This window comes from Molothrus aeneus, chromosome 5 (genome assembly GCF_037042795.1).
Source record: "Molothrus aeneus isolate 106 chromosome 5, BPBGC_Maene_1.0, whole genome shotgun sequence".
Taxonomy (NCBI): Eukaryota; Metazoa; Chordata; class Aves; order Passeriformes; family Icteridae; genus Molothrus; species Molothrus aeneus.
The window spans coordinates 45,491,343-45,635,521 of NC_089650.1; the positions used below are offsets into that span (position 1 = coordinate 45,491,343).

At 36.9% G+C, this 144,179-nt stretch overlaps 1 protein-coding gene across 1 annotated transcript; it reads right to left on the minus strand.

The window, feature by feature from the left end:
• Positions 1 to 9,752: 9,752 nt before the first annotated feature.
• Positions 9,753 to 97,412, minus strand: TFEC (transcription factor EC). The gene is made up of 8 exons (XM_066550077.1): positions 97,212 to 97,412; positions 43,801 to 44,043; positions 41,564 to 41,659; positions 23,738 to 23,852; positions 22,823 to 22,879; positions 19,258 to 19,333; positions 11,045 to 11,192; positions 9,753 to 10,133 (listed from the first exon to the last, which is right to left on the minus strand). Exons 1-8 carry the CDS (start codon positions 97,410 to 97,412, stop codon positions 9,753 to 9,755), a joined length of 1,317 nt encoding a protein of 438 aa, XP_066406174.1.
• Positions 97,413 to 144,179: the final 46,767 nt, after the last annotated feature.

Here is a 144,179-nt window from a genome sequence, read left to right on the forward strand (position 1 = left end):
GGCTCTATTGATATCATAAATTACAACAAGTCTGCTGAAGCAGTTTATGAATGGCAGTAAAAACCTGAAACTGAACTGCATCATTAGAATCATCCATTGCATACATGTATTATTATTTATAATACAGACCTAAGTATCCCTGCATTTTATAGACAAAGGAGATAATGCAGGACCTTGCACTAAATGGGAACAGGGCTTCCACAGCCTTCTTGATAGCAGATGTGCTCTAATAATGAAATAGAAAAGTGATGTAACTTTATGAAGTTAGTTCATAAATGAGAAAAGAATCAAGGCTTGGAAAGTGTGATACTGCTGCAAGGTTTTTTATAAGATCAGTTCCTTGTGCTGCTCTCTGAGTAACACCTTAGCTCCACATATCAGCAGACTGAATTTGAGGGGGACACTTAGGATCTTAATTATTGCTGTACACAAGATCTGTGTCCATATTTTTCCATATATTCCAGAAGTCTGATTTGGCTGTAAATCACATCACTGTCTCTGTTTCTCCTTTTAAATTATTTGGCTGCTACTGGCATCTAGCATAAACACTTTTACCATATAGTTAAGCAAAGAAAGAAAGAAAATTAAAAAGCTACCATCACACTGAATGAATAGTCCTGAATCACTTGGTCTCAGTTTGCTTGAGAACTTAGTTCTCCAAAATGAAGTAATTCAGAGCCTGTATTCAAACTTCAGACATCTGCTTCAGGAAATTGGCTTTGAAGGGGAAAGTCCAAATAGGCACATTTTTGCAAATATGTTAGTGTGTAATTTACTTAATTCTCTGTGTTACTTCACTGTTCAGAACAGGACATGAGGCTGATGGTGGCAGTAATAATCATATTTTTCTTAACTATCCAAAAAATAATTTTGAGCATGCAAGCATGAACGCTTATTTAGAAGGAAATCCTCAGTTAAGCCAACATGCGCTTGATGAAAATCTGGTCCCACCAGCAAGGTTAACAAGCCATGAGCACCTCCTAGCAACAATAAGAGTGCCTGAAGCCAACAACCATCCAGTTTGGGACTTCAGGGGTCTGAGGGAACCAAATCTATTTCTTACTGGCTTTCAATACACTGAGCATCAAAACTAAATTAGCTCTTCTGAAGCAACAAGGCTTAAAGGGCAAATATGTTTATTTTACTCCCATGCTTGGTAATTTTAAGATCAAAATATATAAAAACCCAATCTGGCCTTTTGAAATAATCACATAAATACTTGCCACCAGTAATGTATTCACATTCTTGCAGAGCTACCAACATGTTAAAGCACTGACTGGTCTGGCAGGTTCACCTGGAGCTGCAGCTGCTCCCTGAGAAGCAGAAGGAGCTGATGCTCCTCACACTTCCACCAGCCTTTTGGGGAGGAAGAACAGTGAAGAAGGGAGGGGAGAATATTTTTTATCTTTCAGAGTAAGGCACAGTTTGAAGAGGGAGAGAATAATATGAGAGGTGGGCAAGAAAGGGTACTCATAACTTACCCTACTGAAAGCTGCAAATACACTGAAATAAGCTCCCCTCTTTTCTTTTGGGAAGGGAAAGGTTCTGCCAGAGCCCAGCCTGGTACTCCTCTGCCTGCTTCTCAGGATGATATTTGCCCTTGAGCAGAGATCTTCCTTTGGGTGTACCGAATCCCATTTGTGACATTTTGGGATCAAGGATGTATCTTCCTTTGTTTTCTATGCTCCTTAACTTCAGTTGTCTCATGTTTTGCTTTCACTTGCCTGAAGGATTCTCTGCCCACTGCAAAAGAGCAAGTCAAATTTAAAGTAATTTGGAGTTTAAATTTCCAAGTAGAGACACTGTCCCTTGGGTGCTTATTGCAGGAGCCAGTTCTCTGGTCCATGCTTAAAATTGACCATCCTTACTTTACTTTGCAGTAAGACTAAATTGCTTTTTGTCAGTTTGTTTTTATAGCAAGCTAGCTCTGTATATTACCTGTTCTACAGTAGAAACTATTTTCCAGAGGAAATGATGGAATGGTATTTCTGCAATTAGTTTTGTTATTGCCTTTATTTTCCAAGTGGCTCTGTAGAAATACAATTTTATTTATTTTTGTGAGGTTCCTCTCCCTAATGACACGAGGTGCCCATGTCACAGAAAAATTAATTGATAAAAGGATATTATGTTAAGTACTTTTAAGGTTGTCACATTATGTTTTGAAAAGAAACATTTCCTTTAACTCAACCTACTCCTGGAATAGTATAATAAAATACTTTAGCTCACATATTTTTATCAAATTCTGAGTATGAAACTTAAACAGTTTTGAATCTTTGGGAACTGAACTCAAGCCCATTAGAAGTAAATTCAATGTGCAAACATGTTTTTTCAGTAAAATGCTTAAAAATAAAAACCAACCAAAACTCCTGTTAACCACCCTTAACAAAATTAATGTTTTCAGAGGGTTTGTAGGAGGGAGTGCTCTTGGTCTGAGATTTTGGCTGCCCTCTTGTTCAAATCTCCTTGGGCTCAGAAGTCTGGGAGGTCTGCAGAAGAGCTCAACTATGTTGCCAAATCCTGGCTTGTATCATGGGCCAATACCAGATTGTGTAATGTCTGTATTATACTTGCAGATTTTGAACCTGTTGGATGTCAGCAGGATTGAAAAGTGACCCAGCTCTGGATTTGAGGCAGGATTATTCGGAGCCCTGTCACCAGCCATCTGAAGGAGAAATCCAGATGGAAAGTGAGACAGGGAGGAGATGTCCTTTCCTGGAGAGATGGGACCGTGGGCTCACCACCAGAGGCTTGTTTCATTTGAACCTTCTGACAGTGGGACTGGTTGCACAATGGAGCAAATGCTGTCCCTGATGCCTCAGTTTCACAGACATGTGGTCCTGAGACATACCAGAGGTATGATTTTGTGGTGATTCAGGCCACATAAATGTTACATTCTAGAATTCTAGAAGCCTGAAAGTAAATTTCTAATCCAAGCAGTATGTTTTAATAATTCAAAAGCACTTTGAAGAGCCATTACTTTTTGAATGGTTCCTCTTTTGCAAGCAAAACATCCATCTAGAAATATTTATGCATTGATTCCAGGAAATTAATAGATGTGATATGACTTGAATCAAGGTCCTTCACAGAAAACACTGTTTATTGCCTCCTTTCATGCAGATGAGTGTTTCCAGCAGTAATGTGGCTGCTAATCACAGCAATCTGTGGTGTGTAGCTTTCTTGACAACCTAGCATTAAAAAACAAAATCCAAAAAGCTCCACAAAATTTCAGTAACTGAAAATTAACATCTTAAGTCCCTCCTGGAAATCAACAGGAAAAGGTCTCAAGTCTATGTCGAGGTGCTAATGCAAGGACTGATAGGCTTTCTAAGGAGGCAAGACAATTAAGATAATTTGCCAGTGAAATCTTTTGAGATTCAACCCTGATATATGCTGCTGTAAAATAGGAAAGTAAATATAAGAGTCAGGAAACTTCATGGCAGGTAAGGATGCCAACATCTTAAAGTGAATGAATTAAATGAATGTATTAAACACAATCTTAGCACCTAAGTACATATGCTTAGACACAGGGATCTTATTTGGGCAGGAAAATGCAGTTTGGAGAGATGAGATTTTATATCTCAGTGACATTTGAAAAAAACCTCACTGGTTATTTCTATGATTTGAGGCATTTCTCCTTCTTATACAAAGTGTTCTCTTGAACTCATAAGCATATGAATCTCTTTGACTATACTACTGTTTAATCTGTCTGTTCATAACTCAGCTTCTTATTCCATTATAATGCTTGAATGATTCACATGCAGTGTTTCCAATCCACTTTTCCTATCTTGTGAAACTTTTTAACGAAATGTTAGCATTTGCAGGCACCAGATGTTTTGACATAAGGAGAAGCAATATGTAAATTTTAATCCATGGTAGGAACAATAGCCTGGAGGCACCTTCTTCTTATTACATGAATCATATACTTAACCACAATGTGGTGGATTATATCAAAATCATCACCACTCTGAATATAGAACACTTGTCTTGTGGTTGCCAATTAATGAAACTGGTATATATTTAACTTGATGGGTACCAGTGATTTAACCAATAAGCCTTGGCATACTTCACTGCTGCAATCTCCTTTATAATTAGACTTTTGATCTGATTATTACACAACTTCATACATTTTCCTCTAATCTCCCATTGGCTGTCACCACAAATGATGCTGACATTAAATCTGTTTGTCTGTCATTGCAAACATCACTACTTTTAATCAAGCTGTGTATCACATAGGGCTTTTACAATCTCTGAAATAACTTCGGATTTTATTTTCTGTCGTTGTTTATTTAATCAATAGTCTCTGAGTCCTAAACAGGATAAGCATTGGCTTTCACAAAGCAAAGTGGGGGCTTTCAGTCCCTTCACAAAGGAGCTGAGTACCTTTTATGGTCAAATCCTAAGTACATAATAAATATGGAAAAAAGCAAAGCTTCTTCCATAGATAATCACTGAACTTTAAATAATATTTATAATAATATTCAATTTTAATACTGATAGGGGTGTCTCAATTATTTGAAAAAATAAAGAGACTGAAGAAATGTTTAGTACAAATAAAATGTTTCTCTGATGTACACAAAAAATGTGCACTGTTTTACATGAAATAATAAACTATTAAAAAACTAGTTGAAATTTGTATTCCTAGTCAACAACTCTTACATCATTTCATGCACAGAAACCACCAAATATCTTCTAAAGAAGGCAGCACTTTTGATATTATAAATTCAAAATGAAATCTGAATCCTTAACTAACTTCCTTAAGTGAGTATCTTTAAGTGCCAAATGTACCTAATTATCAGCTTTAAAAAATGTTTTACATCTTAAAATACAATATTCTGTTTATCCTAGATTGTCTGGGGAACATCTAGTACATTAAAAGGTTTTTGTAGAGCTTCTTAGTGATTTAACTGATATCATCATGCCTGCTAGCAATTTTGCAACATTCTGAAAACACTTTCCATAAATCAAAGCCTTAGCAGCAGGAATAAGCAGATGGCAGGAGACCATATTAAAGAATGTATCAATTATTTTTATTAATGGGATGCTACTGGATCATGATGTATCATAATAGACTAAATGTTTAGCTGTTGTGAAGTATTTTGTCTGTTAGGTATCTCAGATGTTCTTACTGGATGTTACTAGATTGCCTTTTGGTGGCATTTTTGAGGGTCTGGACAGGGAAGTTTCACAAGGGACATGAAAAAGATGTTTTCATTTCAGTCCTTTAATTATATTCATACAATAAACATAAAATGCCCGCAAGTATAAAATGTAATTGTAAAAAGATTGCATATATAGTGCGTAATAAAGTACATTCTGTCTGCATACAATGACTTAGAAAACAAGATACTATATGGTTAACAATGAAAAATAGCAATTATTATAAAAATATTCTACAGTCTCATAATAGCAATGTAAATGCCTTTACTTACTTATCTAAGAGACTTAACATAATTTTAAATTACAATAATTTTACATCTTCCATTTATATATACAGTTCTATTAAATTCAGAAAGCATTATAATATCAATGTTCTTATTAAGATTAAGCAACTGAATTATATTTCATTATTTTATTATATAAAGCAACTGTGTTTCTGTTTGTTAAAACTGTTTGCACTTACTGTACCTTTTCATACTATCATGCTGTGCACAATGAAATAATTTAGTTTTATTTTCTTAGTATAGCATCTATATCCATGTCATGAATTAAACAGGATGTTAATATTTCAACTCCCTTTCCTTTTGTGTAATTATCAGTCTGCTGTTTTGTGGATTCTGTAGGAATATGTCCACCAGCTTTGAACAGCTGTTACTGAAAACAAGTAATACCTTTTCATTTAATACATCTTGACAAAAATAGCCAGCTCTTCTACCCCCTGCCCTGCTTGAGGCCCAGATCTGCAAGACTTCAAGTTCTTTTCTAGGCCCAGAGCCAGAGGCATATTATGCATCTCTTTCATGAGATTTCACTAAACAGATCTCTGCTGGAAATAACTAAAAGTTTTATTTTTCTTGCACCACAACTCAGCCCAATATAACTTGCATGGACAGCAAAGAAATTCTGCCTGACAGAAAATGTCAGGATTTGGCCCTGTAGTTACGAAATCCCTTTCCTCTGCAGAAGTTGGTGGGACTGGGCTTGGCTCTGCCCTAGAAGTCCTCTCAGGTTCACAGCATGGTTTCCAAGCCTGTGGTGGGAGAGGGAGTGTTTATTTCAGAAAGTCTGGGATGTGACTACCAGCACACGCACCTCCTAGATACCTTCAGCAGCATCTCTTAATTCCCAGGATGTCCTAGTCTGGTTTTGCAGTCTGTACCACCATTTAATTTCAAGGGTGAGCCTTTAATCCAGGTTATAATTATTAGTTGAAATACTAATTATGGTGACTTCCTACTAGAGAAAAACGCAATTTTGGTGAAATACCATTGCCATAGTAAACACCTAGGAGGGTTGATGCATTTATTGTTTTGGGCAAGGGAGCTGGGGGTTTTGTGTGCAGGAAGACAGCCTGAATATGTTTAATGATAGATGCAGTACAGTGCCTTGCAAAATGAGCATTGACTATCTTAAGTTTCACTTGCAAGAACAGAGAGAAAAATTCTGGTGCCTTAGACTGAAGCAATTGTCAGAAGAATGAAAATCAACTTTAAAAAATTTAATGGATGCACTATAATGTTTTTTTAGAACAGTGCTTATAAAAGTGATGAAATTCAGGATGTTATTTAAAGTCAGTATAGTTCAGAAGTATGGTCTAACTCACATGTAAAAGTTCAATGGGAAAATCATGTAATACATTCATATTTAATTTCTTTTTCTCCATTATGAGCAACCCACACTGGTGTATTTAAAACTAATGTAGTAGAAACTGCAGTACAGGGAAAAATGGCATTTGATGTTAACCAAATAACCCTTCCTTTCATCTGCTGAAATGGACAATACTCATCCTAGACTAGACATAATATGGGCATAAAGGTTGCTTTTAATTCATCATATTTTATATTCAGATGTCAATATTAGCAATTGTCTTTGACAAAACTATAACAAAGTGGTTCCTCTTTTAATTAGCCCAATTAAAATGGCAGTCACTCCTATATCCTGTTATCTTTGGTTAATACTTGTTTGTCTTTCTGATATGCTACAAAAACAAAAAAAAGAAAAAGTGCAAAAAAACCAGAAAAAAACAAAAAACAAAAACAAAACAAAAAAACCCTCACCCCAAAATAAAAAAGCTAAACAAAACCAAACAAACAAATAAAAATACAAACAAAAACACCAAACCAAAACAAAAGAAAATTACCAGAACATGTCTGTTTTCTGTTTTTTTATCTATGAAGTGTGAGGGTATCAAAGCCTCTTCTAATCGTCAGGTCTGTGCTTACACATCACCTTACATCCAAGTAGTTTGCACAAACTCATAGAAAACCTTGAGATTCCTAAAATTATAAATATCCTTGTGAAATTGGAAACACCATCATCTTTCATGGCCATCTGTGATTTATCATCCAGCTACTGATTTTCCAATTATGAAACTCTTGTGACACTGCCAGGGTTGGTCAGGCATGTGCTATGGCCTGGCAGGAGCACAAACCTCACAAGGACTGCTAGGAGGAGCCAGGTACCAATTACAAAAGAGGCAATGGTAAGAAACAATTGCTCTGGTTTTGGATAGTATGTTTTTAAAAACTTAAAATGTTCATGCAAAAAGTAATCCACAGATCTCTTACTATTTCCAAACCTGTGACACTTCTGAAGTGAGACAGACTCAGTGACAGCAAAATGAATACACATTTTTGAAACATATTTTGAATCATTACAGAACTCCTGTGGTGGTTTCAGCTGGGGTAGAGTTAATTTTCTTCACAGTGGCTAGTGTGGGGCTGTATTTTGGATTTGTGCTGGACAGATATGTTTTTGTTGGTGCTGATCAGGGCTTACACAGAGCCAAGGCCTTTTCTGCTTTTCGTACTGACACACTGGCAAGGAAGCTGGGGGTGCATGGGGGGTTGGGAGGAGACACAGCCAGGACAGGTGACCCCAACTGACCAAGGGATATTCCACACCATATCAAATCATGCTCAGTATATAAAGTGGGGAGGAGGAGAAAGGGGGGATGTTTGGAGTGATGGCATTTGACATCCCAAGTCACCATTACGTGTGATGGGGCTCTGCTCTCCTGGAGATGGTGGAACATCTGCCTGCCCACAGGAAGCAGTGACCTAATTCCTTGTTTTGCCTCACTTGTGTGCATGGCTTTTGCTTTTTCTATTAAACTGTCTTTACCTCAACCCAAGAGCCTTCCAGATTTTGTCCTTCCAATTCTCTCTCCGGTCACTCTGGCCAGGCAGTGACTGAGTGGCTGCTTGAGGCTTGGTTGCCGCCTGGGGTTAATCCATAACTACTCCCTAATGTGATCTTTTGGCTTTGATTGAGGAAGAGCTATGAAGAACTTGTTCCAGTTTATTTTCCTATGTTTTAATATTACAACTGGAATGATTGCACTTAATGTTCTTTAGGAGTGTACATCACTCTCCAGAATTTCACTATGTATAGAAGTGAGTTTTCTGGATGCCCTCTCAAAGTAAGCTGGTTATGAGAGGTAGTGCATCACATCAGTTTCTGAGTATTGCCTTCAGTTTGACAAGTCTTCCTTTCAAGCTTTTCTGCAGGGAGTCCAAAGGCAAATATTAAATTAAATTCTTGTTGTTTAGAGTTCATGCAATGGGAATCTTGTAATTTCCCTCTGCTTCCAAATGGATCAAAAGCACATGTACAGATAGAGTCCCTTTGCAAAAACCTCATTGTGCTGCCAAAGGACACTGAAAGTGTCATCCAGCAGCCCAGTATTGTATCTGAAATCCAATTTCTTCCATATAAAAAAGGACACCGTTTGAATATTCTTGGAATAAATAGCCGACATAGCACTGTCACAAGTAGTGCTTGTTTTAAATTGTGCTAAGTGTAACGTGGAGTGTCTGTGCTGTCTTGTATATCCACACAGTCTTTCTGCTGCAATGCTGTGTCTTTTTCTGTCTGAGTTCATTTGAATCACTGTCATTGTGTTAGTTTCCATTTTTCTTCTGTGTCCTTAAAATAGATACTTAAAAGATGTTCTTTTCCTACAAATGAAATGAAAAAAACCTAAAGGCATTCCACAGAAAGCTTAATGGATTTTCTCCTTTTAAAGAGAAGCCCACACAGTTTAAACTTCATGCTTCTGTGAAAGCATTACAATCTGATGTTTTAAGATTTTAAAACCTGTAACATCTCTACAGTTCCCAGCTTAAATAGTTCTCTGTTGCTTCACATTTTGTAGAATTTTTGTTATAAAAAAATAAAGAAATTAGCAAATTACTAAATCTCATATTTGTAGCAGAGAAACATGTGAGCAGATTGAAAAGAGTTTGAATACAGTTTTGCAACATGGGTATTCCTTTAGGGGTAACCATTTTCATAGTACTGATAAAAGTCATGAAGTGATAGTAAAAATATTCCCAGTGAAGAGAGATTTATGCAAATGTTGGCTGTGAACAGAGGGTGAATTTGGGGCAGAGTGATATGGGTTCATGTCCATCTTATTTTCTTCTGAAGTGAGGGCTGATTGAAATCCTTGTCATGTAGTAAAAATCAATGTAAAAATCACATTGATTTTTACAGTGTCTCTCCTTATAGGTATTTAAAATAAGAGCAACCACGCTTACATTTAACTAAGTCCTTTAACAAGTGTTTCGAGAAGTATGAGACCCTTTCTGCTTTTATAAATCATCTCCATCATCTGTGCTAAAGCTGCTTCTCCTGCTGCTCTCTTTTGATGCAGCTGGAGATGTGGAGGACAAGAGTGGGTCTGTTCCAAATGGTGACACTGTGTCGTCCAATAAAATTTCCTCTAGTCGTTGTTCTTCTTTTAAAGCTGCGCTGAAGGACAAATCCGTGAAGTGAGAAAGGGGATCAGAAAAGGCTGTAGATCCATCGCAGACATCAGAATTTTGTCCATGTACCAGAGGCATTTGTTGAGAGTAGTCTAGAGAGTTCTCCTCTGGATAAGACTGTTGCTTGATGACTTGTGCAGCTAAATCGACAGCACTGAGCGAAGACATGACTGGAAGGCCATGTGCACGTGCCTGGATCTCCAATTCCTAACATTTCAGACAAAAATAATCAGACAACAATTTCAAAAGAGAAAAGAGTCTCTTCAGAACAATTGCAGAAAGTATACAAATCATGCATGAAAATTTATTATACCTGTTGCCTAGTTGTGAGATTAAATTTTAAAATACTAATTTTTTTATCGAAGAAAATTTGTCAAGTGCTTTTATATTTCTTTCTGTCATTAAGCAACTATTCTAGAGCAGAAGAGGTAGGACAGCCTCTCTAAAACCATTGCACACTGAATCCAATGAAGGTAGCAGCAAAATGTTGCAGCTTGATAGTTCATTATAAAACTGTTGTCTAGAGAAAAAAAAGATCCTTTACTTGATAATGCTTATATTATACAGATACATAAGTAAATCAACATATGTAAGATGATTGGTTTTATGCTAATCTACCTATCTACCCATCCCATTTCCATAGGTGTCTATCTATATTAGAATCTTGCTTTTTAAGCCATGAAGGGCTATATTCTACCTCTTAGTGTAAAAAGAAGATATCACATAAAATAGTCTTACAGGGGAGAGTAATGCATTAAATAGTTTGAAAGGGAAAATTAAAATACTGAAGGAAACTTTGTGACCAGTATTGATTTTTGGCTGCAGGAATATGCTTATTTCCTTTTTTTTTGTCTTTATTTCTAACACATGCATAATGGAACTGTTTGTACAAATACTTTATTACTTTTCCACTAGTTAGTTTATGCAAAGTATAATTATCAAAGAAATTTCCTAGAAATCTAAAGAATACCCCCTCCCCAATATACACAGAAATACAAAGGCAAAGTCAATTTATTTTTAATAAACGTAATTTGAGGAAAAATTATATAGATTAACAAAATTTAATGGGGGATAAGTACTGAGAAAGCTTTGTAGTTCATGGCAACGCTTATACAAACCTGAATTCGGAGCAGAAGTCTTCTGTTAGCATGCTCTAATTTCTTCTGCCTGTGTTCTAATTCTCTGGCTCTCTGTTGTTCTTTTTGTAGCCACTTGATGTACTCCACCGATGCTTTTAAAATAGTTCCTTTGTTCCAGCGCATATCACTGCAGAATGTAGAGATAACCTTTTCACAATTGTGCATGTCAGCAGAATTCATAAGAACTTACAAAATCTTTTACATTAATATGAAATAATGATTTACATGACTATTATTCACTCTTAGATATTATTGCTTCTGAATGGAAATTTTAATAGAATAGTTAAGAAGCCCTTATATAGTAAAATTAATCCCAGAATGAAAATAAGTGTCAAAAGAAAGTAATAAAGTGACTTTTTGTGGGAGAGCTAAATGCAATATCATGATTCTACCATTACAGTTTTTATATTTTTAGTGAAAATTGCTTTTATTATTAACTCTGAGATTAAAATCTATGTGCAGTATTTCTGCATTAATGAACTAGGAAATATACATTACTGAGGACTTAAGCCTAAATTTTTAAAGATCATTTTGAATATACTACTTCTTTTACCTGACTCTACTAATGAGGTTGCTTTTATGCTTGTAGAGAAAAAATGATCTGTGCTGAATGCCACTCCTCATTGATGACAGACCAGAAAAATCACATTTTCATAACCCTAATGACTAGGGAATGACAAAAATCATGTCCAAAAATCTTGAAACAATTTAAAACACAAGTTAAAATCTATAGCTACATGCAGATCCCAACTCAAAATAAAAGCTTTGTAAAACAATTAGATTAAATCTGTGCATCATTCAGGAAATCATGGCTGTAAGTTCCACCTTACAAGCAGCCTCACTAGCAACAGAACACTTGTTCAAATTAAACTGTCCAAGACTTTCATGTAACCATTTATCAATCATACATTCCTTTAAGTAAGGTCTTGGAACAATAATTAATTTTGTTAAAAATTTTTAATTTCTAATAAATTTCAGTATTTTATGATACACGATGGGTTCACTGCATTAAATATACAGTTAAATGGGCTCTATCCAAACTATCTACTTCACTGCAAGTTGCTTCGACTGAGCAGAAGGTTGGTCAAGCTTCTGGTCCCAAACCAACACAAAGCTGTTTTAAGAGCAAGTAAGAATCTGATGTTGGGAGGGACAAGCATTTTTTCAATACCTCTTCCAAAGACATATATTTACATGCTGTCATTTATGGAGAAAAAAAATATGCCCAGCTATTATCACTTTCCCTTATTCATAAAATCATAGAATATGCTGAGTTGGAAAGCAGCCACCATCCAACTCCTGGCCTTACACAGGACACCCCAAGTCACACCACGTGCCTGAGAGCATTGTCCAAACACTAGAACTCTGCCAGGCATGGAGCTATAACCACTTCCCTGGAGAACCTGTTTCCAGTGCTCAGCTACCCACTGGGTGAAAACCTTTTCCTGATTTCCAACCTAACCCTCCCGTGACTCAGCCTCATGTCATTTTCTTGAGTCCCATCACTGGTCACGAGAGTGAAGAGATCAGTGCCTGCCCCTGCACTTCCCCTCATGAGGCTGAGCACCTTTAGAGATTTCTGCAGTTATTTATCTCCTGAAGGTATAGTGCAAAAGCCAGGCAGGTACAGGATTTAGGGACCCAGACCACCCAGATTCTCCAGATGCTTTACTATGGACAAAACTTTATGGAGCTGATAACTTTAAAACACCAAGAAGCAAATGCAAAATTAGTTGTGATAAAGTATCACAGTGTTTAACCATGCCACAGAATTCAGATAATTTTCTAGAGATTTGGGAGTAACATTTTTTTGGGTGATCCAAGAGTGCTCAAATTCAACTGTCAGTTATTTCTGGACAACACACAAACTGTGAGGCTCCTGAATACAGGGACCTCACCTCCTCTAAGTGCTGCAGGCCAGAAATGCACTGCTTTTGGGATTAAAGGTTGAGGAGGTTGGAGAGAAAATAATTGTTGTCTACAACCCTACTGTCTTGGGTACGTATTCTGATTTAGATATTATTGCCCGGTCAAAAGGCTAGAGCAGAGGTGGGACTGGGAGCCAAGAGCAGCATACACCTCTCCCATGATGATGGCTGAATCATCTCTTGGCAGTGCCTCTGCCTTCTCCTTCCTGTCCCTGTACCTCTTGAGCAGGTGGAAGGACAGAATTTCTTGCCAGCATCCCATAGGCACCCTCCTAGGAGAGGACATTCTCCTCTCAAATGGCTTACCTATGTTCAAACTGTAAAGGTTAGGGAAGCCTTTAGTATGCATATTGGACAATCTTTCACTGCCATCACCATGTCACAGTTTCATTTCCACCACACCTTTTTAGAAAGTTAGGTAAAAATACTGAGAGTTCTCTGTTTATGACTAAATTGCAGTGGAGTTTGAAAGGCAGTCAAGTGTGTGTCTGTCTATGCCAGACCACACATGAATAAAGAAGCTAAATAAAATAAATAAAGTTAGCAGGACAAGAACTTTTCAAACAGGGATTCTCCACTCCCATCTCAGATATGAGCTATATATGCTATATGGAGAAACACAATCTGCCTTGATGAGGAGGTTAGTCTCTAATAAGTGCTAAAAACAAAACTAAGACAGGTTTGAACTGATGGTCTAAACCTAAAGATATAGTACTATGAAATTAGAAATAAACCCCTAGCTGGAAAAACAGAAATAATTGAGGAAGTGTAACAGCAGCAAAAAAATTTGAATATATCACATATTTAGAAAATATTTCATAGTGTTTTAACAAAAAAATTTCATTAATTCAAAATAAGACAAAATTATGTTTGGTTGATTTTTCTGATTGACATATGAATAAGTCAAATATTCATGACTCTATTTGGAATATTTCTTGATGAAATTCATTTGTGTTACACTTCATATAATCTTGTGATACGGCTTACTTTTAGTTCATGTTTCCTTGATAGTTTTAGTTTTTATTTCTATGTCAATGCTTTTTCATAGTTTTGAGTAAATCTTCACTGAAAGATTAATGCCTGGATTCAAACTGCCAGAGAGACGGACCTGGTCAGCTTTTGCATGAGATACATATGGATAGATATCTGTTGTGGTAATATTTACAGATCTGAGAGGCAAAACTGTAAAGGAGAGCTAGGAAAAAAATGCAGAGGTTATTATTGTTATTTAAGAGACTGCTCTTTAACCTGTGTACACATGTGTATGTGTCTGTGCATGTGTGTGTACCCCACATATGGTTCTACATCACTTCTCATATGTACATACACTGGTTAGATGAAGAATATTTTTATTAAATGAAGAATATTGAAGTTGAACCTTCCAGTGTTTGAAGGCAACATAGCAAAGGAACAGCTGATCACCTTAGAAGTCAACATGTATTTCACTTTGTGTGTCTCTTTAGCAGGACCTAAGGAAAATCCTGAAGGTGTCTGTGCTGATGCTGCATCACAGGCACTCTTCACTCATTGCAGCCCAGAGACAGCAGTCACAGGACATTGCTGCAGAGCAGCAGAGGCTCTGTGCAGATGTGCAGGGCTGGAAGAGCAACAATGCAACTGGTGAAGATGAAGGTAAATTCGGGCTGGTAAAGGTAAAGGTATGCAGGAGATTCCTGCAAACCAATAGTCTGAAGTGCATCTAGCTCTACATAGTAGGCAGCCAAGCAGATTCATCTATGATGGGAAGAAAAAACAACATTTGAAAATGGATTAACTCAAAGCACAAGAAGTGCATAAGAGGAATTCAGAAATTCTCTGATCGGTTATTTGGTTTCTGTTATTTCTCTGAAAACAATGAATTCTGAATTGGGAGTAAATAAAACTACCTGAAAAGTTATAAAAATGTCACTAGGAAATTGTAGTTTTTGCTTTTTAGAGATTTGTAGATTGCACTTAGAGATAAAAACTGAAATGAAAAGCCCTACAAAGACATTTTTAGAAATTGAGGAATCACTAGCAGTTGTTATTAATTTAATTGGAAGTTTCTGTATGAAAACAGACAAAATACTTGCATTCTTAACTGTTTTGGTTCTAAAACCTTAGCTATAGACACACCGATCTTCAGATATGGCAGGAATTATTTTCTTCATTTTGATCTTTCAGTTCTATTTATTTGCTGTGGTCTGGGTTTGTTTTTTGTTTTGTTTGTTTGTTTTTGGTGGTTTGTATTGTTGTTTTGGCATTTGTTTTCTTAGTCATGATTTTTATTAAATGCATGCATGGCACCATCCTGTAAATTCTGAAATACATGGGAAATTTTACATTCAAGCCAAGTCATTTGAGAGCAGTAAGATATTTTGCCAGTTCGGTCATCAGAAATGGCCTCTGCAAAGGAGGATTGCTTCTTTGTTCCTGTGTGTCCATGTGGTAGAGTAATTTGAAGTTTCTAGCAATCCACAGATATGTTAGTGAGTTTAATTAACAGAGGCCAATAAAAATAATAACATTTTAATGGAAAATTTAAAAAAAAATTAAAAAACACATTATGTTTTATTAGTCTCTGACTCCTGTCCCCTCCTAACTTTATCATCTGAATCTCTCTACAAAACTCAAATGCCCAGAACAAAACATGTAACTCTCACCAAGTAGAGTTTCCTATATTGGATAAACAAAACATGGAAAAGAGGCTGATCTTCAGCTCATTTCCATTAATTTAACTTTGTTGAAGTCAAAGGAGCTTCACTAGTTTACAGAAGTTGAACTCCTGTAAGAAGGATGGAAGGATGGGAGCACGTGGTCATCTAAGATTAGAACTAATTAGTAAAAGCAGTGTTTGAGAGAGTGTGATAGTTACAGAGTTTGCCAGACACAGGCCAGTTACTAATAACAAATACATTTGCAAAGCTGAAACTGTTTGCAGAACATTTCTCTCCCTCTTTCTGAGAAATCAGCTTTAAACTAAAGAAATTTGCTCAAAGAAGTACTTGGAAGGACTTTGTACTTGTTTTGAGGACTTGCACAATTGCAAAGTGTTTTATTCTGAAAGAGGCAGCGAGTTTCCACTTTATAACAGCCTGAGTGTACACAAGCTTTTCCTTTGCAAGGAATGTGTCTGTGCTGGCTGCTAGAGGGTCTGTCCACAGACAGTACAGAGGTCAGGCACTGGTAGATGCAGAGAGCAGAAAGGAAAGAGTGAGAGCAACCCACTGCTTCTGCCCAAATCCTCAGCAGTTCTCTTAACATTCCAGCTCCGCAACATTAATAGAATTCTTTTCTCTCATTTAGCTTTCTGGGAATTAAAGGCCAACTACCATTAAACTGTTCTTGTGTAGGCATGGCCAGACTCCATCACAATAAGGAATCCTGTTAACCACCTAAAAGGTGGATTCTGAAAGGTTGAACACAAATAGAAAGGCAGGTATAATTAAAGGAGCGGGTTATGAGTTTTTCAGCAAAATATGACTGAGTATTTCTGGCATTTTTAAATTCTATTGTCGAATTTTGTTCTTTAAAACCGATTTGCATTTCTGAATCATCTAGCACTTGGATATCTAAGCATTGAAAATTAAACAAAAGAGTCATAGTTCTTTGTAACTTACACTTATCTTCATTTTCTAATGCTGATGAAGTGAACTTAAAACACCCATTCATTTATGCAATGTAATCCACACTTTTCATCATTAAATTAAGAAAAAAAGAAAAAAAGTGCAAAGAATAGGGGTTTAATCCAGTCAAAAGAAAGTCCCTGCAGAAGCTCTGCAGGAGCCAAACAAGCTCACTACATAACCAACAAAACAAAAGTGAAATAAAAATCCCACACAGCACTTCTAAGAAAAATAAATCACAAAAGGTTTCCAAATGGCATAAAAAAATGTCCTTTTCTGTTTCTGATTCTGAATGTAATCTTCTTGAAGCAAGCCATCTGGGACAGGCATGCTAACCACAGTGGCTTAGTTATAGTAGTATTTGCTCTTCAATGCAGAGGCTGATTTTCTTCACTGTCATTAGTCTAAGCATCAGTAAGCTTTCTCCTTTTACAACTAAGTTTCCACTTGAGGAAGAATCTTCTAAAATCAATATGAGGCAAAATGCTATGTGTGATAAAATGTTACAGATAAAGTATTGTAAGCCATGATAAATCTCTTTCTTTCAAAGAAGCTGGGGGCACAGTAAGGTGTTATGAAGTAAAAAGCAAGAACTGAAAGAGAGAATAAGGATGCTGAGTTATGATTTGGCAAAACAAGACCATACCAAACAGTAATAATAATGTTGATCTGCTCAGCCAATAAAACAACAGGTTCAAATTAATATATTTCTGCCTAAAAATACAAATAAAAATAAAAAAAACAACAAAACCACTACTTACATTTCTTTGCATTAATTTATCCTTGCACTAAGCTATAGAAAAATTGTGTTGCAAACTGGTTTTTCAAAAGCCCTGCAGGTTTTGATGCCTTTTTTTTTCTTAGCACCAACTTAAAAGCTTTTCAGTAGGCCTGCTTTCCAAAGGAGTACTGATTATCAGCTTTTGAAGAAAGCAGCCTTCAGAATGTGAGATGCTTGAGTTCACTTTGTGCTTTTGTAAACATAAACCACTCTGGGTCTGGTCACACTGCTGAACTCAGTCATGGGTTTGCAAACTAAAACAAGATAAGGCAATCATTTCAGAATCTATACCTGAAACTTTTTCATCAGGCAACAACACCAAAAACTGAGGGTGAAGTCCATCATCCACTTACTGAAGCAAAACTGCAGGTCAAGGTAAATAATTTTAAGAAAAGCTTAAATGATTACTCTAGGTATTAATGTTTTGATTAAGTTCACAAAGTCAACCTGAATCCAGACCAAAACATGTAGGTGAAACACCTTTATAGGCAATCAAAAAGTGCAACTCAATTTATACCCCATGCCCATCTCTAATTGCAGTATTACCAGTTTCTATTTTTGCTTTATAGCTGCAAACCAACAGTGCCATCCACTGTTTTTCTGAGAAATCTTTCAATTACTTGCCCAAATGGTATTGAATACTGAAAGATGCACCAGCAAAATTAAAACACTTCTATCAGTTTCTGCTTCAATGGATCACCAAAACTTTATTTAGGTACTTGAAGTGCTTTTTAATTCAGTTTTAATACCTAATTCCATATTAATAACAAAAAAACATGCCCATTCATCCAATCTTTGGTGGATGCTACAGAAGGTTCTGAGTTTGTGAATTCTCTAAAATGGATGCAGTATGTTAACTTTCTCTCTGGTGGCTTCACTTCAAATAAAACCAACCTTCTACTTGTGTAAGCCTCACACAGCTTTGTATTGTTGCAGAAATCCTTAATGTAATCAAAAGTTTCTTAGTCCTAAGGTTAAAAAAGCTGAAATATCAATAGATGTTTTCATTTGAAGTATCATGCACATCTGTACTGACATGCAAATGACAAAGACAAAATCTGTATAATCAATTTTATGCAAGTTACAATCATGATGCTGCATTGTCTTAAGTCTTCCCTGAGTGACAAGAGAAATCTAAGGCTAAAGTTCTGCATTAAAAATCACTCTGAATTGCTATTGTTAATCCTGCAATGGGCTTTTCTCCAAGGCAGCATTTTTCCTGTTGATGACAAATATAAGCTTTAAGAGAATGCACATATAGTTCAAGCAATATGCATTTTGTGTTTCTGTAAGTATATGCATTAGTATAAAATGATATTATTATAGCAATTATAGCAATTATTACTTTTATCCTTGCATTTTAGGACTGGTGCTTTCCCTGCAATGAGTTGAGGACTTTTGAAAAATGCTCAGTCTACAGACTCTTAAATTGATTTTTTTTTTTCTCTTAGTCTGAGGGCAGACAGTGGCAACATAAATTTTGTGTTATCCCACTAGAGGGCCATGGCAAGAGCTGAAAGCACCACTACTTCCTTCTCCAGAGACACCACACAATTGTGCTCAGGGACAGAGAGATGGACTTTCTGTTGGTTGGCTTTGTTTGGTTTTTTGTTTGTTTGTTTGTTTTCCCTTTAAGTGGCAGTTTTTCTTAAACACCCTGAAATTGCTTTCACATTATTATGCTTTCACATAAGTTTTTCAACAGGCACAAAAAAACCTGTCAAAGGTTTGTTACTTCAACAGCCTGATCTGAGCCAGTGACCTGGTATGGAAGATTTTGTATCCCATTTCTCAATCCTATAGCCAGTATTCACAACTGTCTCTTTTCTCCTGTATTAATACTATAAACATTATTATAGGAAAGACAGTTGAACTCACGGATCATTAGACTTGGGGATGAGTGTGCCAAGCTCCTTGATTCGGTAATTAATATTATACCTTCTTCTTCTCTCAACTGTTAAAAAGAAACATTTACTATTTTTACACTGAAATATTTTTGGAGTAATTACATATAAAACATTTTAATTAGTTAAAAACATGTTAGTCAATATTCAGAAAAAATCTTCCTCAAATAGCAGTCCCAACATGAGCTCCTATCTGTCTCTGACTTAACTCTCAGGACAACTCTATCATTAGTACCATCTGTATCTTACCTGAACTACAGGGTATTCCTCCATTTAGAATTCAATTTCTAGAGAGTGAAATAGTCACATATTGTCCAAATGTGACCTAACATTTCTTTTTTCCTGATATTTATATATTCTCTCTCCACCATGCTCCCACAGAACAGAGATTTCAGCTTAGTGGAGTCTTGCTGGTGACTCCAACAGGGATACAAGACAATTCACCCAGCAACTGATATTTTGGCAGAGCTCCTGTTACAAATCACAAGGTAACAGCTTCATTATCCCTTATTTACAATTATCAGCATTTAAACCGACAGAGAGTACATAACTACAGCTGTATCCCCTCACTGCAACAGAGCAAGATTATGTCCCAAAACCACTTCACCCCTTTCCTTTGGTGATGGACAGCACAAAAAATACTTATGATCATTTTTAAAAAATAGAGAAAATGAAAAAACCCACCATGTTTGGAGATGTACACTTAAAGTCTAATGGCCTAATTTTGAATATAAATACAAAAAGCCCAGTAGAGCTAAGTTACAAGTGTTCAGCCAAGGGCATCCTAGTGGGTCTTCCAAGGCTGACTTCAATCTTCTCATAGTCATATGAGCATGTCACTTTCAGTCTCAGCCCCACCACCTGGATCACTTTTAGTCCTCTTCTTCCTGTATATAAAATGGTTTGCTTCCTGTCTGTGTGAGGCTCCTCAGTTTCTGCAGCAGTCAGTTATTTCCTCCCTAGCAGGCTCAAGCTCCAGGAACAACCTGAGTGTTATTATTTACTCTGATTATTTACTCTACCTTGGTGGGATGCATTATCTTGTCTTGTTTTCTATAGAAACAGGAATTTCACTTAACAAATTAAAGTATCTCAGTTTTTTTGGTGATGATTCGCAAATTCAGAAGACAGGGTTATAATCCTCCTGAGTGTACTGCTCAGTGAGCCCCTGCATTGCATTTGAATGAATGTGCTGGATCTTGTAGGAGAGCCCAGTGTACAAAAACACAGAGCAACTGGAAAATTTAAAAGGTATATTTCAGTTGTGTTGGCAAAATAATGGCATGGCAAAGAAAATTGAAGAATTTGCTTTAACTATACTGCCCTATGGTATAATAGCTGTTGCTTAATTAATATTTATACTGTAGAAAACTCTGTAAGATATTCACCAAAAAGTAGTCAACTAAGCATTAGCTATAAAACAAGGCAATGAAAAAATATCCTTACAAGTGAACACTTGCATAACTCCTTTTTCTTTGTATTTTTGCATTTTTTTCCTGAAAAGAAACTTCCAGTGGTTGTGTCAATGAGTTAGAAAGGGAGATTTTTAAGCTTGGAAACATGCTGCAATAGAATTTTCCTGATGTGCGTCTGTAACCTTTCCAGAGATATCCTGAGTTATCAGTAATATTTCAAAAATCAAATTATAGATAAGCCAAATCAGAAAATTCTTTTTCAAACTGCATGCACAGGATTATAATATAACATTCTTTTTTTGGAAGGAAAAAACCCCAAAGTTAAGTAACATTAGGTAGGCAATGTTTTAAACTCTGTCTGTTGCATGAAGGGGTTCCACTTCTTAAATCGAACTCCCTTTTCATGGTTTCATTCAATATACAGTCCTTCAAAAGGAATATTTTTGCAGTGCCTTTATTACTCCTTGTTATAAGAATGTACAAGAACATTTCTGTGAAATGTAGTCCTTAATTCAGCCTGAAAATTGAAAGTTTGTATCATTCCAATCAACTTTCAAAAACTGATTTTTCAGACCATCACTAAGAAACCTGATCCCCCCCAAAAGAGTGAATCACACTGATGAAGCCTTTATATGCGATGAGTGATTATATCCAAGCCTTTAGATAGCAGAGCTATGTCCAGAGAGCCTTTGAGCTCTGCAGTGTACACCTGGATGCTGCCTGTCTGCAGTGCCCTTCAGTTTAGTTGCCAGTGGTGCGGGAAAGTTCTCCGACATTTCGTCTGGGATCATGAAGGCTTATCACAGGACTGTGATAAGCCAAAGCAAACAGCAAATAGTAAGACATGGCATCCCTAATGCATCTATGATGAGCCTCTCTTTCCCCTTGTAGCTCCAGATAACTCCTACCCACCCCTTTTCTTAGTCCAGCAAAACTCCCCATTTCTGCCCTAACAAGACAGAGAGCAGCTGCACTGGCATTTCAGAGATTACGTGCTAGCAACACGTCTCAAAATCTTCATGGTCTGCCTGCAACCCACAAAAAAAATTACAGACAGATATAAGGATGCCTTCTGGAAATTCTATGTCGCAGAATATTGTCCACAGTGATTGCTAGCACTTTGTGCCAGTGGATGTATACTGTCAGGTATGTAATTTCATGCAACTAAATCCATAAATCCCTCTTTGATTACTGGAAATCAAATAGCCAGAGAAACAAGACAGAAGTAAGATAATAAAGATATAAATAGTGGCTATTTACTAATTACTAATTTAGGTTTAAATTCATAGAATCATAGAATATCTCAAGTTGGAAGTGATTCATAAGGATCATTGAATCCAACTCCCATACTATTTCTGTTGGAAGAACTGGAAAGGAGAACTTGAAAATTTTAACTACTTTATTCAACACTTTCCAAAAAGAATCCTGCAGACTTTTTCTTTCAGATTATGCTTTAGAGGGAAAAATTGTGTAATTTTATAGGCAATCTCCCAGTAATGAAACTGATGGGGTTTTTTTTGTAATTCTATATAAACTAAAATATTTTTTATTTTTGTAATTCTAATATTTAGACACCGAACTATGAATTTCACTGTTCTAAGACTGTTCCTCTAAAACCAACATGCCTATCATCTGCACATATCTGCACTGTTGTCCATATAACTTTAAGAGGTTAGCAACCACTTAGAAGTTGTCTGATACAATTTTTTTTCCTACCCCATCACCCATAAAGAGATACAGCCTCTTGCTTTGGCACTTCAGTAAATAAGGTGTGAAGACAAATTTTCAGTGTTGTTTTTCTCATAACCTGCTTCCTTCTTGTCTGCTTTGCACTGTAATTCTTAGAGAAAACATCAAGTCAAGTGTGCTACTATGAAAAAATAATAGCAGGAGATTATATGGAAATAAATTAATTGCAATATGCAAAGTATTTTGAAAGACAAAAGTCAGAGGCATAAATTAATTTCAAGAAAGAAAACTTTATGGTCAGCTGCTTTTGTAGTCTGAGTTGGCCTGCTGAGAGGCTGGTCTAGAAGAAGAGCAGAGATGTGGTAGCTAATGTATCATGGTTTTCCATTCTCCGTACATTCCATTTAATGAGATGGAAGATGAACATATACTTACTGAGATTGTGGTTATCCTTTTTTTGTCTCTCCTTTGCCATTGCTCTTGTATCTGCTTCTGACAGAAAGTAACATTTATTAAAATAGTCCTTAAAATGCAATTCCAGTACTTCTTTCATCTTCTGAAAATGGCCTCTTGTCACAGAGACCAGCTTTCCAGTCCTTTTACTGCATTACTTTTTTTTATTATTAAAACAGATCATAGACAAATCTTTATTCTACCAGTACTAAATTTTAAGCAAGTCTGGCAGGTTGCTTAACATTTTTTATGGCACTTTTTTAAAATCTAAGAATATTGAAATGCTATGGAGGGGTATTTTTCTCCAATTTCCTGTATTTTACATCAGGATAAAACTTACAATACACTAAGGTGAATATGGATTTTCTATATCCCATAATGCAAGAGTTAATCAGATTTGTAAGATATTGAATAAACTCATTGTTTCCTCTGAGTGACATTAACAAACTGTACATGATTTTTAGCATTCTTTGGATTAATTGAATGTAACTTTTAAAGTTCGTAATCCACTAATATAGCTTTACCTTGAATAGCCTTATTGTAAAGTTTTATAAGGACTATTTGTTCTACCCTGGAACAAATTTAATGGATGATAATAATTTATATTGTTGATCAGAAGCCAACATGTGGAAGAATATACTGTTTTCTAAAATATTAAGGTTTTTTAGAAGCACAATGTTCATAAAAACAGGACCAAATAGAGGGTTTCTGAATTTCTAAAGAGAAGAACAGAAAAAAAACATTTCTCATTTATCTTTGTTCTTTTCCTTAAATGAAACCAGAGACTGAAAATTCTCAGGAATTTAATTATGGATATCTTTTTCATGGATAAGATTCAACTTTTAAGACACACACCATTACTTATGCAGTTATATACTAAAATCTCAGAGTTTTTACCTGTGAGCTCCCTTTTTACTGGTAGATTAGCTGGGCAAGAAGCATTTGTGAGACCCATATTAGCTGGTGCCATTCCCTGGTCACTGTTATATATATCCAAAATGCTGCTAGATAGCTTGAGGGGTAAGAAAGGAAAGAAGAATAAGGAAAAAAAATTAAAATAAGTAAAAGACTTAAAAGATTTTTTAAAAAAACCAATGCATGCAAGGAGAAAATATCTTTGGATATGAGTCTGGTTTTCTTTAGAAGGAGTATATGTACATATATCTAAACGGAAGGATTCCTGTTATGCAATATTAACTACAATTGAAAGCAAAGAGTCACTGTCTGCTGTTTTTCTATAGGTGCCATTTGTGTGGGCTTCAGATCTACAGTGTGGGCTTGAGATCTACAGTTGCTTCCAAATTGTATTTTCTAAATCCAGTGTTGCCATGTCTGCACTTCAGATATCCATTAGGTTGAAAGTCAACTTTACCACAGTGATTTTGACCATACTCTCCAGTATGATTTTTTTAACCACAACTCTAAACTCTGAATTGGTACCTCATACAGGGCCTGGTCCAGCAATATATTCAGGGACCTAGTCATATATAATAGTTAAAATTAGAGTGGACAGTACATCATAGAATATACTTTGAAGAAAGGAACTGCACTGTTGTCAGGATAGACCAGATAACCTAATGGTTTTAAGATGAATAATGTATAATCATGTATACCAGTCCCCTTATTCCCTTAAAAAATATAATATAATATTATTTAAATAAGCCCATAGAATGCACACTAAGAAAAGTAAGGCTAAAGTATGTGGATTTCAGGTAATTGTACAATTACTTTTATTTGAATAACTTTACACATGAGATAACTGTAAATATGCGGAAGTTTACTGAAGAGAAGTCCAGGCTTTGCTCAGTTCCTATGACCCTATGACCAACCTTTCAGCATTGATCCTTTGCAGTAAAAGAAAAACTTTTTTGGCTTTTTTAATCATGAATATAAAATTTGTACTGACATCTTTGGGGTTTTTTGTGGTCAACACTCAAGGACTTAGAAACTGAGTTTGGGTACACATGGCCAAGAGAAAATAAATCCAAAAGTAAAAAAAGAAAAACACCAAAAACCCCAAAAGGATTAAAAAGTGGGTGAAAAATATGTGGATACAAACACTGACTTGAGACAGTAAAGCATGAAAAGAAATTAGGAGTTATTTAAGAAAATTGTTTTTCATAGTCAAGAAAATGTGTTTTTACAGATTTACCCATCAGCTATGGATCCTGAAACAACCTGGAATTTTCCAGGCAGGTCATCAAGACACCAACCATAGGTCTGCTGGGAATCAGACTCTTGTAATTTCTCATTTGTCAGACTCTTGTAATTTCTCTTTTTGTAGCGACTGTGAGCTTCATCACAAGTTACTGTGAATGGAGACAATTTTCCCAATTACATGCTCAGTGTGAAGTTTTTCCATGGCAGTGCTCCCTGTATTTTACATTAAAACTGGAATTTTAAACTAGCTTTATTTTTAAATAATGATTTTGTTAAATCAACTAATAACTTTAGTAGATAATCTGAGAATCAAGTTTGAGGTAAAGTCTCCCAGTTCTATTACATACTGTGAAATGAAGCAATCAGAATTCTTACTGAACACATATAAGTAACATGCTCATTTTTAAACAAGAGCTTTATTACTTAGGAAAACTGAAAATTCTTGAATACCATTATAAATCACAACACCAAGTCAGTTTTAAAAATCTGCTTATACATTTGATCTCTCAATGAAAATACTTTTTTAAAGAATGTTTGGAATTCAGATGAGTATTACTCAGAACAAGCTATGTTTAAGATCCAGGATTTGAATGCTAAGAGCATTCTCACATTAGGTACCTTTGTTTCATTTCAGGGGTAAACTGACAAGTGTTACAGAAGTCACTGCAGTTTTACCTGTGCATTTTCTTTGTTCCAGTGATAGGAACAAAGACATTACAAGAGTGAACTCATATTAGCTCTCATCATATTTAATTACTTCCTACATTCATGTAAATGAATTTGGTTTATTCAAATGATATATAAACAGAATGACATAAAAAATTGAGAGTCAATGTGACTCCTCCACTCCTGCACATCCAGGTTCCAGGGGACTTTGGCAAGGCTGTTATATGACTTAGGCTACTGTTTTTGTGAAATGCTAGGAAATAGTAACCACTGAAAATAATATAATTAATAAATAATCTAACAAATGAGAAATACATATCTGTCATTCTTTGCACAGTTCACACAGCTGTGTACATAAGTTCAATAATTTGCATGACACTGGTGACAATCTTCAATTTAGTAGATCATCAATGCCATTAATGAAAAAAACAGGCATGTAAACTACAGGTTGACACAAACATGAGATACTTAATTGATTAGTTCTAATTTTCAGACAGAATTTTAAATTTATCCTTGAAAGATAGTTAAATTTCTAAAGTCTATTCACAAGGTGTGAATTTAAATAACAATTTCCAAATCCAAGAGAAAATTTCATGACTGGCTAATTTAGCTGGCAAGGAAAAAACAATACCAGGACACCTCAAAGTTCAAAATTGTGTGGCAGTTCAAAAGAGCATGAATAAATTCAACTTAAAACCACAGACAGACATTTCAGCTGAGTTCAATTGCACAGTTGGTAAAGGCAATTCCATACAACTGCCAGACAATCCCCTTCCTTGCCCCACTGGTGATGCTGTGCCTGATGCACCCTAGGACACAGGAGGCCCTCCTGGCTGTCAGGGCACTGCTGGCTCACATTCCGCTGGCCATCAACCAGGACCCCCAGGCCCCTTTCTGCAGCACTGCTTTCCACCATCCCATTCCTCAGTTTGCACACACATGCAGGGTTGCCCCATCCCAGGTGCAGAATTCAAGACTTGTTTTTGTTAAACTTCATCCACTGACTGTCCAGCCCCCTAATTTGTCTCTTTGCAGAGCATCTCTGCTGAATGTACCATACCACCTTTGTTTCATGCAGATGCTCTCTAGCATTCTTCCCCTTGTCATTTCACAATATTTACCAGCGATTAGGAAAACAGAACCACCACTCCATATGGAGATGATGAAAATGAAGCCCAAACCAAAGTCATTTAACTACTGATGACTACAATCCTATCATCTCACTGATTAGAAGGATTCACATTAAGCGTTAATCCAGAAGGAATGGGCAGGGAAGAAGAGACAGTGGGGTAGCTCTGTATTTTAGGGAGTGTTTTGATTAGTTAGAGCTTAATGATGGGGATGCTAAGGTTCAGTGGTTTTGGATAAGAATCAAGGGGAAGGCCAGCAAGATAGTTTTCCTAGTTGGACTTTGTTATAGACCACCCAAGCAGGATGAAGAGGCAACTGAAATTTTCTATAAGCAGCTGAGAGAAGTCTTGCCCTTGTTCCCAAGGGGGACTTCAACTTACCACAGGTTGTCTGGAAGTACAACAGCCTAAAGGAAACAACAGTGCAGAAGATCCCTGGAATGTGTGACAGCTAACTTCCTGACACAGCTGGTAAGCAAACCAGCTAGGGAAGGTGACTGATGGATCTGCTGTTTGTGAACAGACAAGCACTTGTACAGATTTGACAGGTGGAGACCACCTTGGGCACAGCGATCATGAAGCAATAAAGTTTTTGAGTCTTGGGGAAGTGAGGAGAGGGGTCAGCAAGACTTGGATTTTCAGAGGGCAGACTTTGGCGTGTTCAGGAGACTGGTTGAGGCAGTCCTGAAGGGGAAAGAAGTCCAGGAAGGCAGTACCATGAAGGAAATGTTAAAGGAGCAGGAGCAAGACATCTTCATGTGTGAAAAGATGAGCCAATGAGGACGACTGGCCTGGCTGAACAGAGAGCTTTGGCTGGAACTGAGGGGAAAAAAGCATAGCGGAAGAAGAGGAAGGCAACTCAAGAGGAGGACAGCCACGATGTTGTGAGGTTATGCAGGGAGAAAATAAGAAGGACCAAAACCTAATTAGAACTTAATCTGGCCACTGCTGTAAAAGACAATGAAAAATGATTCTATAACAAAAAGAGGGATAAGGAGAATCCTCCTGTTTGCATTGGATGTGGAAGAAGATACAGTGACAAAGGATGAGGAAAAGGCTGAAGTGCTTAATGCCTTCTTTACCCCAGTCTTTAAGAGTAGTACTACTTGTTCCTTGGGTACCCAGCTACCCGACCCGGGAGACACAGCAGAATGAAGACCTCAGAAGCCAAGAGAAATGGTGAGCAACCTGCTCCACCACTTAGATATACACAGGTTCATGAGCCACAGAGGACGCACCTGAGGGCCCTGAGGGAGCTGCCAGAGGACCTCACTGAGCCATCTTGAGTCATTTACCATAAGCCCTGACTAACTGGGGAGGTCACAGTTATTGGAGTAAATGTGATGCCCACCTACAAGGTGGGCCAGAAGGAAGATGGAGGAACTACAGGCCTGTCAACTTGACACATGCGACAAGAAATGTTATGGAAAGTTAGTGCCAATTGCACTATCAACTGTCTCTTTCTTCTGTGAATTCAGTAGAAATCTGAATTATATTGCAATGGCCACTATGACAGATAAGTGGCTTTGTCGATATGGCCACTGGTGGTCTCCGTTTCGCACACTCATTCATAGTTAGCACAAAAAAATCTGCTATGAATTAGTGTGCAAGGAATAATTCTCAGTGATGGGATTCTGGATCAGGAGAAGAAATAGAGATTGATAAATATGACCTGTTTTGGACACCAAAACAGTGTTTCAAAATGGACTGAATGATCTCTGTCTCTTATTCTTGACTCTGAAGAAAGTTTGGGGTGAATGTTGCAGGCCTCCCTGCAACATATGTACCTTCTCAGGAAATCTCACTGGGCTCCTAATGTGAAAATCTCCAAATAAACTTTTACTTTAAAAATCACATAAGAAAGAATTCCTTTAAAATTAATACATTTTCTGATTACCAGAGACTTTTATAATATACAGTTAAAAAATGCATCAAAGTATTTTGTTGAAACTGTCTACCTGAATTTGCTCTGCATTAATATCAAGTATAGAAAGTTTCAAGGAATTTCTTTGCTAATGTTACTACACACTGAGAGCAGTCTTACAGTAAAAATTGGCTGATTTTGATACAACATGAGGAAACATACTTTTTGTCTGACAAAACAGGAAGTTCTTTTAGAAATGTAGACATCTGTAAGCAACTAATTTTCAAATTATAAAAACAAAATATATAGCACAATATGTTATAGAAATTGTGAGTCAAAATATATCTAGCTGTTTGGATGTGGACCAAAATTCCATATATCATAATGCAATATATTGCTTCTAGTGTTTAAGCAAGGAAAGGTTTTGCAGTACTGAGGCTTCAAATAGCCTCCAGCCCTACATTAAAAGATAAGTTTATATACCTATACACACATAATTTCACAAAAATTCAACACAATGCTACTAAAGGTATGAATCACTTAAAATGGCACAATTATACAATATGTGTACAATGATGATCTTACAATTCTACAGCACTGTGAAACTTGATGAATCCCAAAATACTTTAAAAATCCAGCTGATTCCACCATATCAGAAGCATATTGTTTTTTTTCAATTTAGATGTGGAAACACAGTATGAAAATTCCTAGGTACCAGCAAATCATTTATCTTGCAGGTCTCATATTGGTTCACACCTGTGTTTTTCTGAGAAGTCCTTGTAAGTCACATAATTTCCAAACCTTGCATTCATGATACTTATATTTTGCATTCATGATACTTATATTTATGTATATGTTTCAAGGAATTTAAATGCAAGCGGCTTGTAAGAAATGAGAACAGAAATATTAAAAATGGCAGAATATAATACGCCATCTTTCCCACTTCTGAAATACAGCCAGCTTTGGACGCAAGATCAACAGCCTTTAGCCCAGCAAATGGTTAACTGGGAATAACCAGTGACAATGTAGTATAGAGAATAATACAATTTCTAATTAAAACTGCAAGGAGCATTGAAGAAAGCAGCCTGTAATTAACGAAGTTAGCATTTGGCAAGGACACTGGGGTTAACATTCTTCCTTTTGTATAAAGTGTCATGGGATCTTCAATGCCTGTGTGCAAAGACTGGAACATGAGAATTTCCATTTATGGGGCTCAGTCCTGAAAGATACTCAACTTTGAAGCTTAGACCAATTATAAAAGCAAACTTCAGCTGGACTACCTGAGTGAATACACCTCACAGGGGCCTGTGACCTTGTGCTGCTGACAGCGTCCAGGGGAAGTCCTATGGAGGTCTCATCGAGAGAACATTGCTACGTTCAACACTTGGGTCTGAACTGCTGTGCAGGCAGGATTGTGTAGCAAATACTAAAGGTTTATTAAGAGCATGGATGACTAGCAATGGACAGCTTTGATCACAATTTGCAGTCTCTAATACCAAGTTTGGGGTGGGTTTATAAAGGAAAACATTAAGTGAAAGACATTGCCTTATGAAATGGAATTATGTGGTATTCCAAATCTTATATCATGATAGCTGTTGGTAAATATCATGTAATTTTAAGGAAGACTTAGCATTTCCATATTTTCCAAGAGAAGAATTTTGAATGCAGCAATAAAATATATCAATACAGATTGTCTATGCCAATTGACTTCTAGTCCCTGAACAGATCTATGTCACAAGAGTGTTCATTTGCATGATCACCTATTATTCAAGTATTTTTCAATTTTGGCTAATCTTTGCACAATATGTTTGCCTTACTGTAAAATTCAAGTCTGTAAGGATCATGGTTGTATCACAGTCAGTGTTGCACAGCTAGAAAATAACAGCCCAACCCTTTTCCAAAGCTAGAATTTTCTTAATTTGAGAATTCTGCTGAAAATGGTAATGTCCATTTTAGTCCATGTCTTGGACTTAAAAGCATTTCCTGGACATTGAGTTCATTTAACATATCATTACATAATCTAGTTCATGAGCCAATAATGCTCTGTCTAAAATCAGTTAGGTTTCACATCCCCAATATTTTTATTTGGAGTATGTTTAAAAAGTTGACTGATCGCAAATTATTGTTAAAAATCTTATCTTTTTATTTCCATTTATAGACAAATTTTATTTTGTTTTGTGTTCCTTTAAGACATATGCCATTGTTTAATGTCCCCGCCCCGCAGGTGACTGCTGGGAGTGAACATAGCTCCCTGGAGACTTTGCTTTGCTAAATGGGCCAGGCTGTGATTCTTCAGGCAGCCTTCCCATGCAATGATATGTTCTAACAAGAGCATCTCTCTACCTTTTCTGCTTCAAATTAGTATTTCTGAAGGCTGGACACCTTTTTTTGCCTATTGCATTCAAAGAGTTTCGTGCCCAGTGAATCCCTCACTGGATATTTCCTCATGTCTCTTGGAAATCAGTCTCATGATGGATACTAAGATCATATTTATCTCCTTTATGCAGTCCCATCATTTTGATGGCTTATACTATCCCCTGAACAACTAATGTAGCCAGATCTTTTTCTGTCATCTCCAGTTAATGAGTTCTCATCTTACTGCAGACATTCCTGTTATTAGTATTTAAATGAATGACCTTCCACTCAGTACTATTACATTTCTTCCATTTAGACCATTCTGTCATCACAGTCATATAATTCTTCCTCTATGATATCCTCATCCTTCTTTGTATTGGCAATATTTTTACTTTTGGTACCTCAGTAAATTTCATCAGCATAAATGTATCTTTTTGTTCCAAGATCACTTATGAAAATATTAGGTAAACTGAGATCAAGGATTGGTTATCAGTGCACTTCATTAATATATTTTTTTATTTAAATAGAAAAACTTTATTGTCTCTTTAGCTTGCTCCTTGGCCTGAAAGGAATTCTGTTCAGTTACTTTCTAAATAACTTATACTGCATTTTACTAAAATGTGTTCACACACAAGGTTGTCAACAGCAAACCTTGGATATGCAGGACTAGCTAAAAAAGATTAATTCCAGTAGGAAACAGCTCTCCATATACCCAGAGGATGTCACTAGTCAGGGATGAAGGAGGGTGTGTTTATCTTTAAAAAGCAGACACCTGACGTGTTCTAGTTGTCTAAAATGGCCAAACCCTAGGACATCAAGAGCTCTTCATCAAAGGTATCTGGACTGTCCTGGCAGGTCAAAACAGTTCATCAGCCAGCCTGCTTTCCCTTGAGGAACCTGCAAACAGACAACAGGATAGCCTGTCTTGTTATACTGCTGCCATTTCTCCAAGGGGCTCATTTCCTCACAGTCAGACTCACAAGCCCAAGTGCGATTAGAAAGGTCAGAATGTCCCCAGAGAAGATAGAGATCATGACCAGACTGCCTCTACCACACATCTTCATTCTGCTTGGATCAGAAGTGCTCATGAAAAGAGGCAAGTGGGAAGCAAGTTACAGGAATAGTCCTGCTAGCAGGATCTTCCTTTGCTATCCTTTTTTCCAGGGTTAATAACTGCAGACAAACAACCCACCAAGAGAGCCTGTTTCCTGCAGTAGCAGTGTGTGGCCCATTTCCACAGCAGCTGCTGTGCTGTGCAGAGCATTCTGAGGATCATTCACCCTATTACACATGGTCAGATCTCCTGTACTGCACCTGCAGACTTGGCAAACCTAAGAGGGAACCACTACACATGTGGCTTTACTTGTCACAAGAAGAGAGAGAACTATGTAGCTGCCTAACCTGAAAGGTTGAGTACTGTATCTGCGAGAGAAAATTTGTTTTGGTTCTTGGAAAAAATTGGTACTCACTCAGACTGCATCTAAAACAAAAGATTAGTGCAATATGTTATCATTTCCCACCCCTAAATATATCCCATTTAAATCATGTTTTCACGAGCTTAATTGATAGCGACACTTCAAGGAACAGTTTTGTAAAATGAGGCTACTTCTTCTTAGCCACAAAAAATGTAGCACACATCTATTTCAATGTGTTTCTCGCTTAATCATTTTAATTAAAGGAAAAAAGAACCCACAAAAGTAGGAATTTTGCACAATGTTTACCTTTTTATCCCATACATGCATCCCAAATACAAAAATTTCAATATTAAATTGTGTCCACAGTTCATTTCACATATGCCATAAAAGTTCATGTTTGTGGTACTGGGGTACCAAACATAAAAACACAGTTGATTGCTTGTCATACCTTTACAATTTATTCATGACAGGTAAACAAAACCCTTTTTCAATCTCTCAGGTTCACAGATTGACCTCAAAATATGCACTGGATTTGACCAATTAGTGAGTTGATCAATAAATGTATATTAACACATATTAACAAATCCATTTTCTAAATAACAATACCTGGTGTAATGGGTATTTGCAGGTTTTGACAAGGGGAAAACTGGGGCAGTTCTTGTATCTTCAATGTGTGTTTTAATAAACTGTGACTTTTCATCTTTTCAAATGTATTGCAGACAGGATGCATAATCTTGTCAATACAAGTACTGTGCTGGAAAGACTAGGGTTCAGCTTCCTTTCTCAATTGCTGTGCTGCTTGAAGAAAGTTGAACATAAGCTGTGCTATCCTTTTTATTTGTAAGGATGTGTTTGCACTATCAATTGCCAAAGAAGTTGCAGTGTACTGTTCTCAGAATCTAGAAGATTCCATTTACAGCTAAATATTCTTGGTTCTTTTGCAATTGCAATAAAACATACTTATATTTGAGTACAAATGGTCTTCAGCAATAACAATTAAAAAAATGCTCCAGTTTCTCTTTTTATTATGCAAAGAGACTAGCAGAAAATACTATTCTTCTCAGATTTGTTTTCATCTGAAAAAATTGTATCCCCTTCTATATTTATCTTTAACATGTTTCATAATTACACAATCCTCAACCAGGGACTTAATGTTCAGATATATTATATCAGATACTATATATTATGCATGAAAACTGGTTCATTTTTTATCATCCAATAATGATCATCAAGGTGGTTCATTATTCATCAGAGAAAAATGGACTCTCTTCATATTCCAGTCATAGTACATTTCCGCCCTGGTCATATACTTAGAAGTCCATTGTCTAGATAAATGTCTGATCAAATATGACCAAGCAAAGGAATTTTCTGGAGAATTGACCTTTTGCATGACATACATGCCCTTTCAATTACTACCTTTAATTGTATGTTTTTAGCTCTTTCTTACTTTTCTGATCACAAAATTAACAAACACAGTCCAGAAGTTAAGTGATGCTGTGATAATGTCATCATCCAGCTTGCAGCTGGAAATCAATTCACAAGAGTACTTCCCACTAAACCCCAGGTTCTGAAAACAAAATATGCCAATTAAATTATAGATCTGTTAGCTATTTTACTGTTGTTTCACAAGTAACACTAGCTAATGCACCAATTCCTGGTTCCACCTTACTTCAATTTTGTTGGTTACAGCATGCAAATGCATATGTCAAATCATTTAAATTCTGCCTCTAAAAGCAATGAAAAGCACAAAAAAAGTGGAAAAATAAGGCTGAGGGAGGAGTGAAAAAGACATTTATTTCTATAATATCCTCTATATATTTTATGCTTTATAATGTGTCCTCTGAGATGTCATCTAACACCTAAGTCTCTGGACATATTGAAGTAAGGTTTCTGTGTTCTAGTGTTTCCACATGGGTGTACCATGCAGAATTTCATTTTGGTTGAAAATCCTTTCTGTAGTGTTTGATTTCGGATAAATTCATAAATGCATATTTCTAGTGTAAGTATAAATATGTATAAATATAAATTTAAATATAGTGTAAATAGCTACTTAATAAACTACTTTGCACACATATTAAAGGGCATTGAAGGCCTAGGCTGATGGAAAAGGAAGTGCTAAGATGATCATTAAAGTTGTACTTTTGGAAGTGTATTTATCAAAATGGACAAGCAATCCTTGTTTTCCACAAGGTAGTTTTGTCTTGCAGTAAAAAGCTGGACTGCACCTGGAGAGCAAAGTAGCCACCATTGTTGCTCACAAGTCTTTTATTCAACCTATGTAAATGCCATTGACAGAGATTCATAAACTTTCTCTCCAGAAGACATCATAACCTGTATGCTGCAGAGAGCAGTGAGCTAAATATAATCTTCTTTATGGCCTGCCACGTCCTAGGGACTTCAAGTCTTGCATTGCTGTATACAGAGAACAACACAAGATGCAGTAGAGGCTTTGGGATAAAACAAAATCTTCTTGGTGGCCCCAAACAGCAGGAATTTGCTGGCAGATCCTGCTGCACAGGTGCTTGGAATTAATAAGGAATGAATACTGGGAGAGTTAGAAACCTGTTTTAACTATCCTTTTCTCTTACTGCTATTAAACAAATGTTAAGGTCTGTGATAAAGACCATGTTTGTAAGAGGTACTTACATACAAACAACTGTATATTTTTGAATAATACTTTCATTTCTGTCTGTTTACCTTTTAGAAAGAGGAAGCCAGAGAAGAGAAAAGAAAATTACCTTTTAGAAAGAGGAAACCAGAGAAGAAAAAAAGAATATTTCTCTTAGTTTCAGAGTTATGGAAACTTTACTACAGTTGCATGAAAATTGAGTCTTTTAGCTCCCTTTAGCCAGAGCTCTACCCCCAAAATAGAGAAGGATTAGCAGGCATTGGTCTGTTAGTGTGCCAGAGACAGAGCTGAGCTTTTTGGTCATTTTGCACAGCTTTTGAATGCTGCAGCTATGTAAAAGTAGATCACAGTTCTTCTCCTGACCCAAAGTAATGTATGCCCTTTTCTGTGAAGACCTTTTCTACAGCATGAGGTAAATTGTGCAGGCAAGAGGGCTGTACACTGCCCATTTCCACCTCAAACTACTAAATTGTGTGAAATACCAAAAGCAAGCCTTCATCTGACATTCGCATGACATTCAAAACAGCAGTGGCAGTGATAACAAAAGATACTTCCAGCTGCAGGAAACAGGCCTGAGGAGTTCTGAATTTGTGCTTTTCATAGTTAGTTTTTTTGCAACTGAAGCAACTGAAAGACACAATTTCCTACCTAACACTTCTATAGTATTGAAGGAAGACAAAGAAAATATTTGCTCACCAGTTTTATTTTTGAGGCGTCTATGATTTCCTCAATAGCTACTGACTGCTCCTTCTCCTTCATTTTTCTTTTTTGTTAAACATGTAAATGATACCAGAGAGTGCTAGACAGAAGTTTATATACTTAGGTGAACTTTGTTTCTTCCTTGGACTTTAAGACTAATCTAGTGTAGAATGTGATTGACAAAGCATTTTCATTGATGTTATGCAGCCTTTTCAAGTTAGCCAACCTAAGCAAATGAGGTTGTTAATGTTTACTCTGGCCCTTTCTCTAAAATGGTTTTGAACTTTAGCAGATTCTATCAACTTATAAGGGTTGCCAAATTACATCAGTATTCACAAAATAAAAAAGTACTTGTGATTATGCAGTAGGGGGCTGCCTAGATCAGCAATGCTATATGCACCTCTAGTGGAAAGCTGGCTTTACTTCATGACTGAGTAATTGCAGGACTTGTTGAATAAAACACTTTGGAGTATACCTACTTGAATTTCTTCCTTCTGTATGATTCTGAGAATGGGACAGACAGCAGCTTTTGCAATCCATCCAGATAGTCACCATCCATATTTAACAAATAACTAATACAAATACAAATTAATAATGTCATGATGAGAAACTGTGACCTCAATGACCTTGTAATAGCAGTGAGATTTTGCAGACAGAGTGAACCATGCTTTTACTAATAAATAGTGTCTCCCTAAAATCAAATACAGAGTTAACAGATTTAATCAGAACTTTATACCAGCTGCAGTTAATAGAATCATAAAAATTAAAGAAGAAAAACATCTATCTGTCCTATCCTTATCTAACTTCTACTCCGTACCTGTACAACACAAGGTTTTTTCCAAATGCCAATGGAGCAAAACAAATACAAGTAAGCCATGCAGTCACTGAGGGTTTTCTCCACCAGCTCTTTTCCTGCAAGAGTGGCAGAAGTGAAGCAATCCCACTGACTTGACTCCCAAGCAGACTGGAAATAAAGAGTAGCTCCCAGTCTTGGTAAAATAGTGAACTATGAGTGTATGAAATTAAAGTGAAGCAGTGATCAGAAGATCCCTGAAGAGGTGACCCATTGCAAGGCACCACCTTTACAGTGTATTGCCACCTTCCCCCTGCCCAGCTGTTTCCCCAGCTCACAGCTGACACAACCCCTGACTTCCAGCATGCCCAGGGGCTTTGGCTTCCCTTCTCTGGTACTGGTTTAATTATTTTCTCAACATTCTTGCTGCTAAGGTCATTCAAGGGGATAGTTAAAAAAAACATTTCTTAAATATTACAAATAAATCATAGTATCATAGAATGTTAATGGGTTGTTATGGACCTTAAAAACCATATAGTACCCTGCCATGGGCAGGGACACCTCCCACCAAACCAGGTTACTCAAGCCCTTAATCAAGCCTGGCCTAGAACACTGCTGGGGTTGGGGCATTCACAACTTCCCTGGGCAACCCATTCCAATGTCTCACCACTCTCACAGTAAATAATTTCTTCCTACATCAACATGGAAACAGTTTTTTCTTGGCTTTATTTGGTACTGGATGTGGAAAAAAATTGAATGAAAAGGTTTTCCATGAAGTAGCTTTCAATTTTCTTCCAATCTGAAATCAACTGCTCCATTTAGTTTAGTCGTTCAGTATTGACTACTCCAGCAACATGGAGCTGAACTGATTCAACATATCAGCAGCTGGGCCTCTCCTGGTGGCTTTTTGAAATCCAATTTCATGGCAGTGCAGTGCCTGAAGCATTGCTCTGCAACTACTTCTTAGCTCTCATTCCCAGCCATCTGATTGCTACAGAGCCTCTCACCCCAGGCTTCTTCAAAAATAGTGCTGAAAGCTCATGTTTTGTGCACCAGAAAAAAAATACAACTTAGAATCCTTGTAAACATTCACAGGATTAAATTATTTTTCTTGCTGGTGCCACCCAAGTCTGTGCAAGAGAGGCCCATACCATTGCAGAACATAAACTTCCTCTCACTTCATTCTCATTCCAAGCCAGTCAATCTCCTAATGCTTTTGCCATAAATTTTAGTGGACTGCATGTCAAGTAGAGAGCATTATCCCAGTTGTACAGGGATTATTTGGACTGCAACAGTTATTTCTGAATGAAAGTACTAGTAAATTGCCAACTGTTTTCATACAGATCTCCACTGTGTTTGCTAGATTACTGGGTTTACTGGTGAGTCCTAGGGCTGTGTATGTATATTATCAAAGCAAAACAACATTTAGTACAAAGAAGTGATTCATAAGATCACATGTTGTTAAATTACACCTTGAAAAGCACAGAGATCCTAATTTTTAACTCTGCTCTTTCCTCTCTTCACTGTGACTAATGTTCTCAACATCTGCTTTAATATGTTTCTTAATTTTTTCTCTTTGCTGATATTAAAGCAATGTAGAGCAGAGCTTTTTGATACCTGCCCTAGACTATTAATGATAGTGTGATATATGCTTTGTATTAACAGACCTAAACATCTACACTTCCTATGTTCTGAACATTTGGAAGTACTAATATACTTTAAATTCACTACAGAATGTTAAATAGACTGTAAGGATTTTGAATAAGAATGAACTTCTGATAAAAATGAAAAGTACTTATTTTTCAAATGTCTGTCACCACATCTGACCTACATGACAGTTGTTTACTTCTAAAACTCAGTCATATGTTGTTTCATTTTTTTTAATGATTCTTTTATGGTCAGGAACAAACCTGCTGCTCTGAATATATACTTAGAGAAAAATATTGTCTTATAATAAACAAATACTCTGCTGTCTGTTAATTAAAATTTCATAAAACTAAATTATTACAACAAGAAAAAATTACTTTAAATTGATGCCATCTTCAATGGTGTCTTTTTTAAATTAAGTCTTACCTTCTCCATAATGAACAAACAGTTTTCATTACATGATAGTTCATAAGAATAGTTATGATTTTATTTCAATTATGCTTTATCAACAAATATATAATTTGGTTTACAAATTCTTTCATAGGAATCAAGGCCTCTTGCATGTAGGGAAAACTAGTCTTACATTTTAGCTGAACTTATAAAAGATTGTTATAAAAAGTAGGTTTCTGCCATTAGGGTATTCTGAAGAGCAATAGAAAGACAGCCAGAATATTCCTTAGTTTAAACAATTCTTAAGTAACCACCCAAAACCAGACAGTTTCATGAAACTGTAAATTTGGGTCCAAACACAAGCCAGATAATCCACTCCTCAGAAGCTGTAATTATTTTAATGAGAGATGGAGGAATGTTCTTATTTTCACTTCTCTGATTCTACTAATGCATAACTGTAATTCATTAATTCAGGGTCAGACAATGAGCCTTTGAGCAATTATTCACATGAGTGGTCTCACAGAATTCAATGTCTTCATTTAATGTGCCATTAAAATGGTACATGGGTGCATTTAACTAAAGTAAACATTAGTTCACTGTAACACACAACAGGTTGCACTGTAAAAAGTGGAAAGGTTACTCAGCCACTGAGTAAGCAATTGAGAACACTGAGAAAGAAAAATGGCATCATGAATTTATCTTTTATAAGAAAAGATTTTGCTGAAAAATTACCTGAGCCTTTTACCACATTCTGAAAACCAAGTCAGTCCATTTCAGAGTTTCAGAGATTACTCTGCACAGTTTACAAAATCAAGACAAGTCCCCAGTAAGGAAAGTCTAAAAAGAAATTCTAAAAATACTTAGGAATTATGCTGGAGAATTTTAAAGAGAAAGCCAAAATCAGCCAGATACAGAGGCAACTCAGTCTCCCCTGTAATCTCACTCTATGTTTGTGTCAGCCACCACAGCAGGCACCTTGTGCAGATGTCAGAGCTACTGTGGGTCCTTGCTGAAGTACAGCACAAACCCACCACATCTCAAGGAAATTAGATGTTCTCTCATTCTTGATCATGCCTCCTAGTCCAATGCTCTTGTAATACATACATGTTTGGCTCAGATAAAGAAATTTCATTATGTTTAATATGATAATGAAAAACTGGATATAAAAAAATAATTTTCTACCTGCATCTCTATCTTTCTCTATTGCACAGCTTATGACCAAAATTTTGCTGGCAGATTTAGGATGTTTTTTGCTTGAAAGATGGCTTAAAACCAAGTGGCATGAGCTAAATGCCTGAGATCATCTCCATATGCCTAATTTGTTTGCATATTTTTAAAGTACACAGTGCTGAAAGAGAAGACAGCAGAAGCAGAGACACCACTCCATTTCCTCACGCCGGTGCAGTTTGCCTGCCTTGCTGAAGGCAGGCTTTATTTTGCCACAGTATTGAACAGAGCAATTTGGAAATGTGTGCTGCTCCCTGGCTTACCTAGCAGCCTGCTGATTTCCTCAGCACAAATGAAAGTCCAAATACCAAATACCTGTCCCAGAGGCACTTCAAGAGTCCCAAATCTGTGCAAGTACAATACCATCAAGGTCTAAAAGACATTGCAGATTTTCTTCCTCATCAACAGTAAGGTATTCAATAAATTTTAGAGACAAATGTCCTTCAAGGCTGAAGATAAAGGCTAATGAACCTGGAATTAGGACAGATTAACATCATCCAATTTTAAAAGGTTTGAAGGGAGTATGACTTCAACCCAAAACCCAGAATTCATGCCTCTCATCACCATCCCACGCTATCATACCAGAAATTATCCTCCCCTGCCTCACATCAATTTGAGCCAAAATATTAATTCACTCCCCAGGGACCATTTCTTTGCTATGTTCTGTACAGACATATGTGTAAATCAGTCCAGCTGCAATAGTTCTGTATCTGGCATGCAAATAGCAGGTGTTCATGAAAATTTTAATTGGCATTAATGCTGGACTGTAGAGTGGGCAACACAGAAGAGTAGCAATCTTGTCTCTTGAGGTATTTTTGGAGCTAGGGAAGTTCTTTTAGCCGGAAAAAGCTGTTCCCCCAGAGGGCGATAAAGAGCCAGCACCTATCCTGACGTGCCCTTGGTGGATTGTCAAAGCCTCCGACAATCCTCCTGCCTTCATCAGGGGGAAGCTCCCCTTTACCGGCACAGTTTAAAGCCCTGAGCACAACCAGTTCTGGACATCAGCTAGGGTAGAAAGGACAACATACATCCTTCTGTAAAGTGCATTGATTACACGTATTGATATGTATTACTTTCATAAATAATAACACTCTTTGTGGATTTGTGTCCAGAAGAGCTCCATCCTTCCTGTTCAAATATGTAACATATACAGAAACATAAATAGCCTTTGTTAGTCCTCTCACATTTATCCACAAAGAGACATCATAAAACTGAAGTTTGTTACATTAATTCTTGTGAAGACGTAACTTTCCTCTTATTTGTTCTTGAAATTATTCAACTAAATGCAACTTGTCTGTATGAAAATCCAGAACTAGAGCCTTGCTTCAGGATAAGATACTGGAGAAACCACTGCACCATAGAAACTATTACATGGGGGTTTTTAAACTTTTTTTTTAGTTGCGGTAGAAGGATGTTTAAGCAAGGCTTTAAATGGCCTTCTAGGGTCCAGAGACTTTTTATCCTCATTATTTTTAGCACTGCAAAGACATCAGTAACTCCAATGGGTCATGCACCAGGCATTTTGCTGGGCTAGATCCCCAAATGCTATTCAGACGACTTAAAACAACTATGTGTCACCACACTGGTGCGCTTTTCTGTAATAATTATTGGCAAAAATGCAATCAGCTGAAGAGAAAGAAGAACAGTCCACTGATACTATTCCTTAGTCTCTGAATTGTGATGTGCTTGAATCACTCAAAGAAGCTTTCTAGTATAAAAAGCAAAATGAAGGCCAACAAAATACTTACAGTTCTTTGCATTAGTAAAGGAGTTTCAGAACAAGCTATCCCTTCATCATTAAAATTTGATTCCATATTGATTATGTCTTCAATAACTTCTTCCATCTGATAAAATAATATTTTAAGACAAATCAGTACAAATAATAATGGAGAAAAGTTATTTTTAAAATACAGAGGATTCATCTTGAATATCTATTACAGCAATAAAACAATTTCAGAAGTTTATATCTTCTGAATAATAACTCAAATTCTGAATTCTGAATAATATAATTCAAACATTTCTATAAAATATTCACATTTTTTTACTTCTTGTGAAAACAGTTGTGGTTTAGCAAGATACAGCTTTCTCTTAAACACCAGCCCATGCCTGTATTTAATCCCTTATTGCAGCGCCATGATCAGATGACAGGAATGCATTGTTAAGCTGTAACTGTGACCTATCATCTTGATCAAATGTCAACTTGATCACAGTGCATTGCTGCATTGGTGCAGGAAGACTGAAAGGAACCTGTGGTTCTGCAACTGTACGAGTCACTCCAGGTTTGATGTTACATGCTGCCCTCTTGGGCAGGTAGAGGTTTCTTTGTTTAGCAGTACACTGGATACTTTTCCAGACAGCCTTCTGGTCTCTGTTTTAATCTAATCTGAGCCAAAAACTACTGAGGCAGCTCAATAATTACTTGGGATGAAATAATGAGTACTTTGAAGGCCTTAGATACATCTAGGCCAAAGTCCAACATGAGTTTTCAATGATGATTATGGTCTGGTTTCATTCACAATATAATTTTGGGAGAGATCCCATGATAAGCATGTCACTTTTAACTCTGTTATCTGCAGCTCTTGGAAGCTGAAGAAGTTGTAGATGGTCCTGTGCAATGAAAGTATCACACAGACATGGGACCTTTCAACACAGAAGTTTTGGCCACATGGCCCAGCACAACTCACGCATGCATTCCTCTACCTCTCTAAAACCAGAGAACACAGTACTACTGTGCCAGCAGTTGTGCCTAGACTTATCTAGGAAAGCACCATCAGGGCCAAAATGATACCAAGAAATGCTGGCAATGAAGCAATATGAAGGAGAGCAGTTTACTGCACCAACCTGGGTGTTGGCTCTATATTATTTACTAATATATCTATAGTCTACTCTTAACCACAGGGCACACCCACATTAAGAAATCCCATTTTGACAGCAATCCATCCCCCTGAGTTTGAGATGAGATTTATCCAAATCATTGCAAAGCTGCCAGGATCTTGCCAGTGCCAGGTATCACCCTCCCAGTCTCCACCAGGGTGGAAAGTGGTACAGGGCGTGCTCCTGATCAGACCCCAAATGCCTGAGAACAGTTTCAGCACACTGCACTTTGCCAGCATGGAGGTGGTCACATAGGTGTCCACGAAGGCCATTTAAAATAGCATTTTAAAGTCGCTCCAGTAATCCATACACCTGACTCAAAATGTCAGTTGTCAATGCAGAAGGAATGGAGAGGCCCCAGATGAACTCTCCAGGAAGCTTTATGGGCTCCCTCATGCTTAGGGAATGAGTCATTGTGTATTTGTAAGATTCTTCTGTTCTATTAAAGTCCAAGACATGATACAGCATCTCCATTTCTCATTTCTGTAGGAATTCCTCTCTTACCTAATAAACAGTCTCTTTTGAAATCTATTGAAGTATTAAAAGCCATAATGACCTACATCTCACACTGGCTAAGAATCTGATATTGTATTATAGCTGAACCTCTATTAAAATCAATGGTGGCACTAAAGTTAGCATATCTTTGCCAATTTACTCAAGATAACCCACATAAAAATATAGCAGCAAACTGAAAAAAATGAATAAGTGATTTTTTTTCAGTTATGTATTGAAGGTAATCTGTATTTAACATTTTTCATGCAGCTAGGTTAATACCTTCAGACAGAAACAACTGCCATCTGTAAAAAGGGTGTTTTTCTTTGCAAAGTGCATATTCAGAAAATGTACAGCAACATGTGATGTATATGTAAAAAGATGCAACAATACATTTTATCTGGAAGCAGTCTAAAAGCTGGATCCTGCAGTAAGCTATTCACAGGCACGTGAGAGAACAACCGACATAGTTCAAAAGGACACAGAAAGCAAGTGCCATAACCCCTTGAAAGTTAAGAAAGTCACGTCTTGCCCACTTGTAGTGCAAGGAGGGTGATCTAACAGTTTTGTAGAAGTGGACAGAGCCCAGTTCCCCATTCTTTGCCCAGCTCCCTCCTACCGCATTCTCGTGTTGGCCCCCGAGGGCCAGCAGCTTGGTGACCGGGCTGTCCCCGGCGCTGGCAGGGGCCATGGGGCCGCCCCGCAGGATGGAGGCCACCCCCAGCGGCTGCACTGCGTGCGACTGCGACAGCGACAGCGCCTGGCTGGACAGCTTGGTGTCGAGGGTCAGGTACTGCTTCACCTGGTGCCTCTGGCTCTGCTGTATGTGGTATCTAGACTGATTTTCCAAGTGTGTTTGTACCTGGGAAGGAAAAGAAATAATTGCTGAAGTTTCAAGTTGTTAGTATCAGGATTTACACATATACTCACTTAAAAATATTTCAAATCAATAGATTCAGCTTTAATAACACTTGGATAGAATTATTACTTTTTTCACTTTTACACACTTACATATTTTTATTTCTTTACCATTTTCCCCTTACATGGGTGAACAAACACTCTGAATAATTATAAAGAAAAACAGAATTAGAAAAGATAACCATGTTCCTGAGAAAAGACCAGAAATACGCTACACATTTTTCTCAGTTAAAAGTGATCTCTCTTGAGATCACTGCAATCAAATCCACATGCATATATGAACCCTAAAATTAATATTGACTCTTTTGTACATGAAAGAGTAAATAAATGCACAGAGAAATATCATCCAACCAATTTTAAATAATAACAGGAGTAGACCTTTATTCACACCTCAATCCTCAATTGTCTCACCTGATGATAAGTACAGTCACTAAAATGAGGCATTGCTGTAGTTTGGCAATAGAGTCCAAGCTGTAGTTCTGAATTACTGCTCACTATCCACAAGCTGTGCAGACTTCTTGGAGTGCCTCTTGAGGACAGATCACTTTTTTAGTGGATTGAGCTTCATAAACTGAGTGATCATGCCAAAATGGCCGATTGAGTAAGAATTTGGGTCATCCTTTGATTGTAGAGATTGACAGTTGCCACTTCACACAGCTCCCCTTTCAGATCAATGTCACATTTCTGGAATTAAACTACCAGAGGAGCACTTCATACACAAACCTTACTGTCAGTTCAGCCCTGTGGCTCTCTTCTCTTCCTATGGCATGACTGGTAACAATGTCTTATCATAAATTTTTCTCAACTGGCCTTTGTAAGCATGATTAATATTTGTTAAATAATAGCAAAAATTGCTTTGAAATCTTTGAAGACTTTTTTCTGAAAAATATTTAGTCATTTAAGCAAACTCCTTTTTGATTCCCCTAAAATACATAAGCAGAGATAGATAGCCATAAAAGCAATTTTCATCTGAAGAAGTCATGCTTTTGTACATATTGCAGTACCTACTTTATTTTAATCGTTACAGTATAATTTTAATTATGTTTCTTTAAACTAATTTCTTTAAACTAAATTCATATAAAAAAGACTAAGCCATGCAGTAATGAATATGAGATTAATTACTTTGATGTAAACAAACCTGAAAGTTATTAAATAATATTCCATTAAAATACTGGTATAAGATCTTAAATACACTGTTTGGATTTTCCCCTGATTTATGTCAGGAAGTTATGCATAATATATAAGGTTGCAAAAATTTCATGTATATTTGGGATTTACTTACATCATTATTTGTCTTAACTTAGATTTTTGTGATAGTTTTAGAAAGTGTTTAATGCCCTGTTAAAGTTCTAATTTATCATGTGCAAGGATACATGTAAAATCATAAATAATTCAGATACTTATGCATCTAGTTAGTCCTTCATAATTAAGATCATAATGAAAATTAGATACTCAAGCATTTTCTTAAATGACAATCCAATGTAATCTATTGCGTGACAGTTAAACCATAATATTATTTTTGAGCAAAATCAAATATATTAAGGGAAAATAAATATGTCCCATTGGATGGCTGGAGCAAGGATTCTCTGCACCCTCAGTGTCTGCTGCTCTTTCAGAAGCTTTCATGGACAATTCATGATTGTGCTGGACTCTACACTCACTGACAGAATCCACACGGGGTGACACTGCCCAGAGCCTTGCAGCACCTAAACTGATGAAAATCTTTCCAGCAGCACAGAATTCTGCAGTCAACAGCTTTGAAAACACAGATTCTTTATGTGGCACAAATGGGAGTTGGATAACACACAGACCACAATTGCATTTACTGCATTTCACCCCTACTAATTTTTTATCTTTAATGAAGCTGTTGAAGTCCTTGTAACAAGCAATGAATTTCTGCCTTAGAATTTCTACAGGCCTACCTGAAGCATAAAATCAAGAATATTGTATACCTTCAAATTAAATGGGAAACATAAGAAAATTGCAGTGTCCAAGATCTATACTACCTTGTTTTAAATGTGTTTTTAATAAGGAATTTTTATAGATCTGCTACAAGAAAACTGCTGAAAAGTCAATGGCTTGTTTTTTTTTCCTCTGGGCCGCAGATTGCTAGTGGGAGACCAAAATCTCTCTGCATCCTGTTTTCTTAGTGAACCACCACAGGGCCATCCCACTGGGCAAAGGGAAGATCTGTGTAAGACATTCAGCTAACTGCTGATTAAGTAAAAAACAGTTTTCAGAAGTGCTTATTTAGTGTGAAAATCTTTCAGTGATTATATCCCGTCCTGAACTTACACAGGCAGAAAAAGAACTAAAGCTTTGCTGACAGGATCTATGTTGCTGTGGTTTTGCAAACCCCTCCACCCCTTTACTGTGCCAGTCACAGTCATTACAAAGCAGAATCTTTGAGGTTAAAAATAGATCTATGCCCTGATTTTCATCTTCATATAGTCTAAATAACTCTTAATACTCACTGCTAAAGTAAAGGACTTTTTAAACTCAAACCACAATGTAAAGACAAAGCAGAATGGGAAACCTATTTTTAAAATCATATTGTTAATGTATAATAAAAGTGGACTGGGGGGGAGGGGAAATTCATACTGTGAGAAAGGAATATTGAGATTTCAAGTCAAGTTCTTCAAAAGTAGAACTTATTTTTAGAACTGTCCATTTAATATGTGTGAACTAGGAGTAAAAACTCAAATCCTCATAATTTTATAAAACCAGATAGTCCAGTGTCTCATTCCAAGCATGACTGATTTATCCTCCATTGGGATGTTGAATGACTTCTCTTATATCTTTTATCAGCGGTATGAAGGTAAGTTTCAACTTAGATTTTCTGAATATTGCAGATGACTTTAATTCTTTTAAGTAAGTATTGCAAAAATCGCAAATGTTAAACTTTGACCTGATTTTGAGTTTCCTTTTAATGATGCACAAGGAGCATTTAAGCACTGGCACACACAGTTGCCCTGAGAGGCTGTGGAATCTCCGTCCTTGGAGATTTTCAACACTTTTCTGCACAAGGCCCTGAGAACCTGAAGAAGCAAAAGAAATCTAAAAAGAGACAGGGAAATTTGAATTGATCGTCTGCATATAGAAAATATAAATAACGATTGTCAAGTCTGGTGAAAAAAGAATGGTGTCACGTTAGAAGTTCAGTAAAATAAATGCAAAAAAGCAAAAGACTGAAAGATCAGTTCCACATAAAGTAATCTCACAAGTAAAATAACCAAGATCAACATAGACTTAGCTGCTTAGAGACCTTAATCATGGGCATGTTTTAGAGCCACAAAACACAATCCTTCTTAAAAAAAAAAAAAAAAAAAAAAAGAAAAAATATTTTCCAGAGTAGAAGAATTTTTAATTTTTTCCCAATAATCCTAATATGATATACTCCAGCAGTGCCAGGAGACCAGTTTTTCAATTTAGAATCTTTTGCGGAATTCCCATAATCTGTAACAATATTTTACCAGAGTTTATGTAGAATTTTAAGATTCAGATGTTGATGCTGATGCACTTTTTACTGCCACAACAGTCTGAATATAGGGTTACCTTCTTTTTTTTTGTCTCTGTGGGTCAATGAATATTTAGTCCTTTGTTTAAAGCAGTAAAGCATGAAGGAAGACCCTGAAATGCTTTCAGGACAGTGCATCCAATAATCTGGCACATCTGTGGAACATGGATTCACATCTCTGACAAAAATTAAGCAGTGTGATTTGCTAAAGCAGATCTTCGAGCTCTCAGCAGACCATTTTCTATCAAATGCCTTTCTGCCATCCTATTGTTTTGTGAGATGGATGGCCTTGCTTGTTGGTATGCCTGATTTCTATTGATAGCTAGCAAAAGATGGGCACTCAGTGACCACCTAATGATCCAGACCCTGACTCAGACAAACCTCAGACACAGCCCAGGACTTAGTGTTGTTCTACTGGTACATCTGCTCTAGCCCATGGTGTAGTGGCTTACCTGGCCCTTCCTGCCAAGTGCTCCTGATAGCGCATCTGTAAAGTGTAGCAAGGTGATGAATTTGTGCAGATGAAGGGCTGGTTCTCCTCCCAGACATTGCCCTGTAGCAGCTCTAGCAATGTACCGTAAATGCTAATTATCTAAGATTATTTGAGGAATGAAGGACAGCATAAAACCTAGCAGTTAATAGATTATCCACTCCCTTCTAGGCACTGCTTTGGTTTAATATCTGGCTTTCCTGAACATGGTGAATTTAAAGTCTACTCAGAACCAGAAACTTCAAGCATGAAGGGACTCAAAAGCCTCCAACACAAATGCAAAAATTATAACTCCACCAGTTCCACAAAGCCAAAATAGAAATGAAAACTTTGAGATGGATTTTTTAATCCAGAAAAAGATCCCAGTGCGCAGGAAACTGACTGTACCTATTTCTATTTTATATCTCACTGACAAGCCAGTTCTGGGAACAAGAATATAATAGCCTTTCAGAATTACAGATGCATATTCAGACTTCTTCAATTGCTCTTTCTAATTTGAGCACACATCATCATGTTGTAACACTGCAGTACAGTTGTGTAACATCTTTTCTCATATTGACATTGTTTGCTTTCATTTCTAATATGTTGCACAATGGCATAGCTAGACTTTCAGTAGTTTATTACATAAACTGTTTTACTTCACAATTTGCTGATGGATTTTTTCTTCTGCTAGTAAAAGAATATATAGAATGTCAAATTTAAGAAAAAATAGCTATTTAGGGGACCTAAAGAAGGAATGAACAATGCCACTGATTTCATTAAGCAGTAGTGCTACATCTTTCTAGGTGTTCCACTAAGAGCAAGCAGATGACATCTGTATTCCCAGGCTGCTTAGCCCAACATCATTCCCAAGAGAAATTATAGGAAAACTGAAAAGAGATTCAATTAATAAATTATTAAAATATAGGAATATAATTAATGCTAGTCAACATAGTTCTGTGCAAAATAAGCCTTGTCAAACAAATCTACTTCTGCTCTTTGATGAGATTTTAAGTTAGGCTGCCAAAGGTAACGATGTAGGTATAATACACTTCAACTTTTGTGTGCCTTATGACTTAGTATCACTCAATATTCTAATTAAAAATATAGCACTGCACAGTATCAATAAAGCGTGTTTAAACTGGATTAAGCATTGGCTGACGAGCACGCATAAGAGAGTGATCAGCAAAGGCTTAGCATCAGAAAGAGGGGCTGCTCAGTCTTGTATTTTTACCATTTTACCATTTTACTCATTTTTACCATCAGTGATTTGGGACTAATGAAAAATAAAACAAACTAAAAAGCATAAATATTTTTAGACTAGTGTTCCCAGTCGAAGTGATACGAATCTGCATGTACTGGAGGAAGAAATGTAGGATGCAACAATGAAGTAAACACCTCAAGCAATGAGTCTGTAAAGAATTTGAGGTCATAACAAGCCAGCAACTCAGCAGGAGCATCCCACTGATGCTAGAGGAAGAAAGGAAAAATGGTATAAAGAAGGTAGTGAATAGGGGCCTAGCTTTACTCTGCTTTTTTTTATGGCTCAGGAGAGATAAATAATGGAAGCCTAAAAATATTTCTACCCTAAATATTTTTGAAACACTGTTGAAAAGTACAAAGTATGTAGAAAAGAACTATGAAAGTAATTGGAGACTGAGAAAGGGATATTTCAATGAAAGCTTAAAGAAGCTCAGTTATATTCTTGTTGTCAGTTTGTGAAAAAAAATTGTGAAATTCATGGGACATTTTGAATGTGAAAGCTAGCACAAAAAGCATGTTAAGAGCCACTAGCCACAAATTGAAGTGAGACATAGCAGAAATTGTGTGCATAAACAGTGAAGTACTCAAAAGGAAGTGCTCTAACTACTGCTTTCTTCAAACAAACTATCGATGACTTTCTGGGAGAGATAGAATATCCAAACCCAGGGTATACTTTTATCAAACATATTCTTGAACTCAAAGCTGTGTACTAGGGTAATTACTGAATGCAATACAAAAGTCCATGATTTTAGAGGAATTAGAATGAGGAGTCTAATAACTCTTCCTGTGTTTAGATTTTATGGGGTTCTGGACTTGAGAGCTGGCTATTTTAATGACAATTTTTGATATAAATTAACTCTGGATTTAAAAAATGCTTAAACATCTGCTACAAAATAATATGCTTAAAGATGATCATAGTACACTGGACAGAACTCAGCAGACTTCACTGAAGTTTGCCATTTATACTGGATATTATTTTGTTTCAGTATTTTTTATAGCTTTTGAAGAAAAATTTTTCACCCTGATAGGATTACATCATTCATCATCAATCCTGAACACAACACCTCTCTGCAAATGAGTGATGGGACTTCATGTTCTTTTCAGCCACTGTACTAGAAAATAAGCATTTAATTATCCACTCTTAATTATTAAAATGTTCTGTAAGTACCCAGAAATTTTAATTCCATTTTAAGATAAGAAACACAGTCACAACACAGACCATTTTTGTTCCATATCTTAGGACTTTCAAATGTATTTTAAATGTTAGGGAAAAAAAGCATTTTTAGTTATGAAATAATCCTTTTTAACATCTATTACAAATGAATATCAGTTGTTTGTTTCTCCTGCTGCCTTTATTAAACTTTTTGAGGGAAAAATATTAGTAAAATTATTTAATAATAAAATGAAAATTCAATTTAACTTAGGAATTATACACTTCTGTTCTATCCCAAAGACTATCACCAAATACTGTAGCTGTTCACTTTAATGTTTAGTTTATAAAAGCATGTGTGATTATGCCAATTAATTACTTAAGCTAAACACAGTAATTAATTTTTAAATGTGAATATTTTTCCTATAGGAACTTTGATCTGACTAGATGAGACCTTCCCATTAATATGCATGAAGAAAGAATACAAAAGACATGTAGTCTGGAAACTTAGAGCTGTGTTTTGTTGATGCCTTACAGTAGCTTTCAAGTTAAGAAAAAATTTTCATGTGACTCTAATGCACCATTTTTCATTTATTTAGCCTTTGACATCATATTCGTCAGGAGCTTGTGAATATTCTTTCAAGGGTGAAGGGACTGAAGAAGAAACATTTAAAAGTTCATTGACAAAGACCATCTCTTCAACAATGACTACTTCTTGTGTCTTTTAGTATCTCAATGTCTAAAACTAGCAGATAAAGGTGGGGTAGGGTGGGAGTAATTGGAAATTCTCCATCACACTTCCAAGTATTACAAAAAGCAAGAGGAATGTGGGAGCAAAACAACTGCCAAACAGACTTTTCAGAAATCAGTGCTGGGTAAGAAAACTTTCTTTGCACAGCATAGGCAGCAGAACAGTGTTTCTCTCAGGAGGAGAAAGGCAGCAGAGCTCTCAGGGCTGTGGCTAATAGAAACTAGATCTTACAGCTAACCATCTCCTGACAAATCCCCATGCAGGCACTGGGATTTTGATAACATTTCCCCATTGTTGCATTCTCTAGCACTCACTGAACATTGATGGAGCTCAGTCCTTTCAGGTATTCCTCTGCTAACCTCCTTGTGCAATCAGAAATGAGTTGGGGGAAGCCAACTACCTGCACTGAGCAACTACAGAGACATTATCAAAGAGAGCACTTCCATTTGCACCCGTGTACCTGAGACACTCTTGGCTTCTTAATTGAACTCCTGCAGTTAAGATACACACAGCTCGGATGGCTCCTTATCCATCACCAGCTTGACTTCTGAAGAAAGGATCCCTAAGGTCTTAAGGCCAGCTTGTCATGTTTTAAAATAACAATGAGTCTCCATGACTTTGTGGTCTTCACTGGTAGAAAAGAATCAAGTTTTTAACATTGCACTATAAAAACATCTTATAAAGTTAAGCAAAGCAAACTACAGGAAGTATTTTTACAAAACCATCCCTTTGATTTAACTTGAAATTTAAGCTGAAAATCTAAACTGTGAATGAAACCAACCACTACAGGTAATAGGCCACACAAGCATAACAATGGCTCACAATCAAATTAAGAAACCGCGGCTAATATCCTTACTTTGACTCTGCACTGTGACCCTCTCCATGCTCTCACTGATTCATGAAATCTGTGAATATAATAAATCTTTACTGTCCCAGTTCCTCTTTATTGTTGGTGTTATTACAGGACAGCGAATATGACTACAGCATTTCAAGAATGTGAAGAAACTTTTTGTATGGCGAGCTACATTTGAAGAGCTAGGTCCTGATACCTTTATTTAACTACTTGTCTTTGCCTCCAGAAGTTATTCAAATTAGGTCAGTTGCTAAGTTGCTATTAAATGGAGAAGAGCATACCACAACCAAATTCAATCAGTTTTGAGTATAGTAAGCACAATCATCTCATTTTGAATTAAAAATGTTAGCGTCAATGAGTTTCCATCAGTGTGGGTTGTTCAGTCCTAGCAGGAGAAACAAAATAGCAACTTTAAAAGTCCTGTATTTGTCAACTCCAATGGCTAGCACAGACCCATAGAAATAGCAGTTATGTTACAGTTATAGCAGCATGGAAAATCTGTAACCAGAATGATGTATTTTATTCAACAGTTCAAGATTTTCTGGTAAATGTCATACATCTAAAATATCTACTCCAAAATATAGGACTCATATATCACAGGCTAATAGACTATAAGGAAAATTCTTGCAGACACAAAAGCTTATATTTTAATTTCAGCATTTTTAACCATTTAAGTTCCAATGAAAGCACTCAGGGAGGACAAAAGATGATTGCATTATGAACACCCACATAGTCTTTTTTGTTATCCATCTGTAAAGTTTGTAATATAGGTCTGACATTGGAGAAATGCAGTTGGTATGTGCACTACATTTATGTGTAACAATAATTTCAAAATACTTTGGTTTGTTCTTTGATTTCTAATTTTTTTTTCATGTTGCAGCTATAATTTTTTTTTCAATTTTGTCTCACTTTAAAGGTTAAGAGAACTCAGAAAGGAATCAGCCTTAAAATGTACAAGGAGAGATCATGAAGTAACAATTTTGTCATTCTTTGCTGTACACTTTTTCTGGCTCCCCAGCTGAGCAGACTGCATCTTTTGAGATTTAGTGATGGCAGTAATATCTATCTTGTTCAGTTACATCTAGCAAAACAGTCCTTGAAGCTAGATCTAAAAGGTGTATTTTCCTGGTATGTAAAGATATGGACATCAACTATAATATAGAAAAGTACTGGTGGTGAAACTGTAAGAGCAGAAAACAGTACTTTCACTTTTGAGTATGTGTCTGAGGGAGGGGCATGTCTTTTTGTCCTTACTTCCTCATTCCTTTGGACTTCACTGGTTTTGCAGTGCGAGCTGAAGAAAATTTCAAAGCCTGAACAAGTAAACTTACCTCTGGTGTGCTATTCTTCCACAAAAATAAAGTTTAAAAAGTTTAGTCATTTTGGGTAAAATTGTTGGGTTTGCCTTGTTCTAATATGAGAGATTCATGAATGTATGCCAAGGGGACTACATCAACATCCTCAAAATAAGAAAAGAAGCTATTTGTTGAAAAGCACGGTCAGTTTGTTAAAAGTGGTAACAATTTCACCACCAGATGACAGCACTGCTTATTACTACCCTGTTTTTTGTGTGTTTCAGTCCTCCCTCATTTTGACAACAAACTGTAAAGAAATATGCACCCCCCCAGCCCATGCACTGCAAGAGCAGAGGAAATAAAGCCAGTGCCACAAGGTGGTTTGGTGAGGCAGTCACATCAGGGAGGCTGATCTGTTGGACAAGATATTTTAAGCCTGTGAAGGGTTATAGCTTCTGTAAAGGCACAGACAAAACTAGCTTCAGTCCGAGAAATGTGCCTTCTATTTCTATTTCCTCAGCCTCAGAATGATAAAGAGGGCAAGGGGGGAAGCTTTCAAAGTAGGCATCTTAGGTTCAGCTTCACAACACGATTTTTGTGAAGTCAAGGCAGCAACATCATTTTAAGTCAGCTTAGGATCTGGCCACAGAGTGTGCTTTCATACAAAGTGAGCAGATTGGGTTAGCTGACAGCAGTAGGTGATGTTTCTGTCAAAAACAGGAATGGCACTTCAAGGATAGCTATGTGACAAAAAAGTTAAAAAAAAAGAAAGCTGGTAAAATAATTTTTTAAAAATCTACCTGGCCTAATAATTTTTTTAAAAATCTACCTGTCTAAATATGTTTTCTGGCTGTACGTGGCAATGAGTCTGAGCGTGTTCATGCCCCAAGGATGCTAATGACATGCTGTTCACAGAGTTAGCAAAAATTTCCTTCATTACCTGAATGTAGCCAGAAATCTGTGTCCTCTTTTGGCAATACACTTCCACTTATGGACTGAGAGTAGTAGCAGTGGATTTACAATGCATTAAGCATGTGACCTTTGAAATACTTTAATAACTTCAAAGAATTTGAGTTTGTCACTATTCCTAAAAATAAGAGTTAAATAAAGAGCCTAGCTGTAAATGAAAAAACACCTAATATTACCAGAAGTTATCATGAATATAAATGTTCGCTTAAAAATTTGTAATTGATTTTGAGGAATATTTGCTTAACTATAATTTTTTGTTTGGATCCGAAAACATGCATTTCAGACTAACACTGATGAGCATCTGCTGGAGACAAGGCAAGCAAAAAATTTATTTGGGGAGCACTTACAGCATGCAAAGCTCCAAACACTTAAGTTTTACTGTACTCTGCAGTTGACAGGAAAGCTCACAAAAATAGCATAATTGGTACTTTCAGTACTGAACTGAGAAAGCAGTCTTGCCTTTTGATGTGTATTTAAACTAATCTTAGTTCACAATATGTTCCAGTCAGCACTAACTCAATTAGTAAAAAAAAAAAAGATAAAATGTTAATGCCATTTCTAATATGCAACAGATCAAAATTCAACCTTTACATTCTGAAATCAGCCTTTAAAAAAAAACTTAGAACCAGAATTGCTATAAAAACACCATAAATAGAATCAAAAGTCAGCCTAGCAGAAAAAATCACGTGCTTCACTGTCAGAGTTATACTCTACAGTATTTCCATCTCAATTTAGGTACAACAAACCTTTTTGCACTCAGTCGACACTGTAGAATAGGAGTTGGAGGAAAAATATTAGGCTAAGCGCAAACTACTTAACAGTTTCCAACTAATAGCCACTAAATAAAAACATTAATTAACAAAAGATGATTGATTTTACTGGGATTAGAGAAACTCCCACTTAGTTTAAATGAGAGTTCTGTGTGAATATGGAATTAAAGCTTACTAGTGGTAAGCCATTATTAAGAGCGTTATTTCTAAGCTGTATTGTACAGAACAAGTTTTTCAAATTAAACAATCCTAATGTGGAAAGGAATGTACAACTTAAAAAGTTGTTAGAGTTGCCTAGAAAAATTATTGTGATATCTATGTACCTGTGTGAAATATTTTTAGTTGAAAGAAAGAATATTTAATAACAATAGCTATTATAAAGACTCCTTAGTATTTTGCCACAGAACTTTCAGCAGGAAAACGTCACAGTGTTTGCACAGCACCAAAATGGTGTGCTGTGAATGTTAATGCTAAGATTTAGTAACTGAGTTTATTAGTATTAACAAATTTGTTTAATTATCAAGTGAGTTAATTAGCATTTTGCAGCATAATCAGTAGGCCATGTTACAGAGAGAAGGCAAATCCTAGTCTCTGTGGTCTGGCTTAAGAAGCTGGCAGATGAAACTGTGATTCCATCACACACGCAAAATAAAGTATGAATCAATTAACCTGATTTTTATCAGGAAGCTAAAAGTACAGAAATATTGATTGGCCAGCATCATCACCTACCTGAGTGCCTGGACTTCTATCAGTTTTGTCACCTTTACACAACAGCATCACCCCAGAGCCTGGGCGCCCAAACACAGAGCAGCAAACAAGAAAAGACTAGAACAAATCTGGCCATGAATAATGGATGTCCATGTATATCCTGTCAGTTTGAGGGGAAGAAAGGAGAAATGGTTCATAAGGGCATTTCCTTAACTCTGGCTGGAATTTCAGTTAAAGAGGAAGAAACGATACAGAACTTTAAAGGAAAGAAACTTTCTATCTGTGTCTTAAATGCACTATTAGCTGAAGAATATGTGCTAGAAGAAATCAATAGCATAACAGTATGGCTGTGTTAGCAGTTTCCTTCAGTCTTTTTGTCATTCTGTCATCACTGCTGCCATTCAAAAGCCCACAAAGCCTAAATGCTTTGTGACACAGAACTCTTCCTATTGTCGTAATTTGTTATTATTGTAATCTGAAAGGAGATAATTATCTTCAACATCAAACACTACAAACACTAGAGTTATTCTCAATCCAGTTCACAATCACAGGTTTTTTAGCACTATCTCAAAGTAGTTTAACAACAGAATTCACTGAGATTTACTCAGGCTCATCACATTTTCGTTAACTGGATGCAGAGCATATACCTAAGACAGTTAAATTTTGGTAATACTCCTATTTTTCTCACTCAAGTCCAGATTTTATCCTTACATTAGTGGCCCTCAGGACCATCCTACTGAATTAGCAGATGGATAAGTGCTTGTCAGAGCAAGGAAGGCTTTCTTACAGAAAACTAAAACAAAGTACAGCATAGGTAGACATGGCTTCAGACTATAGCTGTGCTGATGTCTGAGATTTTCTTTCCTTTTCATTGCTTCTTTGACCACATGTGCATGAGTGCACAGCCTACAATTAGTCAGGATGATCTCTTTATTAGGCAGGAGTGTCCTTCTCTAAAGATTACAAAATCCCACTACTTGAAGTGTAAAATTGCTGCTGTCCTTCCTCACGGCTGGATTTCCAGCAGAAGAATTTAGCTTGTCACATTAATCCATGAGTCTCCAGCCCAGCTAATTTAACCTACATTTTCAATGATTCTCATGTAGACTACTAAAGTTTCATATTCACTTCCAAAATACTATTTAAATTATTGTTGATTTTCTCTCTTCAAAAGCATTTATAGTGCAGTTCAGTGGAAACTTCCATTTTACAAGGTAAATGAAAAGGGCCTTTTCAGTTATGTCAGCAAACCCCTTTTCCCCTGTAAGATCACTGTAAACCTTGAATAAAAAACTAAGCATAGTCATATCAACAAAGAATATTCAAGTCACCTGAGATTTGCAAATGGTATTATCCTCCTATTTACTGGAAAGCTTTGAGGCAATATTCAGAGTAGATGAAAGAGGAGGATATGCTGACTCAGGATGAGTAGCCACAAAACAAGAACTGGGATTAATAAAATTATGAAAGGGGAAAACACTATGACCAATTAAAAATGGAAAATTTACACCATCTAGATTAAGCTGATAATGTACGGAGAAAAAATAATAGGCCTTCATAAAAAGCTATCAGAATAAAAAGCAATAGAAAAAACATTAAGATCACTTTCTACTTAGAAGGTATTTTGGATCTCCCTCTATTCCTAACCATAATACTTGAGAGCAAAAATAAAGCCCCCAAAAGAAATAAGCAGAATAAAACTAATGTCCTGGCAACATCTGAGACAAATATCTTCTCAGTAGCTGGTACAGAGCTGTGTTTTGGATTAAATCTGAGGATAATGTTGATAATACACAGATGTTTTAGTTGTTGCTAAGTAGTAGATACTCAGGGACTTTTCAGTGTCTCGTGCTCTGCCAGTGAGGAACTGCACAAGAAGCTGGGAGGGAGTATAGCCAGGACAGCTGACATGAAATGGCCAGAAGAATATTCCACACCTCAAAACACCATGCTTAGTATATAAACTTGGGAGATTTACCTGCAGGGGAGAGCCAGTTGTGGCTCAGAGACAGCATCATTCAGCAAGTGGTGAGCAGCTGCATTGTGCATCACTTGTCCTGGGTTTTATCTCCCTCTCTCCTTCTCCTTTCTATTACAATTATCAAAAGTAGTATTAGTATTGTTGCTCTTGTTGTTCTTGTTGATTTTATTATCTCTTATTTGCTTTAATTATTAAACTTTCTCTATGTCAACCCATGAGTTGTATTTTTTTTTCTTTTCTTTCCTTTCTGATTTTCCTCCATGGAAAATGGGTGGCAGGGGAAGGGGAAGTGAGCAAGCAGCTACGTAGTATTTAGTTGCCTGCTGGGCTTAAACCACAGCAACTGTAAAGGAAAAGAAAGATTAGTCTGTCATCATAATGAAAACTAAACAGCCTTAACAGAATAAAAGAAAAACTGGAGAAGAGAAGACTTCTGTGTATTTGTACAGAACAAAGGGCCCTGATGTTAGACATGAAGCTCAAAACACCACAGGAGTATATCAGCCAGAAAGTTCTTTACCAGCATGAGCTGGGAATCATACAAAAGAAACAAGAAACAGTCATACTCCCAGTAGGGGTTTTGATCATCTTATGGATCCAAACAATGTGCTTGTTTTGTTGCTAAGGTTTTCTTCAAGGTGGTAAATTTTGGCCAAACAGAGATGGGCAGGCAAATAATTTTAAGATTTTATTCCTTCATTAAAGAAAATTTCAGCCTGTCTATCTCAAAAACAAGACAGTACCAGCAGCATGTCTTCACTGTTAAGAGGATGCACACAGAAACTTATTTGACATATATTTTTTGCCAAAGTATGAAAAGTGTGTGTCCACTGTGTAAAAACTACTGTGGATTGGAGGGGAATAGTGTCACATGGAAGAGAAGTCTTGGGAAGCAACTATGTTTTTTACTAACTATACTTCAAATACCGAGCAGTTAGCAACCTGGTAATTCTGGTTTTTGGCCGAGGACTCATTAAGAGCCACAGAAAATTCCAGTTAACATATTTAATCTTGATTCCCGTTTACAGATCTCAGTTTCAGTGTATGGCGTGTCCAGTGGTCCTAGGATTTAGACCATAGTAAAGAGAATTATGTGTTAGAAGAGAGGTAAAAATGGATATTAATTTCCTAAACCTACTTTTAAGGTCCACCATTTGGGAGGTCTGATATAAGGCACTCTGGGATGTGACAGATAGAGAAAAAAATGTCTGCACAGCAGCAAGACAAGTTAAAATGATTCATGGTGCCCATGGCTGCTGTACAGTAAAATTCTAAGTCATTTCACTATAGGCTTCAGACATGGACACTGTGTCTGAAGTCTACATACAACCCATCACATGTAGAGATTTTTTACAGCCTGATCTCTGACACAAATTACATATTCTGTGTTATAGCTGAACAGTAAAATCAATCAGTATTAAAATAGGGTATATATTGCAGATGAAAAATGGGAGGCATCTAGGGGCTCTCTACTAGTGATCAACAGATGTTGAAGTCCTTGGCCCCTGTCTCCTTCCCCCTATGTCTGAACTCAATAGCTTTAGGAATACAGAGAACACAGAAGGTGGACACAAAAGCAGAAAGTGATTTGTAGAAGGGTAAGAAATAAATGTATTTAATAAATATTAATTCTCAATTATTCCTTCCATTTTTCCGTTCCTCTACAACTTTTTATAAATGCATAGTTCTTGATTCCAAATAGGAGGGATTACCTGCTTATTTCCAGTTCCCAAATTTTCCTGTTAACTAGCAGCTTACTTTATCTCTATTTCCATCCATCTCATTAGAGGTGGGATGGTGAAAGTGTTGGTTTCAGTTTTATCATTCCTTATAGGTACAAGATATCCTTATCCTTGCTAATACCTTTCTAGACCCTGATCCTACAACTACTTAGAGTTTCTATTATGTCCTGTGAAGGGCTTTCACTGATTTCAGGGAAAATAGTCATATGGACAATTGCTTGTAGGACTGGAGCTTTTATCAGTAATTTTCCAGAGCATCCTGCATTAGTGAGCTATGAAAAAAGTCTTTAAGTGTACCATGCTTTAGTTTTGTGGAAAAGTAATATTCTATCCCTATTTACATTGCTGAGAATCGATCATGCAACTTTAAATAGCCAAACAATATGTATGTCTTGGAAGAAGTAAGACAACTGGCATTTCTTGGCTTAAGTTAGCATTTTTTAATCACCAGACCATGATGTGGCTCCACTACACTAGGTTCTTCTTGAATGCAGCAAAACAGTCATGCCATTCACAGGAAAATCACTCTTTCCACAGTACTTGCCAGTAACTTAAATTACAGTGGATTGGCACTCAACAGTGCTGTGTATTCCCTGCCCTGGCTACATTTTCCCTATATGGCCTTGAGCAAAACTTTGAATCTCTTTTCCTTGATAAATTTGAATAACTGTATCTATTTATCACTATTAGTATATCTTTTTCATCTCGGAAAATTCTGAGGGCGACAATTATTCCCGTCCCTTGGGAAAATGTCACCACCTCTTCACTGGGATCTTGAGCTGAAACATTTCTTATTCTTCTACAGCTATTACTACTACTATCACCACCACCACTAATAATAATAGTACCTTGCTTATTTGCAGTAAAAAACAAAAACAAAAAACAGATTAAGCAACTTTATTTTTCAAAATACAATATGAAGCTTTGAGACTAAACATAAAAATTCAGTCTTTCTCCTGCATAATAACCCATAAATCCCTGTTAAGAAATTGGTAGTTTATAGACAAGACTAGAGAGGCAAATACTTTCTTGCCATTGTAAGACTTATTCTCTCAGTTTATCAGAAAATTAATTGTTATGTCACAAGAAAATTCACCACAGCCAAGATATTTTTTTCTTTTCTAATTAATGAAACACTATAATATTTTCTCAAAAATATTTACAATATTTTCATCTATAAGGGCTTCAAAAGAGTATATAAAACTCTAGATATAGCTTGTCATTTTGTCCTTTTATTGATAGAACATGATGTTTCTATCCTTAACTAGAAATGTCTTCTCTGCTCATGTTTATGCAAAACTGATTTTTTGGAAGAGAAGGAAAAAAAGGTACTGTAACATCAGAAGGAAACATCAAAGGACTAGTGGCAACATCTTAAGGCTTTTATCAAAGTAGTGAGGGAATGCATTAAAGCAACAATATATGTAGCGTACAAATGATAGGTCTATCAAATTCAACAGCATGTCTGATGAATATAGAGCACACATTTTTGCACACATTCTTTGTTTTAAAAGAAAGAGTTTATCAGTGGTTTTGCTTTCAAAACTGTGAAAGAAAAAAATATTTATACGTGGGTCTTTAGGTTGTGTCATCTAATGTAGCTGCAGTGGAGCCACAGGCAGCCAAGCTCACTTACACCTGATGACAAGTTACACTTTTTATATTTTTCAAAGTCTGTGTCTTCAACACATACACACAAAATGGATTTTGGGCTTTTTATTCCCTTTCACTTTTGTACCTATATGAGAGCTGTGTAAGAAACTACTGGGACCTGGCCTAATGAATAAGATGTGAAGATAGTTCTAGTAGCTCAGAACAAGTCTCTTATGAAATGGTGGAGCATGCCCACAAAATACCTTTCTGTCAATTGTTTCCCAAAAAATGTTTCAAGAGTCTCTGGGTTGGCTTCACTTATTAGGGAAATGTTGTTCTTTTTTTTCCTTTTTTACCCTAAAACTTAAATTTAAAAGCTTTGTTTATACAAGTAGCATCACCACGTGATAAATTCCACAACTAAATTATAGCCCCACCTTGACCCTTAACCTCTGTGTGGAGCACAGCTGCCTCTTGGGTTCAAATTCATGTGTTTTGCAGCCTACTGTAGGAAAAAATATAGGTTATGAATCTACCCCAGGAAGACATGGCTGTGCTCCCAATCCTTGCAGTAGGGGTCAGCTTCAAGGCCCAGGTAAGCCCAGCACCCAACACCACAGCTTTTGGTCCCAGGAAGTCCATCAAATGCTCCTAATATTTCACTAATGCTGCCATTACTATGCATTGATGGATAATAAACATTCACAAGTTTTACAACTAAAATAACTAAGAGTTTCTACACAGGTAATTCAGATACAGTTAAGATTAAAGCCTAGTTCTATGTGTGTGTTCACACAACATGTCCATACATGCACACATATATGTATCTGTGTATAAATGTATGTATTTTAAAAGTCTAATCTCAGTCATAGTGTCAAGAATTTAGGAGTAAGCCTGCCCTTCCTAGCAGCAATAGCAGCAAGACAATATACATGGAGGCACAAGAACAAGTAATGTCCTTAATAAGACACTTTTCCAGTTAGTTTATGTCCACGTAAAAAAATGTTCTAGGTCTAGTTCTGTGAAATTGTTCCTGTTGGATCATCATTACATCAGTTATGTTTTCTAGGATCCTTGAACCCTGCTCAGGAAGAACCAGGAATAGCTAACAAATGTTCAGCATCACTAAGCCACCTCTGCATGTCTGCTTGACCCCCCACTGATGTGCCCCCCACTGTGTGTTGCTCTGGGTAGGGTGCTGTAGGGATGCTGAGCAGCTCTTGATTTAGCAGCTCTTACAACATATTTATGGATCTGTAGGCTGAAAGCTCACAGTCCACATGGAGATGAATAGCAGTGGATTAAAATTAGTACAGGAACTTGGAAATCACAAACCTCAGCTGCTGGAGTATTACTGCAAAGTATAGAATTTAAAAAACAATCTGATGGTTCATCTTCACTGTGTCATTTTTATTTGCTTTTAATAAGGGCACTCTATTTTTCATTATAGGATGTGACAGAGCTGGAGTGTATTTGAGGCTGGCACCAGTGCCTGTACAGACAGATACCAGAAGGTTTTTCTGGGGTAAGAGGCTAAAATTGAGGAATAAGTTATTATTCTTGAAAGCGTAACTTGAAACATAAGTTCATGGGAAAATCAGGATATTTGCTTATATGCATCAGATATCCAGACTGATGAATGCTCACATCAGCAGGAATTTATGGACCTTCCTTTCTCATACTTCTTCTGTGAGCCCAATACAAGATGATTTTTTTCACTTCATAACTCGTAAGTTCTCTACCCATTTATACTACTTCAAAATATCAGCAGGCAAAATCTGTCCATTAGAGCTGATTGCTATTTATCTATAGCCTTATAGCAGCATAAAGCAGTAGTGGAGCACATGAAAGGAACAAAATGTGGTCCCAACCCATCACACTACTTGCACCTACTTTCAGGCATCCTGGCAGGCCAGTACCTGCCACCACCTTGATCCATACAGCTGCAGCCCCCAGTAGCCACGTTACTCCTTAAATCTTGTGGTATGCCAGAAACCCTTCACACTGTACATTTTGAAAACCTGGAAGAGAATTTCAGGCTCTGTCCCACATTGCAGGCTGCTCAGGAGGCATAATCAGCCAATAGTTAGAACCACCATGTGGTGGGTGGTAATACAACGTGTCACATTTCCTGCTTTTTTGAATACGCTGGAATATTTGAGGCTCCTATAGTGAAATTGTGATTTTGGAATAAATTCTGAAATTTGTTTCTGTAATGCTGGTAAAAATCAAATATGTAAAAGCCTCTTTGATAAAATTGAGGAACTGAAAAGGGATGAGAAATTTAACACCCATTTCTGTCTTTTGGAGTGCTTGATTGTTATTGCATTACATGTGCATTACACATTTATGAAAGATGTAATAATAAATACAACTCTGAGCTAACAAGGGAAAAGAAACAGTCTGGGAATACACATTCCATGCCTGTTAACTGCCTTGCTATATGGTCCTCCGTGCTTGTGGGAAATCATGTTTTAGAAACATTCATGGAGGTATCCAGCAGGGAACATGATATTCTTTTCAGTAGGCTTACTCATAGACCAGCAACAGCTAATGAAATAATGTCAACTTTTTAAGAATATTCAGAGCTCTTTTGTTAATAAAAAAAAAAAAGCAGGCATTATAACAGCCAGCCATTATGTAGGTTGGCACCAACTGTTCAACTTTTCTAACAGATAAGAATAATTGTGTGCAAATTGTTTTGCTCATGAAAGTGAGACAGATGTAGGAAGAGGTCAGACAGACACCACAAAACTTTCATCCCACCTCAGGCTCCACCTGGAACACCAGTTATTCAATTACCAGGGCTGACCTCTACAGTCCACACAACCTTATGCAGCTTTGCATATGGTTATACAGCACGTTTGTAGACCTGCATCTTTCAATGTAGGAATGTTGAAACAACAGTACTCAACAAGGTTGAGACTAAAAAAAAGCTAATATTGTCCCATATGGGCTAGGTTAGATTCAAAATTTTATGTAAAGTTTTACACTCCCTGAACAGGTGCATCAAGTTTGCAGTTTCTAAATGTATCTAAGAGGTATGACAAACACACAAAGAATACAAGGATTCCTACTTAAGTGTGGCTTCCTATCTTCTAAAAAAGGAGTGGATAAGCTGCTGTTTATGAAGAAAAAGCTGTCTCTGGAAGTCCTACTTTCCCTGCAAAGAGTGATTTTCATTTTTAGATAAGGGAATTCTGAATTTGCATACATAAATGGATGTAGTTGTCTTACAGCTGATCAGGCAGTGCCTAACTTGAAGACATCTTCTACTCCTTTCCCCTCACCATCCTCCCTTCCAAATGAGAGCTCTGTTCCTGAACACAGAGCAAAGACAGACAGACATTTAGAGCATTCAAATATTTCATTTAAATTTTTTATTCTAACTGAAAGTTAGTAGTGGTAAAATAGGAAGTTCTAAATAAGAGTTCTCTGAACTCATTTACTTTAATGTTCCATAACACTCAGTTATGCATATTCCTCACTTGCACAAATTGGTCACATCTGTAGGGATATTAAGTGGAGCTCCAAAAACTTTAATAACAATATTTATATGATATTTTTCATTTCCTTCATGCTTTTCCTTGTACTGTTTGACAAAAATGAGCAAAAAAAAATGGTGCACTCAGACTTTCAGTAGCTGCTAAATATGTATATGTTTGAAGCGATCTTATTGAATTTCATCTAATAAATTTGTTGATATTTTACAGATATAAAATCATGACTGTCCTCAATGACACACAGGTTTTTTGGCAGCTTCAGGCACAGTATGCTGACATAAAAATGGAACATAGCTTAAAATAAAATCTAATTGAAATGGTATGAATTGGAAATAGCAATGTGGAGAAAAATAATGAACCAATGGAATTAACTTGAAAGATCTTTAAACATGAAGTCCTTTGAAAAATACTGATAGAAAAGTGTTTGTGCATAAAAAATAGTCAGCTTAAACAAGATTCAAACAAACAGAAAATAAATTGTTTCCATTATTTTCTGACATAATTAATTATGGTAATTCCAGAAATTGAATTTGCAAGAATAAAGTTTTATCATTATGTAGGAAGAAGTTACATTATTAAATATAATGGGAAATCTACACTTTGACTTTAACCCTGTAGAAAGGCTTTTTATAATTTAAATATGATTTGAAAGAGGAGGACTTTCTCCTGCATCTTTCTGTGTTCTGTTTCATCTTTATTTAACCCTTTGAGCATTTTGCAGAATGAACAGGATTCATGTGCATCAAAGAAAAAATTAATTTTGATTAATTCAGTTTGGTTAAAAAGTAGAGGTATTTTAATGTGCTATCATGTTAGTAACTATAAAGATAAGCTAAATTCTTATTGGTGTTTATAACTGGTTGGGCATCTTTTTGCAAAGACTTCACTATAAAGCAAGAGAAGCTGCAGACCTGATCAAACATCTGTAGGCACTAAGGTAACTCATACCCTCCCTTTACCTCTGCGAGCTCAGGCTCCCTCAAAATTATTTACTCCTGGGAGGAGAAAGACAGTTTTCAGGTTCTGTCTTTTCTCAGGACTTATTTTCAGATAAAGTAACCTTCTTTCCAGCTGTTAAACAGGTCATGGATGCCCTGAGCAGCAACCAGATCATCCACTCTGAGGAGGAGCAGAAAGAAACACTAGACAGGCATGTGGCAGAGTCAGTCTCAGCTGCCTGCAGGTCTCTAAAGAGAACAGGAAACTCTCACTGTGCGCCAGCTTCACCCACCTCAAGACATTACTACTTGAGGGGCTCTTAAGCAGCCAGATAACAGCAGCAGGAATTAAGTTACCTCTGCAACATTTCTGGAAACACAACTTGAAAATTTCCCACATTGCAGTGGACAGGTTTTGTTTTATCATCATTAAATATATTCATGCTGTTGAGCTACAGATGCTGTCAATTACATGGCTCTGAAGTTATCTCACATGAGTCAGGTAAATGACCATCCTTATTTAGAATGCTGGTCACATTGTGTGAGATCATGACTTAATATAACTAATTTCATTGAACACTGAGATATAGTAGCTAAGTATCTGAACCTCTTTAATTAAAATTTCTATGGCATCATAATTTATACTACAAAGATTTGAGCTGTCTTTACCGAATTTCTGCCAGAAACATAGCCTAGTATTAGAAACTAAAACTGAACAGAGTCCATCCTTAGTTCGAGTTAACAATGGATTCTAAGAAAAAGTAGTCTGAGTCATGCTGTTATTGCTCAAAGTCATTATATTTCACTTTCCTATTTTTAGTCCTTTTTTTAAAATAGATGTCAAGCCTAGAGACTGAAGATTTAGGAACGTTGAGATGAAAAAGAAGATTGACTTCTTTTATTAGAAGATCTACTTTAGAACAAGGAGGCAACGTGTACTCAATTCACAGGTTAAATTTTGTGTAGGTAAACATCTGGACTACAGATGTTTTTAAATTGTATGAATACCTTTGTTTTTATTTCACTGCCACATCATTCCTAGTCTTCATCTTTTAAGTCTGCCATCTCATTCATGTTTGTAAATCATTCTCATGTTATTTCTGCATTCTGTCCTTTTTTCCCCCAGCGTGAAACACATCTCATGTTGAATGCTGTCAATACAGTCCACTAACAGCTTGCATTTACATTTGCATACCGCTTAAGATGCTGCTAAAGTAATTGCAGTTCTGCAAAAACAGCAGAAATTATAAAAGAATATTTCATGTTTCTCAGATATATTGATTACGTTTATGGAATTTGTGAAGAGAAATGGAAGTTATGTTGTCAACAGAATGGAAGTTATGAAAAGAAAAAGTGCAAAGTGATGTCAAAAGTATTTCCACATTTTGAATCCACAATCGATGTGGTAGAGATTCTGAATTTCCACTTAAAGCACTGTCACGATCGGTTCATATAATAATCATAAGAAACCCAAATTTTCCTGTTTATTTGGCCATTTTCAAATCAGTACAACTGAGAGCATATGAAGTAAAATCTGTTGCTGAACTGGTTTGCCGCAGAATTGTGTTTGGCTCACTGCTTCCCTTAAACAGTCTCTGAAAATTGCTGTAAAACATACTGAAATTTTTTGGTGTGGGGTTTTTTTGGGGGGTTGGTTTTGTTTTGTTTTGTTTTAAGACCTGATTATCTTGCAAAATGTCCTGCACTTCCTTTTCCAGAATAGGCTGAGAAGTCTGACCAGTCTCGTCTCATGCTTTGTTCTCCCCTTCTCCATCCCAAACTTTCAACTATTGCTTAAGACTGTGACTTAACAAGGAAGTTCAGAGCAGTATGACAAAATCAATAATAAACTCGATTAAAATTGATCCAAGACACATGGTGAAGAACTTTATCTTAGGACAGTGAGGGTGTATTTCTATGCAAAGACTGAGGGACTGGATCCTTCTGGTAGATGAAGTGCCTCTAACACAGCTTGTGTAGCCATTTAGACTTAATAAATCTCTAAGTAAAGTTTTATCTGAGTTTGGTTGGACTTACTTTAATTGAACAGAATTACTCTTCATTTCAAAGTCACAATTCATTAAATACCCAAAAAAGGGGAAAATCATTTTGCACTACAATATATCACATCATCCCCTAAAGACTTTGTAGCACATGCAGCCATTGCAGGGAGTTGAAGAGGGGCATCCCACTTGTGTAAAGGCAAACAGCTGGATTGAGCACCCTCTGAAGGAGCGAGGCTTTGAAACATTGTGTGAAACTGAGGAAAACAATAAGTACTTCCTGCAACATGTCTAGCCTAAAACTTGAGAAGCAGCTTCCCCTATCCTAACTTAATTTTTCCTGAAATAAAGATCAAACCAGCAGGTTTTGAACACACCTATATAGTCTCTGCCAAGATGAAAAGTTAACAGATCCCAACGGGTATGGCTGCTTGTTCAGCAAGGTTATTTTGTGCTTCACTCTGTTGGGCTTTGCAAGTGCTCCTTTACTGAACTGTGGTATAATTATTTCTTGCAGAAAATAGTTTGTTTAGTTCCCAGCCTTGTGCTGACAACACAAGCCTGCAGCCCTGTGTTTTCACAGCTCAGCAGAATCTGTCCCATTGGTACAAGGCCAGTGACAGGCAGATGTAACCACAATATTGACCAGCCCTGCTTACCTTTCATTTAGATAGGCAACATACTGGTACAGTTCCAAGCCTCCCAACAAAAAAGAATGACTGTGAAACAAATCCTGGCCCCTTGCTCACTTGCTCCTCACTTATTGCTTCAAGGTGGCTTCACAGCACAACCCTCCTGCACCTTTTTGCCCAAGGATCCTCACAGTGTTCCTGTAGATTTTGGGGCAGGGAAAGCAACTGCCTGGGAAAGCTCACTGTCTCTGTACTGGCAGTACAACTCTATCAAAGTGAGGCAGCTTAGAGTGGCAGATTAAAACAAAACACACCAACACAACATACTGCTCAAGGGAAACTTTGCCTTTTACCTACCTGATTTAGAAACTTGTCATTTGCACTTTTGTTTTCTTAAATACGTAACATTTACAATTAGGTACACCATCACACCTGCATTCACCCAACATGACCAGTCACCCAGAGAGAATACAGAAGGGTGTCTCCTGTAAACAAGTGTTATTCCTCACAGCTCTTGGTCACATTTGTCATCTCCTGCTCAGCAGAGGTGTTGGGCATTCCTGACCTTGGGGAACACATAGCAGGTCAACATGAAAAGAAAATTATGGCCTCAAATATAACATTGTTATATTTTTTTAAATTTCTTTTTTTTTTTTTTGCTATGTTTCTTTCATACAAATTCATGTCAGATCCAGAAGGCAAGTTTTGGATTTTAAAACAAATTAGGGAGTTGTGTCCTGATTATGTCTAAAATAGACAAGTGATTGCTCTGTGTTAGATCTTGCTTCTCCACAACAACAACTGGCTCAGCCCACATGTCAGTCTTTTAGAATGACACAGATTAGATGAGCTAACCAGAAGCAGCTTTAGTTTATTATTTGAGACAATTAACTGTGGAATTTTTAGGTTAATCTTGATTTAAAATTAGGCATCTAAATTAGTATTCAGTCCTGTCAGTTGCCACAGTAGTGCCAGAATACATTTATGTATAGCTCTCCAAAAGTCAGTTGTTCTGCTCAGCATTTCAGGAAGCACACTGACTTTGATGTGAAAGTATACATTCATGATATTCTTCTGAGAAGCACAAAAGTGACTAAAGAATGCCAGTCTCCACTCATTTTATTGTAGACCATGCTCTTAAACCACTCTCAGGCTTTGAAAATTCATTTACATTTTGGACATCCAAATTTGAGAGATTTGTCCATGACTGTGGAGGCAAAAGACCAAGTATCATTAAATTCTTTTGATACTGAATTTTAATTATAAGTTAGAGGGACAGAGGGGCATTATTAAGGTTTTGTTTTAGATCAGAGTATTTTATTTTCCTTTCCCTTGGGGACAAATTGCCTATATTTAAAATCAAGTTTTTATGGCAGAGAGTTTAGTTGTGAATGAATTTAGCTGTCTATACATCCATAAATATGAACTTAACATTTGTACATACAATCATTAAAGTCACTATAGTTCTAAAAAGTTATTTAATAATTAAATATAAAATGAATCAGTGAAAGCAGTAAACTGCACAATGAAAAAATGTGCTGTCATGTGAATATTATTTGAAAAGAGCCTTGCTCTGAATTAATCATCAAAACTTCCACTGAACTCCACTGAAGCTCCATGTAAATAAGCAGTAATAATAATGTACTCCTTTTGTAGTACAACAAATTTAATTTTATAGAACAGGGAAATCAAATCTTCTTGTCTCTTCAGAAGGCAGTTTATTAAGTTAATGGTCTAACTTAAACTCATTAGCTATGGTATACAACACTATGGCTATAGAAGTACAATGGCTTAATTGTAATGTGGTCCAAATACTGAAGGCATTGAACTAACTTTTAAACCAAGCAGTTCCTGCGACAAAAATACACTGCAGTGTTAGTGGAAGTTAAGATACAAGCACTAAAATTGATTGTTAATGACTACACCACTGAGCCCCGTTGGGCAGTTGCTGCTCTCACACACTCGCTCAACAGTCGGGAGCTGCCTGCCAGGCTTGGAGGGATTCCTGGGCTCTCCCCAGAGCTGCCACCACCACTGCGAGGTCCTGCATGCTCTCCTGCAGTCCCTGAACCCGGGTTAGCTCCTGCCAGCTGGTTTTCTCCAACACCAAGAAGTAAAACAATCCCTAGAAGGGGCAATTTCCTCTCCCAGTACTCACCCCAGCTCCTCAGCCATAGCACGGGGGGCAGCCATGACCATACAGTGGAGGTCAGTAATGCCAAGAGAAGCAAGCACAGGGGTTTCACAGCTCCTGCTTCCCTTCCCCTGAAGGGTGGGGACAAAGTTTGCTTCTTAAGGAACTAGTAGAAATTTGCTTCTGTATTTGACTTTCATAGGCTGTTACAGACAGGGCAAAGTTTGCGTAACACCACCTTCTTCTCACAAACACACAAAAAAATATGGTTTTTTTGAAGTGAGGTGGAAGTTTTAGGTATTACTTCAACAGTTTAAAATTCTGAAAAATATATGAGAAAACCTGCCCCAGAAGCTATAGCATAATAATATTCATAATATATACATCTCTAGACAAAATTAATACAAGATGAGATGACACTTTCATCACTGTAGGGAGACTCAAGAAAAGAACTTGAATATGGATCAAGGCTTTCTGTATTTTTTAGGGAAACTCTGGTTTATCTGGTGTTGAGGACACGTTTACCTCAGATTGTGATTAAAAAAATCTGTGATCAGGACAGGCTCATATAATGCAATTAAGTCCTCCAAATTAGGAATAACTAGAAATCACACTAAGACTCCTAAGCTTTTTTTTTTATTCTTACAGTGGTAATTATATACTAGAGCCTTAAGGGAGACACTTCTTCCTCCTGAAAGCCTAGTTTTAACACTGCTGTAAGTGCTATGGGCATATTTGCATCTTCACATTCTAATACTTTCAAACATAGGGAGTTGCATCCACTGCTTTTTCTCTCACACTGTATTAGTCTCTGTGTAATATTAAAGGTTTCATCTAACTCTTTATGAGATGCAAGTATTGGAGGACACCAGTAATGACAAATGAGGTACAATTAGCATGGCATTTTCCTGGTTTAATTGTTCTTTACTTACTTGAAAGCTACAAAAATACTTTGAAAGTTCTCACAAACAAGTTTTTATTGCATTGCACAAAACCAAATGCAAGGAGGCTGAGGTTCAAACATCAGTTCACAGTTTTTAGCAACAACACTGGGAGAAGTTAATAGCACTTATATTACCCAGCAGGGAAGAGATCCAATACCAAAAGTTATTCAGGGACAAAAACATCAGACAGACATAACACTTGGACACTGAAACAGAGCTGCCTTCTTAAGTGCTGAAGATGTCATTGCTATCCTCACAGCATTGCAAAACTTAAAAAGAGATAATAGGACATGCACTTGCCTTTCCCTGAGCTCTACTCTTGACAGGGACAGCCTACCTCCCCACAGGGCACTTGAAAATCTTAGATGGATTCAAAGGTCTACAAACAAGACAACATTCACAGAAGTTTATTTTTTTTCTATGAGAAAACTTGTTTGAACCTCGAGCCAGAAAAAATGCTTGCAAGTGGTATAAAAACCATCATGGAAGAGACCAGGAGGCAAAGGGCACAAAAAATTTGAAGTCCTGGCCCTAGGGGGAGGGGAGAGATGGGCTAGCCACACTCTTCTTGGTTGGGCAAGACACATTAGCAAATCTAATATCTGAAACATTCTCCTCAATTGTTCCCTGTTTCTGTCTTCCACCTCAGTAATTTCCATGATAAGTGGCTGGTCAGGATTATTTTTTCAGCATCCTTGTGCCCTTCCACATCCTGCCATCCTTTTCCCTGAGATCCAGACATGATTTCTTGTTCTTTTGTAAAAGCAACACACTTTGCAGGGAGGTACAAACATTATTGATTACAGGGGTCAGCTCCTTTCCAAAGCTAAAAACATTTCCTTTAATCATTGTTAGAGAAATAATTAAATTTAAATGCCATTATTGTAATATCTTCCTGCTATAGAAATCTTTTACCTAATAATCTCAGAGGGCTTTGCCATGGTGAATATTGTTATCTTTGGAAGACTTGGTAATAAATTTGGTGTATGAAAGTTTAGGAATAAAGCTTAGATACATAGATTGTATTCCCTGAGTCTAGTTACTGCCATCCTATGCTTTTCCCTTTATGGTACCTAGAGATTTGAGAAAAAAATACTATTTTCTCTCCCAGACCAATTCAGCCCATATTTTGCTAATAGTTCCTGTAAGACTCTGTGCAGTGCCAGATAAACCATACCAAGTTAAGATTAAAAAATACAGCAAAGATGAATCTGGATTTTGCAAAGTTTACAGCCTTTGAGATTTTCAAGCACATCATATCAGCCAAATGAAGACCCTGCTTCAGAAAGTGTCCGGATCTTAGTCAAAGACACCTAAGGTTGCACTGAAATGCCTTTTCTTTCAGGGAACAGGGATTTGAACGGAAGCTCAGCACTTCCCTGACCGCAGGCCAGCATGAATCCAGCCCCTGGGTCCCTTCCTATGGGAACACTAGGCAGAGAGACCCTTTTCAAAGGAGGTCAGCCTTTGAAACACAAACTGACCTTCAGCAACCAAAACTCCCTTCTCTTTTGCAGGCTTTGTGCACTCTCTTTTAGAAAGCAATGCAATGAGTTGTATTTTAATTCTCATCTGCTAAACGTCCTTAAAAGTCTGGAGCTGCTCCTGTTCTCACTAAAAGACAGGAACTGAGCATGCTTGAGAGACACAACTGTCCCTCAGCTCCTCTTCCTCTGCATTTCCCATTTACAGTTAGTTCTGCTACCAAACCAAATCCATTTTTAGTGCCTAAGAGTCACTTTGATAATCATAAGTAGAAAGTATCAGCTCCCTGTGCATTTCAGGGAAACTTTCTGTGGTCCAAAAGGATCCAGGCTGCTGCACATTCACATGCAGCTTTCTGCCTTTTCTCGGGAGTGCAGCTACTTGCCGGAGAGGGAGAGCAGGGAACAGGCTTCTACAGTGGTCACTTCCATCTCCAGAGAGAAGAAAAGCAGAGGGTACCTGATAGAAAGAATGCCCTCAAGGGGGTCCAGTCCCACAGTCCAGCCTAGGATCCAGACTTGCATCCAGCTGCTACAGTCAAAACTCCAACCCTAAATAAAGATTGTCTTTTTTTCTAGTCACATAATGGAAGCTGTTTAGTTAAGCCCCACATCATAAACACATTGTGATATCCAAAGTGAGAATAACAATTTTCCCTGCAAGAGCATCTCCTTTTTTATGGAGGCTGATAGGGGAGAAAATGGGAAAGTTTCCAATTCATTTAAAATTGAGTGACAGAACTTTCTAAATCAATATTGGTGCCCTCAAATCTCAGACAAAAAAAATCTGTCAAAGGCAGAGAACGGCTGTACTCATCATTCCAGCCATCAAAGTTATTTTGATCAAGTCTGTGTGTGTGTATTTTTAATAATGATTTTCCTTCTCCCCCAAAGTCTTGTTATTCACTTGAAGGCAAAATTATACAAAAAGAGGAGCAACTTTCTGAGAAAATGTAAGAACCTCTGAGATAAGATCAATCAGTATTTTGTCAACTCAGGAACTTGAAATATGTGTGACAGAAGGCACTTGGAGCACAGCTCTTCACAATACAAGTAGTTTTTAAATATTTATTTTAACAACATATAACAGTGGCAAGACTAAAAAAAATCACAGTTTACTCTTTCTTTTCCATCCTTAAAACTTATTATTGTGAAGATATATATATATATATATATGTATATATATATATATATGTATATATATATATATTCATGGCATTCATGTCCTAGTGTGAACAGATGGAAAAGACTTCCTCGGTGCTATGAAAAGCCTCAGAAAGAACTGCATTTTGAACTTAACAATTCTGAAATACTCTCAAAGTGTTTCATGTATCATCTCAGTCATGCTGAGATTTTCACAAGAAACCTCTGCCAAAACCACTTGGAATCACAAAGAGCAGAGAGCAAACATTCTAACTAACAGCTTTGTCACACTCGGCTTGGAGCACTGTTCCCAGTGCAAAGTAGTGTTTTAAAACAAACATTTAAAGGTTCTTAAAATTCCAGGAAGTGTTGCTTAGAATTTATCAAAAGATAACTATTCAATTTAACACTAATGAAGCCTTTCCTAAGCTGCAGTACTTTTGCCTATAGCACAAGCAAAGCTATTGATGAGGCGCGAGTTCTAATGGAGGAACCTGCGTAATAGAAGACAACAACAAAGAACAACTACACACAGATCAGTGACATCATTATGTCAAACAGCATGACTGCACTTAAGTGGTTGAGGCTGTTTGTCATGTACCACATTGTTGCACTTATAGCTGCATTTATACACTGGCAATTCAAATATGTATTTGAATATTTAATACATAATTGCTATTCTCTGAAATACGATTAAAATTAAAATTAAATACCACAAGCTGTATCTGAAACTTTTTCTCTAACTTTATTATTACTCAATATTCTACTGTATGACTTCACATTCATAAAACATAGTCCTCTTGAAATGAAATTCTGCATAAAGTTCACTCAAGCTCTTTCCGATCAATAGTAGTATAATGGAGATCAGAATCTGATCCGTAAGACTTAGATAGAAAATAGTTGCAGACTATCTCCTCACAGACTGTCAAAGGAAAATGGAAGTTTCTATGTTGCTGTGTATGACAATAAGGAGCACAGTTTTCTATTTAAAATATTAACACCATTTTGTGTATTTGCTACAAACCTAAATTCAGAATAACATCATTAACCAAGAAGAAAAATAATTTTACACCCATTTGTCCTTGTAAGTAAGGTTATAAATTTAAACCACTTCTCAAATTTCTCAAGTACTAAACCAAAAGGACAGTTTTTAGCTAAAGTGCCACACAGATTTTAACCATAAATGCAATTGTATTTACCACGATGGTTGGAAAATAACAATATTTAGTAGGGAGAAATGACCATGGCAAAATGACAGCAGAGAAAAAATACATATCATTCACTCTTTGAAGATGACTGCTCTAATATCCTGCTTCTTCTTCTTCTGTTCTTTATCAAAAGCCATTCTAATTAACTAAGTATGTTCTCAACAGTTATATCAACCTTTTACAACAGCATTTACACTAGAAACAAACAGAACAGTGGAGATTCAATTTCTGATTTCAGAAAAAAAAACAACCAACCAAACAAACAAATTCAAACCCTCAAGTAAAATTTTGCAGATCAGAAAGATATTTTTATGGATTCAAAATAATAAATTTTCCCTTTACAACAATGCCACCAAAACAGGGAGAGAAAAGTCTCTAAACTGTCTCCATGAGTATGCGAATAATGTCATGTACATGTGACACATGATGTCAGGAATTCTATTTCATTTCTTACAGCTGAAGGAACAGAATATGGATGTTGCTACTGTAAGAGCATTTGGAGCAGAGTTGTACGTACCTGCCCGTACCAGCTGTATTCCAGCATCGTAACCTCGGTGAACACCAGGTCTTAGGAAACTCAGAGCAAATTCGTGGATACCAACTGTTTCATGTAAGACAAAGCCTGGGACTATGCTGCTACTTTCCCTTTCGAGGGAGTGTGCTACACTCTACAACTTTTGCTTAGCCACCAGCACTGCTACAATCATAGCTTTGTTGAAGTGTTGTACTCTTGCAGCTAAAACCTGTTGATAATGAACCTGAACCCATTATTTTGAGTCAATGAATTGAAAGAAATAGGGCAAAGAATGAAAGCCACAGGGCCAATTACCAGCATTCTTTGATGTATTACTTGCTAGCACCCACCAAATCACTTTGTGTCTTTGTCTTGATCCCCTCTGTTATTCATTAATTATTCTGGAAGGGTTAGAGTTCAGATAGCTAATTGCACAGACAGTCTTACTTGGTGGGGATTCTCCCTACGCTGACACTTTCCCCAGCTGTGCCCAGCCACCTTGCATTATGCCAATTAATCCAATTCTTGGCATTTTTGTACAGTCCTCCAGGTTCTTTTAAAGCTTTGCCTAAAATATTTTTCTCAGGCTTGTAAACAGAGACTGAAGAAGGTTTGTGAACTAGACAGATAATGTTTACAACTGTCTTATTCTTTCTTTGTGGAGGTCACTGGCTCTAGTGACCCTGTTTTCCTCCCCATAAGCCTGTCACTTTATTTACAAGCATGGTGTCTAGTATTCTTTTTGCCTTTGTAGGAATAAGAATTGTTTTACAGTATTTAACTTTCATTTTCACTTTTTTCTGTGCCCTTACGCACTCTTCATTTTTGTCAGAAGCCATCTTTGCTAAATTGAGAGGTAGGTACCCTTTTACATGTGAAGAGACAATTTCTAGGAGGGTAGTCTTCTAGTTAACGAAAGGAAAACACCTCATTTCTTTGTTGATCTTAGTGCTAGGAATATTTCCATGTACAACATTTTGTAACAAAGAAGGAATGTATTTTAATAATGAGGATACAAAAAAGGGAAGTAAAACCTTCTCTTCTGAGGTCAAAGCTCAGGATCCTGTTCACAAACTCAGAACTGTTGATTGGCTTCAAATTTCAGAAAAAGCAACTTAGGACTCATCATTTTCACTCAAAATGAGTAAGACTGTGTCTGTTTCCTCGGGTATTTTTTCCCTCATTCACTATATGTTTGTTTTTCTCCTGCCATAGATGACCACTTTCCTGCTCCAACAACGCTAGAAAATTAGTAAATTGGGACTATAGTCTGGGGGCACAAATCAGAAGGGACAGAATTAGAACCAAGCCTAATCACAATTAGATATACCCTATTTTTTAGGTAGTTACACTACCAGCAATTTCAGGTCCTCATAGACACTTCTATGTGTCTAGGAACTGTGTAATCAATGGCTTTACCTGAAAAGTTGGAATGTAAAGAAAAGAGGTCCTCAGAGAATACTGTGAGCTGAAGAATGCATAGGCAAGAAGTCCTTTAAGAAAGCAGTCACCGAAATAACCAGGAAACAGAAGCCACAGAGAACACCCTCTAATTCCTTTAAATTATTATTAGCAGTACCTAAGTAATTATCCAACTATGTAATTATTCTTTTCCAGAGACATCACTTAGCTAATAATATCGTACTGGAGACCTTAAAGAGCATACTAAAAATTTATCCCAGGAATGTCATCCTCAAACAGAACAGATAATACAATGAGTGAAATGTGAATGCTGAAATTCAAGGTAGGGAGGAAAAAGAAGGCTTTGTAATAAATCTGTTTTTAAAAAAATTAGCAGTGTTTTAGCACTTCAGGTGATCTGACTCCTAATTTCCATTTGCAGATAAGAGAAATCCAATATCCTTCAAGCAACCAGGGCAAAAGAACAGCTCAATAATTACAGGAGTCTTACATTAGAATCTGTAAAACACCCAGGAGCATAGGTTAGTTGAGGAAGATTAAAGAAAGAAAGTTTGTTTATAGATTTTATTTTTCTGCCACAAGAATCTAAATAAGCTTAAGATGGTGCTTCTTCCCCTGTACAAAGTCCAAAGAGAAAGTTATTAACCACAGCTCTGTGTGACAAGTTATACTTTGCATATGTATTCAGAACCACTCAAGCTCCATCTTCAGGTGAACGATGTGCAAAATATTTCTGTTAGTCTAAACAAAATACAGTCTCCAACCACACTCCATAGACTGACCTGTTGACTGGACAAATACAAACTCATCATCCATGAATTCAAGCTTATTAAGTGTTCCATTTAAACTTGGCTCTTTTAGCATCCAAACTAAAAACCAGAGAGGTCTCTGAAGTAATTTACTTTTCATAGTTGTGTCCATGCAGAAAAAACTGAACTTTTGCACTCCCCGAATTGACTTTTTCCTCATTAAATACAGCCCGAACATAAGGTTTTGTCTCATTAATATGTAATTCAGATAAAGCAGGTATAAATTAATTCCTCTTGAAAGAACTGTAATTTTAACATCTGAAAATTAATATCATTTATATAAATAGGAAAATTCTATCTAAATCCAAAGCAGAAGAGTACTTTACATCAAATTGTGCAGAGTAGGGCTTGTGATATTATAGTCAAAAATTAACAGACTAAAACATTCCCAAATAATCATTCCCTAAAAGAGAGATTTATGCTAAATCCATAAACCACCAAAATTGGTTTTGTAAAATACAGCCTCCAAATTCTGAATGCCTTGATAATGCTGAGTGTGTCACATAAATGGGGAGCCACCATATATGTGTTACCAGGAGCAGTGCTGAGGAGCATTTTCACCAGGCAGAGGAGGGTGAGAAGACCTCTGATCCTCTGGGATCTTACCTCAGGGTGCTGTTCACAGAAGACTAGACACATTCCAGCACGTGGCTGCTCTCTCCCAGTAGTTTCTCCTCTGCCTCCTGAAAAACGTTATCTGCTACAATTCTTACAATGCTGTTAAATTGGGGCAATATTTTCAGGGGCATCTGACCACACAAGCTGACACCTCACTCAGCTGGAACCCCTCACAGCATTTAAAGTAGAGATTAAATAACTCATTCTGGGCAAGACAGTGGAGAATTTACAGTTTCCGTGCACAAGATAATTTCTATGTCAATGTCCTAAATTTCTACGTATTGCTTTTCTACACTGAAGAAGTCAATTAAATTTACTTTGTACAGAGTCCTAATTTTTCAGGTAGATTTCATTTTCACAGGACTATTTTAGGACCCCCAGAGCTAAGAATGTCTCTTTATTTCAGAGAACTGAGAACATTTTGTTTCAGATATAGCTTCAGCAATTTTTTAATGCAGAAAAGTAAGATATCAGCCAAAGAATTTAAACAAACATACAACTTCAGTATCTGCATTGAATGATTACTGCTATCCTTTCCACTTTTTTTCTATACTGCTGGATTTGACATTGAAACTTTTAAAGTTTAAGATGTGCTTTCTGTCAATAAAGTCTTTTAAAGCTGTGAAGCCCTTAAGGAAGTAGTTCGCTATGTCTGTATAATGTTTTGCACACTGGGGCACTGATCTGGGGAACAAATCAGAATTATCCAATAACTTCTGACTACAACCTGTTTCAGTCACAGTAGAGGCTTCTGAAAATTCTCTGTTGCTGAAGTCAATATCAGTCCCTTACAACTTCCACAGGAGCAGCCCAGTGCAAAGGTCTGTCACAAGTCCCATATCACATGTGGTAGCTAAGTTTGGAAGTCTTCTAGATTCTTTTCTCTATGTCCAAACCTGTATGAGATGTAAATTATTTTCTTCCTGAGTAATCAGGAGGAACAGGAACTCATATTATTATATGAGCTTACAGATTAATATTCAACTTCTACATCAGAACATTAATAAAAGGCCACCAAGAACCACGACATAAGCTGAACTTGCACTAGATCAGCAGGGAATACAGCAGGGAACAGAAATAGGAGTTGTTTATGTCAAGAACAATTGATTTGAGCTTGAAAAAAAGCACAAACAGCAACAAAACTGCTTAGAGAAAAAGTAGCTGTTCTCAACTAGATTCTTAACTGAATGTAAAATATGTTGCCCTGGCAGACTCAAATCTGAGCATCTGAACTCTCTAAGAACTGAACATTATTAAGCTAAAGAATACCTCTTTTTCCAAAGTGGAAACAAGTTAGATATCTTGCCAATAATGTGATAAATAAAATACATAAACTATCTATAGTCTATCAAACTATTTCTTCATTTCATTTAAAATGCTGCAGTCCAAGGCCAGCTGTGTGTTTAATACAGCAAGATTGATTCTGAAATTAGTCACATTAATTCATCTTTCTACTTTCAGTAATACAATTCAGAAATTGTGGTTTTCCCTTGGGAATTGCATCTTATTTTAGATCTTCTCTCTTTTCCAGTAAGCAGGATATCTTTTTTGAACAGTAGAAAAAGCCTATTGTTCTCATTTTAAATTATTGGTATTGATTAGGAGCCTTGCCTGAATAATAAATACAAGAATGATGATGATGATGATGATCATCATCATCATCAATATTATATATTTTCCATGAACTTTTCTGCATTGAGCAGGACTTCACTGAAGTAGATAAGTTACCTCAAGTGTTCAGATAAAAAAGGTGTCTATTGAAACACTGTAAGCTTAGCAAAAAAATACAAAACCTTGTTCAAAATTCAACACACCAGGCAAAAGCACTGATTTATTACGCTACCCTAAAAACCTGTAGTGCAGAAATAGACACAGAGGATCAGCCTCAAAATGAGTGTGAGCTCAAATATGATAAATAAAATATTGCCATAGTGTCTCTTATCATGAGAATTTTACATTTACACAGTAGAATTTGAATGTTCCGTATGAACAAGCTCTTCCATGAATAGTGAAACCAATAAACTGCTGTTTCCTGCAGATTTCTGTTATATTTCCCTTAAAGCTTTCTCTCCCAAGACTCCAAGTTACCCAGTTTTGGATTGCTTTCCATGATCACTGCACTGCACTTTCCAAGAGGTGATCACATCTCCTGCCTGGGAAGGGAGCTTTCAGCACACAGGCTCCTGAGCCCACATAAACCCAAGCATCCCCACTCATCTGCTGCCCTTGCTCATTACTCTGCAGACTCATTAAGAGCTATCTTATCTTTTCCCATTGTACAGTTTATGCTTTTTTTCCCTCTGCCTATGGATTCCATGACACCACAATGAAGCTCTACTGAAACTGGACTGCAGGAGCAAAACATTGAGGTGGAAGGAAAGGAAGGTTTATGATGAGGAAACAGACAGCAACAGCCATCAAAACATGCAACATATTTTTAGGAAGCTATGCTAAAAGTGATCAGATTATGCTGTCGTGGGAAAGCAATGGATGTCACTTTGAAACTGAACTTCCTGGAACACTGTTTCACACTGAGGCATATTCAAAAGGTTTTTATTTATTGAATACAGAACAACCTAAGGAAGCACTCACACTATAGGAGATAACAAGAAAATCTAGATTTCTACAGTATACCCCTTGTTAAAACAAAAATTAAATATATTTCTTGACTCTGAGTTTGCAGGAATTTTAGAAATTTTAATCCAAAACTCTCAACTGATTTCAGAGAAGTTACAAAGTCACAATGGTATCCTTTGGATCCCAGAAAAACTGCGAAACCTCACATCTACGACATGAAGATGAGACATGATGAGACAATACAGAAGGAATAATGCTCTTGCTCTTTCAATATTATTTTTTAAAAAATTGTATTTTCTTGTGAAGAAATCCTGTGAAACAACTCTCCAATCTTAATATTGATTGAGAGGTAGAAAACAGATATGACAGGGAATATAACTTCATTGGGTTTAATGTGTAGGAAATAGCACATGTTGAAGGTAGAAAAGGATTTAAGCAATGGCATGTAAGAGAAAAGGGGTAGCAAGGAGAAAAAATCTGTTGTAGTAAAACTGATATTAAAAATAGTGGAGGGGAAACAAAGTATAAAACCTTTTGAAAATCAGACCTGAGTCAGTCTACACTAAAGTGGATTTCAAGCAGGTGAACAGAAGTTCCAATCATTTTTACGTTTCTGCAGTAGGATTTTCTCAAATTATGCCATCAGTGTCTTGTATGATCTAGTTTCTGACTAATATCTAATAATTGAAATTGCAGTGACTTGGATACTGAAAGACATTGAATTAAAAATTTATATTGTATTTGTGGAAGTCTTAAAGAACACCATTTAATTTTTCACCTGGGCATATTCCCTTTTCAGTGAATATTTCAGAAATACTTTCTGAAAGAGCTAACACACATGAACTAAAGAGCCACAAAGTAATCCAATGAACTGAATAATTGCATTCAGCCAACATTGGCAGCAAGGAAGACGCATAAATAATATGCTTATGTTTGGAGGAACACCATGAAGCTAAAATAAATTCCACATTCATCTTCCAGCTGTGAAAAAAGCAATTGCAGAAAAAATAATTGATAATGTTCTTCAGATTAAGTAGTTGAATATTGTTGACAGTTCAGGAGTTTAAGTATTACTGATGAAAAGGAAAAATAATATATTCACCTGTTTGCTACGTAATTCAGCATTCACTAATTAACTGAAATCATGGAGGCTGCATTTCCCAGTCATAAAGGCATTTTTGGGAATATCAGCCTAATGTGCCTCATCTAAGCGTCTGACCAAGGGCAAATGTACTAAACAGTGTATCACAGCTACCTCAACAGCAATCATGGGCTGCTTGTCTGTTTGATTACCAGGTGCTTGTTTCTCTAATAAAACACTATGAATAAGAAGAGGTTAGACTCTTGGGGACCAGGCATTTGGGAGCACTAGTTCAGTGCTCATATGCATATTTATGGTGTCATATTCAGTGAAGTGACAATGGACCACTCCTCACAGCTTTTGACATTTATATATACACTTCCACACATACATATAGAATGTCTTTTAAGCAGGTATATCTATGCTTACAGGGAGTCATATGTATATTTATATATTATGTATACCAAATGATCAGGGAAAAAAAGATTGAAAAGAGCCTATTCCTTCTAGTAGATTCTCTTATTATTTTTAAGAATAAAATCCAGTTAAGCCTCATTTCCTCCAAGTCTGAGTTCCCCGGATAAGGCTTTAGTATATATATTTTTTTTTAATCAATGGGCATAATGCAGAAAAAGATGTTTCTATCTGCATCAGATCATCACATTTTTAGAAGCAATACTGCTGCTATCACAAGAGTGGCCCATTAACTGGAGCACAGCAGTGAGGGAATCACTTCTGAAATGTCATCAGCAGTTCTTTTGGTAGAAACTGTGCTTAAAATAGCCCTGTACACACTGAGGCCTGACTTGATATAAAGATTTCAAATAAGAGCACAGAAAAGGTTCATGGTTTTGTTTGGAGTTTTTCATTTTACATGTGTTCAATTTTATTCAAAAAGACACAGGGCTCTAAAGAGCTGGATTCCCCTTAAGTTTTATTGCCTATGATCCAAAATAATACCTTCCATAGCACGTTTTTTTAATAATGCTTTAAATACATATCAGTGGAGTGTCTGGTCAGACCAAGTCTCTTGAAAGTATCACTGGCTGGTATGCTTTAAAAATGTTTTCACGCTATTTTTCTATCTCAACACAGAATGATTCTTCATTTAAAATTTTGCTTTTGTAGACTGGATATAAAGCTCAATAAAGTCAAAAAGCCATCAGTGGGTTTTGAAATTGGTCCCAGGTCTTTTGGTTTACAGGTGGCAATCTTTAGCCAGCCTGCAGAGAAGTGATATTTGTTTTACTGCAGAACTATTGTAGAAAATTTTTACATTGTGGATACACAAGGTAGTTAACACACAATATCTAATATGAAATATTTTGTGTTTGAGATCAGAAGACATCATGTTACCAATTCATCTTGACTACCAGTGGTCAGTGTAAGATGAGCACAATGTCAGCCAGGTCATCAAGCTGTCTACATCACTATCCTAAAAGATGCTTTGGCATTTCGCAGTCATTTGTAGAGCAGTATTTGTTGTACTCCTGCTGTGAAAGAATGAAATGCACATTACTGACTTGAAGGGGAGAAAAGACTTCATGCTTCACTTGGCTGTGAGAGAAGTGGACTCAGTCTCTAGAGGAAGATCATCTGGGTTGCAAGAAGAATAGTTCCGTGGTTACCTGTTACACAAAGACATTAAAGATTCAGGTGCAATTTCCTACCTGAACTTGAGTCCCTGGATAATTTTGAGCATTCATCACAAGTGACATTCATCTCTAAGAGGCATTTTTCTAGTCTACATTATGAAAAAGTCTGTCTTTTGGACAATAGGAAGAGAAAGGATCTCCAGAAAGTGAATCACTTTCAGATACCCCTGGGAGACTTCATAAAAAAGCAGGAATTTTTTTTTTCATTCCTCTGGACATGCTCCTCTCTTATGGTTCATCACAGAAGGAGAACTTCTCATCACAGAAGGCAATGAACTTTATTTAGATGCCTGTTATTTACATGACTAAAAAGCTGGATCCATGTAGGCATTTAGGGAAGCTAAACCTTATGATATGAGGAAAGGAATTTGTGTCTCTACAACTTAAATTTTTAACTGCAAGATGTGACACCTTCCTCACAGTCAGACTGTGCAGGGTGAAACATTACAATTTATATGATATTGTCAAAATGTCAGTGGAGGCCAGAAAATTGCTTAACATAAATACATAGAAAAGGATGATGGAGTCAATGACCCCCAACCCCCAAAAGGTATGAATTGAATGCCAGTATTCAAATCTTGTTGGCATTTTTACTAACTAAAGAAAAAATCTAGAGGGAAGTAATCCTGGAGTTTGAATGAACTAGATGATTCTTCAAGCATTATGTATGAAATGCATTTTAACTATCAATATTATCACTTAAGCCACAAAATCAGCATTTTCAGTACTACAAAGTAGATTACATTGTTTATTTGTTTTCAGTTCCATTGAATTTTTCAAGGCAAAATTCTCACTAAGTCAGTTGGAGGTTGTAGTAGCAACATTTTTTTCATTCTCTATGTGTTAGATAACATAGTTTATCTCAGGACCTAATGCAATTTATTTTTTTGTTATTCACACCCTTTATTCTGTAACTAGTTTGTCTCTTTTAATATTAGAAAGGCAGGACACAGTTCAATTGTTAATGGTTCAGATATAAACAAAAAGTGGAGTTTGTTCTTTGGAAGTATGTCTATGATTTGTAACAGCACTAATGATGAAAGTTGTAAGCTTATATTTTTCATTAGTTCCAACCCAAGTATTAGTTTCATAATCTTTTGCCAGAAAAAAAAAAGAAAAAAGAAAGAACCCTTTTGTTTGTTTGCTTTAGAGAACAATTCAGTTTTCTTCTGCATAAGGAATTGACTGCAACTACAGTTGTGTCAATGCACCTCACAAAGTTACCAGGCCTTCATGGAGCCACTTTTGGTCTGAACTTGCAAGGTCTTTGAAGGTAACAAACTCTGAAGTAAATTAATATAAAGTAATAACACAGAAAATTTGTGAACAAATACAAAAATGTTCATTATCTGTGCATTTGTCTGAAATCAGTACACAGAGCAAGAATCAAATATCTCAGTTTGGAACCAGATTTGCTACCATTGCTATTTGTGCATTTTGGTCAAATGATCAGTTTAGACTATCTTCAATATTCATAGGATGGAAAACACTTTCAACAGAAAAAATAATCAATTGTTATCACAATTTGTCATCTCTAATGTAAAGTGAGTAGTAGAAATGCAGTATTTCAAGCTGTGTCCACTTTGCTGGTTTCAGTGTTGTTCTCCCTAATTTTTCATATCTTCTTTGCATTCTTTCCATGTTTTGATCTCTTTGCTTGTTTACTCTGACTTCCAACATTACCTCTTATCATTTTTCTTCCTCTAAAACACCTTTTTTACTCATGGTTTTTGTGATATTTCAACAACAAGATACAGTTCTGAAATATTTCAGCATCCTGGTCTCCCGCCAGTTTGATCTCAAATCATTGATTATAGCAGTCCCAAGGGTATAATAATGAATATGCTCTATGGGTATGATTAAAGACAGAGCCTATAATTCCCAATGCATAAAATTCCAAAAAATAGAAAAAATAAAACTTGGAGAAATTCCTTGTTAACTGGTGTTCCAAATACTCTTTAGTCAGGGTTAGAAATTATTTCCAAGGCCACCAAGTCAATGGCCATTCTTCTTTTAATTTCTTTGACCTTTGAAAAAATTCACCATTTATGTCTTTGAAGGAATGCACAAATAAATGTACCTGATTAGGGATCTGATATCAAAGAGATCATCTTTGTCCTGGGTGGTCTTTTCCTTATTTTCCATCATAAGCAATTAATCCACCATTGTGTGTATGTCTTATGAGAAGTTCTGCCATAAAAGCAGAATCATTTAAAAAGTACTCAAATTCAAAACATCGTCTAAAACTACAGTTATCTGGAAAAGGCTAAATGGAAGATTTGGAACAAAATAGCTCCTGGGTTAGAATCTTGTATGCTGTATTAACCTTGAGCAAAATTTTACAGTGCAGGTACTTAACCTACAAGGAAAATTTCATAATGGGAAGACTGAGAAACCTGTGGCTATAACCAGTACTACTGGGCCCCAGTATAATATTTCATTTACATTTCTTACAAAGCAATTTTTGTCAATCTTGCTGCATGAATGAAAAATCTCATCCCATAGTCTCCAATTCACTACCCTCATGAACTCATAAAAAGGTCTTTTAACCACTGCTGTGATTTTCAAGTGGAAATAATAAAATGGCAAGAGTTAAATATTAATATTCAGTTCTTACTCTGTGCTTTTCTTTGATACCAATTACAACTTGAACTTCACCTAACTCAAAAAGACTGCAGACTTCTCTCAATTAGCAGTAATAGGATTAATACATAGCTTTGGAATTGAAGATTTAAATAGCAAAAAAAAAAAAAAAACTTGGCAAATGTACACTACATGTACCAAATTAATCTCAAAATAAATACGCAGCCTTGGGTGAAGTAAGTGGGATGTGGAATGCTAGAGATGTGGGGGTTATTGTGGTTTTTCTGCTTTCTTGACAACCTCTGCAGGTAGCATTGCTTTGAAAACTATCATGGCTGTAGAATACCAGTACCTTTTCTTCCTTATGTTTATGGCCACTAGAAAGTTGCTGCAATTCACAACAGGTATTCTCCTTTGTACAGCACCAAAGCTATTTCTGTTTATTAGACTTCTCTCCATCACCACTTTTTATGGTTCTCAGCTTTGTGAGTTTCAAGCAATCTCACAGATTCAAATAATTACATTTAAATAGCTGTCTCCTGAAAAGGATAAAATATTTGGTGAGAAGTGTTAGATGGACAAAAGTGTTTCTATACTACAGAATGAACAGCAGGCAACTGAATTTATGCAACATAATTCTTGGATTTCTTTACTCATGTTGAGTTGTTTGTGGTTTATTTTGTATTTGCATTTGATGGGCAATGATTGACTTCATTCTCCCTGCATTTTGAGTAACTACCTCTACATTGTACGATACAATAGCCTGAACTAGAGATGACTCTGTTTTAAGGTGTACATTTGATGTCTGAAAAAAAATTCCAATATCTTAAAATTCCCTGTCAAATCAAAAAATACTGACGTCAGTTATAAAGAGCTGTTTATATTCTTTTCTCAGAGGAAAATATGAGATACTCAATCGTGTTTTACTGATCAAAGCTCATACAGCAGAACATTTGAAGTGTAACTAAACCAATACAGAACCAGCTGTGAGTCAGGACAGATGGAAGTGACAAGCTTAGTTTTTTATTTCCTTCCAGCTAGTGGAGAAATCAAGACCAAGGTTGACCACAGCCTGTTACTGTTGACAGTAACCATGTGCTTCATTTCTGGAAAAATGCACTTCAGGAAATACCAGAGAATGACTAAGGGCCCCTTTTCAAAATAGTACAAGATGCTACACAGATTTGAAATTAGCATGAGTTGTTGCATATTTCAGAAGTCTGGCCCTATAATAATGACTGATAACAAGAAAAAAAAAAGAAAAGAAAGAGAAATACCTTCCTGAGTAAAGTTGAAGTTTGCTTTATACTTCAGTTAACTAAGAAAAAGTTTTCCTGGGAGTCAATATAGCAGCAATCATTATGAGGAAACACTAGTCAAGATCTCAACAGAGATCTACAAGTGTTTAGAATAAAAGGAGCAGAAACACCATGATCTGAAAAGTGTAAGATCTCTTAAAACCTATTGTGTCAGCCTCTCTTGTTTTGCTGGACTTGCAGGTAACCACAGATAAAACATAATATCTTGACACTATTGCAACCATATTTCAGTTAGATTTCAACTACTAGAGGTTATCTGGATCTTCCATTCATTTCCATATGTTAGTCTCTCAGGCCAACAAAAGAGGTTAACCCAAAATCAATTGATCTATACATTTTAATGATTCAATCTTTTATTTGTAGCTCAGACTTTTCATGTCCCACCTACAAAAAAAGCTATTACTTTCCCAGGTTTTGAAGTGCTGGTCTCCATAAGTTCTAGACCTTTGGTCAGAAATAAATAATGCATGGAAGCTAATTCAATTAAAATATAGGTATTAATTACCCTAATCTTGTTTGGTACTGCTCAGAAAACAGACAGGATAATCCGTGGTCAGCATACTGAACTTTGAGAGATGGCTGGAAGTATTCTTGAAACAATGGATGAGGTGCACTCCCACTAGGGCTAGGCTAGAAAATGGCAGCTGAGATAAGCAAAATCCTCCCTCTAGGCAGATGGATCACAACATAGCCCAGAGGTGTCCAGCATAGCCAAAATGAAAATCTCACTTAATTCTTCCTAGAGTTTGATTTAAAATTTCCCTAATTTCCCCTTTATAAAGCAGAGAATCACCCAATAACCTTTTCTGATGTGTTCAGATACACAAATTGCCAACACATGAAAAATATAGACTGTAGAAGTTGATCTGGACAGGACTGAAACCAATAAACTGCACTTTGGTGAGGAGCAGAGAAGGGATGGGATGAACATGCAAGTTCCAGCCATTCAGAGATGGTTGTCATTCCTTATGAAGATTAAGGACTTGTAGCTTTGCATTCCTACATTAATCCAAAGGCCAGCCAATGTACCAGCTGCCAGACTTCCAGACGCTTCACTCAGAGTCTTGAGCAAAATGAACTCCCATTGCTACACTGCCTTTTTCAGGCTTTACTCTGTGAACGTTAATGGCACATATGCAAAACTGACTTTAAATTTCTCTGGGAAACATTTGAAAACAAAAAGAACAATAATGAGCACAGTTGAAGAGGACTCTCTCATGTGACCACTGCCCAGTTTATTGCATATTGAAAGAATATAACTTTATGAATCCTTTTCAAACTAAGAAACTCTTATAGTTAAAGGTAAGAATCATGCACATAGAATTTGCTTAAGATCTACACATGTTTCAGAGCAAATGTAAGACTCACAGAATAGTGAATGAGGGTTTTTTATTCTAAATATCTTTTTATTGTTGAAAAGAAAACAAATAATCCTGATTTTTTAATAGGGAGGTGAGGAAACCATACACATTACAGAGAATTTTAGCCTAGCATCCAGTGATTTACATAAGTTTTTATAAAATTTAGAGTTGGTTTGAAGTCATAAGTAAATCAACCGTTGTTAAAATTATAACTTTTTCCCTGTTATGTCCAAGTCTGATCTATGTCATCAGTTCTCACTTCTATGACTAATATAAAATTCAGACACAATTTCCAGTTAGAAAGAAAACTATTTCTGCCATGTCTTCTTCCCTTATTTTTTAACTCAGTGACAATTCTGATATCCAAAGTGGCAACTAATTGCCTTGACAATTAAATAGTATTGCCACAGTACAGCCTTTATGCAATGGTCCTAATAAATGTCAGATGAAGCTCAACTACGCACTTCAGCAGATGCTAATTTAAGCTGAACACTACCAGCTATTCAGAGGGAGAATTTTTGCTTTAAATAAGATTAATCTCAGAAATTAGGCGTGGGATTCCCTCTTATAAAAAAGGCCATTTTTTATTCATTAAATCTGAATTACTGGTTTAACAAACACTTGTATAAGTATCATTAATATTATCCGTTATATAATTACTAATACGGTGTATAATACTTAATATCTCAGTCAGGTTTCTTCTAAATTCAATAACTATAGCTCTTGTCATAGAGACTAGCACTGCTATTTTAAAGCTCCTTTTTTTCCCTAGTGACCCTTCAGCTTGACTACTTCGTCCTTGGCTGCCATTTGTCAGTTCAGGAATAGTATGACTGTCAAGCCAAGTGTAGATTTATACTGGAATCCTAACTCCCATCATGATCCTCACCTTTCCACTGAAGTCAGTAGGAAGCTGGGAATCCTGTTATGCTTTTAATCCTGGGCCAGCATTTCAAAAAATGCTGATCTCTTTCCAAGTTTGTGGAGCTTCTCTTTGCTGCAGCATTGGAAAGGCCTGAACACCCTCAAGGTAGAGATAGCAGTGTTTGCACCATTGTTCTCTACTTGACAATTGCAAAGTCTTTGTTAATTCACATTCATATTCTTCATGGGAAGGGAAAAAAAAGCTTATCTCTTCTAAATGTGTTCCCCCCCTGCTTGCACCACCCATTGAGCAGCACAGGGTTTCAAAAGAAAAGTTTCATGGGACCCTCTCAAGCTATAATTTCCTTCATAAAATTGATACACTTAGGAATGGTGGTGGACACTGAGCCCAGAAGTCATAGAAGAGTTCATATTTTTGTCATTGAAGCCTTTGAGAACTAGAAGAACGCAGCTGTTTGCAAAATGCTGATTGTGAATTGTCCCAGGACCCTGTAACTTCCAAGCCTCAGTGAGGGGCAGCATTCATAGGCATAGGCTAACACTGTGCCAGGGACTCTCCTAACAGTAGGGCTGCCTGGACATGTCCTAGGCATAGTTAAATGTACAAGTGTGGATAGACAGCTCACTACTGCTCAGGGTTCTGAGCTGAGAATACATGGGAAGAAATCAGGACACCCTGTGATTAAACCGTGACTGGGTCTTTTCTTATATCCATCTTCCACAATTTGCCTGGATCTCTTCTAATATCTGTCTTCCACACTTTCCCTCCTTCATATCAAGAATCACAGCAGACTTTAAAAAGAACCACCCTTACAATAGACAGCTTCAAGTCTTTAAAAGGTTGTTACCTGCAATTCTAATTTTGAGACAAAAATCAAATTTTGATTCAGCATTAATGCTCTCTCTCTAACTGCTGAAGGCAATGGACCTGCTGAACACACTCTTGGAATTGCAGTTACATCAGTGATTTCCATACCACAGGATTATCACACAGAAGTAGGTTAACAGCTGTGCTCAGATGTGTAGAGGTGTGTGCAAGAATAGACATAGCAAAAATAAAAATGTCTAAAAAAATTATGAGGTATATGGGAGAAAGAATAGAGACTGTGGACTTTAGACACTGTAAGGTTAAAAAGATGAAGTCTGTGAAGTGTGAAAAAGAGAAGATATATTATGAAAGTCTACAAAATAATGAGTGAGCCTGAGGATCTTACACAGATCTCTCTATTTATTTCCCACTTACTCATCTCTTTTGGTCTCCATTCTGCTCCTCCTCTTTCTAGATCTTCCAAATTGCATTTTGTTCTTTTTCCCAATTCCCTTTTCCCTCTTATTTATGTACCCCTTCACATAATTTTCCTTTTTTTCTATATACTTCTTCTCATGATAGAAATACTAATACAAAATCTAAGTATTTTCTTAATTTAAATAAATATAAGCATTATTTTAAAAAAATAAAAATATTATAGTGCACAAAACTAAAAAGTAACATATTTTAAGTGACTGCCATGAAAAAATCTGCAGAGACAGACAGCTCTGCTGCTGCAAACTGCTTCAACAAAAAGTCTATGAAGACTTAAGCATAGCAACCTCAATTACTATACTGTGGTAATTTAACATAAAATTAAATTTTAAACCTCAAGCATCATCTCATAAGCTAATTCAAAGTGGAATCAAGAAATTTGGAGAATTCTATACTTTCTCTGAAGCAAAAAAAAAAAACCATAGACATGGAATGTATTTGACTGTGTTTATGACAAAATGCAGATGCCTACATCCAAGCTAAGGGTCTAGATTTTTTTCTGTCAACAGGGAGAAAAATATCACTTGGAGGGTGCAATCCGTCTTACTTCAAAGTACATGCTTAAGATATGCCAGATATATTGGATCTTAAATGGGTCCACCTACTCCACTGGCTGCAGAAATTGCTAAGGCATCAAATTCAAATGTAGACACCTGCTCTGGAGATGTGGCATTCACGTTCTCTGAAAAATCCCTTCAGCCAGGATTTTTTTCTCCTGGGAAGCTGAGAAGCCTCAGAGTAAAAGGAAAACAATAATTATCTCATTTGCTTCTCCTCTGGTTTGCTCATGTGGAATGTGTTTGGAGATTGTTTACCCACAGGTGATTGTTTCATTGGTTTCTGGTGTGAGTTGTTTTGACTCATTGGCCAATCAGGGCCAAACTGTGTCAGGACTCTGGAGAGAGTCACGACTTTTCATTATTATTTTTTTAGCCTTCTGTAAGTATCCTGTCTGTATTCTTTAGTATAGTTTAGTAAAGCATTCTTTAATATAATATCATAAAATAATAAATTAGCCTTCTGAGAACATGGAGTCAGATTCATCATTCCTTCCTTCGTCCAAGGGCAAAGCAAATACAATATGGAGATAGGTGAGAGCCCAGTGAAGGTATTCTGAAACAGATTATTAAGCTTTATAGACATCTGATCTATTCTAGTTTAAGTGTTCTTGTGTTTCTGTATGCTGCTACTACATCACTTACACAGCAGTTGCGGCCTGAAGCAAAGTCCTATAATGGTATTAGAGAGCTTATGGAGGCAGATGGCATATGTACATGGATCTGAAATGGTTCTTCTTTGACATGGAGTAGATTTTCAGGCTTTTAAATTATATATTTTTTGGTGAGAGAAGTAAAAAAACTGCTATTCTGTTCTCCCTTTCATAGTGTCTCCTAATCTGTCAAAAATCCTTCCAATTATGTGCCAATCCACCAAAAAAACACACCAGCTTAAGAAAGGATTTGCGTTATTGTATAAAGTATTGGAGTTGCTGCAATCAAGAGAGCACATCTGAAAAATAAACTGGAAAGATGCCAGTGTAGCAGACACTGGGTAAATGAGACTGCCTATATGGGAGAATAAGGCAGGCAGCAGAGGACATTAAAGGTATTTGTGACGTTGAGAATACTTTTAAAAAGCTATGACTTCCTTCCTAGCAATTTCTGCACTGGATCTGTTCTATCTTTAAATACAAAATTTGCCTGCAGAAAGGTTTCAAAAGAGAAATTATTAAAATTAAAATAGCAACCTAAAACAATTATTTCCAAAAGAAATACAACCATTTATAGACAGTGTTTGTTGTTATGCTATGTTTGTGAGAAGCTTATCTTCAAGCTTCCTTAGTGTCCTAGGCCACTGCAACAATATTATACTTCCTAGCCACTCATTGAGAAAAGAACAGTAGAGTGGGGATTTTAAAGTGGTTAACAGGCAGACTCTTATGCAGAGCTTTTCCCAGTATATGCAGTAAAACATTACTCTTATGTTTATACTCATTACTCAGGTACCTGAAATCAACTTCCAGTCTCTGTCTGTGGCATACCTTTGCTGTGTATGTTGGAGAGTATGTTCTCAATGCTTTGGTATCTCTTAGCTGTTGAGGGATTCTTCTGCAGGTTGCCTTTAAATTTTATTTTGCCCTAGTTAAACAGTTAATGCTCCCAAAATATTTAATGGTAATTTAGATCTTTTTTATACTTTAATGATTTACCGGTCTCTGGTTAGTCTTCACCTTCTTACCAGCTTCCTACTGGATCTGTGGTGGTATGAATTGATACAGCATCCAGTAATGGTCAGATCAGCCCCAAATATACAACTAAATCAATATCACTAGTCCTACTGATTTAATTAATTTATTTATACTCATTTTTATATGGAAATTTTGTTTATTATTTTGCTGCAATGTTGCTTGTTTCCAATTGATCATGGTCTCTGACTCATGTCTTTGACAAAGTTACCGGTTTTCGGCATAAAGAATCCCAAGAAGAAATGGCCTGAATTTGCTCTAGGGGAGATTTAGATTGTGTATCAGGACAAATTTCTTTGCAGAAAATGCTGTCAACCACTGGAACAGATTGCCCAGGGATGTGGCAAAGTCACCATTCCTGGAGGTATCTAGAAAAGGTTGTAGGTGTGGCACTTAGGCACAGGGTTTAGAGTTGGACTTGCCAGCGTCTGGTTAACAGTGGACTTGATATTTTTAAAGCTTTATCCAACCTAAAATGTTCTATTCTACTCCATTTGATTTATCTTGTTAGTTTGTTTTAATTGATCATTTGAAGAAAAAAAAAAGATACTAAAATTTTCACCAAAACTAATATTGGACAAAAACCACTCCTAGAGAAAATGAATTTTCCTTCAAAGGGAATTCAGTGTTTAAGGTGAACTTTCACTAATACAGTGGAACATTCCTGAGGAAAGGGCAGGACGGTGTAAGCCTTTGCCCAGTGACTGATGGATGGCATTCCTCACAAGACATTGCCTTTCACCTTATCAGGCATTTGTTCAAGAGCAGAAGTCACTTTTTGAGTTACAAGTGGCATCTTACTTTGATCTGGATTTTTTTCCAGAATCTTCAATCAGTGTTTGCTAAAGCCAGCACTTCTTACTTTATAGAGCTTACAAACACTGCAGGGAAAAATCTGGTGGCTCTTTCACTGCCTTGGGTATTTCTATAAGTTAACCTGGCTTCCTGCAGAACACAGGTAGCTGGCCTTGATCAACACAGAAATTAATCTGACTCAAGATTTTGTGTCACAAAGAGAGGTCTCAGTCTCAAGCTCTTTCTTGGGCCTTGGCTGCTGCTTTTAAAGTACCAAACTAACCCTTTCCTGCTACTTCCCAAACCCTTGATCTCAAAGACAGCATTCTCAATGGCATTCCATGGTAAATCTTCACACAAAATGGATTCCCCATCAGTGCTTGCTCTGGGCAATGAAAAACTGCTTTAAGATGTTTTTTCACTTGACTGCCACGCAAACATGCTACATCTGTGAACACAAGAACTTCTGGGCAAAGAAAATTTCATACTTGCCAAAAGGTACAAATCTCCATCCTTACATACTGTTAACCCCAAAATCTCACTTTACATGTTATTGTCCCTCAGAGATTTGTAATCCCTCCATTATTCTCAACAAATCCCTTTCTCCTTCCAAACAGTCAACAAAGACTTTGCTGAGAAACCTCCAGTAGAAAATGTACTCAGTAGTAGTAAGTCTTGCAACAAGGCAATGTCAGTGGGTCCTTAACAGCGTGCTGGCATTCCACAAAGGTGAAAAGGAATCATGTCTAGAAGTCAACCTATCTATAGGTATATAACTTAAAACACTGCCACTTAATTATGGATTGGACACAATTTCTTGTCCAAATTCTGAAACCTGCCATGAAAAATACCTCTGGTCTCCTGATATTCTTTGAGTTCTTCTGGAGGTGTTCCTTCCTATCTGTCCTAATTTAGGTACAGGAATATTTTTTGTTTTCTCTTTTTTTTTTCTTTGAGCCTTGCTTTTCAGTAATATGTGACTTTCTACACCTTTTTATCTTTTACTTCTTTATATTTTTCTCTTCTCTTATTTGTTTTCTCAAGATTTTTTCTCAGCCCTTCCCATTTCCCTAGCTCCTATTTTTTCACCATTTCTCTCTCCTATTCCCCCTTGCTTTAAATTTCCTCTGCACCCTTTTCTCCATCTTTTCCCACTTCTATTTGCATCATGATTTCCAACCTGCAAAGAAATGCTATCCTCACAGGCTCTGCAGCACCCTTTGATCACCCTGTAGCCTCTGCAAGCCAGCTCCTCCAGCAGTTCCAGGGCTCCAGTTAACCCAGAGACTCCAAGGAGGTTGAGAGGGACTTCTGTCACAGCAGGAACCAAAGGGGGGCTAGCCCTGCCCTGAAAGGTGAAGCAGAGGGGGTCAGTTTGCCAAGGAGAGATTGGCAAGAAAATATGGTGCCAGCCACACGCTGCCTCATTCATGTTCCCCCAATTAAAGCAGCCTGTAGGGAAAGTAGCATGCCACTGTAGTGTACTGGTGTACTGACCCCTCCGAGTGCTTGTTAGTGCTCACCATACTCAGCATTTCTTCTCCCTGATTGATAGGACGATACGTGTGTGTATGGCAGAGAGCAGATTCATTACAGCACATTAGCCAGACAGGCAGACAAATGCCCACAGGGGCAGAAAAGCTGCAAGGAATAAATAAAAACTTTACTATTTTTCTAAAACTTCTTTTCCCCAGGCTACAGTGAAGAATACTGGAGGAAGGGGAGAGTGGAGGGAGCCCAGAAAAGAAAGGGAGTGTTGAGAACAGGAAGGAAAGTTTATTAGCAGTCAAAGAAAGGCTTAAAATATTCATTGTTGGATTCAGAGTTTGAATCTCTATTTATATTTTTATTTTTGGTCCCACTGCAAACTAGGAAAGAAAGGTTCCGTGCATCAGATACCAAGTTATCAGAACATTCCTGATGTAACACGTCTGAAATGTCTTAAACCCGGCTGCTCCACTTAATGACATTTATAATTCCTCAGTTTTAAAAATGAAAAACAAACTAGTACCAGTACCTTTATCAACAGCTGCCACCATGTGGTATTTAAAATACCACAGTTACTTTCAAATAGAAAGAAATATGGTGGCATCATCTAATCTGTCCAGTGACAGGTTTTTAGCCTCCACTCAGTAGCTCACAGCTCACAAGAGGTGATGTAGCTGTGAGGCAGCTCTGCAGCCCTGCACGCACTCTGCTAAGGGCTAGGAGTAGATAGCCTGTGCAAAATTGTCCTGGACACCGCAGCCACTGTACCAAACCACTTGTCCATCACCAATCCTTGGAGATGGGGGACCAGATCACAGTCCAGAACTGCCCCAGGCTGTCAACAACAGTGCATGAAAAAATGTATCCCCAAATGGCTGGTGCCAAAACCTTTTTTGCCAGGCACAGATTTACCAGGGTGCAGCATCCTCTCTGCCTCTGTCATGAGATGCTGTCTGCTCTGACAAGGGGCAAGGAAGCAAACATGAAGCTGCTGGACTCTGTTCTCACTGCCCACTGGCTGGATCTTAGCCTGTCTGCTGTCTGGAAATACATTGTGGTGCTGAAAGAAAACTCCAGAGACATTCCACTATCCAAGAGGAACATAGAGGGCAAATTGTTGGCCCTGGACCATTAGAGAGTTGATCCAAAGAATAATGATTTAAAGGACATGATTTGAGACATCAGAGGGACAAAATTTAGTTAGTTTAATACCTTGGTATTTGCTTGCTTGAGCTGTATTTTTTTTTAGAACATTGTAATTCCAGCAGCTACATCCTCACCTCTCCCCTGATTTCATTTAGGTGCACTCCAAAATGAGTTAAATGTGTTAAAATTAAGAATAGCTTTTGGCAGATAACACAGCATTCTGAAATCTGCTTTGTAAATATCTACTGGTAGTATAGGTACCTCTGAGATTGCTGGAGCTTTGTCTGATGAAAAGTGTGTTCCCATTGGAAAAAATCCATTGAACGCAGGATACTGTGAAACTGGCATATGACACTCTGAATAATGTGCATGGGCTTCTTCTCGAGGGTGCTTGTCTGGCCACTTTTGATCCTGTAGCTTTCCTCTGAGCTGAAACTGTAGTCCAGTAAGTGCCTGCAGCATTGCTTTATTTCTTCCCTTCCCACTATTCGCACAGCTGAAAAAATCACTATAAAACACACACACAAAATAGAAGCAGCAATTTAATTTCTTGAACAATGTACATCTACTATTTAAAAAAATAAAAAACAAAACCAAAACAAAACTTCAGTATAAATCCAAATTGATATTATGGTTATTGGGCACCCATAAGAACACAATCCCTAACATAGTACTGTAAAAAAAAGGAAAAAAAAAAAAAAAAACAAAAAAGGGAAAAAAAAGATGAGAAGAAACAGTTGGCATTCAGTTAACAATCATGTTTGGAGGTTTGTGACTGACTTTGTTATTCCAAGGGAAGCCAGGTACCAGGCTCTTGGGATTAGGTACAAAGGCAAGAAAAAAGTGGACACGTATGAATCTCAAAGGTGACTGCTGGGTTAATAAAACAGTCTGTTTTCTGTTCACCCACTCTTCCTCTCAGTGTGCAAGTACATTAAAATATGTCAAAAGGAAAGCCATTTGCTGGGGAAAAATAATTCAGCTAAAAGTCCAAATTTCCAGCTGGTGTGTTGCCTTAGTGTGTGCAAGTGCGCTAACAAAGTGACCCACACATCTCACTGGATGAAAGTTGGTATCCTCATTAAAGTAGAAACAAACACTTGAAAACAGGAACAACTGCCAGTTAAAAAAAGGACCACAATTGAAATGAGAAGCCTTCATTTTTCCCCATTCTGTTTCCTACTTGCTTGATAGCAGATACTATATATATATATTTAAGTAACTGCTTGAAAAATAATGAAAGAAAAACTGATTTTGTATGCAGTAACCATTCCCATTTGCTGGAGGAATTGCATTGCTAACAACCATCCACATTATCATCGTGTGTTTAGAAGAAGAAATATTTTCACAGTCCAGTTTCTAAACTGCCACATACAACACAACGGTTGGTTCCTGCAAAGAGTCACCCTTTCAAAAGTGAGTAGCTCTGGGGAAGAAAACCTTATATCAGAATTGCTCACACTAGAAAGTGATTGTAGGATCAACCTCCAGCCCTTTAAAAGAAAAGCACATTTATAGTGGCATATACTGCCTTTGCCCCAGGAAACACAACGAGACTTGAACCCAATCACTAATTCACTGCAGTGTGAACATTTCATGTAATATGAACTGCATGAGACATTAGATCTTTCAGGGCCCAGGCCCTGACAGAAAGCACTATTAGATAAACAGAAAGCAAAATGAGGGAAAGTGGTACACCACAGTGTGAGCAGCCTTTTGTTTATTGATGACATGATTTTTCCCTGGGGGTGAAAAGAAAAAGAAAAAAAGGAATAAAGAAGTATTCCAAAATCTCTAATTACCTCAACAGTTTATTATGATGAACCACAGAATCCCTTCATGAGTGAGGTTGGAAAGACCTCTGGGGATCATCTAGTCCAACTGCCCCACTCAAAGCAGGATCAACCACAGTATGTTGCTCAGGGCTGTGTTGAATTTCAAATATCAAGGACAGAGATTACACAGCCTCCCCAAGCAAACTATTCCAGTGTTTGATCATGTATGCACTAAAAAAATAATTTTCTTATGAAGAATTGAAATTTCACCCATTTCAGTTTGTGCCTATTGCCTCTTGGCCTATCATTGGGCACCCCTAAAATCCTAGCTCTACCTTTTTTCCTCCCCATGCAGTAGTGCTTACATGCATGAAGGTCATCCTGAACCTTCTGTTCTCTAGGCTGAACAATGGAAGCTCTCTCACTCTCTCCTAACTCACAAGTTCCAAGCCCTTCAGCATCTTTGTGGCCCCTTGCTGACTCCAGTACATCCCTGTCCCTTTCCTAACAGGCAGCTCAGAACTGGAGCAGCACTCCAGCTGCAGCCTCTCCAGTGCTGAGAGGAAAAGGATCACCCTTAATGCAGTTATGCAGTGTGGTTTCTGATGCAACGAAGGAGAGGCTGTTGGACTTTCTTTGTGTTGAAATGGTGTGCTATGGGCTCATAGCCCACTAGAGTCTCCAGGACATTCTCTGCAAAGCTGCTTCCCAGATAGCCACAGATGGAACAAGGATCTGGCTTTTCCTTTCAGTGCACCTTCAGTTAAGGCTGTGGTGTTGCATACATCACAAAAACTACAGCACCGCTTCTCACAGCAGCATCTTCTTGTAGATACAAGCAAGAGGGAAAGCTGAGGAACAGTCTAGCAAGCACATCTGTGCTGATTCAAAAATAAAATGAAGTACTATATCTCCTAACTGCTGATGTCATTCCTTAGCCACAGAGTTCTTCCATACACAGGCTTTGATCCATTGTGCCTGCATGATTTGCCAGCTCTACAGGTACTGACAGCATAGTCCAGACTAAAGCTCAGCAAAAAATGAAGGCTTCCCATGTGCCCAGAAAGTCACCTTGTTCTTGTGCTGCAGAATCAGGCTCCCTTAACCATGGCAGCAGCTGGTGCTGCTTCCCAGCTGTTCTGCAGTGTGAACTATTTCTCTTCCTTACCTCCCTGGTCCTCTCTCCTATTTTGGAGAGATGACTCCAATATGAATACCTGTAAATTTCTGAAATATGAAAAATGAGAATGTGGGTGTACCTGCCCCTTCCTGGTCACCACAGTCTTATCATGCCTGTTTGGTGGTCACACTTGCATACTAAAAACCTAATCTTGGAGTCCTTTTGCAAACTAAACTCCCCATTGACTGATATGTCTTTGTATTAAAAAATTTACTGGATATGCAGAGCAGCAGTTCTGAACAAAGGAATTTAGCATTTTTCTTTTAGTTTTCCCTTCCAAAAATGCCCTAAGGCACTCATCTATTTCAGTCAATGGAAGGCTGAAAATGTTCAATCAAAAAAAAATCTATTTTTGCGCAATAGAAACATAAAAGACATCTAAAAGCTGCAAATATTATTTTTGTACACATTGAGGACCAGATGTCTTCACATTTCATTGACCTTTTTGTTAACTCTTTACTTGCCAACTTTTTGCCTGGAGCTACTTTTGACAGTGAAGGAATATGTGTTTATTAAGGAATATATGCCTATGATCTTTTGTTACATTATTGGGGAAAGAGAAGGACAGTTACATATACAAGCATTAAGTATAACAGACATACAGAAACGTCAAACATTCTTCTATTTATAAAATATTCATTTATCTGTGTAATTTTGCAATTTAAAAAATAAAAAAAAAATTAAAATAATATTTTGAAACTGAAATCCAACCCAACTTACATGGTTTACACAATATCTCACAAGTAGCCAAACAAAGTAAATAGTAAATCCTATTAATTTCTACAGTAATTTCAAATACAATTTGTTTTATTCAAAAGTGATTAAGTAGTACCAGGAAATTTTTTAAAAATCATGCAATATCTTTTTCTTTTATTCTTTATAGTTTTGGGCTTTCAAAATTTTCTAGTCAGGCCATCAATTCAAAGAATTCCAATGGAAACAAAAAAATTGAAAGTTCTGTTAAAATTAAAACTACATATAAATTATTTCAGAGCAGAAAGTATCATAAGAATTTTTCATGGAAGTTAGGTTCAAGTGAAAGGTAAATACATATGGGTTTGGAAATATTCAGATATAATCCATTATAGCCTTAACTCCAATCTGTAGCAATGGCAACCCACAAACATGCATTTATGTTGGTAGCTGTTTAGCCCTTGCCACTCCAGGAAAAATAGGCTGATGTTTAAAAATTCAATATACTTTATGTAATGCAAAGTCTAGCTGCTTTTTAAATTTTTTTTTCCATTTTCAGTAAAATATAAGATTCAGAAATTCTGAAAAAGAAAAGAAGCATTACACTCTACAAAGGGTATAAGGAAATAAGTAGGATGAGTTCAAATACTCAGTGATGAAAATAATGGGCAAGTTGACTTTCTTGAGAATTGGAAAGATAATTCACTAAAACAGATTTTCAGCAATGTGGAAAAGGTATATTGGTGCAATAAAAATAGGAATGAGAACTGGTCAGACAGCTGCATTAAGTTAAAAGGGAAGAGATTTGGAGATTTGAAAAAATACAAATCCTGATGCATCACATTATGACTCAGACAAAAGCCCTGCTATAGAACACTAACACCTAAGAATCACACCTAGAATAATCTAATGAGCAATACACACCTTTTTGAGCAGCCTATACCAGAAAGATAAGTAAAGTGAAGGAAATTAAATTAAAGTAAACAGCAAGCATTAAAGATGCTTATGATCTGACCTATAAAGAAAGCTGAAAGTAATTACATGATAAATACTTCTAACATGTATACTTCTATATAATTCTAACATATATATATGCTTTTAACATATATATTATATATATAATAAAATATATGATACATATAATAAGATATATTATATTTTTTTTAAATATATATTAAAAATGCCGAGAAAGAAGCAACTATTACAAGAAGAAAATAAGTTATTCTTGTAATTATGGTGATATTAGGAATATTAAGTAGAATATCCCAGCAATTCTTCATAGCAAATATGGAAAAAAAGGGATATATTTTTCCCAAGGAAAAAAAAAAGTAATATAATCCCCACCACTTGATTTGTTTAAATTGAGACTTGGCAAGACATTAGTGAAGTTATTGTACAATAGGTCATGATCCTGTATTGGCAGGGGATGGACAAAATGACCTAGCAGGTCTTATTCCTCTCAATCTTCTTTGATTCTAAAAGGCTCTAAGTCAGATGCTTCCATCATTTGTCTACAAGATCAGCAGAGCTAGAGCTACCACAGGGAGACCAGTAAGGGTGAGGGTGAATGTAGACTGGCTAATAAAATATCAGAAGCCCATAAAAGTCAAGAAATTCTTTCTCTTTTATTGTTATAAATATATAAGTATCTTCTTTTCAGGGTTCAGTGTGAATGACTGCACAGAAAACTAAATTTTAAGACATTGAAAAGCAAAATGAAGAGGAATCAGGCTGGAGTAGCAGCAAAGAAAATGTGCAGTCCCCTACCATCAACTTTTTGAAAATGCTTGTCTCAAAGGTAAGGGAGTAGCAGGATTTCATGCACAAACTTTTTTTCCTGATTACCATTCTCATAGAAACAAGTTTTTGAATAAAAGCTCCTACCAACAGTTTCATTGATGCCTATCTGTGCTATCTCCAGTTTTTCTTTACCATTTAAAAGTATTAGAAAATAATGTTTGAGAAACAACCTAGAACCAAAGAAAGCTATTTCATTTGTGGATGTTCAGGAAAAGCCTGGTGACTCTGGTGACAATTAGGGTTTCTTGCAATGAAAGCAGGAGGTGGTGACACACGATAGCAGCCACAGGTTGTGAAGATCTGTTGTGGCCTGGGTCTGTTGTGAACACAGAGTCTGAGCACCATCCCTGGAGTTTCCTGAGGGTTCCCACCTCCACTCTAGGCCAGAAGTGTGTTCAGCTGTGTTGGGTGTCAGGCTTACAGCATGTGAATGGGACAGCTAAATACTACTGCTTACATCCCCATGAACATGGTGTGTCACCTCTGCAGAAGTGTCCAGCCTAGTGCACAAGCATGAAAAGACATAAAGGGCAGCATCAGTAAGTCTCCAGCCAATGACATTCAGAAATGGGGGTGTCTGTGCATGTGGCCACCCTATTTTGCCTTCTTCTGAGGCTGAAGAGAGAGCCCTGTAATTTACTGTTAGCTTCATCTGAGGTCACTTATTGCATTCATATGAGGAAACAAAAAGCATCTCTGGGGAGAGAAGATGGAAAGAAGCACATACGATAAAATAACAAAGTCTTCTGTAAGGTAACATCTACCTTTTCTCTTTTCCAATGTATAACTAGATATTGTCACCTTTTTATTATTATCTTAATGAGAAATAGCCTATACCCACTTGTATTCTATGACATTGTTGGTTTTAACTTTTGGCTGTGTTTTTTGAATGTGTGCATGCACACTCATGTAAGCACAAGCATATTTTCTACCTAAACTAAAATGCATCAGAGCCACCATCAATGTACAATCTAATTTTATTAGCTAATATGTCCTTGTGGTGTAATTCTGAGGAGAGTGTTTATGGAACGGAAGTCCCATGGCCTTTTGGAAGGGCATGTGCTCTTCAGTTAGCAAGGGGGTTTGAAAATTCCTTTTCAGTGCATCTTCCTGCCTTCAGAATCAAAGGCAGATTCAAGAATACAGGATATCAAATCCCAAAAATTAATTAAATTAATATTTTAACACAATAAAAGACATCAGAAACTATAATACAATTAACAGAGAACCTTGAATCATCAGCTCTAGATGCCCTCAGCTGTCACAGCATTTTCCAGTGTGGAAGGTGTTCCTTACAGTATTTGTCCCAGGGTCCTTAATATTAATCCATTCACCAGACTACCAAAAAAGTGAGTATTTTCTGGTTTTTTGAATCAAAGACAAATCAATTTCTCATCCTAAAAAACAAACTAAATTGTCAATATTTTCTTTTCTAAAAAAATACTGTTTTCTCTATTTTTTTTTGTCAATAGTATATCTGCATAATTTTGCTATAATTTGATTAATTACTCCCTGGTATCCTACAGATTAGCAACAATTCACAGTTCATGACTGCAATACATTGACTTACAGCACTCAAAGTGGAAATTAAAACTGCACATGGCCAATTAGTATATTCAAATGCTGATTAGTACTGTCAATTTTCTTAATGAAAACATTAGGGATTATGAATAATATGTATAGGCATCTCTTTAAAAATAATACATTTGCCATAAATCATCAGTCTGGATATTCACACGGAATGTGTAGCTTGATTTGAAAAGTTACTTTTCAGCTTGGGCCAATTCTGTTTATATGCTGAGATTTATGTTTCCAGCTCACAGAGCCAAAAACAGATGTAATAATTACCAGCACAATGGCAATTCTTCTGTGTGAGGGCTTCTGGGAGCAGGTGATCCCACTGTGCTGGGTGGTTTGGCCCTGGGGAAGGGGCTCCTAATGGATGGATGAGGGAAACAAATTTCATCAGCAATCTGGAGTCAAAATGCACAATGTAACTTTGCAATTTAGGTTGGGTTGTTTTGTTCCATTTAGATGACCCACTAATCAATACAACTAATTGGGTTCAAAAAAGATAAAATCATGAACACTTATAATACAGCCTACAAGGATATATGCTTGGAGAACTGTGTACTTCCATAACAGAAATCAAAACTTTTCATCACCAAGAATAAAGAAATAAACACAAAATCCTTTGATTGGTACTTTCTACTGTCAAGACACAAGAACCCTGTCCACCCCAAACCGATGGAAGAAGTAACCTCTCTGTCACCCTGCATTTGTGCCACCACATCGTGAAGTTCCTGTCTCAGTGAAGTATCAGGATTAGTTTACATCAAATGCCTGGGACTGTATATGGACTAAAGAAGCTGAGGAAGACTCCATACAGCCCTCCTCCATCTTCATGCCCACAGCTCACCTCACAAGGCACACCAGCTTTCTGGCAGTCTGCTGACACCCTGATCAAAACTGGGTGTACAGCTCAGTGACACAAGCACAGAGGTAACTCATTACAGTCAAAAGGCATGACTGCTGTATGCTCCTTTCCACTTCCACCCAGAAACTTCAACACCCACCTCAGGCTGCTTCCTCACCCAAACTGGGCCTTCTGCAGTCCTTTGGTGCCCCTCCAGTAAGAGCCCTAGTACCTCCTAGGCAATGCAAAGCCATGTTCTCCACGACCTTTGATAGCATATTTGTCTTTCAGATGAACGAAGAAGAAATTCAATTTCCATGGACCCTCTAATGAAAATACATTCTATCCTGTATGGAATGCAAATTGAGATCAGATATGTTTGACAGTCTCTCCTTAAGCAAAGTATATCTAAAACAGTGCTATGAGCCCACTGAGTTCAATAATGTACAAAAAGCATGCTATTTCATTAAATAAATTTTTAAAAAATCATTGCTTGGGTTTAAGCTTCTTAACTATTAAGGTTTTTTTCGGTATCAGAAGAGCCAAAAGCTTTTATTTTTGAAAGACAGATTGTAGGAGACACTATTGTATTCATAAAATTTGAAGGAGGGAGATATTAAGAAAAAAGCACATAACAGTAACAAAAATCTCTCCGTTGTATGTACAATCACACTACTTGTTATGGGCTGCATATCAGAAGAATACATCTGGTTGTATTTTTCCTCCATGTATTAAACTTTTTAAACTAAGCATTTAGGGAGTAAGTGAAGAGAAAGTAACACATTTGATAAATGGGTATATGCAGCTGAAAAAAGCTGCCAATGACATAAACAGTTATGGCATAATGTCCCAAGGAGGCTTGCACTCTAACACATTAACTGTGACCCTTCTATAGGAAAAAAACACCAGGTCTTCATGATCTACACCTTGGGCTAGCCTTGCAGCAGCCACCCACACAAATTGAGAGCAAGGCATAATCCTGTCAGCCTTACATTTTCTCTGAGCAGTCTGTAACAATGTGTGCAGCAGACCTGTTACCAGAAGCACAGTTGCTACATATTAAATCAGATGAAGAGCACAAAAATTCCTCCACAAACAGCCTGAACACACAAGTATTCACAAGGAGAGTGAATACCTGCTGGCCAGTTTTAAGTTCCTGATATTTCTCAACTTTTCAATAGGAGACTTTCTTATTTTTGTGTTCTCCATCTCCCTGTCCCTGTACCAAGGGGAGTCCTGGAAATGAAGATGAAGCATCTCTTTGATCTTTCTTTTGTGACCTTCAGCAGGCAAAAGATCAGCTGTGCAAATTTTTTTTCTCAGTCTCTGCAAATATATGCTGCAGCAATGCTTAAAGTAATACAAGAGATTTGTTGCTATAGTTTGAATAATCCCAAGAAATTATATGTACTCTACAACTATTGAATCTAATAATACGATATAATGATGATGTCTATTATCATCATTGTCATCATCACCATCATCATTATTATGTTTTACATACATAAGACTTTTCTGTTCCTCAGTATTCTGCTGGGCAAAGGTAAAGTACCATTCTTACATCATGGTAGCACAATTGTTTTTCCAATAGAAAACTGGAAGAGGTTTTAATGTTGGCCTGGTGTATTTTGTCCATAACTTTGCTCTCAGGTGTGCTTTCTACACAGAAACATGCACACAAAAATTTGCCTGGTGCTGGGTCCAGGAAAGAGAACATTTCCTACATTCAGAGCTCACTTATCAGGACAATTGATCTCTCATCATTCTCTTTCAATCTATGATGTCGTAAAAATTATATATGCAGTTGTGCAGCTTCCTCACTAGATAGTTACAATATCTGCAAAACCTGTCAAACTTTAACCTGGGCAAGATTATAAATTATCATTTTGTAACTAGAGAAAGCTGCTTTAGAGGGAGAAAAACCTGATTGTTTTGCCTTCTTCCTGTTTCACGGGCTTTATTTTTGCCTTCTCAGTTCCAGAAGACTCATGGAACATGAAAAGAAATGCCTATCTCCTTGGAGCTGAAAGGAATTAAGGATTGTGGACTCCACACATAATTCCTTATCACTCATATTCAAAACAAGGGTTTACATGCAAGACACACATCCCATTTTTAAAACTAGAATATGTGTCTGCAAGTCTGAGAGAAAGAGAAACAGAAAAGTGTCTGTAACCTTTTTTTCTAATATAAGTAGAAAAAATATCTTGCAGTAGATTGGAAAGAAATATAGGTAAATGTCACTTGACTTCTCAGACTGGGTACTTGATATGATACATGCATGGAGGAACTTCTCTCAACTCATCAGCAATCATGAACTGAAACCCAAAGTGCTACAGAAAAGGATCAAAGCCTCTGCCTACCCATTGTTATAATATTTGAGTCCTGAGTCCTAAGATTAGGATTTTAAATCTCCTTGATTAAGCTTTAATAAATGCCACCACAGATGCATAGTTACCACATTTAAGCTACCAATTTGAGTAAGAAATTGGCAGCATGAGGTTAATAACACCAGTTATGAGAATCTTGTGCATTCTTTTTGTCTCGGTATTTCCCTTCCCTCTGGATCTTTCCCTTCTCACTTATTCTCCCTGAGTAATATTTTTCTGTGCTGGACTTGCAGGGATAACAGGCCAATACTTTTTACTCAGACAGCTCCCTTCTTGTTCCTCTGCTGGGATACCGTTTCTTTTCTCATGACTGCCACGAAATGGGAGTTTGGCCTCCTAAATTACTGGATCTCAATGATAAGGCCATTTACCTTCACATACCAGGGCTCCTCCAAGCAACGTGCTGCCCTTGCCTCACCACACTGTGACTGTCTATTAGGTTGCTTCTGTGAAATTTCTGAAAGGTTTTCTCCTCTCCTCTTTCACCTTTCAGTCTTTGAGAATGAACCTGCAGGGCTGCATGGAAGGAATGCACAGAGGGCCCTGAGGACGAGAAGAATTATCTCAAGGGAAAACTAAATGCCATCCTAACCATTCTCTGCTGACAGAATCAGAGATCAGTGCTCCTGGCTTGCCACTCCAGAAGCCTTGGACCTAATTAGGTGACTGATTACATATACACTGTTGTCATACAAATAAACATCTGCATTAAAACATATATATCTATCTATACATATAAAACACTTCTGGAAGAAATATCAGTTACTGAGTTTTGAGGATTATTCTATATTAATTACAGCTGCCACCTTTTTTTGAATCGTATGACTTAGGATCCTCCCTTTTCAACTGTCTCAAGTTACCCATTATTAATGTGTTTTTCATATAAACACATTTATAAATGGCATTTCCCATTTAAGTACAAAGAATTTCCTTCTAAGAAGGTTGCAACCTGTGACACATGACAGATTTTTAAAGATAAAAGCAGAACTGTGCAGTAGGTTATAGAGTGAGAAACCCCATGGATGTGCTGAACCTAACAAACTCATCTGGAATTCAGTTAGGGTATAGTTCAGCATTCCTCATCCTGCTAAAAGCACCATGGGATGTGTGGGGATTGCAATGAAACCCAGCGTTAGGGTTTTTGTCATTCAAACAATGACTCAGCAATGTAAAATGTCTCACAGCTCCCTATGGCAACAGTGGTACATTATTACATAATCAGCTAACTGTTTTGTTTAAATATTTCCACAGTGGCGTACAGCACCTAGACTGTCCCTCTGCATGCCTCGCTCTCATTAAAAAACGTCCTTAGGTCCTGACAAGAGCACAAAGCATGCACAGCACAGTAATGCAGTGCACAATGATGCCTAGATGTGTACGTACATCTTCTTGCCAAGGACCCATCAGGTGTAGCTCACTAGAATGTTCTGTTTTCACTGAGTCAACATTTTAAGGAAAAACCCAACAAGATGTACTGTATTTAACCCAGCAATATTAAAAGGTGGGTGCAGCTACTTCAGTACCAACAGAGATTTCCTTCAATAGCAGCAGATATTCAGAGTAGCTTCTTAATAGAAAATTCTGAGTTAAAACCCCATGTTCTAAAATAGAAAAGTCCTGAGAAACCTTTTCGGTTTTATAGGGATTGACCTCTCTTTTTCTGTAGATCTGCTGTAGTACCTTGCCCAAAATAGCACATAAGTCCACTTCCAAAATATTGCAGACTTGTTTACTAAAAAAGTTCACACTGAGAACCAAAACTATATGAAATAAAGTTGCAAAAATAATTTTGATAGAAAAATCAATTCTTTTCCTGTACAATTGATGTTTGATAAATATTCAGAAGAGTTATATAAATATATTAATTTTACAAAATGTTACTAAAACTTTTAAACAATATGCTTTTGTGAGCAAATAAAATATTTTTGAAGATGCTCAAATCAAACTACAGTTCATATATTTTGATTAAAATGATAAAATTTATGCATGAAAGCCATAATCTTATTAATAGTAACTAATAGAACTACAAATAAATACTCAGCTAATGTCACATAATGTTATACACATATACCATGATGCTTCTACAATCTTGCAGTTATTTTAGCTTATGGATCATTCCATTTTGAAGATATATATTTGCCATTTAATGAAGAACATGATTTTATGTAAACAAAAAAAATTAAAATACTTGTTTTGTATGGTGTTGTGTGTTTTCTTGTTTTCTTTACCGAGAAACCACATTAACAGAAGACTGGTAGTTTAAGCTCTGATTATAGAAAAAAAGATATATACAGATATGTCAGAGATATATATTTTCCTAGATTATACCCCTTTATTTTACAACTTTCTCTAAATGTGGGGACCTTTTTCAAAACTTACATATTTATGTCACAAGAATACGCTAGGTATCTGTTGCAGTCAATGAAGTTAATAACAGGATTTGATGGCATTCAGTTTAGGAACATCCAGTAGTCCTGTTTTATGACAGTTATATGAGTTTTCAAGAGCTTCCCAAATTTGCTATCAAAGAACCCTACAACATTTTTGCTTTAGTCAGAGAATCATTGATACTCTAATTATAAAAGCATACTTACTAGTCAAACTGCTGCAGGATTTCTGCATCACAGCTTATTCACTGAATCAAAGAGTCTTTTCTCCTATCATGTTGATTTGTAAAACTTGCACTTGTCATTATTGCTCTAGATGTAGTTTGGGATAATTGAAAGCAGAATTCAGAAATTCAGAATCTCCTTTTCCTCCCCTCTCTTTTTAAACATTTATTTTTCAATGCTTTGCTTACAGTCCTGTAACAAATACTGCTACCATGCTGGTTAAAATCTCTATGCATAACAGCTAATTGGCTATCTAAGACATCTTCTTTCAATGAGCAATGGTTATTGAATAGAATACAGTGGTATTCTTGGAAAGGGAAAAAAAAAAGACAAGAATAATGGGCACTAGAATGACCATACAAAAAGAGGAGAAACTCAGATTAGCCGAAACTCCCAGGCCCTAATCACTGACAGAAGAATCTGGTAAATCAAGGAAAAAGACATCAATCCATTCAAACAGGATTAAAGGTTTAAACTGAAAACCAACAAACTTCTTAGCCTTTGTGGGAAAAATTTGCATCAGGATTTTTTTAGATATGAAACAGACAATGAAATATTTCCAGCTGCCTATTTAGTACCTCACATAAAAGACAAGAAAACAATACCACAGAATATAAAATCAGTGCTTAAGTAAACAGATTCATGTGAGGATGTTGCAGAGTGCAATGAGCAGGCAATAATTAAGATTTGGTGCTGTAAGATTATCAGCATAAATATTTATTATTAAAATGTATTTTTGAATGACAGCACATCTTTGTTAACAAATCATATATGGGGGTTTTTTAGACTTTCCATCTTCAGGTTAGAATGACATACTTCATGTGGTGGACATTTACTAGTGCTCTGGGAAAAGCTGAGAGAAACCGCTATGATAGAATTTTTTTCTGACTTCAGAAGACAGCTACCAAATTTGTTTTACCCCTTTATTTAGTGAAAAAAGAAAAGACAGGTGTTGTTCATTATGGTTTGTGTTATCCTTAACTCTCTTGCCATAGTGATTATAATTTTAAATGACATGCAACAAAAGGATGAAAATAAAATTTCCATGCCACATGCAATACCATCTACACCAGCTTTATATCATTGTTGCTTATGCTTTTCCAAATGAAATTTTATTTCAATCATTCTAAAAATAGAAATGCCTGTTTTATAGCTTTTTCTGTTTTAATTAATAGATAAGTCAACTTTTAGCCAAATTATTAACTACAGTACCTGATTCATGAACCTTATTTTACATATATTTGTATTCTTTCTTACTATTAGAAACCTTTGTAAAGGAGGGTTAGAAATCAATCTTTTAATATCTATTTCTTTCACATTCTTTTAATTCATCATTTATCAGGAGCAAAAACTCTTGTCAATTGCTAGTTATTTCCTTTTTTCAATAATTATTGGCAATCCTGATGCCATTCCAATTGTGAGATACCCATAACTTAGAAAAATTATCTGATTTACCAGTATCTTCTCTTTGCTTAGTCTTTCTAAATATCCTTAAGAAAGCTTCTTTTACAAGAAATGCATGGTAGTACACATCTTATTTATTACATTTACAATGGACTTCTTCAATCCTAGTCAGCATATACAGTGTGCCAGAAATTTAAATAATGACATTCTATGTGGAACTTATTATTGGCCTGGGAATATTTGACCTGGAATGCCATTAAGTTATCTTATACATTTTAAAATCATGTTTGAAATGCTGCAAAACTAAGATTGTAGTGAATTTAATTTCAAAGTCATTTTGGGTGTCCTTTCAAACTGCATGTGGTAATCCTTGATTTTTGCACTGATGCTAAATGTTAATGAACAGAGCCACAGTGTACCATTTCACCTAAAGCAATGAAAACATTAAAATCTCTTTAGAAGACTGAATAAAACTTTATTTTATAAATATAATCCTTGTTGAAGCTCTATCATTTCACTGTACTTTTGAAATAAGAGCACATGGAAAATATGGAAGAGTTCCTTTGAGATAGCTAACTAAAGCTACAAAATGAGCACGGTACAGTATTTCCAAGGAACACGGTTCAAAAGTTGTACGATTACTACTAAGGTTGTTTTATTCTTTACCACATTTGGAACAGGAAGTCTGTGTTGTTCTTGAAGAATTCTGAAAAGCAATGTCACAGTCTGATGACCTCTTCTCCTCATTAAAACGTTCCCAAAGACAGCTCTCTGCATGATGTTTTGTAGCTTCAGCAGCCATGAACTAATTTGTACCTCTTATTTTGATCATGCACTGGTGAAAGAACCAAACAATATTTTTCTTTAAACACAGAGAGGTCTTTCAACAGCTCAGCATGCACTTCTACCCTCTTTTTAATCTTGGAGCACCTATTTATTTGCTCTTTTCACCACTAAATCTTCTTTGCTCCTTTCTGCCCCCCTGCAAAGCTGCTAGTTAAAATCTTCAGTGTTTTTTCTTCATAGGCTTAAACCATTAGAAGGGTATTACCATAAAAAGGGAGACAAGGACTCAGAGACATGGTGCACCAGAATTTGCATTTCTAATTTTTAATCCAATTAAATTAAAATAATATTTATTTAGCTACAACCTTTCTATAATGGATATAAATTCACTAAAGCTAATGGAAAATTTTCTTCCTGGAGGAAATTAGTTATAGGTGTTCACTGTGATAACTGATTGGTTCTGCATATTGAGTGTCTCCAGATTTTGCATATAGGTAATTAGTATTCAGCTAGTTGATGTGTTTATTTTGCACACCTTCTTTTTTGTGCATGTGTAATTCATTATGCAAGTCATTTTTGCTCTACATAGTGGATTCTGTATATGCAAATTGTTGGAGTGTCTAAGGGCAATAGTTTTTAATACATACCTAGAAAGAAAGACTGCATGTGTTGGCATACTTGCATTACAACCAAGTGTTGTTTTCTCAGACAGCTTCTGAATAAAAGCTTATGGCATTATTACTTGTATTTCCTTTTCAATCAGTACATTTTAATCAGTAATGTATACTTGGTGTACAAAGCATGCCTTTTGTAAATCCAAACTCATCTAAACTCACAGAGAGCTTCATTCTACTTCCTTTGATTTTGGCTCAAGTGAAGAAGACAGGCTTTTAGCCTCTCAGGTGTTTTAGTAAGGATAGAGGACAGCAACCACTTGGAGAGAAAGTACTAAATCTTGCCTTTTAAGGGAAGAAAAGCTCAGTATTCTCACTCATAATCCCAGGTATAGCTGCAAAATGGGAAATTCCTTGCCCAGAACTTTCCCCTGCTCTCCTGTGTCCTGCATGGGCACATGTCCACAGGGGCCCACCCCATGCCTGAGCAGAGCCCCTGCACACAGGGACTGCAGCACGCTGCCACTGGAGACTGCAAACTGGCATCTGGAAAGATATACATCCCCCTTGGGGAAAGTCTGCCATAAATCACCATTCTTGCTCTCCCATCCTGACTACCTGATTCCAGAACTTTGTGGTCCAAACTACTATGGGTAGTCACGGGCTCTGGGAATGATGGCAAAGACTGTAATAACACCAAAGCAGCATTCCCTGCATCCATAGATCCCAGTCATGGCTATTAACCTGCAGAAGAATGTGGGGGGACTGAGGATGAACATGTATTTCACTCATTTATTTAATATTGTACTGCATATCTTCCTGAAGTATGAACCATTCAATCATCTGGAGAAAATGAAGCCACAGCCAGCAAACCATTCCTGGTTGCTGCTGTATATTCTACAAAGCAAGGACATTCATGCTCTGAAGAGATGATGTTCTTATCTAAAAGATCATTTTTGGAATTTTGTTTTGATTTCTTGGGATGCAGGGAGTTTCTCAAAAGGGCACACTAACAAAACAAAAAAAAACAAACAAAAGCAGTTCTTAGCCAACTCTTACATTAGCCTTGGTGTAAATTTTTCAAATCCAAATAATCTGAAGTTTACATGAAATCTTTCTACCTTGCATTGTAAGAGGAACAGACATGCAAATAACAATAAATTTTCAGAAGTCCAAATAAGTAGGCAGAGCTATAGTCACAATTTCCCTACTTAGCTGTATGTATCCTGTGTGCATGCATGGATCAGGGAATTGTCATCAGGTACGTTCTTGCTGATACATATTGTCCAGTATTTCTGCAGAAAGAATAATGTTTTGTTCAGTACTATTCAAAATGAAGTCAAGGTTCTTCTAGCATGTTCCTCAGGAGAAAATTTCATATTATAATATGACTCCTCCTACCTTTATATGAATGTTTTATTAGAGGATATATTTTATATATTTTACTTCAAATAAGCATCCGTTTTTCATAAAAGAAATGCCTTTGGACTAATTTTATCAAGGGATATTTCTGTTTGGTTTTTAAAAGTAAGGCTGAAATAAATAATATGGCCTACATTAAAGTGATTCCTGGCCAAAAAAGTCTTTTTTGAACACATCTCTAAAATGGGCTGCATACCATGAGACTGGTTCCCCATCACACTCTGGCAACTCTTGTTATGGCATTTTTCTGGAGCAACAAGACTTGCCTTTGTTGGCGGAGGACCAGACTAGGGAACATTTAAAACACATAGGTGCATGAGACTTAGTAGCACATAGTTTGTGAAGCCTCTCTTGATCATCTTTCCTAGAATGATGTCAACCTCAAAAATGGGCAAGAAGGAAGATATGGGGTAAAACAGACACACACAAACTTACTGAAGGCAGCAAGGCAGGAGACCATGAAGATGATGAACTAGGTGAAGAGGCTGAAAGGGCTGGGACTAGTCAGCCTAGAGAAGTCTAGATCCCTGATCCAGGGAGTAAAAATATAGAGCCAGACTTCTCAGTAGTTCCCAGGGACAGGACCGAGAGAGAGGGCAGAAATCGAAATATAGGAAATTCCAATTAACTATAAAAAAACATTTTTTTACTGTTCAAACACTGGAGCAGTTTGCCTGAGGAGGTTGTGGAGTCACCATCGTTGGAGATATTCAAAATTCCATGGGCACACCTCCATGGGCAGTGTGCTATAGCTCACCTTTTTCTAAACAGGGAAGGTGGACTAGGTGATTGCCAGAGGCCCTTCAAATTAACTGTTCAGTGATTCTGTGTTTTTTCAGTACAAGTGAATCAGAGACACCATGAACAACTTCTGACACTGTGATAAATTATCTGAATTTGTTCCCATATTGATGCAAAAATCCCAAGGAAAGTCTGTAGCTATCATCCCCTGTTGTTTGGATTAAAACTATTTGCCAAACAGGGAGAGGTTGTATTTTCCATCATGAAATTATAAAAAGCCCTTGCAGTGTTGGGAAGGATGATGTCAGGATTGGTGTGGCTTGTTCATAGCAATCCAAACAACCCCTATTAGCTTAGAGAGATGCACCAAATTTATGAAGATTTCTGTAGCTTTGGGAATAAATTTGCTCACAGCTAAAGAGAGCCTACTTCAGCAGGAAAAGGCTGGGATTTTGAAAGGAAAAAATCAATCTCACTCTGCTGGAAAATTCCCATGCCTTCCTCACCTAAAACCTGGTGTTATAATACAATCCCCATTTATTATAAGATCTTGTGACCAGATCCATACCAGCTAGATCTAGATTTAAGGACGGAATATTCACCACAATTCTGTATGGTGTAAATAATTAAAGGGGTTTTTTTGCTACATAAGTTAATTTTCCAATTTTACTACACCTCAAGCTTGTTGAAACCTTTCCTTCTGATGAAAAAACTGAGGAAAAGTGTATGACAAAACTGAGGAACTGCAATCTTCCTTTTCTCTAGAACTGCTAGAGTTATTGAGGTAGCTATTGAGCATGACACTGAAACAGTCCCAATTGGACTAAGCAGCTGCCTGTGACTGCTCAGTAATGATTATGTTTCCATGCTGTTTCCTCTAACTGCTGGGATAAAGGAATACACTTTGTTTATGACAGACAGGCTCTAGGGAAAAAGAAGTAGATGTCACGCTGTACATCAAAAATGTAGATCCTTGCTCAACTGCCAGAAGAGGTGAGAGGTGCATTGAGCATCTCAAGGAGAAAGGTTAAAGTGAAAAGAAAATAATAAAGGCAATGTCATAATAGGGATATGCCAGAAGTAACCTAATCAGAAGGACTTAGAGAGTGCTGCTTGGTACATTTTGGGGTAGCCCTTTTTGGTTTTTTCTTTGAAAATAAGACAAGCATCCAAAGGGTGCCCTCTTACTTCTTTTGGGAGGCTTGAATCATACACAGAAAACTGCTGCAAAATAATGTCAGGATGAAGAAAGTCTAGTAGGCTTTCAGAACATATTGAGGACAACTTTCCTTTAGGAAGATGGAAGAAGGTACTAAGAAGTTTGCAGTTGTTTTACAACTGGTTCCAACAAGTAGGGAGGATCTGGTTGAGACATTTGGGGTAGAAAGTAATCTTGGTTAAAGCGATTACAAAACTATGGAGTTCACAAATCTAAAAAAGGCAGGAATTAGAGCAGCTGAATAAGAACAATGTAGTTCAAAACCAGCAGAATCCGTCAGATTGAGGGAACTAGAAGGTGGGGTCTCTTGGGAAGTTATTCCAAAGGGGAAAAAAAAGACTGCAACAGGGTTCACAGTTACTGGAAGGGACTATATTAAAGATACTATGGTAGACTCTCATGATGTAAAAGAAACATGGAGCACAGTAAGAGACCAATATGGCTCAATCAGAAGCTGCTTAAGAGACAAGAAAAGAAAAAGGAAAGCAAAAAATCTAAATATAAACAAAATATAATAAGAAATACACAAGCAGGAATAAGGACCTACAAGCATACATATAAGACCATAAGGGAATAACATGCAGTGTAAATCAAAATGAAAATTAATTAATTTAACAAGAAACATAAAATTCAACAAGGAAAACAGTTTAGGAATGGGAGGACAGCAAGAAAATAATGCCTGGTACTTAACAAGGGAAGAAAGAGAACAGCAGATAGTAAAGGCTGAAAAGTTAGTATAATCTTTGCTTCAGCACTCACAAAGGGTGAGATTTGATCAGATATTGGTAGACAGTACACTTAGTAATGCTACTGGCACTGTTTTAAATACAATTCTTGCTCACAAAATATAGAAATACAGAGTACAAATTGATAAACTTTGGTAAATAGGTGTGTAACTACCCAAGAAAATGCACTCACAAGGTAGCTATTAAAAGTTATCTGCCCAGTTGTGAGAAGAAATCAAGTGACAGGCTGCAGACACCCATTGCAGGCTGCATTCAGTCATTTCCTCAATGTCTTGGATGACTGACCAGAGAACACACTTGTGGTATTTGCAGAGCTGTTCAAACTAGAGCAGGTTACAAATGTGCAGCAGAACTTGGTTTGAATTTTTTTAGTAATGTTAATAAATGAAAGGCACATCTTGAAATCAACATGGTAGAATTCAGTATAGGCTCAGTAAACTGCTATGTAAGGAATATTCAAGGGATAAATACAATAGGGAAATAGTTGACTATTCAGCTATACTGAAAAAAGGCTTTGGGCTTTCAGTGAATCAGACCTTTGATTTAAGCCAAGAATGTGATACCATTGTAAAAAGACATTCAAATGTCTCATACTTTGGGGATCATCACATACAAGACATAAGAATTGTTTAGTGTAGGAGAAGTCACCTAGAGTGGAGTGCTCATTTTTGGATACTTTAATGTAATACAGAGATTACTTCTCCTTTAAGAAACAGCCCAATAGTTAATAATATAAAAGACAGAAAATTTTGCCTCCAAGGTCTGTTAAAAGAAACATTCTGTTTTATTTTTAAAAAATTAAAATTTGAGGAAATGGGAATATTCTCTCAGAATATGAAAGGGCTTTAGAGAAAGTATGAAACCCACTGTCCTTTATCGAATCTGCCCTCTTCAGATTTTATAAAAGCTAAAATAATTAAGATTTGCTATCAATAAGAGTATTTTAAATTTTAAGATGGTTAAGTATTTGAACAGGCTACTTGGAAACATTTGATTAGAGTTGTTAAAGAGTAGGTTTGATAAAGAGAATGACAGAATGACAACCAGTACACTATCTGGTTGATTTTCCCACTATTGTCCTATACTAATTACTCTATCTTCATTTATTATAGCAAGATTTCACTAGACTGCTCTTTCATTTATTCTTGAAGAAATCCATGCAGCATCTCCAAAAACACTTTATGACACAAGGAACATGAAGAAATTTGTAGTAAAGATAGTCAGATTTTTCAGACCAATTAGTTAGAATACTAGAAGTGAGTCTTGTAAACAGAACAGGGTAAAAAAGTAGTAACTAGACAAAAATATTGTCAGGCTTTCCATATTTTAAGAATTAAAAAATGCAGGGCCCTCTTTTTCAGCAGTTGCAAGTAACTTTCTTGTCAAACAAGATTTTCCCTGTTTTTCCAAGTACACAGTTGATTATCTCCTTTGCCTCTCAGCACTCTGCCACAGCACAGTACTTCAAGAAATCTGTGACTGAGAAAAGTCTGGAAGTTTAGTCAAAATCTGAATTTAGAACACCTGGATTTTTATGCTTTGCTACTCTAATTTTCATGTAAAAACTTTTCAAAATAACGAGTTCAGAAAATGTTGGTTTTTTTATTGCCTAAGACAACCATTTTTAAAAAGGGCACAGATCTCCCATACAATTTCAATGTTTTAAAAGGGGACAGGCACACCCCTGAGATAAGCACTTCACCTTAGTAAATTCACCTATCCTACATGTGGCTTTAAATCATTGTGTGCCACTTCAATAAACCAGTCCTAAAAAATTCACTTCATATTTTTCATTTTTTTATAGTTTATACATAGTTTGAATATTTTTATATTTTTCATAAAATTTAAAATATTTTAATCTTTTTTTATATTTTTTAATGTGATCCAAGCCACCCTTACCCCAGGGAATATATTTTTCTTTTGCTTGATAGAAATAAGATGATGTTGAGATATCACTGGGCAAATACCTTTATTCTCTGCAATGAGCTGGTTCAACCAATGCTGAAACTGAGTCTAGAAGGCAGCAGCACTTAATTAACTTTTTTCCATAAGGAAGAATGCACCGTGCAGCTTGTCTAAAATCTCATCAGTCTGAGTGAGAATTTAAGCCTTTCTGATTTCACAAAGACACATTAGTCTTGAGTCCTGGTAACAGTAGCAGGGGAGTGAACGGCTTGTTTAGCCTCTACCTTCACAATGTCTCCAATTTCATGGGCAGTTTCCCCAGTAACTCAGACAAGAGTTAGAAAGTCTGACCTTGGACATCACCCAGAGACAACCACCTGCTTACAGGACTGACTTCTGTTCCCTTTGATTTAATGGAAGGACAGACTCTTCTATTAAAGAGGTCAACTGATCCAAGAGGGACTCTGCTTACAGCCAGGAAAAAATCTCTGGTGCGATTTTGTCTAACAGAGGATGAATTTTTTCTTTTCTAATCCACTCACACTGATGCCCAAACTATTTCCGGTTCAAATGTAGTTTCATCAGAGCTATAAATTAAACTCTCTCAGCATGGAATCTCTGAAAAAAGTCCCCAGAACATAGTATTTAGCTACCTAGTGGTGCCAATGGACTGGTTCTCACTGGAGTAAGAGTTGGACTTCAGTAGTGTATGATTTAGCTATATGATGCAGAATCTTGGCAAATCTTACATATCTATTAGGATTAAAATCTAATTTAAATAACTGTTAGACCTTCAGTACCGATTCTTCCTCCAAAGAGACATTTACTATTCACCCAGGGCCTATTAAATGAAGGGAAGATTTCAGAGGTCAATTTCTGTAAACAAATAGCAGATTAAGGAACAGTTTATCACAATCCCATGGATTCTAATACACAAAGGGTTGAGTGTCTTCTTTTGCTGGTCTTTCAGTAGAACTCCATAGTCATACTCCCTGACCACACATAGTTCTCACCAGCCTCAGGAAAGCAGTAGTCAGGACTGTTGAGAACCTGGCTAGTGTAACTCAATTTGTGGGAGAGAGGATTATCATGAGATTTATCTGGAGAGAGGAAGGACACTCTTCTACAATTCTAAGGAAGTAAATTTTACTCCTGCTTATGGACTCCCTCAATCTACCTGCCTTCTTGAAGAGTGCTTTTTAGAATAACTTGTTAGATTAACTCCCAATGGCTAAGGCTCAGGGTTCATGTGCATTTATTTGACTTTTCAGAATTTTGTCATTGTGAAGAACAACCTCAAAAATTCTATGCTAAACTAAAAATCTGTGGCACCTTTCCAAGGTCTTTTGATGCACTGAGAATAATATAGTATAAACTGAGTAGAATAGCTTACATGTTACCTCTGAGGAGCTGCTGTTTCCTGATTCTCTCAAATTTCAGACCCAGAGTAGCCCAGTTCTTCCCTGAGGTGATTGTTACACAAGCTGTGTTTCCCTGCATGTCTACAGAGGCATTACTAAATGTCCCTGTCTGAAACCACTGCTGCTATTGGCCAAAAATATAAATCTCTTTCACCAACAGAAATGTAAATCAACATATTTTGGTGGTGTACTACTTCCCCACAGGTCCTTGGTACAGCTCAGTTTAGCTGCATCCCATATTATGGTTTTTTACATGGCAGGGGATTGGAACTAGCTGATCATTTAAAGGTCCCTCACAACCCAAGCTATTCCAGAATTCCAAGGCCATACCATAACACTTGCTCTCCCATATGTTCTAGTCTGAAACTTTGCTTGGAACTAGGTGGTTTCCTTGGCTTTGGCTCCTGGGATCAGTCTCAGACTGCTTCCATAAGAAGTGACTTAGCAACTTAGCATATCACAAGCCTACCTGTACATACCTGTGTGGGTTTCTTCCTAAGTGATTTGAGTATGTAAGTGTAGTGAAATAGATGGGAGGATGTTTACTGTGTTTATTAAATATTATTTGGCCTGTCTATAACCACAATGGCAGGTCAGTAATTGTTTTGATGCTACTCCAAGTAGCTTCTAAAACCTGCAGACTCCTTTGATTGGCCAATCTCAAGGAATACCACTCTCACTGGTGTCCTTGCAAGCCAATTTCCCACAGCCTGGGGATTTAAAACTGCCTTGAGAAAGACTCAGGATTCTGAATCTGTGTTTGAAGTAGTCAAAGTAAGCATTTTTCTTGCTAGTATGACAGTACAGTTCCAAAACCAAGTTGAGTTGTAAGGTCATATAAAAAAAAATGTCAAAGATAAAATGTAATAACACTGGTAGTATGAGTAGTAAAAATCCACTTAACTGACTGCTTTAATTCTTAAAAGCCTAAATTCTATAATTCTATTTTAAGAAAGGAATATTTGAGCTACCTGTATGCACTTCTTATAACATCTTCCATCCAAACATCTCAAAATTAATACAATAGTTGGCAACTATTATTTGAAAAACATTATCTTTGTTTTATGTTAGGCAAGGAATCGGAAATAAATGTAAAAAATTTACTCACCAGATAAATTAAACAATAGGGGGAAAAAACCCTCCTGCATCCATAATGAAATTAAATTAATTTTAATGTATTATTTAAAGACAACTACAAGGAAACAATCGAATCTTCTACAAATATGAAACAATTTTATTTTGTCCAGAAACTTCTAATTTAGGGCTTAAAGAGAGCCAGTTTCTGTTCTGTCGTGAAAGTCCTGATTTTGATTTTAGGGCAACAGCATTTTTAGTTCCTGGCATTTTTAGTATTTTACTTTTTCTCCACTAGATGTCCCCAGCCAGTCACAATACACTTGGCTTTCACTGATCCGATATTCGTAATCTGAAAGGGCAGATACTCCTCTGAAGCGCATATTATTAAGATATCATGATTAATGACTTTCACTCTAGAGTTCATTTTATCTGGAAGATCAGGAAGACACAGATCCTTAAGAAGAACACAACAATTTAATTCTCTGCCTAAGGTATAACAGTTTCCCAATTTAGGAAGAAATTAAGAATCATGTATGCTTTCTTCTCTGAAAATATTTAAGTAATGGAAGTCTTAAAACAAATTAAAATCCTTGTTGTACAAATCCTTCTATATCAAAAGGGAAGCCTTAGCAGTTTTTTTTTCCTCTTAGTTACTTTCAAAGGATGTGTAAGCATTTTGCAGAGCCCTTCACAGCTGACTGAGCTAACAGCAGGAGTCTTGCTTAATTTGAGTTTTAATGGATCTTTAAAGTAAAATGAGACCAAAATCTGGAATGACTATAAATATCATTTTAAGCCAGGTTGGAAACAATACTTTCATATTAGACTTTTAAGACAGGTAAACTGAGCTAGAACTAATTTTGCCTTTTGTGACACGCAGCGAGCTCTGCGCGGCTTTTGGGCTTTGCAAACCCTCAGCTGTGAGCACTGCTGCAGCACAGAGCTGCACTGGACTGATGTGCCTCTTATTTTGAGGGATGCAATAAGGATTTGTAAAAGGCAACAGGGGGTCTTAAACTAGAACCATTTAGCAGCATGTTTCTGACTCTCAGGGGATCAGCTAAAATGTTAGTGCTGTCTATATAAGCAGCTTCTGTACCAGAGAGAAAGAAAGACCCCAAAGCAAGTACCCTGCAACTCACTCATTCCCAGGAATGACGGTAAACACCGACTGGGGACCCACAACCTTCAAGTGGTTTCATCAGCAGAGCCACCGGGACTCACAATGCCAATAAAAGGCATAATTTTGCCAATACAAACAATGAATAGATTTGAGAAACCGTGAAACAAAGCCCAGTGCTCTTGTTGCCATCCATTTGTTACAGTTAGTTAGGTAACTTTGTTCCTTCCAGAACTCAAGTCCGATACTCTTTGCTACCAGGGGACTTTGTCTGGGCTTTTTTGGGTTTTTTTTTAATTTTGTGTAAAAGGTTTGAAAGAATCTTACAGTGGAAAAATGTGAGTCTTAAAGGTGAGTTAGCTGAGAAGGCTGCTAAGAGGCTCTTTTATGCTTTTTTATGACAGAAATCTTGCAGAGTTTGTGTAGGGTTTGATTTTGGAAAGAAAAACGATTAAGAGTCTAATTTGCAGGTGGTTCCTCTCAAAGTTTTTTTTCTCTGTAGCCCTGATGATCAGTACTTTCCCAAAAAAAGAGATGGTGAAACAACAGTATTACAGGACTCAGGGAAACAAACACCAAGCAGTAAAAAGTAGACTAAAAGAGAATAGAGTGAAGTATTTTTAAAACTTTCTGTTGTTTTCTTTCTCTTAATGGAGAAAAGCAACAAAGGAATTCCCCTATACCAGGGAAAATCTTCATTTACCCCATTGCAGCAGCTTTCCTGTCCCCTTAGGAGCATCTGGGCCACAAGGAGTTCCTGACTGCTGTCAGCTGCAGTAGTTTGTGCCCAGGGTTTGGCACTAAACTGGAATCAGACTGAACTTTCACTGATTGAAAACTTTCCCACACCATGCCACTCTGTGCCTTGGCCTCTGGGCTGCACAGGGGCAAGGCAGGAATGGGAACTGGGGGCTGGAATGTTCTCAGGACACATCAGAGCTGCCAGGCTGTGGGACAGGCCTGGGGAGGCTGCAGCCCCTCCACCTGCCCTTCCTCCCACCTGGCACCACAAGGATACTGGAGCAGAGCTGCTCCTGCTCTGATCACCCTGACTCACCAAAGGGTTTCACCCTCCCTCAGCAACATAAAGCCTCAGTTACTTCTTGCTTAGGCAGGAAAATCAAACAGAGGAACATTGATGCCACAAATATCTTAGAAAATGTAGCCAACCTCACTAAACATAGGCCAGATGAGATTCCTGGTTCTTTTTCTTTCAATCTTTTGTGACTTTAACACCTGGAGTAGTGTGCATCCTCTTCTACATACAACTAGCTGCAGTCAGCACTTTGTGAAAGAACGCGGTGAAGTAGAATCAGTTTGATACTCCTTCATTTAGGCCTCAAGCAAATTAAGCTAAACAAATTGCAATAAATGGCTTGGGCATTAGTCCAAGAGTCAGCAACCAAGTTTTACTGCTGCCTTCCTGTGTTACCTTCAATTCCCTGAGGAGCTGCCTATCTGAGCATCCCTGACTGCAAAGCAGAGACAATATGCAACTGTCCTAATTTTGTGTTAGTCTGTGAGAGAGTATCAGCTTCTAGGAGCTAGTGTTATTTATATATTCTCACTGCATCTTAGTTTGGCTAGCAAACAGGGTGAAGTAAGTTACCATGGAGTTAAGGTTTCCCTGAATAATGTGCAAAGGTTGACTTCTACCTCCTCTGTATTCTAAAATTCATAGAAGCATCCCAATATGTCCAAAACTGAGAGCTGAGGTCTTTGATTGTCTGGATTTTGTCCAAAACTAGGGCAGAGTATCTGAATTAACTCAGTGCAAAATTTGTGTGACTTTTTTTTTGTGGTAGAAATAGTGTTCAGAGTGTTCAAAATGTAACTTGCACACAAGGGATGTTTGACAATGTAAAAGGAGAACATTTCCTCCCTGAAGTTCTCGTGGTAGGCTGACTAAAGCTCTCTGGGGGTTCCCCTTCTGCAGACATCAAGCAGGGGAAACATTGCCAAATATATCAGATCATCTCTTTTCTTCTACCCTTTCCTGTCTGCAGACAGAACTCCCCTTTGATACCCCATAGAGTTTATCTGGTGGACAAGGTAAAAACCTCAGCTTTTCTTTTTGTCATATGTTACATTCATAAATTTTTCCCTCCACATTCCCAACTTCTCTGCTTTGTCTTCTCCCTATTAGAAAGCCATATGCTTTCTCAGTGGTTCAAGTGTCCTGATACCATAAAGAAGGGAAAGTTCATTGACTACATAAGCCCACTCATTATCCTCTTCTACAGAGTTGAGCTCTGCTTTATTTATCCTTCTCATCTTTTTCCAGACTACATTCATCTTGCTGAAAGTTCATGTGTGGTCTAAGCTCGCCATCTAGGCTCCTTAATAGAGACATAGAAAATGATTCATTCCATGTCTGTTTTAAAACTTCAGGGGATAAAATTACTCACCTTGGGAGGAGGTTTTCTGCTTCTTATCCCCCCATCCTCTCGAGAGGAAGTCCAGACAAAAGTTTAGACTGAATGCTTAACATGCTTTGATGAAAATTAGATGGGATGAATTTCAGTCCCACTTACCAAAACCTTCCCATTAAGTAGTTGCTCTGCTCCTCCAACAAGTAGTTTGGAAATTGCAGAGGCATTTCAAGGAGCCTCAAAAGGAAGGAGGCATGTCAGGATTTATAAAGCTTGCAAAGCAGTTGATCCACTGAGCGAACAATAGGACTAGAAATACTCTACAAATACTGGAAAAGGTTAGTGTTGCCTCTCATGTCTGTGCCTCAGCAAAAGATGTGATGTCTGGAAAAGGGGGATACATTACTTCCAAGAACACCCACTATCTCACCACTTCACTGCTCAAAAATTACAAGTTAGAAACCAAGAAAACACTAAGTTAAATTGCACCCTACAAAAAGGACATTCAGATTACCATAACTCACGACTCCATTCACAGGCCAATTAGCTAACACTGCATTGAGTTTAAAGCTGTGCACAGATTGATGTACACATACAGCTCCAGGGTCCTGGATGAGGAACTTCCAACATGAGGTCATTTTGTATAAATATGTGACAGATATATAAGCCTAAAACCTTTCCTGCAGGAAACTCAGAATGTTTTACTTGATCCAGAGGTCATGAAATAGGAGAAGGTGGTCTTTCCTTACAATTTGCTGAACCAGAAGAATTATTGTACTTATATAGAGGCAGTTGGGAATATCATTTATCATTTGTGATTTTTAATTTCCCATCTTGAAACACATCTTGAAACATCATAAAAAATTAAATAAAAATATTAATATGAGCATGTAAAGAAGGTAGTAAATACTTTATATATTTTTCTGTAATGAGTGGTATTTTGTTCGATATAAACATTTGTAGAGAGGGTGTTTTAAAAATTCCCAACTACACTAATATGTTGTATATTTTAATATGGCTTCCTAATTGTACTCTTGTGGTTAAAACAGTATTATTTCATGATGTTATGAAACATTAAAGTGTATTATGGTACAAAGTTCAGATGGGATTGGGTGGGTTTCCCTTTAGACTCCACAGTTTTATTTTATCTTTCTATAATGCCTATGTTCTTGAAAGATGAAACTCAAAAACCTTGCTGTGCATAGGATTTTAATAAAGTTTTCTGAAAAAAAAATGTTATTAACACAACCTGAAAGATGGTCTGAACCAACACTCTTTCTCCTGTCAGATGTAATAGTCTTCCAGAACAGACCATCTTTTGATCATGGATATAAGAAGCCCAGATTCAGGAATATTCTTCATCAGTTGTACAGAAGTTGGTAAAGTTTTTCTGTCTCTCTCACTCATAAGTATATGTTTAAGTGTTGGGGAAACAGGAGGATTCTGAATTTTATTTTCTGGAAAATACATTATTTAAAATTAAAGTTTAGCTTTAAAAAATTGTATTTCTCTTGAAAGTTCAATTTTAAGAGCTCTGTTAGTTACCTTGCTAGGAGTTTCTTTCAAATGTAATTCTCTTTTTATGATAAAATCTATCAGATCATCAGATGTTCTGCTAGACCTCAGGAAGGCCTCAGACCCTGTATTAAATCATTACAATCTAGGAACACCTTAATAAGATGGTCATTTCACATTTTTTTCTCTCTTTTTTTTTGGATGGAGATAAAAATATTCCCAAATTTTAAAAGCAGTGAAGAGGAAATGACAGTAGTCATTGGGAGCTCCTAAAAGCAGTCCTCAAAGACAAAACAAATGCTTTTTTGAAAGGCATAGCACACGGAAAATCCTTATGATGCTTGGGATCATAATTGCACATTTTAAGGTATGCAACACAAAAAATCCCCCAGGAATATTGCTGAAATCTGCAAAGTGCAACAGATCAGAATAGTAATCATAACACTGATATAATAACAATAATAATAATAATAATAACTTAAGAATAACTTCTGAGATGTACAAAATAAAACTTAGAGGGAGCAGCAACCTTCCAACACAATCTTACACATTTTGTATTTGTTGCACAATCCCACACATTTTATATTTGTTGTTGACTAAAACAATGAAGGACATAGAGCTCAGGTTTTCCTAATGATCAAAGAACACAGAATGACAGTGATCCCATATCCCAGTACTGAAATACAGATCTGCCTGACTACCGTCAGATAGCATCAGTACCTCTCAGAGAATTGCTGGCAGAGTGGAATAGTAAAATTCTCATCACTGAACATTTCAGCATGAATAGAATTCTACCCATTACTGAAAAATCATTACTGAACTCTGAAGAGTATAAAGTAGCCATCAGTACGACCATAAAATGTAAAAACCTGCATTCATCTACTTTTACATCAGACCATGTAGATTAAAACACACTTCTACAGAAGTACTTCAGGAAACAACGGTTCAAAACTCATGTCTATCAAGAGGACTCTTTGCATGATGTTCAAGATTAAGAGACACCAGTCTGAGTACCTCTAAGCAGAAATCCTCCCCACATCAGGTATCTGAGCTGCCATTACAGTCAGCAATTTCAAAGCAGCAGCACAAGAGTAATTCAGTTCCCATGGGTCAGTTGAATCGCTCTCCTTGCAGTCCTGACCATATTGACCAGGTATCCATGGAGATCAGGGGAGTCTAGCTCACAGGTTGACACAAGGTTGTCTGAACCCCAGAGCAAATCCCATCTCTTTAAAGGGTTTTAAAACATGATATGATGGAACTTCCTGAGTAAAGCATAACTTCATTCTGTTCCATCTGCTTTCACTAAGAATCAGTCTGGTCTCTGGCTTGGAAGAACAACTTAAAGGCTGTATGCAATTGATCTTCTGCCCTTTGTGTATGAGACACAATATATTATTTAATTGCTATATCATATCATTTTCTCTCAAGACCCTGTTTGAGAACAGAAGCAGCCTGATGGGACACATGATAAAGGAGAATTTAGATGCTGCACAATTGTTTAAGATCTCCTTCCATGGTTCTCATATGCTTTACAGAATCTATTTGGGAATATGTATCCTGTTCTTTGCTTTTGTATTCCTCAATGAATGCTCCTCTCTCTCTCTGAATCTCTCTCTCTCTACTTCTCATTATTTTTTGTAGGCAAATGTTTTTTAATTTTTCCCCTCTGATTCTAATTCAAAGCATCTGAGAAACAATTTACACGTAGAATCTGGATACCACAGTTCAGCCACAACACTATGAAAAACAGACAGGAGGGAACTGATCTGTGATGCATTCTTAGACTTAGAAATCACTGACTTCAATGAAAAATGGCAGTAATCACATTGAGAGAAGTACAAAAAAGTCTCTAGAAGTGATTTTTTTTTTTATTAAGAAAATATAAGGTGTTATTACAGTGCTCCAGCAACTCTTCGGGACCTCCTCAGGCTGCTGAGGCTGAAACCAACAATCCATTACTTCCCAGGAAATTGCCCTAACCACACCAGAAATTTCCATCCCATGTTTTACACGGAGACAGAGCTCAGCCAAGCCCACTGATGATGAGCACTGTGAGAAGGAGGGGTAGAGATCTTGGGACCCAACTCAAGGGCGTGCTTATGCAGCATGGATTAAAACGTCTGTGGAGAAAATGTTCAATTGGTTTGCTTAGCAGGAACTAGCCATTATTGCTGTCAGGGGAAAAAAACCAGACTTCTGAAGCCCAGTCTTAGCCACTGCTCTTCCATCATTTACAAGCACATTTGGCTCCTACTCTAAAGTACTTCAGTAGCTTCTGTCGTATTAGAATGATTTCATAGAATTTTTTAATCCCTTTTTGAAGTAAATGAACACAAAGACCTATAAATAAGTTTTAAATTACTGTCTCTATCACACACTGCTGTGGAGGACATAAAATCTCCTGGGAGTTTGATCTGTGTTAATTAAATAAAAAAAAATCTCCATAAGGTCTAAAGCATGCTTAATGAATTAACATGGAGGCCCCATTGAGCAAAAGCCTTTTAAACTCCAGTGAAACAAATCAACCCACATTTTATTATTATCCACTTAACAAATTTAATCTGTTGCTTTATATCATGTGAGACCAGTTTTTCATAAATGCTAATTAAAACTATTAAAAATGGAAATCTTCTAAGGGGCTTATGCAAAGTGTGAATATTGATGCAAAGAGATAGGCCTGTTTGTTGTTCTGAAGGGAAGATAGTGCTGCTGCTGTGCCCAGCTGTGCTGGGGAAATCTGCTGGGAGTGAGCACAGGGACCTAGAGCAATTTGAAGCATGAAGGGGCTACAAAAAGCACCCTTTAAAGGAAGCTGGTATTGCCATTTCACTGGTAGCACCAGTTTTGATAAATGCCATCATACTTGAACAACAGAAAGCAAGAGAGAGGAAAACAAACTAAAGCAAAATATAAAGCACCTCCTGATTTGAATTCTTAGAGTCCATCCATATTGAAGGCAATTTAGTGATACTCTGTAACTTGGCCCATGATTGATCAATGTATGGGGAAAATGATGCTTATAGAAAAGACTGGAACTGAGTTGGGTAGGATGCTCAGAGCCTCCCAGGGAATAACCCTTGCAGGAAGCAGTAGAAAGTTAGAGAATTCCCAAGCACACAGTTCTTCTTTAGCAACTGGTTTTAATCTGCCAGATTTTTTTTCCCAAGCATGCAATGAAGACACAAACATTTGAATGCTGCCAGATTTTCTGCTGTTAGAGCCTAAGCAAGACTGCAGATTAGTACGTAAAAACATGAAAAGAATATAAAAAGTTCAGAGTTAAAAATCTGCATAAAGTTCATGTAAGCAGACTTTGAATCTTGCTTTCTTTACACAAATACCTGACCTTTTTTGTTTGTCTTGCACATGAAGTAATTTTTCTATTTTTTATTTAAGCTCTTCAGACTAATTAATTTCCCAACAATTAAAAAAAAAAATCAGAAACATTAGAGCCTCTCATTCACAAAATCATGGAAAATAACAATTTGAATTGCCACCAGGAAATCATCTCATCCATTCCCCAGATCTGCTATGTGATAAACTCTATCCATATTATTCCTGATGGATGTTTGTATTATATGCTTTTTAAAAGCTCTAGTAAAAGAAATACTTACACAGAAAACTAGATACTTCTCAGTGGCAACATGTGTAGGCTTTAGTCTAAGTAAATTCAGTTTTTATTATCTCTTACTATGTTTACTAAACCAGAAGACACCTGCTTTTATATTTATGTCATATTCATATTATATATTAAATTATATGTATATATATTAAGATTTTGCATATTATACAGCATATTTGTAATTTTGTAATTACATTATATTACATTTATATTACATCTTTGTAATTATATTTATAACATGCAACTTTTCCTGTCTATTTAATTTTGTTAGACAAATATGTCTCTTTATTAGAAACAGTCCATTTTTTAGAAGCTGCACATCATGATTTTAAGACAGTGACTATTTTCTTTTAATCTCAATTAGTCTAACAGCATGCAGACACCCAAACAATATTATTCCTCTATAAATTATACTCGCTGTCTTACTTTACATTAATACATGCCACACTATAGAATAAATAAGCTATAATTATAAGAATAAATAAATATAAGAATAAATAAAGGGCTGGCACATATTACTGGGAATTGTGATGATATTTTATTCAGTTGAGGAAAGACAGCTCTGAGTCATTCTCACTCACATGATGTTCAAGTGGTCACACAGAAAAATTACTATAGACAACTTTATACCCCAGAGACTTTATACCTCAAACGTCTTAGATCTGCACTTTCACTCTAGTTTCACTTTTTGTCAACATAACACTCTGAGAACAAAGTTTTGCCAACATGGAATTCTACCCTCAAACCTGTTTCAAGAGACATTAAGTTGGTTCAGCCATTCCAACATAAGATTTTTCCTCTATCGGTAGATTCCTTGTATACTTTATAATAAGGTCATTGTCTTCCCTCTCTTCCCTAAAATTTAGTTGGAATGGGAAAATAAAAAAACAAAGTAGTGCTACTGTGATAGCTACAGTTGTAAAAAGAGTTTCCAGTGAATGGGCCATATCCAGGACACTGAAAAAGTGACAAAATGCCACCTTTATAATATCTTTCTGATTCTATGTCATGAGCAGGTGAGAAATCTGAGAAGACAGAAAAACTCATAGCAGTAAAACTGATGAAATCAGGAGAGGAGAAAACTGAGTCATTTCTGAAAAGCCAGCAGGTTCTGTCTTATTTTCAGTAGGACTGTTCAGAAGAAGGAAAAAAATTAAATAACTCTAAATTAGCATTTGGCATCAGTAATAACGTTCCCAAAAGGAAAAAAAGTCAACCTACAGGTAAACAATGGGGTATTTCCAAACTTATAAATTTACTATGGCAACATTAATTTCAAAAAAGCAATGTGAGTATTTAGGCAAGAACAGTGACTTCTAAAATGACAAAATGACTTGGAAGTGACAGAGTGAAAGACAGCCACAAGTCAGTGCAAATATAGACATCACCCTTCTAGTGAAAAACTGTCATAGATATTTCTCTGTTTTTATGTAGAGAGTGGTAACTGGTCAGTAAACAGCTGTTCTATTTGACCTACAGCATTCACAGCATGGAACAACCACTACCAATTTTCACATTGGGAAGAAGGCACACAGAACACATTTGGGTCCTAACAAACAGAGTCACTGAGAATTTTGAGAGCAGTTGAACAAAATACATAGAAATACAAAAAATAAAGAAAACTATTATTTCTTCAGAAAAGAAAATGGCATGCATATATCAGGCTAAATTTTTTACATAAGGAAATTATACTTATCTTTTTTTGTTGCATAAGGAAATTAGATTTATCTTTTTTTGTTGCTATTTATTTATATACCTTTATTTATGGAAACTGAGTGTAAAATTAAGCTAAAGACAAATGCTAATGTTAAATCTATAATATAAGATAAACATATCTTGTGTACATATTCACAGTTTATCATTATGCTATTTTATTGCATAAGTCAGGCAGCACCTATGCACAAAATAGCCTTTTCTGGTTTTTCTTCTACTTTCCAGACTCTTTATGTCTTTCTCTTTCCCACCTTTTCCATGTATTACCTTACCACACAAAGGCCTTAGTCTCCCAAAGAACACAGCATCTTAATTTTTTTGCATATTCTCAGATAAGCAATGTAAATGCAGAAACTTGCTGTGTTAGACTGCAAAAGTTAGAGTGAAAAGGGTCACAAAGATCCCAAAACAATGGTGAGTCATTCAAATACAACATAGAGACAATCTTATGGAAAAACCTACCGACAAAAATAAGGCTAAGGAAAAAAAAATAGTCCACACAAAACCAAGAAAAAGAACACCATTTTGGAATTCAAATACATGACATTAAAAGAGCTTCTTATATCTACATCAAACTTCATTTTTAAATTAGCTGTTTGGAATCCAGTCCTGCAATAAACTTTTCTGCAACTAACAGAACAAATTTTTTTTCAGGTAAATGCATATATAACTCTTCTTCCTTCTTACATCATAAGGACAAGGCTTCTGGTCATTAAAGGCAAGCAAAGAGAAAAGCAGGATTCATGACACTTCCCACCCAAAGCTCCTTCCAAAGCCATAGAGAGCTGGATGTGCTGCTCCCTACACATGTGTGGAGATGGGTATTTGCATTCTGTGCCTGTACACCTGTATATTGCCTACTTCTGCCTATGCAATTCCAGGGACTCAATCCACATCACACGCTGGGTGACACTGAGCTCAGCGCTGACATGATGTGCACCAAACATGCACAAAGGGGGCAGGGAGCACAACAATGTCAGTGCAGGCCAAACTTCCGTGGCCATGGCAAACACATCTCCACTCTGGGAAGATCAAAACCTTGGATACAAGACAGAAATTTCCTTTTTGGAGGCCAAGTCCCCACTCTAGACCCCAGGACTTATTTCCGCAGTAGGAATTGGTGGGGAATCATAACTACATTTAGGGTCCATTTTAAAAGGGCATGTTTAAGCATCACATGTTTTGCAGTATGTTGAAAGAATTTAGATCCCCCTTTCTTTATGTCTAAAAATATGCAGTGACATTTGAAAGAAGGAAGTATGGGCCAAATATAGATGTGGGAGATTTCAGTATTGTCATCTTGTGCTGCTAAAAACTATGATAAAAAAAACCAAACACCCATTGTTCCATACACAGAGAGCCATTACCAGAAACTGAGCAATTACAGAACACTGCATATTTTCCACACATTCTGGGCATGGTTTTGATGTCTTTGTTCATGTTTAACAGTGCTTCACTTCTTGAGTAGCTCCACTTATGTCAGTAATAATACTCATGTAATATGAACAAACATTGCCTAAAGTTGCATTATTTTTAAAATTCCTCCACTGATCTTTTAAAACATAAGTAGATATAAATACATCTTTCCATTTTTGCAGGTTTACTTTAGAAGAAGTCTCTTTTCAAGGATAAATAAATTGAAACAATCACTGAAAAAATTTTAGCAGAGTAAAATAATAAAATTTTACTTTGAATCATGCTAAGGTATGTCATGGAAAGATAATGCTGTGAGAAGCTGAGATGCATTAAGAAGCTAAGATTTTTTCTATTAATTATGGCTATTGATTGAAAAATATGTCCCAAGTACTTTGGAAAATATGAGGGAAGTGACTGCTATTAGGAAATAAAAAGCATCTATGATTTTTGAAAGCAATTGTAGCATTTCATGAGAAATTGTTGAGCGTGTATATTTTCATGAGACATCCAGTTCCAAGGACACTCTGGGGGCAGTAGCACATTAATAGGCTTCCTGCCTCTGTCAATAAACAGAATGCCAATAAAACATCAAGTTTGGGGTTGGGGTTCGTGTTAGGGTTGAGGGGCCGGAGGGGAGGCTGGGTTGTTTTTTTTTAATAATGGACTTTAAGTTTAAATTGACCAAAGAAGAATCAGGACCTCGTTACTTGCTCTGCATCAGAGATTTTATAGAACAATCTTTCATTTGATTTTTTTCTCTGTCTTTTATCTAGCTTCATTTCTCTCAGCTTGAGAAACTTCTGATAGCCAGTCAGAGATTACTTTCCTACTAGCTTGTATCCAGGCCAGCTATTACATGTAGTAATTAACACACTGTGTCTGTCATTACGCTATTCTAAAGCTTCTGACCAACATCAGCAAGAATGATACAACTTTACCTCCTTCGTTTATACCTACTACTTGTAGCCAAGAGGTGAGAGGAATTCAGCGTGCCTGAGTCTAATTGAGTGTAAAAACCTTACATCATATTCTACATCTTTCAAAATCCCACAACAGATTTGTTGTTCTTTCATCAAAAGTACAACAAAAAATGAAGAGAAGATGGATCAAGGCTGATTAATTATCCTTTCACCTTCACACAATAAGTATTATGTGGCTGGAAGTCTTTCCTTCAGAAAAACTCATTTGGAGAGGTGTAGCCCCAAAGACAGCACCAGATCTTACAGAATCATAGAATGGTGTGTATTGGGAGGCACCTGAAAGATCATCTAGTTCCAACCTCCCTGTCCTGAGCAGGGATACCTTGCACCAGACCAGGTTGCTCAAAGCTCCATTCAACCTGTCTTGAACATTCTTGGCAACATTCTCAGGGCAATTTGTGCCAGCATCTCACCACCATCACAATAAAAAAATTTTTCTTAATATATAATCTAAACCAATTCTGTGTAAATGTAAACCCACTCCTGCTTCTACTATCACTACATGTCCTTGTAAAAAGCTTGAACAGGATCGAGCCATCAGCCTTGACCCAGCTGCAGAATGCAGCAGAATGCAGCACAGGAACAGCCACGGCTCTTTCTCTCATTGTTCTTCCCTTTTCCCAACCTCAGCACACATGGGGATGCACAGCTGGAGCGAGGACAAGAAGCTGACTCAGGCCTGAGCATCAGCCAGCACCAAGAATTGAGGAGTGCACCTGCACACACTGCTGCAACTGTGATTTCTATCAGCATATATCTAAGAATGTGATTCAGCCAAGAACACCCGAACTGTGTCTGAACACCAACCTTTGGAAACACTACAACAGCCGTGTAGTAACACCAATGTACTCACTATATCACATGCAAAAATTGTACCTAATATAGAACTTCACAGCATCTTCATAAAACAGATAAACACATTGGTGTAAACATAACACGTTAAACCTATTAGTTTTTCTCACTTCATTAGCCCCTTAAAGTATGATACAAAGCATTTTATGGCATAAAATTCTTTTCCTGTTTGTCTAATACAATGACCTCCAGCCAATTTAGAACATCTCTGGACAGCACTGTAATACAAACACATAATTGAAAAACATTTTAGCTGCCAGAGCTTGCTGCAGTGAAGTTATCTCTTTTGATTTTAAACAGTAAGTAATATATTTCAATCATTAATATCTGTTTTCTTGTTTCTATTTCTTGAATAAATATTCTGAAAAAATATTACCTTCAGTAATGCTGCAGGCACATTACTTGCTGTATGCATTTTCTGTATTGGCTTTTCAGACAAAGAACGTGTTCCCTTTCAGTTCTAAATGAGTGTCGTTGTCTCCCCTTAGACAAGGGCATGCTATATAAACCAAAGTTACTTCCTCTTTTTTACAGAAAATTTGTTCCCCATTTATTAAACAGAGATGTTAAGTGATGACTAATACATAAGTGTAACGATTTTGACAACTGTCAGCCTCTCAAAGAAATGCCAGGATATTACTTTAAGATTAGAAACAAGAAATATTTATAAAATGCTAGTCCTCTAACATAATTCTGCTAAAGAGGCCATGAAAAATGGCACAGTATCTTTTAGCAAGAGTCCAGTGCTGCATATGATAAAAAACCAAATATATGTGTTAGTCTAAAAAATAGCAACATTATTCAATACCAATAATTTGATCAATTTTTCAGTAAAATGTGGGTATGCTTAACAGGTACTGTGATGGTTAGATCTAGAATACAACATTTGCAATTTCATTATGAAAACTCAGGATGCAAAAGATATTTCCTGCTCTGCAAATGGCTCCAAATCCAATTTTTCCTCCATTGCATTTGGTGATGAAATATATTTTTTGTCTATATAAGTTTTAGATGTTTTTCTAACCAATTCAGGAGCTTTCAGGAAATAAACTCTTGATGTCAAGTCTCATTTATTCACTAATCTTATGTGTATTGTACACGAAAAAAGGCATCTCTGACTAAAAAAGGACTAATCACTTCACGGAGGTTTAAAAACCCTTTTTCTGAGTTTGTAGCAACTTTTACAAAGTTGTCATACATATGCTTTGTCCTCAGGCATCTTTTCCATAGGAAACTTTTTCCAGAGAAAATTTTCACAAACTCTTTTCCTTTGTTTATAACCTAATATATGCTTCAAAATACTCAAAATGTAGTCAGGTGTGGATACTTCTGAAGTATGAGGGTTTCTTAGAAACATCAGCTATAGTATGATCAGGCCCAATTCATATCTGTGAAATATGCTGCCACATTAGAAAATTCCAGGGTATGTAGTTGTAGAAGCCTACCACCTGCCAGAACTTCAGTGCTCCTCAGAACCTTCAGTTTCATAACTTCTGAGTTTTTAGAGTATGCTTATAAGAAGTAATGTATCTGTCCTGGAAATTTCCTGCTCAAGTGCTTCTATTCTTTCCCTAAATATGGTTCAACAGGTTTCCACACCTACCAACATCCAAATCCAAAGGTCAAGAGACCTCAAGAAACCTATTTGGTTTCTAAATCCTTTGCTATACCCAGTTTGTTTGCTGTTTCTGAGTTTTGACATTGAAGGGCAAGTGAACAATATACACATTCACACATGACAAAGTTTTTGTAGTGCTTGTTAGTCAGGCCAAAGCCACAGCCTTTCCACAGGCCACAAAAGGTGCCAGACTGGAACCCCATGAGTGTACAGGAACCACCGGGGTTCCTCCAACCCCTGCTGAGAGTGCACTGGAGGCTACATTCCCATCTTAACATCACACATCACAAAATCTGATTGAATGTGAGTTGTAGACCCCCAGGACATCATTTTAGTTTATTTGCATCCATGCTCCCCTTCTCTACCCACAGTTTCATTATATTGCTTCACCGGAAACGTCCCTGAGTAGATAGCCAGCTTCCCACCCACACATTTAAATACTGTGCCTCAAGATGCCCCTTGGCTTGCACAATCTTGTGAAGGAACTGTAAGAGGAAGCATTCTCCCAACCTCCAACCTCCCTTCTCTATAGATTAACCTCACTGCAAAATAAATCCGCATACCAGAACAGCCATCAAAAAAAGCTGAAGAGGATAATCAGCAAATGGTAGAAACTGAGGACACTGTAACAGTGCCTAAGAATTTTCTTCTTCATAACATAACTGGTTTTGTGTCCAATCCTACAACAACATCATAATGTATTGTAAGCCTTCAGAGATGAGCCAGAATGTCTAGCTTGTAATATTACATAGAGGCTGCTGTGACAGGACATTCTAGAGCATTCTCTAAGAGACAAAGCTTCTGAACACTTTGTCTCTTTCTCCAGAATTTTTGATTGTCTCAGTAGTCATATCGAAGTTGGAAGAAGGACATATTATGGACATTTTAGTTAATACCTACTTTGTTATAGGAATTTTTTCTATTCTTCCCCACTTGACTTGCTGGTTACTTCCTCTTTATTCAACATGACTGATTTATAAACAGCTAACAATCTAGTTCTTGTTAGAAACTCCCAGGAGGTGCTGCTGTAGCAGATGCTGGGGTTTAACTGCTGAGTCATTGTGTCATCTGATTATGTAAAAAGCTACTTCCAAATTGACAAGTTTATATCAAAATTAAAACAAAGTCACTAGATACTTGTAAAATACTTTATTCTGGATCTATAGTTGTACCATAGAGCACTCAGGCTTAAGAAAATATGCTGCAGACCTTTACAGAGAAGTGGAATATTTAGTAGGATGAAGTATCTCAGTGTACAAGCCAATACTTGATGGGACTGCGTGTGCCTGTGTCTCCAGAAGAGACCTTATGCTAGGAAAAAGCATTTCTAAAACTTAAGAAGGACAAAAAATTCTAGAAATGTAACCTTAACTAACAGTCCTCAATGTAGAGAACATAGGTGATACAACACCTTTTGGCATCGCTTTCATTAGCAATACATTGAAACAGATTTGCTTATTTTCAAAAACATGAATTTTTAAATCAAATGCATGATAATGACAGCAAATAGTATAATGGAAACAAATAGAAGAGAAAAAAAATTATTACCAAGACAAAGAGATGGCCAAAGTATCCATGACCTCTGTCCCCCCAAAATTACCTGAAAGAACACAGAAACTCCATACAAATCCTGAAGGCTGGGTGCTGCCACAGGCTCTATTTCCAGGACAGAGACAGGCAGAGGGGAATGCAAGATGGAGAGCACCTCCCCAGCACTTCCTAGAGATTGCCTATCTAGGGAATAAAGAGAGGCAGGAATATAGTCTGCAATAGCTGGACATTTCCAGTATGTACCTACCAGTCCACGCTGATTATATGCCTGCCCTAAGTAAACGTTCTGTCCCACTTTTTCCTTCAAAGATGGAAACCTAATTTCAGCAAGGAAATTCTAAGTCTGATATCCTGTATTAGTTCTCTAGACTAACACATGCCCTACATGCACTTCTTAAAAAAGATTTCTATGTACTCTCCACTGATTTCCAAATTATCCTGGTCTAGGAGAAGAAGGACCAAGAATTATAAGGGAAGAAAACCATGTTGCACTCGGTCAATTCTATCTTTGGTCATGTATTGACAAGGAAATGACAAATTAATTACAAATAAGTTCCTTCTTGATGACAAATAGCGGCATGTCATGCTAGAAGAGGAACAATAATTACTTTTTGAGATTGTTAGAGTGAAACTCATACAGTGACATTCATGTTATCCTCTTTTGGCTTGCAATGTCATTCATGAGGATTATTACATAGCTAAACTCCCTGAAAGGAAAAAAATTTATTCCTGCAATTCACATAGCTGAAATACAGTTGCCAACAAACCACCCACTCCACCACACCTTCCTTCCAGGTAATGATATGGAGGAGCATTGGACAGAAGAATATATTTCTATAACCAGTGTGAATTCCATGATTCTTTCCCCTCTCTGAGTGTATTTAATATGGGCCACATTTGGTAAGATTTTGGCAGCTTTGCCCTAGAGACAGCAAACTCCACTGCTCCCTAACACCACTGTCCTCACCAGGCACAACCTGCTGCAATGAAGAAGACACTGAAAATCCTGGGTGAAGAGCCTTAGGGCTCTGGCTTCAGAGGGGAGCCCACAGAGGGAGAGAGGAGCGAGGCACCCGGGGATATTTAGGGGCAATCCTGCGGCAGCGTGCGCTGGGCTGAGCACGGCCAGCAGCCAGCCCTAGCCCGCAGTCTGCCACTAGAGGGAACACGGGCATGCTGGAATTGGGAACGCAGGAAAATCAGGCGTTCGCATTTTCTTTCTTAAATCCCTCTTAGAATTCTTTTATCAAGAAAATTTTATCAAAATTCTTTTATCAAAATTGCCACCTACATAAAAGAACAGTAATGAGGTTTTAAGTGCAAGTGATAGGGAAAATTTTTGAAGTGAAGTCACCTGCAATTCAACCTTTTGCAACCCCATCTACCCCATTTTCTTTCAGATTTGCAGAAAAGCCTGGCAATATCACAAACTTGTTTGTAAATTAATCTGGGTGAGGACTTTTCAAAGAAAGCAGCCCGAGGGAAAATACTGACTCACTACAGAATTATTCCCAGCCCCCCCAACACCCCAGAAATAAACCCCATATTTAAATACAGTAGTAATTTCTGTGGAAAAATTAAATAATTTTTTTTTTAAGTGTAAATTGCAATACCAGAGAAGCCTTCCTTTCAAACTTTCTTGCATCCCAGGTGAGAAGAAGTGCTCACAAAACACTTACTTGATCTATTTTTCAGAAGCTGTTTCTGCTTCCATAAACAAATGAGGAAACCTGTTGAAGCAGGAGTTCTTTCCTTATGAGTTCAATGCACCAAACTAGGAGCATATTTACTGTTCTGGAATCTGTTTCTACAAAATATTTGTACCTTCTGGTCTATTCTAAGACAACACAGAACACTTAAAGATCAGAAAATTCTGTATAACAGAAAATCTTTCCATATTCAGATCAACACCGCCCCAACAGCTGTCAAAAAACAGTACTGTGTTTTGGGTTCATTGTCTTTAATGGGAAGCATACTTATAGAAATACAAGAATTCAGCTCTGCTTATAGTTATCTTTCCTCCCTTGTATTTAAAAAATCTGTAGATTTAAGTCTGATTGTTTGATTCGTGATTTCTACTGGACCAGTTACTTATGTGTTGAAAGATATAGAAATAACCTTTTATTTAATATGAGTATTTGTTTACAATGTGAAAAAGTTTTACGTGGTCTTGACCCCTGCTGAGAGAGAAGAGCATTCCCTATGTATGGCACCCCAGAGCACATGGCAAGACCAACACATCTTCAGAAGATACAGAAGCCATCAACAGCTAAGCCCACATGTGTAAACAGTATAGTGGTTGGGAAGTTAAAAGCCTGTCATCCAGATTGCTAATGGGGTTCTAAAAATAGTAATTTAAGATCTTAAAATAATTTCCACAAAATAATTGTTTTCATAACATACAAAAAATATTCATAATTTAAATTCATAAAAGTTAACATTCTGTACTTGGGGTATTAATACCTGCTGAAAAGATTAAGCTTTAAAGCACCTAATTTTTAATTAACAGTTAAAAAACCCAGTTTTTAACTAAAAATAATTTAGACTTTAAAATTAAAAAAAAAATACCTGAGACAGGACAGGCTCTTTCAAGATCATCTATAGATTAGGGAAAATAATTTAAAGAATTTTCATAATAGTGCTGCACTACTTTTAGGAAAATAAATACTTCACAAGCCCATAAGATGGCAGCCAACTCCTTTTTAACTGAGACCAGTAACTGTCCGTTCTTTGGCACCAAGCACCAAGTTGATGCTATTGATGTGTTTTAATACCACCTCTTCATTGTCCAATTAACATAATAGTAGTAGTACACCAGTAGTATATGCATTCCTCTGATTTAAAAAGCATTATTTCTCACTGTGTAAATCAAATGCTTTAATATTTAATAAAGTAAAACTAAATGATCTTTAGAACCTTGGGGGAAAAAAAAAGAATAAAACCTCCCACAATGAAGGGACAGAATGTGCCCCACTGTGAACTGACTGGTAGCTTCTTTTCATGATACATCAGCTAACCTCAGTGCTCTGGCTATTGAATGAGCAGAACTAACAACATAGCTTATCTAACAGCTCATTGCAACAAAATCCACTTCTCTAAGTTTCCACATCACTGAGCCCCATGCCTTTTTAATACTCAGTATCTCCAGAAAGCATATATTTTCAAGCAGCTTGGAAAATATGTAACTTTTCACTGATATGTTTACAGTTAAGAAATCTGTCCATCTGTGTACTAGAGGTTCACTGTCAGAAATGAACAAGCTGAATTGTGTATGAAATATTTTCATTGTCATTGCTTCTACAAGTCTATGGTTGAAACACAGTATCTGTGGGGCTGACAAGTCTGTACGAGTGTCTTCTACCAGCCGTGTCCTGTTTTTCAAATCTGGTTGATGCTGGAAAGAAGATGCCATTGTTTGGGGTTTCCCAGCTATATTTAATCTTTTTCCACTGAAAACATGTCCAGGCAGAGTGAGTGGTTATGTATATTTGTAAAGGATTGCAAATCACTGAGTAATGGCTAGATGTCTGGCCTTACACACTTCCCAGGTTCTTACAGAATCACAAAAACATTTAGGTTGGAAAAGACCTTGAAGACCATCGAGTCCAACCATTAACTCAGCACCCAAGTCCTCTACTAAAGCAGCACATCCACATGTGTTTTGAACATTTCCAGAGACAGTGATTCCACTGCTCCAATGGGAAGCCTGTTCCAATGCTTGACCTCCCTTTCAGCAAAGGAATTTCTTCTGATGTCCGACCTAAACCTTCCCTGGTGTAACTTGAGGGCCATTTTCTCTTGCACTGGCCCTTTTTACTTGGAAGCAGAGACCAGCCCCAATCTGTCCATAATGTCCCTTCAGGTAGTTGTAGGGAGAAATAAAGTTCCCTCAAAAAGATATTTCCCCTTCTGCATAGAAGGGGGAAACTCAGTACACACATAATTCACCCAGTACTTCTGCAAGTGTTTGATTCACTGAATCAATATTTCACTAATACTTCCATCATTTCATCATACTTTCTGATCCTGTACAAATACTAACCCATAGCACCCACTGTTCATAGACCACACTAACACACACACAGACACACACACACACAAAACTTAAGTGATTATAGCAGACATTTAATAATTTAATTTTGGTCATAGCATTCGCTAGCCTAACCACATTTCTGGAGTTTGTATTTAACAGTGAGACCTTGTTTCTTCAGTTTCCAAATAAAGATGATTTTTATGCCTGCTACCTGCAATCTGAACCTGGAGTTTTGCAAATCAAGCTGTGTTAAAAGCTGCTCCCCTTGTAAAACAAAGCAAGGCAGAAGACTTGCATTTATGAGTTGCCCAAGCCTTCATTGGCTTCATCAAAAAACTAATGAATGAACAAGTTGTGGACATCCATTAGCAGTAAGACAAAGCAGACAGTGGAAGCAGACCTGAACTAGATCACACTGTCTCAGTCCGCAGGGTTTACAGATGCAACTTTAACATCTCCATTCCCTTGCCTGTGAATGAGCGAGGAGCATTGAATTCACTGTTTCCTGACCTTCTCACAGGTGTTTCCTATTCCCAGGCCTCTCCTTAGTTCTTGTACATTTCAGTAGGCACTGTTTTCCCTGTTTCTGCTTCCATAAACAATGACTGAACGTTGCATTTTGCCAGCTGAGACAAAAGAGATCAATCAACACTACGCTGATAAAGAAACACCCAGTGTCAGGATATTCCTTTGACCTTCCAAAATAACATCCTTTTTATATGTATTTCATGTATTACTGTAAGCCATCTGGTTTTACAATTTCCTGATTCAGTAAGATTGTACCTTACTTTGTCATAATCAATGCACCAATATTAATGACTATACATTACTTTAAATTAAAATAGTACAAAAAATTAAACAAGTCCCACATCAGCTCATTAAATACAATATCAGAAACTTGTCAGAGAACTGAGCTGGTTTAGTCAAGAAGATTTATCAACAGAGCTTCCACATGAAAGAACTCTGACCTTTAGCTAGTACTATAATTTTTTTCTTTGGACTTTGTTCAAAAGATAATCTAACCTTGTCTCATATGGGAAAGCAAAATAAGCAATAAAATGTCTTCTCTATATAATCAAGAATTCAGGCAACTGGAAGATATTAATGCTTTAATACATTCATATTTAGGGAATGGTTCAATAAAACCTAAAAAAAATCAGTGGTCTGAATTGTTTTATAAATTGAATACAGAGATATTTATACATGTAATAAAATTATGGAATGAGAAAGACACGATTCAGCACTCCTATGAATCAATAACAGAAATAAATTCTATGATGTCATGCAGTTACTTCAGAGCTAGAAACAGACCTTTGGATTGCCTTTTTGGGAATAGAAAACATGGTTTTTTTCATAGTACTACTTCTTGTATCAGTGGTTCCCTTATACCTCTCCCTTTTCCCCATGTGAAGTGTAACAAACTCAAGTTGTTTACATAATACAGCTTTAGGAAAGTTGAGCTTTTTAAGCAAGGCACATCTTAGAGGTTTTATTTATATGCAATTTCAAATGAAATGAATTGTACACTTCTAGAACAGAGAACAGCACTGCCAGAGCTGGATTTATTACCCTTATGAGAAGCTACCACTCTCACTCTTTCATTCCATTTTGCTTTCTAGATACCTGTTGAGTGGTGCCAATTACCTCGTTTTCAGAGCCACATGATAGACAAGCTTGTTGAGATCCACCATGCCAATGTGGGACAGAAATGGGCACAGGGAAGAGGGAAGGGAACTGCTTTGTGGAAGCAGTGGTGATTTAGATGCATCTCAAATTACAACCTGAGGCAGCTGTTCTGACAGCTTCAGACTCTCTCTGGCAGAGGTGTCACAGTTCCCTCTGGTCCCTCTGGTATCTTGCTTCCTCTCATTCCTTGATGCTAACCCCAGCAGAGTGAACTACTTGTAACAGGTAAACTAGCAGAATAATACCCTTGCCTAGGTATCCTGCTGGCTTAGGAAGGCAAGAAAGTTCACTGCAGAAGGCCTTGAGATGTTCCACAGCTTTCTTGTGGAAGAAAGATTGTTGGTATCTACGTAGATGAACTACTGGAGGTTTCCACTCATTTTGGCTGGGATAGAGTAAATTTTCTCCACAGCAGCTGTGTTTTGGATTTGTGCTGGAAATAATATTGGTAATGCAGAGCTTCTCTAGTTACTGCTGAGCAGGGCTTACACAGAGTCAAAGCTGATTCTGCTCCTGACATTCCCTCTTCTAGTGAGGAGGTGGGGGA

Bases quoted from the DNA above. Each gene is read 5' to 3' on its own strand.
- TFEC (XM_066550077.1), bottom strand. From the start codon at position 97,412: ATGCTGCAGGCACTTACTGGACTACAGTTTCAGCTCAGAGGAAAGCTA. The intron at 22,880-23,737 runs GTAAAAACTCTG...ACTTTCTGTCAG, and splicing joins AGTAAAAAGGGAGCTCACAG to AAGCAGATACAAGAGCAATG. The intron at 10,134-11,044 runs GTTTGTATAAGC...CTGAAATGTTAG, and splicing joins GACTTCTGCTCCGAATTCAG to GAATTGGAGATCCAGGCACG.